The sequence below is a fragment of the Borostomias antarcticus genome (assembly GCF_949987555.1).
Source record: "Borostomias antarcticus genome assembly, chromosome: 4".
In the NCBI taxonomy this organism is placed as follows: Eukaryota; Metazoa; Chordata; class Actinopteri; order Stomiiformes; family Stomiidae; genus Borostomias; species Borostomias antarcticus.
Window position 1 is genome coordinate 30,716,682 of NC_140237.1, and position 144,179 is coordinate 30,860,860.

The 144,179-nt window shown below is 44.9% G+C and overlaps 8 protein-coding genes and 1 long non-coding RNA gene across 10 annotated transcripts in view; 6 read left to right on the forward strand and 3 right to left on the reverse strand.

Moving 5' to 3' along the window:
* LOC311307960 (semaphorin-4B-like) overlaps positions 1–994 on the forward strand; it is a gene marked incomplete at its 3' end in the record, with an annotated part of 32,694 nt that extends 31,700 nt beyond the window's left edge. Inside the window, exon 15 of the mRNA XM_084436859.1 lies at positions 225–994. Coding sequence (XP_084292985.1) covers positions 225–994 — 770 coding nt within the window. The remainder of the gene's footprint in view (positions 1–224) is intronic.
* An 18,847-nt stretch (positions 995–19,841) lies between these two features.
* Positions 19,842–23,502, reverse strand: serf2b (small EDRK-rich factor 2b). Its single transcript, XM_084437141.1, has 3 exons — positions 23,421–23,502; positions 22,064–22,166; positions 19,842–20,000 (listed from the first exon to the last, which is right to left on the reverse strand). Exons 1-3 carry the CDS (start codon positions 23,425–23,427, stop codon positions 19,880–19,882), a joined length of 231 nt encoding a protein of 76 aa, XP_084293267.1. The 5' UTR covers positions 23,428–23,502; the 3' UTR covers positions 19,842–19,879.
* On the forward strand, positions 20,362–21,361 carry LOC311307995. The gene is made up of 5 exons (XR_014630404.1): positions 20,362–20,429; positions 20,515–20,627; positions 20,737–20,848; positions 20,942–21,018; positions 21,097–21,361. It is a non-coding gene; the product is annotated as an uncharacterized lncRNA (long non-coding RNA).
* A 16,264-nt stretch (positions 23,503–39,766) lies between the features above and the next one.
* Positions 39,767–59,023, forward strand: LOC311307759 (RNA polymerase II elongation factor ELL2-like; the record flags this gene model as incomplete). The annotated part of the gene is made up of 12 exons (XM_084436624.1): positions 39,767–39,904; positions 40,509–40,556; positions 48,951–49,078; positions 50,706–50,863; positions 52,550–52,791; positions 53,586–53,710; positions 54,192–54,306; positions 54,680–55,127; positions 55,800–55,854; positions 56,089–56,260; positions 56,479–56,523; positions 56,790–59,023. 12 exons carry the CDS (start codon positions 39,767–39,769, stop codon positions 56,898–56,900), a joined length of 1,785 nt encoding a protein of 594 aa, XP_084292750.1. The 3' UTR covers positions 56,901–59,023.
* Positions 59,024–59,612: 589 nt separating this feature from the next.
* Positions 59,613–77,662, forward strand: wdr93 (WD repeat domain 93; the record flags this gene model as incomplete). The annotated part of the gene is made up of 12 exons (XM_084437440.1): positions 59,613–59,891; positions 60,087–60,288; positions 60,400–60,464; positions 60,549–60,627; positions 61,292–61,478; positions 61,804–61,874; positions 62,317–62,403; positions 62,570–62,701; positions 73,730–73,937; positions 74,029–74,089; positions 74,274–74,430; positions 77,541–77,662. 12 exons carry the CDS (start codon positions 59,613–59,615, stop codon positions 77,660–77,662), a joined length of 1,650 nt encoding a protein of 549 aa, XP_084293566.1.
* Positions 77,663–82,217: 4,555 nt separating this feature from the next.
* Positions 82,218–84,655, reverse strand: LOC311308480 (putative gonadotropin-releasing hormone II receptor; the record flags this gene model as incomplete). The annotated part of the gene is made up of 3 exons (XM_084437441.1): positions 82,218–82,771; positions 83,002–83,206; positions 84,155–84,655. 3 exons carry the CDS (start codon positions 84,653–84,655, stop codon positions 82,218–82,220), a joined length of 1,260 nt encoding a protein of 419 aa, XP_084293567.1.
* Positions 84,656–97,329: 12,674 nt separating this feature from the next.
* LOC311307776 (hatching enzyme 1.2-like) lies at positions 97,330–98,118 on the reverse strand (the record flags this gene model as incomplete). Its single annotated transcript, XM_084436645.1, has 1 exon — positions 97,330–98,118. The coding sequence occupies one exon, from the start codon at positions 98,116–98,118 to the stop codon at positions 97,330–97,332; it is 789 nt and encodes a 262-aa protein (XP_084292771.1).
* A 14,105-nt stretch (positions 98,119–112,223) lies between these two features.
* slco3a1b (solute carrier organic anion transporter family member 3A1b) lies at positions 112,224–130,268 on the forward strand (the record flags this gene model as incomplete). Its single annotated transcript, XM_084437207.1, has 10 exons — positions 112,224–112,379; positions 114,394–114,853; positions 123,859–123,957; positions 124,392–124,664; positions 124,889–125,053; positions 125,406–125,604; positions 128,387–128,522; positions 129,326–129,498; positions 129,628–129,692; positions 129,892–130,268. The coding sequence occupies 10 exons, from the start codon at positions 112,224–112,226 to the stop codon at positions 130,266–130,268; spliced, it is 2,103 nt and encodes a 700-aa protein (XP_084293333.1).
* Positions 130,269–141,404: 11,136 nt separating this feature from the next.
* The window catches only part of LOC311308241 (COUP transcription factor 2-like), a gene marked incomplete at both ends in the record, with an annotated part of 2,880 nt that continues 105 nt past the window's right edge, over positions 141,405–144,179 (forward strand). Inside the window, 3 exons of one of the 2 annotated variants that reach the window (XM_084437179.1) lie at positions 141,405–141,912; positions 142,361–142,888; positions 144,010–144,179. The exon at positions 144,010–144,179 is cut by the window's right edge and continues 105 nt beyond it. In XM_084437179.1, coding sequence (XP_084293305.1) covers positions 141,405–141,912; positions 142,361–142,888; positions 144,010–144,179 — 1,206 coding nt within the window. The remainder of the gene's footprint in view (positions 141,913–142,360; positions 142,889–144,009) is intronic. The other variant, XM_084437180.1, reaches the window with a different exon arrangement.

The window sequence follows — 144,179 nt, forward strand, 5'->3', positions numbered from 1 at the left end:
CTCACCATGTGGTCAACAAGGGGCTTTCTGACACACACAAGACTAGTTTCTATGTGTTAGTCATGCAGTGTGTGAATTTGAATAAAACATTTAGAATCGCCTGACCGCAGCGAGGAAATGACCAACAAATTCACGATTGTATTTACCACCACAATAAAAAAGCAGCCCTCGGATTATGGAATGCTTAATTATCTGTATAGCAACGTTGTTTATTTTTTTAATAGGTGGCTCTCAATGCCAGGCTATTATCATCCCAGCCAACACCTTCCGGGTCCTGCCTTGCAAGCTCCGCTCCAACCTGGCGGAGCGGAGCTGGAGTTACAGCGAGAGCGCCAGCCACTTCCTGTACGCCACCGGCGAGGGCAGCCTGGTGGTGGTGGCGCAGGCCGACAGGGACGAGACCTACGAGTGCTGGTCGGTGGAGGAGGGCTTCAGGCAGCTGTTGGCCAACTACTGCGTGAAGGCGGAGCCCAGGCAGGAGAGCACCACTCTGATTGGCCACTCGCGGACGCCGCACGTCGCTCGCGAGGAGTCCATCATCCTGCCGGGCGAATCCCGCTCGACGCAGATCAACACCAAGACCTACTGGAACGAGCTGATCGTGGTGTGCGCCTTGCTGGCCTTCTCGCTGGTGGTCTTCTCCCTGTTCGTCGTCTACCGGAACCGCGACCGGATGAAGTCCATGCTGAAGCAGGGGGAGTGTCCCAACATGCAGCAGAAGAAGGCCAGGATCGCCGGGAAGCCCGCCGAGAGCTTACCGCTCAACGGCAACACCATCCCCGTGTCCACCTCCGACCACAAGGGCTACCAGACGCTCAACGACAACTACATCTGCAGCACGCCCACCCACGAGTCCTCGCCGGACAACAGCAAGAGCTTCTCGGAGTCGGAGAGACGACCGCTCAACCTGAAAGAGAGCCACGTTGAGATCTCCCCAACCTGCCCAAGGCCTCGGGTACGACTGGGCTCCGAGATCAAAGACTCGATAGTATGAGAGAGAGAGCGACAGTGGCTGGCTAAATAGGCTACACTGTATCTCAATGGGGATCCAGGCTACTATAGGCTAAGCCACCGAGCAAGAAGAGGCGCTCTCTCATCGCAGCGGAGCGGGTCATCTCTTTAGTTTTATGTCATCTTTGTTCCGTGCTATATGTTGGAGTCTCTCTTTTTTTTTTAAGCATCGCCATTCCAGAGCCAGCTGTCGGCTGCCCTATTTGCATGTGGATGTGAGTCCCGACGCATAAAGGGAGCAGAGGATCTGCGCTCTGGCAGCTCTCATCAAGATCACCGAACCACAACGGCTGCAGAGGACGGCTGTAAGACGCTCTCCGCGTGCTGAGTCATTCCCGTAGCCACTAACGATGTGTGTGTGTGTGTGTGTGTGTGTGTGTGTGTGTGTGTGTGTGTGTGTGTGCGCGCTGCAGTTCGGCGTCAGCATCTATTCATTCGGCAGAAGCTTTGTCGAAGAAGCCGGTATCATCAATCTCGGAGGAGGTGGGGGATGGGGGAAGATAATGTATGTAACACGCACACACACACATACCCGTTCCACACCTGTAAGAGGAACACCGTCAGTTCCCCTTTATGATATAAATGAGATGGTGTCTGTGAAGAAAATAAGAGAGGGACCAGAAAGCAACAAACTCCTGTTCATCAGATTTTGAACTTGACAAGACAAGGTTGTGGTTATGGTTCCCATCTACCCTTTTGGGACTAAAAAAAAAAGGACATGAGGAATGAGCACCACTGCTCAATAAAGGACATGTTGGCAGCAATACAGACCTGAGCTGAACCTTACCTCTTAAAAGCACAGAGCTACACAGAGATGAGCATTCAGTCATCGGGGAGCCTATTGTGTGGTCAGAATGAAAACCAGGGCCTTTGACTGCGTGTCCACACTGTCAGTCAAGTGAATTACCCACAAACCCCCATTGTTGATCTGAGGCGGAAAGGTGTTGTGATCATGGACGGACTGAGACACTCTCACAGACATGAAAGAGACTGAATTGAGAGCATGTAAAGAGACAGGATATGGAGGGTTCTAGACCCCTAACGTCATCATGAAAAGACATTTCCAAGGAACCCACACGTGTACCGATGCACGAAAGCTCCCCATCTTCCTTATGTTCAAGGCAGCACCAAAATCATTGCACACTGTGCCAAAAAATGTCTTTGATTGTCTACTTGCCATGATGACCAGTGCCATTCTCTCACAACTACTGCCTGGCCTGCCTCCTGACAGCGTCGAGCACTGTTAGAAAGAGCACATGTTACTGTACCAGAAACACAGAGAAAGCTGCTGTCTCTCTCCAGCTCAGAACTGTGGCAGTATGGGAGAGAGTAGTGTTCATACCAGGCATCAAACACATTCCTACTAGACTTCACACCCACTCTAATGCCAGAACAAACAGCCAGGCCACGTGAAACACAAAAAGCACAAGGGGAAAGGGTTTGGACACTTTCAGGTGGTTTGCACATTTCAATGAATTTATCATTAACCAAGGAGCAGCCTTGTGAGAGACTACTGAGAGACAGAATGTCAGACTGATCGAGACGTCATTAAAATTACTACAACAGGGACCATTTCTACAGTAGTGAATTTTGATTACTATTTGAACCACATCGTTGAGACTTTTACATCAAGCAGAATTTCCAAAGATGTAGCAAACTATTTTAACTATGAACCACAGACTAGCCATAGGGAGAGAATGGCAAGTATTATGGGATGTATCACCAATGTAATGTATTGATGAATTAATGTATTCCAAAATCATAAAAACAAATGTTTTGCTTTATCTAACATTGAGGAAATATTGAAAAGCTACATGTTGACAAAGTAATTGCACAAGAAGCATACTGCGTAACGATGGTCACAGTGGTTTGATGTATATATATCTGTACTTATATTGTGTCTTAAGGGACCTGGTGCAAGATGTGTTGTTGTAGAGATAGTTTTGTACTGGATAGTACACACTGCTGATGTTCCTTATGCTTACTGCCTAATCTGCATAGTTTCCTCTTGCACAGACTACTGCACACTAGTATGTTGTCAGTTTGCTATCAAAGCCTAGACACATTTTGAAATGCCTTCAGATACTGTTCAGTCCTGCCTTCAATGTGCCACGTAGTACACCACTAGATAGTGCCCTCACCAACAGTACATTCTAGTGGCGAACAGGTTTGATTGTAGCCCGACAGGGGCATTCTTAACTAAACTACACGGGTTGACACAAGAATGGACCCTTCTAAGGATATCATTCCACCCTAGCCTCCCCAATATTTTACCTGCAGTCAGAACTGAGAGCTGCTCAACTCAATTCTTTAACCTTGTTGCATTGTGTCAAAACAATATGTTTAAGCTGCTTTAGACTGACAGAAAAACTAGCTCTGTATAAAGATAGTCTACTGGTGATCTTGCATGGAGATAGATAAGCTTACTAGACCATTTCAATTATGCCAAAAGGTAAAACATTTTATGCAGCTTACTGCAATGCATATTTATTACAGACAATTTTGTGATAAAAAAAAAAAAAGCAAAATTGATTTACAAATAAATGTGTTTTCAGTATGTTTGATGTTTGGGGCAGCTCTGTAGTGGTGCAGAATACATACATACACACATACATGACTGTACTGTAGCTGTAATTCAAGTGAATCCCATGTGTGGAGCTCACCAGGTCAACGCAGAAATCTATTTTCCTAAAAATGATAAGCTGGGCAATCAGTTGCTTCATTATTTTACATAATTACTGGGCTCACTAAACTATACTGTAATTAGACATAATACTAGAATCAAACAGATATATTTTTTGCAGCCAAGGTTTATTAGACAGCAAACACAACTCTATGCCAGTCTTTCATACAATACACTCCAGTATAGCCTCCCAGTTGTTGACAGTACTGTACACCATACGCTTAGCTGACTGAAATATTAGACTAATGTGGTCCTGTAAGCCTGCATGAAAATGTGTTTTTTTAATGGATCTGTTGTGTACAAAATTGTCGTGAACTGTATTTCTTGTATTATACATTGATTGAGTGACTGTTGTTTTTATTATTGTACATAAAAAGCACTTTATTTTAATTTTTTAAGATAAATAAATGTTTTGAATACACTCATTGGGTTATATTATTTTGTGTATTATTATCATTGTGTATGAAGTTTTGCCTGGCTTATGCAAGTTCCTTACTTTGTCATCGAGACCATGCAAAAGACATGATAATGTTGATACCAAAGGCTTGGATAGAGTCTTACATTTGAGTTGCAAATTATCTATTTGCATAAAACGGTGAACAAAGTCTTCCTTCCTTTTTTGCGAGGAAGTCAAACTTCCAGGCTAGAACAAAGTGAAACTACGGTATTTAGGACAGCCCAAGACTATATGAATTTAACATCACCTGTATGCTACATAGGGGCCATGAAGTAGTATCAACCATGGGAAGTCTAATTTCTGTGAAATTTCTATGTGACCTATCCTGTTAGGAGCTATACCTGCCTTATGACTCTTATCAGAGCAGACAGAGATTACAGCCCTGGCATTAACTCCCTCTCTATACTGGGATAGTCGGCGCTCCTGCTACTGTAACAGACTGCTCTCACTGGTAAGGCTTGATCAAATTTCTCTGCATTTTCTACAGAAAAGCTTTGCTAACACTCTTTCAAATTCATTTTGAATCCCTTATTCTCAGTGTGGTGAATGTGGCCTTCTGTATGTCTAGGTTAGCCTGGGCTAGGCTCAGTTTCTCGCCATGCTGTCTGCTGTGTGCCTGCTGTGGTCTCTGGCTGCAGTCTGGGCTCAGTGGGAGACACCGTCCAATGAGATCAATCAGCCGGTTCAGTGGGAGACACCGTCCATCAACCAGCCAGAAGAGACCTTCCCATGGAGCCTCCCCAGACTCCCCAACACCATCCGACCCGATCACTACTCCATATCCATCCACCCTGATCTCACCACCAACACCTTCACTGGCCAGGTGCACATCCTTATCACAGCCTTGAATGACACAAGCCTCATCGTACTCAACAGCAAGGGCCTGGCCATAGAGGACGCCATTCTCAGGGACCTCTCCCTGCCCGCTGCCACTTACGGGGAAGGAATACCTCGCACGGGGACACAGAAGCAGATGCTGGTACTCCGGTCACCCAAGAGACAGAAGAGGGCAGCGAACAAACAGGCGTCCCTGCGTGTGTTGGAGTCCCAGGCCTCTGAGCAGCTAGCTTTGATCTCAGATGTCCTTCTCATAGCAGGACACAAGTTCCAACTCTCCCTCTCCTATTCCGGAACATTCTCCAGCAGCTACTCAGGCCTCTACAAAGCCTCCTACAAGACTCCGGAGGGTGACCCCAGGTAGAAAATGGAAGGACGCGTCAAACAAAAGCAGGTTTTTGAGGCATTATTGATATTTTGAACGATTAGAGTGTGTTAAAGTTGTATTATCTCTGTTTTTTCTTAACCAGAGTGATCGCAGCAACTCACTTTGAGCCTAGCTCTGCACGCGAGGCTTTTCCCTGTTTTGATGAGCCCAGTATGAAGGCAGTGTTTTCTCTGATGGTGGTGAGACAGAGCAAACACATATCCCTCTCTAACATGCCCAAGGTGAGGAATTTGGTGCCTAAATTATTTCATTTGAAGTCTTTGTTCTTGGTTGTGTTGTGCAGACTTTATAAAAAACAAAAAAACGGATAATCATAGTTAAGAACCATGAAGAGAGAGCCTGAGAGCATATGTGTGACTTAGTGAGATGAGATTAGGCTTACTCTATTTCTCTCTCTCTCTCCCTCTCTCTCTCTCTCTCTCTCTCTCCCCCTCTCTCTCTCTCCGTCTCTCTCTCTCTCCCTCCCTCTCTGTAGTTATACACTAAAACACAGCAGAGCGGTCTGGAGGAGGACTACTACCAGACCAGTGTGAGGATGAGCAGCTACCTGGTGGCCTTTGTGGTCTGCGATTTTGCCCAGAACACTGCACAGACCAAGGGAGGAGTCACGGTCTGATCTCTTATCTTTACACTCCTGTCATAATAAATGTATTTTCTATGTGACATTGGATAATGTGCATAATGCACTCACGCCTGCCATTGGATTCATATACTGTATGTGGAGGAATGTACATTTTGGGTCTCGTTTTATGAACAGGTTTCAGTGTTTGCAGCTGACCATAAGATGAACCAAACTCACCATGCCCTCCAAGCAGCTGTGGAGATTCTAGAGTTCTATGAGGGGTACTTCCAGATCCCCTACCCCTTACCAAAAATAGGTATGGAAAGCATGAGTTTGCCTCTCACCCCTCACCCCCAGCAAACACAATCACTCACACACACAGACACACACACAGATTCAAGAGGCAGACCAACTATAGCCTCGCCTACGAATTCCTCGCTGTGCGTGTGTCCAGATTTGGTGGCGATCCCAGACTTCGTGTCAGGCGCCATGGAAAACTGGGGCCTGGTGACGTTTCGGGAGACGTCCCTGCTGTACCAGGAAGAGCAGGACAGCCTGAGGGGGCGGTCCTGGGTCAGTCTGGTCACCGCACACGAGCTGGCCCACCAGGTACGACCGGAGAGCAACCTCTCATAGTACTGTCATACTCTCTCACTGGAAACTGTCTCTTGTTCTACCTCTGTGCCGTTGGAGACACCAGTCTTCATAGAAAAGTCCAGGTCAGCCTATATCTTTGATAAATGATGGAGGTTTGGTATTGAAGAGTCAATGCTGAGAGGAAGTAATATGCCGGAACAGAATTGTAGATCAGACTCAAGATTTATTGAGTACAACAGCAGACAGATCCTGGGTCAGTCACAGAGGCACAGTGTACTCTGATCGGATAACATAGTATTGAGTTAATGCCATCTTTATAGTCATGGGGTGGCCGGATTATATACATAGTTCAGTCTTACGCCTTTATACATCTGTGTATCAGTGCCTAGTTGGCTTTTACTGTTTGCACCTGGTCTTCTCTCTATTCCTAAAGTCTGACCATACGTGTCCTGGCACTGGGAATAACTTAAGAACAGGAAAAATTGGACTTGAGTCAGCAGAAAACCTCTTATCAAGCTTATATACTGTATTACACAAATCTAGTGGTTCGGGAACCTGGTGACGATGCAGTGGTGGAATGATCTGTGGCTCAACGAGGGCTTTGCCAGCTACCTGCAGTACACGGCTATCAGACACTTGGAGCCTGACTGGTGTGTGGTGAGTGAGTGACCGACCGATAGTTTTTTCCTAAATGCAAACAACTTCAGTTTTTACTGAGTGGTTCAGGGGAGACTAATAGGACCTCATCAAGAAGAAGAAAAGTAGTCTGCAGAAATATGCTCCCAGGATTTTTAATTGACACCGAGTTGACGTTTTGGGCTACAAGCCCTTCCTCTAATAGGACCTACCTACATATATACAGTAGCAAACTGTAGTAGTAATGTCAGGACCCAGAGATTTCCCGGTTGCAGAGAAGTCCAGGGTTCAGCTGCGTTGTCTGTGTGCGATGCCCGGCAGGAAGACCAGCTCCTGCAGAACACGTACGTGGCCCTGGACAGAGACTCCCTCCTGACCACTCACCCTGTGTCCCTGGACGTCAGCAGCTCCACTCAGATCAGAGAGATGTTTGATGCAGTCTCCTACTCCAAGGTCACACGCACACACACACTGCTACAGTACAATCCCATTAATTGCATTGCTCACCAATTCCTGGTTTACATCAGTATCCTACTGAAATATTTAGGATTTTACATTATGGATTGTGTGATTCTAATTTTCTCAAAGGGTGCTAGCATTCTAGGCATGCTCAACATGTACCTGTCAAACCAAGTGTTCCTTGGTGGAATTCGACACTATTTGAATGCACATCGCTACAACAACGCCCAAGCAGACGACCTGTGGAGAGCTATGTCTGAGGTACTGTCTGTCTGTCTGCTCATTGCTGTGTGATCACCACTGCGAGGGAGCTGCCAGAAGGAATAATGGCCCTATTTCCTCCCCAGACAGCTCGGCAGAGACACATGACCATGGACGTGAAAGCCCTGATGGACACATGGATAAGGCAGCCGGGGTATCCCGTGGTGTCAGTGAGCGTTCAAGGGACACACATCCACTTGCGACAGGATCTATTCGCCGTCTGGCCCCAGAACGACACCGGGTAGCTAAAACAAAGCCCTCCTGTCGCCTCTCTGTCCGTCTGTGTGTGCCGCCCTCTCTCGCTGTCCTTTCTCCCCCCCCATCTCAAGCCCTGAATCCTAATGGTTTTTTTTTTCTCTGTTGACTTTAGCTCCCTCTGGCAGATCCCATTAACTTTCTACACCGATAGCTCATCCACTGTCACCATCCATTTGATGACGAGCAAAGAAGGTAATTTGGTATACATTATTAACAAATCACTGTGGTGTGAAAAGTGCTTTTGTTCGTTTCAGAATTAAATCAATTACGATCCGTTTCAGCGACGGCGCTGCATTATTCATGGTGATGGTTGGCTAATGGTGAAATTGAAAACAGATTTAATTTTAGAATAATTTCATTGTATGGATATGATCAGGCCATCCTGTAACACATACCGCATGATGACCAGAACAGCAGGTGACGCGGCGTTCGCACCCTCACATCTGCGTAAGCCTGAATTCTTCATTTAACCGCACGGGAGCTTCCGGAATACCAGCAGACTCTCACCCAGACCCTCTGTTGTCCCTCAGAGATCATTGATCTTCCTGGGCAGGTGACATGGATCAAAGCCAATGTGAACTCCAGTGGCTTCTACAGGGTCCGCTATGACAGCCGCATGCTGCGAGCCCTGGTCACAGAGCTGCAGGGGGGACAGGCTGGCCTCAGCTCCGCCGACAGGGCCGGACTGATCGATGACACCTTTCATCTGGCCAGGTAGAGTTCCGTTGCCCTGCCCCGCATGGCACCAGAATGATGACCTAGCTCCATATAGAATGTAGTCATTAGACCTGGTATATGTTAGCTGCAGGCACACGGGAGATACTCTAACAGCACCTACCCAGACAGCAATCCGATCAGGGCCATATACAAGCCAGATCTGGCACTTGTGGCTAAGTTCCGGCCCATATATGGCCCAGATCCGCTTGCTATCTGGGTATAGGCTACATGTTAGCAAAGAGTTATTGGTTTATACGTTATATATATAAATACGTCTGCACCAGCAGTACAACTTTCCCTGTAAATGTTGAACTATAGAACAAATTGTTCTCTATCGGCTTCCTTTAAAATAAAGATGAACCCCTCTCTTTCCCAGACAAGGATCACTGCAATACTGTGATGCATTCTCACTCACTCTGGTCATGAAGAGGGAAAAGGACTTCTTGCCCATAACTGTCTTTATCAATCACATGATCAACATGATAGTCAAATTCTCCTTCGGCGGTCAACCCTGCAGTATTCGTCTTCTCAAGGTAAGAGAACGAAAATACTCCCCTATCAACTGAATTCATAACTTCCCAAATAGATCCACAGTGCGGCACCTATACTTACGTAGACTGAAAAGGGTATAAACAATTTGCCAAAAGCCCCATTTTTTTTCCTATCAGAAGACCTGGTAGTCTATCACCATATGACTCATATAGCTCACCACAGGAACTGGATACGGACTAGAGGTAGATTTAGGATAAGATGGCAGTCTTTCTTTCATATCCACCTGCATCTGGCCATCACAGCTTAGCTACTGTGTGTTTTCCTGTGTGTGTATGTGGCAGGAGCACCTGTGGAGAATGCTGGGTGTTCTGGTGTCCACCCAGCGTTGGGAGGACACGGGGTCTCTGCCCATTCAGAGCAGGAGGGCCAAGCTGCTGGAGCTGGCCGTCATATGGGGGCACTCCCCGGCCATAGAGAAGGACGCCCTGCGACTCTTCCACTTCTGGATGGCCAAAGATGGACGCCACCCGTAAGGAGACCCATTACTCCATCCTTGAAGCCCAGGCAAAGCAAACCCCGCCCAAACATCACCCTCTCCCCCAATCACCCCTTAGCCTAATCCAATCCTTGCCCCTTGACCAATGTTGTAGAGTCCATGGCAAACCTCCAGCACAAACGCACTGCCTCTCATTTAATTTGAGTGTATGCTGCCACCTGGTGGCCACCATACTGCACAACATGTTGCCAATTTACTGCATGGTGCCTATCATTGTGATGCTGCAGACTGCCTGCTGGGCTGAGGGGGCTGATATTCCGGGTGGGTGTGCGGAGAGGTGGTCATCCAGAGTGGATCTTCCTGTTTGACAAGTACCGCCAGAGCGCATCCAGTAAAGACAAGGTCTGCATGCTAGCAGCCCTCTGTCACACCACCAGCTCGAGGAAGATAACCTGGCGAGTATCTTATCTCCCGACCTTGTCTCGTAACAATCCAACGGGTTAAAACACACACAGGCACTTTGTTGATTTGCTATGTAAACATGACCTGAATCCCAAGTCAAGCCCTAATCTTTATCCTCTAGACACATGGGCTGGTCTAAGGGAATAGACAAACATAAGCAACTATGTATACATTCTGCCTGATCTACATAAAGGCATGATGGAGCTATTATTATTTTGCTACAGGCGGTCTGTGCTTCTCAGATTATGTGTAAAGGGATAAGAACAAGGGGGATTCTCGGTCAAACTGCGGTGTTTGTGGTCAGGTTGCTGCGTGCATCTCTCCGACACCATGTGATCAAGACCCCGGACCTCTCCGTCATTGTGGAGCAGCTGGCCTCCCGACCAAAGGCCAATGAGATAGTGTGGAGATTCTTGCAGAAACACTGGGAACACCTCATCACAAAGTAGGTACCACTGAACCATGGGGTATGGGCCTTTATCTAGTATTCCATCTTGATTAGACTTGACAATATCCCAATCTTTATTTGTTTAGGTTTCCCTTGGGGTCATCCTATCTGTCTCGTATTGTGACAGCTACTACGTCCCATTTCAATTCTACTCAGAAATATGATGAGGTGAGTTTCAACGCATTTTCCTGTAATATGCATCAAACATTCCAAAGGTTTTGTTTGAAGGTCAATTCAATTCAATTCAATGCTTGTGTCTCTTCTATCCTATAGGTGTACAATTTTTTTGTGACACAGAGGAGACTAAGCCATTTGTCTTTTGTCAAACAATCTTTGGAAACAATCCAAGTGAATATGCACTGGCTGAAGAAAAACACTGCGACCATACAGTCTTGGCTACATAAGGCATATCCTAACATCTTCAAAACATATCCACTCTGCAAGAGGGATGTTGCCTACCACTTCAAGTGGGGAACTACTATCCATATTCGTATTTAGGATCATCAATATTCATGAATGAAATATCAGTGCACACAATTTTGACAAAGCATTACTAGTATGCAGTCATTTAGATTAAGAGTGGCATTGGTGTAGAATCATGAAATTTGAATGGCTATTTATTGCTTAATAAAATTTTAATACCAGAATAACCTATGTATACTCTCAATCAATTCAATAAACTCAATGAGAGACTGAATCCTACTTTACAAAGAGTATATGCAGGGGCATAGCTCTATTGGCAGGGGCCACTGAATGTTAATGAGCAGAGGCCTGTACTGCGAACGTAGTTCAACACATCCAGTTAAACTTCTCGCTAGCTCGCTCGAGTAAACGAGACAACCGCAGTCACGGATAAACGGTACCACGAAGGTGGTTATCAACTCGTTAACTCGACCCAGCTGATCTAATCTAGCTATGAGCGCGTGCACATATGAAGAGGCGGTGTTGGCCGGTGGCCAATCACAAACACGGAGCGATCTAGACCCGCCCACTTCACACAAGAGGAGCAGACGCTCATCATTCAGAAATATGAAGACTACAAACATATTATTCTGGCCAAGAGTAACACGGTTGCTGCAACTACTGTAAAGCGAGGAAGTAAAGCTGGCAAAAAAAATTGCTGACTGTTTGAATGCGTAAGTTAATAGGCTTATCAATATAAAATTTAATTAATATAGCCGTTTGGTCAATAGCCATATACCTTGCTACATGCCCCATGATGAACGCTCTATGCTGGCTCGTGTGCATGCCTTAACATGAATGAGTTGCATAGATGTGACGTTAGGACTATTCTTATATATACCTTCAGTGCAAACCCTGGCAATGGAAAACGTTCATGGGAGCAAGTGAAGAACAAACATAATCCAAACAAGTAGCCTATAGGCCTACTTGAATTTCTCCAATAAACAGCCTATGGTTGTAATGTTTAATACAAAAATTAGTTGACAGATATAAATTATCCCTTCTGCCGAAAATCGGTATCTTTCATATGGTCATCAGAAAACTAATGGGTTTTGTCGGTCCTTAAATACTCTCGCCTTCCTTAGACCCTCTAACTATTCGCGCACCGAGCTCCACGGGATCCTCTAAGAAAGGACAAGCCATTTTCCGCATGTATTGACTGGTTGACTACCGGTGTTTTTATAGCGTCGAGCAGTAATCTGGAATTTAACCTGCCACCTTCGTGATACGGATAAACCAGTCTTGAACCTGAAGTTATCGCGCTAACCCCGTAATCCAGTTTCGTAGTACAGGGCTCTGGTGTCTAATCTTGATTCCTCTCACCTGTGCAAGAGTAGCTCTGGCCATTCGACTCGACTATAGTGCAGAATTCCAGTTGACAGGTACCCTTTTAGCTAATCAATCCCTCCTTTCAACGTATAGGCCTACTTTGTTCACTGCAGAACGATGGTTACGTATTGTAACCCTAGTTCTATGAGTGGAGCGGAGCCCCACAGGGCTAGCTCCTATTGGCTAGCGAAACCCAGCTAGCTACATTGACTGAAGAAAAAAACATACACGCACCTGTGTCCAACCAGGTCCGGTGCACCACTGTATAAGCGGGCTACGCCCGCACATCTGCTCCTAACCGAAATTTTCAGCGAGCAGACTGCGGGGCAGCAAGTCTGTTCCCTGTGGGGCTCCGCTCCACTCATAGAACTAGGGTTACAATACGTAACCATCGTTCTATTTCGTGGAGCTCCGCCCCACAGGGCTAGCTCCTATTGGCATAAGCGGAGCTACACGACCGCACCATACACTCTTGCTGGCCCCAGTAAGGGAAACCAGTCAGGACACAAGCCAGGGCTCCAAGGCGAGACCATACCAACAGTTGATCCGACCCAAGCACTGGCCCCACCCCGCCACACTCAGTCTATCACAGCCGAGGGCAAGGAGAGGTACGTGGGGCGAGAGCTGGACCAAAGCGGTTACTCCGTAACAAGCCCGTCCCAGCCTCACACATAAACAGGAACGGAACGTCACTAGACGGGCCCGCTCCTACCTTAGCTGAACCGGTGAGACCTGAGTGAGTCACGTCTGCTTTCCTAGCAGGAAAAGACCCCGCGGCTCAAACCGGTTCTCCAGTAGCGGCGAGACCTGCCATGGTCAATTCTGACTCTTTCACAGAAGACCCGGCGACTCGAGCCGAACACCTACATGAAAAATCCTGTCTAACGCTGGCTCGCACCGGCGGCTGTGTTTAGCACAGATGACGCCACAGAGACAGAGGACATGGATAAAAGGTAATAACGGACAAAAGGAGATGGGGACGACCAAGTCGCCGCCGCACAGATGTCCTCCACTGACACACCATTGAACAGGGCAACTGACGTGGCCACACCCCTTGTGGAGTGTGCCCGAACAGCACCAGGCAGAGGACGACCCGCAGTCACGTAAGACTGGGCGATGCCCTCACAGATCCAATGGGAGAGACGCTGTTTCGACAACGGAGAACCCACCTTCCCTGGGCCGTGGCAAACCAACAACTGGGGGGTGGTGCGGACCGCAGCCGTGCGCTGGACGTAACACATCAACGCACGCACAGGACACAACAAATGCAGGCGGGCCTCTTCCTCGCTCGCATGAGGTGGAGGATAGAAGGCTCCCAGCTCCAAATCCCGTGCCCTATAGGCGCCCCGGACCACCTTCGGAACGAAAGATGGATCCGTGCGCAACACAGCTTTGCTCCCATCACCCGTGATGAGAAAAACTGTCAACGCCCTCAGATCACTGACCCGCTTGCCCGACGTCAGAGCAAGGAGCAGCGCGGTCTTAATCGACAGCCACTTGAGAGATATCCGCTCCATTGGTTCGAACGGCGCTTTACATAGCGCATCCAGAACCAAGAGCAAATCCCAAGGCGGCGCCGCAGCCTTACGCACAGGGCGAAGACGGCGCGTGCCGGCCAGGAAGCGTTTAACCAGGGGATGCCCGAAAACCGTAGTTTTGGCGAACCCCTCATGGCATGCGGAAATAGCACACGCATACACCTTGATAGTGGATGCTGCCAAACCGCCACCATGACCCATCAGGTGCTGAAGGAATTCCAAAATCGCCTCGACCGAGCATGACTCGGGAGCGAAGTCCCTTTCCTCACACCAACGCGCAAAAGCAGCCCATTTGCCAGAGTAAACCAAGGCAGTGGAAGCCGCGCGCGCGCTCTGAATTGTACAGATCACGGCCGGAGAGAGTCCCCTATCAGACAATCTCCGCCGTTCAAGAGCCAGGCCACCAGCGGCCGTCCCAAGACTGGAGGTGCGCAAATTGAGCCCTCCGCCTGGGACAGAGCGTTCGGCCAATGAGGGATGTGCCACGGTTCTACAGTAGTCATGGCCATCACTTCTGCATACCATCTCGCCCAGTGGCGGTCCGGCGCTATCAGTATCACTGATGCACCCTCTGACCGCACCCTGGCCAACAATGGTAAAATCAGCCCCATCGGCGGGAAAGCATACAGCAGCGCCCCCGGCCAGGGGGCATGCGCGAACGCATCCACGCCCAGCGGAGGCTGGTCCTGCTGTCTCAGAGAGAACCAGAGGGGACACTTCGCGTTCTCTCTCGAAGCAAAGAGATCCACCCCTGCTCTGCCGAACCGGGTCCAGAGCTGAGCCACTACCTGAGGATGTAGGCTCCACTCGTCCGGGTGAGGCCCGCCCCGAGACATCAGGTCCGCCCCGACGTTCAGACGGCCGGCAATGTGCCGCGCTGTCAGTGACCGGAGATTGACATGAGCCCATCGCCACAGCGTTACCGCCAGACGGTGAAGCGCTGGCGAGCGGACTCCCCCTTGTCGGTTGATGTAAGCTACTGTGGTCTGGTTGTCTGACCGCACCAGCACATCGCGCCCCTGTACCAGGTGTACAAAGTGGCGCAATGTCAGTAGCACCGTCTCCAACTCCAGGAGGTTGATGTGGCGCCGTTCTCCGACGGCCCACAAACCACCTACGGCCTGGGACAGACATGTACCACCCCAGCCGCTTAGAGACGCGTCTGTGAAGACAGCGACGTGAGCCGACACCCTGCCTATTGGAACACCGTGCGCTATTACGCGCCGGTCCCTCCAATAGTCGAGGTCTGCTGACAACGACCCCGGCATCCGCACAAGGCGCCGTCTGTGCCTCACAGGGTCCAGACGAAGCCGCGCGAACCATCTCTGCACGCACCTCATGTGAAGAAGGCCCAGTGACACTACCACATGGGCGGCTGCCATGAGACCCAGAAGGCGCATGATCGACAGAACCGCGATCTTTCGAGAAGGACGGCAAACACTGAGACTCTTCTCCAGTGTTTCCCTCCTTGAATCGGATAGCCGTGCTCTCATGGCGCTCGTGTCCAGATTGATACCTAGGTAAACAATCTGACGGGCCGGCCACAGAGCACTCTTCTCCCAGTTGATTGCAAACCCCAGGTCGGTGAGATGCCGCACCACCGTGGCGGTATGCATCAGAGCCAACAAAGGCGACGGAGCCAGTACCAGCAGGTCGTCCAGGTACGCCAGGATCCTGATGCCCTGCCGGCGCAGTGGCCTCAACGCCGCCTCCACACAATTGGAGAAGGTTCTGGGGGCGAGCGCATATCCAAACGGGAGTCTGGTATATTCGTACGCCACACCCAGGTAGGCGAAACGCAAAAACTTCCGATGCCGATGAGCTATCGGTATGTGGAAGTAAGCGTCCTTGAGGTCTATGCTGGTGCAAAAATCGCCGGGAAGGAATGCCTCCAGCATTTGTCGCACCGTAAGCATATGGAACTTCAGATTCGCCACCGTTTTGTTGAAAAGGCGGAGGTCCAAAATTGGCCTCACGCCCCCCGTCTTCTTTGGCACGAGGAAGTAGCGGGAATAAAATCCCTCGTCCCTCTGGCCTGACGGGACCACAGTTACCGCTCCCTTCGCCATCAGTTCTGCAATCTCTGCTGACAGAGCGGCAGCCTGAGCGGGACGCGGTATCACTGTCTCCACTACGCCCATGAAGGGCGGTGGGGGGCAACAAAACTGAATGAGATACCCTTCCCGTAGAACACGCTGCAACCAGCTGTCCAGGAGACATCTCTCCTGCCAGACTGTGAAGCGGTTGGAAAGAGGTTGTGCCGGAGATCGCGGGAACAGATCGAGGAACCTGCCATAGTTCAATTTGGCCCTGACCGCCACCGGACAGCTGAGAAACTCTGCTGTCCTGGCCCAAGGCGGGCCACCCTCGAAAGGGAGATGAAAAATCCCCATTGGGAGTTCCATGTCCCTGAACAGCGCGAGAATGAATGGCATTCCTGTCAAGAAGCACTTCATTCACAAAAAGAGGAAGTGAGCCGACACCGTCCGCATTGCTAACAAGCCGCCGTCGCTCATCCCATTGAGAGAAAACGGCGGAGTGTTGCAATGCGGGAAGCCCCGCCTTCTCATTTGCATGATCTGGCAAGGTGCCGTCTTTCGCAGACCGACTAGACATGAGAGGCGGGCAGTGTTAAATAGCCAGCCGAGGCAGTAAACACGGAAGTATTCTCACTGACCGGTGAGCGTGAAAACTCTCTACCTGTCGAACACACAGGGAGAGGCTCGAACGCTCGGCCCGAATGAACGAACGCCGTCTGGGGGTCTAGCGCATCTTTTTCGCCGCTAAACCCCGCCAGCGGTCGGTCCCGAGAAAACTCCGAACAGGGCAGTACAGCCATAGCACTTGGCCTGGGCGCACACATCCCCTCTGTTAAAAACCCAACCGGTCTGTTTAGAACAGGGGCGGCGAGACCTGCCGTGGTCAAATCTGACTTTCTCACAGAGGACCCGGCGGCTCTAGCCGAATATATTACATTCGCTGAACCGGCGAGAGCTGCGCGCGTCACGTCTGCTCTCTTTGCAGGAAAAACTCCGCGGCTCGAGTCGGTTTTTCAGCTGCGGCGAGACCTGCCATGGTCAATTCCGACTTTTTCACGGAAGACCCGGTGGCTCTAGCCGAATACATCACATCAGCTGAGCCGGCGAGCCCCGCGTGAGTCACGTCTGCTTTAGCAGGAAAAGACTCCGCGGCTCGAGCCGGTCTCCCAGCTGCGGCGAGACCTGCCGTGGTCAATTCTGACTCTTTCACAGAAGACCCAGCGGCTCTAGCCGAGAACATTACAGTAGTTGAAAAGGGAGGAGATGCGGACTGCACATTACAACCAGCTTGATAACGTTGCATCGTGTTTGTTTTATTGAACAGGGAAACTTGCTCACCGCCGCTCTTAACAGAGCGTGGTGTGGACACAACACAGTCACGCATCTTCACGCACCGTCAATAGGTGCGCCTCTTCCTACCCCAAGCCGGAGGCGGAGCGGTGGGCGCGCTTGAAGACGCCGGACCGGTCCCGGCACCCTGGGCGGGGTAGGCAGGGGGAGGTCGCGGGGGAGGAGCCGCGTGCGCAGTCCAGGAGCCCGGGCGAGCCGGTCCATGGGCCGTAGCGGGGCGGGACCCCGTGGCAGGTTGTTTAGTCTTGTGTGTCCGCCGGCGCTTGCTCCCAGTCGCGGCAGCATCAGCCGGAGCACGCGGACGTGCCGGCACACTGCGCTCCCCCGGAGCCGCGAGGTGGCGAGCGAGGAGGAGCCGGTCCTGCTCCTGGCTGCGACACTGCTCCAGGATTTTAGACACAGCTGCCCCAAACAACCCCTCCCTACTGACCGGTGAGTTGAGGAGGACACTCTTGCTTTCCTCGCGCAGACGAGTCAGGGAGAGCCATAGGTGGCGCTGCTGCACCACCGACGTGGCCATCACTCCACCCAGACAGGAGGCGGAGATTCTCACAAGCTGAGCCACGGCTCCGGCGGCTTCGGCCATCTCCGCTCTCCTGTCTTCATCCATAGAGGGGGGGGTTTGCTCCGTAGCTAGCTGGCCGATGTAAATGGCCAGCATAGCAATGGAGGAGGAGGCAGCCACGGCCTGCGCGGCCAGAGAAAAACCTTTGTCGGCCAAGGACAGGGTTGTCTTGTCTTTGACGTCCGGCATGAGAGGCTTCCTGGCCGAGCCCCAGGCGGAGGAACCAGGCACCAGGACCGCTGCAATGTCGGGTTCCAGAGGAGGAGAGCCGATAGCTGCTACGTCAGTCCAGCCGGTTACCCTCGTAGCTCTGCTGAACTGGCGAAGCGGACCTCTGATGGCCAACGGCCGCTCCCATTCAGCCTCGACGAACGCCTCCAGGTCAGGCATAGCCGGCAGGAGACGAGGAGCAGGCTGAGAGGGACGCCCGTAGCAGACGGAGCTCCACAGTGGGAGCCCCGTAGTCGCAGCAACCTCCGGGACGGAGATACCGAGGTGATGCGCGGCTCTCTCCAGCAGCCGGGGCAGGTCGCGATCGAAGGAACCCCGCCCCGGGAAGGAGGCGCCACTAGCCGTAGTGGCTTCCGACGCAGAGAGAACCTCGTCTTCCCCGGAGAGCTCATCCTCATCATCCGTAGGCGCGAGGGAGGTAATCGGGGCCGCCGGTTGTTGCGGGGGCGCGCCGATGTCCTCGCCGACCAGCTGGACCAGACCTTCAGTCTCCAGCGGCGGCGGAGCGAAGAAATGCGCCCGGAGCATCCTCTCCATGGGGTCCAGGAGGGCGCAGATCTCGCAGGCGGGGGACGGAGCCAGACCCGCTCTGGCGTGCTGCGGCCCCAGACAGCGGAAGCAGAGGTGGTGTCCCACGTCGCTGTAGCGGGAGCCGCAGACACAGAAACGATCCGGCGGATCCATCGGCACCGGCAGGGGGTCATCTAGGGACGCCGCCAGGTCCGCTTGGGTCCGCTGAGTAGACATCTTCTGATCTTCTCCAGTAGCAATGCGAGCTGAAAATTTCGAAGGAGCAGATGTGCGGGCGTAGCCCGCTTATACAGTGGTGCACCGGACCTGGTTGGACACAGGTGCGTGTATGTTTTTTTCTTCAGTCAATGTAGCTAGCTGGGTTTCGCTAGCCAATAGGAGCTAGCCCTGTGGGGCGGAGCTCCACGAAATAGAACAAGTAGGTATGTCAGTAGGCTACTATTTGGTGTAAATTGTCTGATGCCTGTGATGTGATTAAATCGAGGAGGATCGAGTACGAGGACTTGACCTTTGTTTGCAGAGACAGCTCAGTGTCAACAATACCAATATGAGTATTTTGTTCAATATGTTTGATGTCAACGAGGATGGCCATGTTGACGTCAATGACTGCACGGTTTCATGAAGTATCTTCGTACTTGGACGGACAGTCTGTGGATGAAACTCAAAGAAATGCATGGGAGGAATTTGAAGACAAACTGGATGATACCTCATACATTGAAAGGTAGGTCGGCCTAATAGAATATAGAATAGTAAAGTGCATTAGCCATGTGTAACAACGGGTACAGGTACTTTGGAATTTGTGTAATCGCTTGTCCTTACAGTATCTTATCAGTGCTAATCAGTTCCTCTTTCCAGTCCTAGTAGTTGCTTTTGTTTGTCCTTTTCACATCAGAGACAGACAACAGTTGAAGATGGGGAGGAAGCACCTTACTTGTCACATTTGACATTTCAGCTATACTTTTAGTTATAGTTGACCTGGAACACCTCAGACTAGACCTCTTCTGTAATGACTGGTCGCATTTGTCTCTGTGCTTTATTATTAATAGGCTGAGGAAGCAGGTGTCTGAGCTTTACCTGCAGATCCACTCTTCTGCAGACAGCAACCTGCTGCAGCGGTACGAGTCAATGGTCAGATCGCTATTGGCTGAGAGCCGGGGCCACGCCCTGCAGAACCTCCGGCTGGAGAGCAGTCTGAGAAGGTGAGGAAGTGAAACGCCAGGTGTATCTCAGAGAAAAAACTGTACGAAAAGAGGTGAGAACACGAGGTTTGAGAACATGTTATGAGAAGGTCATACAAATAAAACAAATACCACGTTTATTTTTGAACGCAGGAGCAACAGAGGCTTGAGGCAAAGGTCGTGTCAATGCAGAGGATGCACGACAGTGAGGTGATGGAGTTACAGGCTGTTGTGCAGACTTATGAAGGTATGACCTGACAGATTTAATTTAGGGTTAGGGTTAATAGAATAGAATAATTTAATACAGCCCATTCACCATTTCATCCACGTTGGGGTTGAAGGAATTGACTGGTTTTCCTGTTTTGATCTATATCATAGGAGTAGAATGTAAAGTAAAGAACATGTTACATACATACAGATATGGGACACAGCTGGACAAGAGGTACATGGCTGTGAAAATTCCCTGTGTGAAATGGTCACTTGACACTTTTCTAGATAAAGGCAACTTCAAGTATCCCGTGTCCCAGGTTCCGCAGCGTCACCAGATCCTACTTCCGCAATGCGCATGGTATACTACTACTGTATGATAACATGCGAGAGCACATTCCTCAATGTTGGACAATGGATGGACCTCATGCAGGTGCATCTTTGTTTTGTACAATGGTTTTAGTTCAACGGCTTATCAGACACTATTGAGATCTCCATTTTTTGTTTTACTGTCATTCAACCATGTCCCCTCCCCCCCCCAGGAGTCTACAGATGGTCCGATCCAGATATGTGATTGGCAACAAGGTTGACCGGAGATCAGAGCTGCCAGAGGGAAGCTGTGTCAGCAGAGTTCAAGGAGAGAGGTTGGCCATGGTACAGCAATGTGACCAATTTTCAAAGAGTGTGTACAGTAGGATACTCTAGGTGAAATAGCTCCCTCAATTAGGCCTATGCTTTTTTGTTCAGACTCATCATACGTTATTTTGTGAAACCAGTGCCAAAGAGGGAAGAAATATCATAGAAGCAGTTCTACACTTGGCAAGGTAATTTCTCATTGATTGGTTTTGTGTTATTGGTGTGTTGTGAAATGGAGTTAACTTGTTTTTTAATCTTTCCTTCAGAGAGGTGAAGAAGAATCCGCAGTCAAAACCCAGGTCTGGCTCCCAGCTCGTCCCGAATATCAAGTGGACCCCAACCAGCTGCTGTGGCATGTAGTGTACACAACAAGATGGCGGTCTTAAACAGTATCAAACAGATTTTTTATTGCTCCATATGAACTGGTCATGTTGGTCCTCTATCCAAGGACGGGTTACTTAGTGACTCTATAACATTCTGTGCAAATGTGTAAGAAATATTGAAATTGTAATCGTACTAAATAATTAAAGATGTTTAAACATGTGTACTTTGTGTAGCCTACTCTCAAATTATAACCATGATTTGTATTATGTATCAAATGAAACTTTATTTAAGCAACAATCAGAGCTGTTGTGGAGCCTGGACAAATAAGCCTAAAACAAACCAGGTGTAATTTGTGTCTTTCTGCAAATTAATTCAAAAGTGAACTAAAAAGATACACTTTATTTGGAATCAGCGGGGCAGTTTTATACAAAAATACACGATTGTTACATGGACGCTTCAGTCTTGCTCCTTCTGCTACACCTTGGATACTCCTTTAAACGAGACATGCATGATGAAAGAGGGCAAACCGCTAACTATTTCAGACTTAATTAAACCAGCTTTTACATGTTAGAGTCCAGACATAATGAGAGAGCTCTGTTAAAACCGCTGGCAGAATAAGAGAAGAGGGAAGTCCTTTAACAACTGGACTGGTCTGTCTCCCAAGGTTACTTAGACTTGTCATTTCCCTTGTCCACATTTGCTTTTTTCTGCTTGTTGCATTATCTCTGCATCCCTACAAAAGATTATAGGCAAGTGAGTTGACATAATGCCAAAAACCATCACTCTAAATGACCTTTAGATGCCTTATTGAATGGCCGATTGTTGACTACACTCAACTACACCGGTAAATGTACGCAACAACAATAGAACATTTATCGTGAATAAAGGAGTCTAGATGGCAAAGTATACCTCAGCTTGCGGGCTTGAGCAGACAGACCGTCATCAGACCTCTTGGTCTGGTCTCCTTGCTTCTTGGCATTCTTCAGACGGGCAAGTTCACGCTGGTTTCCTCCTGTAAACCCATATGTATTTACTACGAGTATCAGACTATAACTACTATAACTACGTTATTCTACTACCAGAGTTACACATATCACAACACAGACGTCGCACCAAAGATACACCTCTCTCGTCTTGCGGACGTGGCAAGGGGCGCTAGAGACCACCGCATAGCCACGAAAACAGAAGGCCAGGTTTCCCAGAAGCTTCTTTCGTTAAGAGGCTCTTGGGCCATTCATTTAGAGCGTTCTGATTGGTCAACTGGTCTGGGCAAGCTCTCTGATTGGTCAACTGAATGGGCTTAAGAGCCTCTTAACGAAAGAAGCTTCTGGGAAACCTGTGTTCTGTTGACCAAATAAAGTTAGTACTAGCTAGCTAGATTAGTCCTGGCGTGGATAGTTGGTGCAAACGTTCTCATTAAATCGTTAGCTACCCCGCTGGGTCAATTGAGCACAATGCTGATACACTGTACTTTGACATAAGAGATGAGATCTGACCAGCTAAAAACAAGCTAGCTAGCCACCTAGCTAGCACTAGCGTTGACGTTAGTGCCACTTGGCTAACAAGCTAGCTAGCCACTAGCACTAATGTGGGCCACTAACTGCAGGACTTGTAACGTAGGTAGCTAGACTGGCTTATAATTGCAGCGTTCAATATAGCTATTGAATATCTTTGGAGGAACCACCAACAACGCACAAGTGGCTGGATACATTAGTAGCATTGTCTAGCTAACGTTAGATAGAAGATTAATGGTGCGTTCGTTTTTGGTCGGAGGTGGCAAGTCGCAAGTGGCAAAATACCTACCTCCGACCTGTGTGCATTCGAGCTATATACCAATATATCACAGTTACCTAGTTATATCTATATACCATTATATCACAGTTACCTAGTTATATCTATATACCATTATATCACAGTTACCTAGTTATATCTATATACCATTATATCACAGTTACCTATATCTAGTGCATTCGAGCAACTGGGGGCTGAGAAACATATCCGAATTTGCGACGAGGAAGTGCGAGTTCATGCGGTGTTTTATTTAATCATTCCTAGTAGCAAGTCGCAATTTGCCACCTCCCAGTTATAAACGAACGCACCATAAGGAGCTTGGGCTCCTAGTCGGAAGCGTTAGCGCTTTGGCAGCAGGGTCGCCATCTCTATGCATTGCACTATCATGGCTAAACGTAGACAGATAATCAAATCAGATATTTCTCACTATTGAAACATAAAACGCTTTACGCTTAGAGAATTTGTTGATACCCACTGGTCATTTTTATGTAGCCGATGCTTCCCGAAGTCCAGTCAAGCTCAGCCCAAGGGCCGCTCGCTGCCTCCCAGTAGCTGTTTTTTCAGATCGTCAAACACCCACTAAAAGAGGCAAGTGTGTAGGTGGAGCTGGACTGGACCATGGAGGTATAAGGACTGGACCAACATCGTGAGACTGAACGAGAACACGGAAGTCATGTCGTCACTTGTCGTCCAACTCGAGTGTCAGGGTTCTTTTAGATTTCCCCCAGCAGGTGGCGGTGTAGACCAACTGGAGCATGACCATAGACCACTCAAGTGGTAGACCCTAAACTCATTTTCCACATTTAAACAGCAGTCAACAGGAGTCCGTTTTTGATAAGGTCACAGTTCTCTAAACCTTTTAATTCAATTAAAATGTGCGTCTCTGAGGAATATTAATTAATAAACAAATTACGTGTCCATAGAGACCTGCCCCCCCAGACTCGACACCAAGCTCTGGGACCTAAGGCTCAACCCCAGTTTGTGCAGCTGGATCTTGGACTTCCTATCCGGTGCTCTGAAAAGTTGGCCTACCTTCTCAGGATGACCGATCACCCATATTATGTTTAATTCATGGGTAGTGCATCCTGTCAGGTAGGAAATGTTGATAGACATTTTGACATGTCCTACCTCACGGGATGCACTACCCATGAATTAAGCACAATAAAATGGTGCGTAGGACATTCTGGTGGTGAGGATGGGCTCCAACACCTCTGCCCCTCTGACCCTCAACACAGGGGGCCCCCAGGGCTGTGTTCAGAGCCCTCTCCTCTACTCCCTGTATATCTACGACTGCGTAGCCACGCACAGCTCCACCATGGACGATGACACGACAGTAATAAGCCTGATTACTGACAAAGATGAGAAGGCCTACAGGAGAGAGGTCAACAGCCTGACACAGTGGTGCCAGGAGAACAACCTCTCAATGTTGACAAGACCCAAGGAGCTGATGGTGGACTACAGGAGGAGAGGAGAGAGGCTGGACCCATCACCATCCATTGTGGAGCAAGGAAAAGGCACAACAATGCCTCTTCCACCTCAGACGGCTGAAGAAGTATGGCATGGGACCTATGATCCTACGGGCCTTCTACAGAGGCATAACAACTGAGAGCATCCTGGCTGAACATCACAGCGTGGTATGGGAACTGCTCTGCTCTCAACCGTTAAGCGCTGCAGAGGGTAGTGTTGTCTGCCCAACACATCAGTGGGTGTGTGCTCCCTTCCATTGAGGAGATATACAACCGGCAGGACCATCAAGGCCCCAGCCATCCATGGGCTGTTTCATCTGCTGCCCTCTTGCAAACGGTATTGCAGCCCCAAGGGCCGGGCCTGCAGGGTCAGAGACAGCTTTTTAAAGAGATTTACTTACTTTTCCATCAGGCTGATCCTGAACAATATGGACACTGATGGCCTGTTGCCTGCCTGAATGTGTCACTCACAGTCACACACAGGCTCCCTCAGACTCAGACTGTAGGCTACATACACAAACACACACCCACATGCAACAGTGCACATTTGCACCTTAATGCACTACACACTTTACGCACACTATAGCCTTCGATTAGGTCGTATTGCACCGTTTTGATCACTATTGTAGATAGTGTTTTATTACTATTATCCTGTATTATACTTATTTACTGTCCTTATCTTTTGTTGTTATTACGTTGTTGCTACGAGATTAAGTAGCCCGAACCCAAGAATTGTACTTCCCTGTACAAGTACAAAAGATGTAACGATAAAGGTAGACCTACAGGGCCTACATTGAATCTTATTTGCCAAAAAAGTATGCATCTTGCAGGAGGTGGGCCATGAATGTAATGTTTTATTATTGGATCCCCTAAGGAAATTACATGGTTCACTGGTGCATTTTGAAGATAGTATCATTCCAGTGTTGAACATATAACTAAACAGTATAATCCCAGAATAATCAGAGTAAAATGTCCCTGTACGTATACTGTGTTTTTGTCCTTGCAGAAGATCTCTCATGAATGGGGTCGGCTACAGGCTGGTCTGATCTTTTCATAGGCCCAAACCTTTCCAATTAGCCGGATATGTGAGACGAAACAAAAACACTGAAGTACTGAGGGCGGATAAACCACCACGGCCTTCCATCCCACATGCATAGTGAAGTGTGAAGATTTTAACAGCACGTAGGCTACTACACAGTGCGCCCAGTTTATTGGGGTGGTGGCGACAGGAAAGACCAGGGTTGTCTGACTTGGACTTTTGTTTTCCCCTGTCCACAGCTGCTTTCAATGCTGGAATCCTGTTAAAATTTAGCTATTTTTGCCTTGCGGTGCAATTACCACCACCTGGTAATTCTGACAATTCTGACAGCTTCTGCTGTTCGTCTGCTCTAACCAGTCCTGTCTAGTGTGCTCTGCAGCACAGCAGCAATTCACACGTTGCCGTACTGACATTTTAGGTGACAGACAGACCATCTGCCATGTCAGCAAGCATGTCTGAAATCAATTTAGATTAGGGTGTGTAGACATATGCACACTGATTTAATTTGAGTTGGAGAGTCATGATTCATAACGCAACAGAGAGTAATGAAGAGTAAACCACATTTTCCCAGAGGTGCTTTTTCACACTTTGTATGATCTACGAACTTCACAGCTGGTTGTTTTATGCTTAGTTTATTTTATTCAAAATCCTCTCATGTGAATGCTTAACGACAAGTTATGAGTGCAATGAAAATGCCGATGTCTCAATGCAAACTTGGTGTGACAAGTTGAGCGTATGGTTCCTTCCACCCTCTCATTCCACCAGTGTCATCCATCACACTGGCAGTGTCCAGTCCTCTGTCTCCAGTGATTGATGGCTCTGGCTGATGCCATCCACTGTCTTGCCATGATATCTTTCTAGTAAAGGGTTGTTTATTGTTAACAAGAGATACTGCAATGCCACTGTTTGATACTGCTTTTATTTTGTAATATTTTGTAAGCATGTTTGTGTCCTTATAGAAATATCAAAATCAGTGTTATGCCACTAGTTGTTTACATACTTTTTAAAGACCCTGCATGCCAACAGGAGTAGAGGAATTTCAGTATTTTTACAGTGAAGAAACAGGACACCAGTGCAGATGTGCATTACTTGATTTGATTGGTCCAGCTCACTTTAGATTCCCTCAAATGGGATCGTGTTAATTTTATTCTCAATCAATTGGTCCAAGTCTACCCTCTGTCACAATGATGACTGTGTTATCTTGTTGAGTGGATCTGTGTGCCAAGGCTGAATGCAATTTGTGTGTGTTACAAGGGAGAGCCAAAGAGTCATCCAGCCAAGGCCGAGGACTTTACAAAATTTAATTTAAAAATGGAGCACAAAGGTTTGCTGTTGAATAATATAGGGGGGTTTATATTATCCTGTCTTCACAGCTGTAGAAGAGTCAGCACATAAACTGTTTTCCTCCTCTGGACTAGGTCTTTACTCACAGTCACACTCACATCTGGCAGAGATAAAATGTCTCTTAAGCTGGAGGGGAAATCTGCCAAGTTCATGTTCCAAGCCTTGTCTATGAACCGTTTAGTGACTCTGGACCTTTGTGTATGTAGTAACAGCATGGCCCAGAGGTCACCCTTCAACTCCCGAAGAAAGTACTAAGAGCAGTCCTGTGAAAAAACATTTATTCACTTCATTCTCATCAAATAAGTGTTAAAGCACTCTAAATAGATATTAGTGGAAAACTGGTTTTAGATCTCATCTTGTTACTTTTAACAATTGTCGAAAGCAATATGTCCGTAGTTGATCCTCATGTGTATTGCTGTCATATAATTATACAACCCAGTGCTGTATTTCATGTCTTTGTTGTACTCTGTGTTAATAAAGCATCGAACAATAAGGAAGGAGCACACACTGTACGCACGAGCATCAAAATAGGTTAATGTGTCACACGAAACAGATCACGGACCGGTGCTAAGATTTCCCTGTGTCTTAGATCTGGTGAGACAGGGAGGGAGGAGAATTCAGTGGAGTGAAAAGGGACTCCGTTCATGTGTCATTTTAACCTTTTATTATTATTTAACCTACACTCCTCTGGCTGGACACATAGTGGAACCTGCTTATAGATTATGTAAGTTGGGGGACAAAGTAGGGCCCAGTTTTACTGGATTATACCGTTGGGTGTGCTACAGTATGAGGTGTGGTCAGACAGTAGTACCCCAACACAGGACCCTCTCACACCCAAATAATTCCTCCTCTCCGCTCCCACCTGGGCAGGTGGAGGACAGCTTGAACCTTCTATCAGAGGCGCCGCGACGCTACCTGAGGGTGTGTAGGGGATATGTCCCACAGGATTAACGACATTCTGGTGACAAAAGAAGACATGTGAGCAGCCACGGAATGACAGGGCGAGGACCAGCGTCAAGGTGATCCGCAGCACAGATGGTGGACAGATTGACCCTCGTGCAGTCGGACCTTTGAAGATCCTTGGGGTTAATGAGCTTGGGTGGAGTTGGTTCCTCCACCCTGACCTGGATTTATTACATCTAATAACTTTATGTGTTGGGATACTGGATATTGGATCTTAAGACATGGGCCCTGGATGACCCATATTGAAATATGAGAGTATGAACTACTTTTCTTTCTTTTTTTCTTTGCTTAGAGAGGAGCAGAAGAGAAGGAATCATTGAAGTGATCATATCTGACTCTTCCTCCTTCTCCTCTTCTACAGTCAAGTAATGTTAATGTTCATATTTAGTCATGACTGTTCCTTGTCTTGACTGTAAAGCGTGTGACACATCAAATCTATATCTGTGTATCTTTTTGTAGACTAAATGGCTTAATAATACATTTATACAGCATTAACTATTTTGTATGCATTTTGTATCTACATCAACTATTTTATATATTTTCTAAGTAGGCCTAGATATTATATGTTTGTGTATCTTTTTTGTATTTAAAGTAATGTACGCACTATTGCACTTATATGTGAGCCATACCATGCAAACTATAAATCACATCTTGTTGAAAGTCTCTCTTGGCTAATGTTCTTTTTGGAGAATTTCATTTCCCCTGCCTTCTTGTTTCAACGTTATTAACCATGGCAAACATGGTAGAGACATTAACAGAGATGTATTCTACTGTGCTGACATCATGCCTTGTGTCATTAAGGTAATCAAATGAAACTATGATAATGTCCAGATGCTAAGCCTCCAAGTGGTTGCCATGGTAATGACGGAGAGCTATTGCATATTCAGCATCCTAGTATATGGGTCTATAAAGCCTACTGTCTGTAAGATTATATGACAGGAAGAACATATGCTGCGACTATTCATCTTCATGCAAACATTATGCCAATGGGACACACAGTTCTACAAGGGCTCTGTAGTCTAAGTGTATGCACATTCTAAATTCTCGCTTTCTATAGCCTGTGCCGCACTATGACCATGGTGTATACAGTATGGTGGATTAGCATATTATGGGCTATCATTGTAGATATGAGTCATTTGCTTAACAGTGTCAGTCCACTTGTACCACTTCCAGTTACTGTGCGGCCAGGATGATCTCAGCACTGTCTCCTGGCTGACTCACCCAGCTGAGTCTGCTCAGCTACGCAACTGTTCCTCTGTCCAGGGCCATGCTCATATGGTGAATAAGTCAGGGTCTGTACTGCAAAGCCAGAGGCACGTGCACAGCCTATGTTGATACAGTGTGTTGACATTGCACGGACTGTACCTCAAATGGAACGTGATGTCTGGTCAGCGAAGTCTAATATACATGTGAAGCCAATGGAATGTTGATTTTTGTGGGAATGCTGATATTGAGCACAGACCAAAGTTATGTCTAGAGTAAAGTACTGTATATTCTTAGTTCTGTATTCTCTGAAAATACCATAAAGATATATGTTATTTTGATTCAGATTGAAATTATTTTTTTTGTATAAAATATTATCACAAAACAGCAACTCAAAACAAGCGCACTGTGCACAGTGAAACATGGGTCCCCTACCTCTGATGCATGTAATTATTATGCACAGTTGTTGAATGAAATCGGTCATATTCTATTCTCGTTGATCTAGCAGTCAGTAAAATCGACCAAATGTCAAGAGGTGGACATCATTGGTTTTCCCCTCCTTGCATTCAGGGTACACCTACTGTAGTTTACAAAAAATGTTCTTAGGCTACGGCAAATTGAAGTAGAGAAATGGATTTTATAGTTAGAGGTTTATAGTTAGTTTAAGTGTGGTATGTCAGCTACAGTCTACAGTTGGCTCCAAAAGTACTGGCACCCCTGACATGCAATGACTAATTGTCTACTAGTGTGCCATATTTATACATTTCTTTTATATTCTTATTTCTGTATGTAAAGCGCATTGAGATGACTTTGTATGAAATGTGCTATACAAATAAAATTTGATTGATTGATTCATTGATTGATTTGATGAACAAACTATACTTTACAAGATTATAAACAATATAATTATAGAGAAACTCCAAATACCAACAAGCTGTATTTCTATGGTATCACAGACATAGCCTGGAAATGGTACAGAAGTCCATTACCTACAGGACAGAGAACAATATGTCTTCATAAACGTTCATAAATCACAATGGAAGAGAATCAAATGTGGGGTTCCACAGGGCTCCATTCTGGGACCTCTCCTATTCATTATTTCCATAAATGATTTTGTCAAGACACTTCCTTCCACTTTCAGTACAAGCACGTCTGATTTTCACTACAAAAGAAAATGATACGTGCAATATCCTGGTCTGAGTTCAATATTTACCACAATGCTTGTACAGTGTATCAGGTCATCAACTATATCACCTCCCGCCTATGTGAGCCTATGTGAGCTTGTGCCAGTCTGCCTCCCCTGCACGCATATGATAGATACCAGGAGGAAAATCTTATTACAGAGAAAAAACTAAAACTCAAATGCACCAGCCTGAGTATAATGTGCAGGGGAGCACAGATATGGAATGAGCTTGATGGTTTCATCAAAATGTTGCAGTTCCTCTCATCTTTAAAAAAAAAAAAAGATGAAAATTATTGTCCACATATGTGTAATTATAATCTGATTGATCTATACTGTCTAACAGCATTGGTGCCTTGCTTTGCATGGTATTATGTTTCTGGTGTGTGTATGTGTGTGTGTTTGGGCGCGGGCGCGCGCGTGCGCGCGTGCGTGCGTGTGTGTGTGTGTGTGTGCGTGTGTGTGTGTGTGCGTGTCTGTGGGTATGTTGGTATGTGTGCATGCGCACATGTGTGTGTGGTGATTGTGTGGTTGTGAGTATGCACAACTGAGTTGTCTCGGATTTGTATGTCTTGGGTCCCTTACTAAAAGCCTTTCATTTAGCTTCTTTCTTTCATGTTTTTTACAGAGCACTGTATTCAACAGAAACTATTATGTTCTTTCATTGAAACATGAATTATATATATATCTATAATCTCATATTAGTCCTGTCCTGGCCTCCTTGCACTGGCTTCCAGTTAATTTAAGGATCCAGTTCAAGGCTCTTGTAATTACATATAGAGCCCTACATGGTCAGGTGCCTGTACATCTATCTGATCTGCTCCAGGCACATGCTCCCAGCAGGTCACTGAGGTCTGCTGACCAAGCTCTGTTGGTCGTCCCTCTCACCAGGCTTATGACCAGAGGTGACATAGCCTTTGAGTCAGTAGTACCCAGACTGGATATTTTTGTTGATACTTTGTATGCATTTTAACCTGTGCACTTTGTGAGTCCTCTCTTTGAGAAGTGCTATATGAATAAAGTTTACTTACTTACTTCCTGTTTCTCTAGGGTATAAAAATGAGGTAACACACATGCAATATCCCTTTGTCATCCAATGCCATGAAGAAAACTGGCAGTTACAAAGAGACAGATTGTCGTAGACCTTCATAACTCTGCTAATGGATACTACAAGAAGATTCACAAATGATTGAATATACCACTGAGCACTGTCAGGGGCCATTATTTAAAAATCCAAAAGATTAGAGGACACAATTGCATTTTACCCCCCAGGATACTGAGGAGGATGGTGAAAGAAGCAAAAAAACAACAAAAAAACATAATCTCTGTGAAAGAATTGGTGACAACTTGGCGTAACCAGGTTTCAAAAAGCACCATCAGATGCCACCTCCACAACCACAGTCTCTTTGGAAGGGTTGTCAGAAGAAAACCTTTTCTGACCACAAGGCACAGAAGCTAGCACTTAGAGTGCCAAATGTATGGAAGAAGGTGCTCTGGTCAGATGAGACCAAAATTGAATGCTTTTCTCAGATAAAGCATTTACATACATACAAGGAGAGGCATCTATACTCACAGTGAAATATTTTTTGTATTTTTTATTTAGCCTTTATTTAACCAGATAAAACTCATTGGGATAAAAAGGAATCTCTTTTTTAAGAGTGACCTGGCCAAGAGGGCAGCACATACTAGAAACACATAAACAAACAGGTTTCATGAAAACAAAAAAAACAATGATATAAGGCTTCAGGGTTGCGTTTGATGTAAGTAAGTAAGTAAGTAAGTTTTATTTATATAGCGCCTTTCACAGCACGAATGCACAAAGCGCTTTACAATACAAATAACACATAAAAAGTCTTCCAGTCAGGATTTCGACCACACCACAGCACTGAGACTACTCGAATTAAGGTATTTAATGACATCCATTTAAACACAGATAATGGCAAAATCTCAGTCTTAGTACTACTGGATCTCAGCGCTGCGTTCGACACGGTGGACCACAACATACTACTAGGCCGACTGGAAAATTGTCTTGGAATTTCTGGTACAGTGTTAGATTGGTTTGAATCCTACTTAAAGGACAGGGACTATTTTGTGTCTATAGGCAATTACAAATCTGAGCCAACAAAAATGACCTGTGGAGTTCCCCAAGGTTCCATCCTGGGGCCTCTTCTGTTCAACATTTACATGCTCCCACTAACTCAAATTATGGAAAACAACAAAATATGTTACCATAGCTATGCAGACAACACACACATTTATATCACCATATCACCAGGAGACTATAATCACATACAAGCGCTGAGTAAGTGCATTCAACAAATCAATGATTGGATGTGCCAGAACTTTCTCCAACTAAACAAAAATAAAACTGAAGTAATTGTTTTTGGAGCCAAAGAAGAACGATTAAAAGTCAGTGCTCAACTTCAATCAGTAATGCTAAAAACCACAAGCGAAGCCAGAAATTTTGGTGTAGTCATGGACTCAGACCTCAATTTCAACAGCCACATTAAGACAATTACAAAGTCAGCCTACTATCACCTGAAGAATATATATAGGTTTTATGTCCCAGAAGGATTTGGAAAAACTTGTCCATGCATTTATCTTCAGTAGACTCGACTACTGTAACAGCATGTTTACAGGTCTCTCTAAAAAATCGATCAGACAGCTGCAGCTGATTCAGAACGCTGCTGCTCGAGTCCACTAAGACTAAGAAAGATGATCACATCACACCAGTTCTAAGGTCTTTACACTGGCTTCCTGTCTGTCAAAGAACTGACTTTAAAATACTGCTGTTGGTTTACAAAGCACTGAATGGTCTAGGGCCAAAATATATTTCTGATCTGCTCATACGCTATGAACCATCCAGACCCCTCATGTTGTCTGGCACAGGTCTGCTTTCTGTCCCCAGATTTAAAACAAAACATGGAGAAGCAGCGTTCAGTTTTTATGCCTCACATATCTGAAACAAACTTCCAGAAAACTGCAGGGCTGCTGCAACTCTTGTTTCTTTTAAAACAAGCCTGAAGACCTTTCTTTTTACCACTGCTTTCTAAGAGGAGTTATGTTTATCTGTATACTGCACTGTAACTTTTATTCCTGTACTCTATGTGTCCTGCTTTTTGTTTTAAATGTCTAGAATGTCTTGCATTTTGTTTTAATACTTTAAATGTCTCATGTAAAGCACCTTGAATTGCCCTGTGGCTGAAATGTGCTATACAAATAAACTTGCCTTGCCTTGCCTTGCATAGGCAGTGCATGAGTTTAAGGACAGAAACATTTTCCACTACGTTCACGCTCCAGATCCTTAAGGGTTTCCTTAAAGGCATTGAATGAAATCAGTTCAGAGAGCTTTAAGTCCTTTTGGAGGGCTATATGATGGTGGGTCAGTGATGCTTTAGGGTTGTTTTAATTCCACTGGTTGATGGCATAATGAATTCCACCAAGTATCAAGCAATTCTGGCTGACAATCTCGTTGCCTCTGCCAGAAGGCTGGGACTTGGCCATAGGTGGACTTTCCAACAAGACAATGACCCAAAGCATACCGCAAGATCCACACAGAAATGGTTCTGTGACAACAAAATCAATGTTCTGTAATGGCCATCTCAGTCGCCAGACCTCAATCTAATAGAAAACCTGTGGGCTGAGTTGAAGAGCGCAGTTGATAAGCGCAAATCCAAGAATGTGAATGATCTTGAAAGGATCTGCCTAGAGGAATGATCCAAGATCCCTCCAAATGTGCTCCTTAACCTTGTCAAACATTATAAGAAAAGACCCCATGCTGTTATCCTTGCCAGAGGTGGTTGCACTAAGTACTAAAGAAGGGGTGCCAATAGTTATGAACCTTGATTTTCTTGAAATGTATTTTGTATTAAATAATTGTTGATGATTTTGTCTGTTTCCATTTAAGCATGAATAAAGTACCGTATTTTCGCACATGTTGGATATATTCAGTTTCTCTATAATTATATTGTTTATATTTTTTATTTGAAGTATTGTTTGTGCATTGCCAGTCATGGGTGGCAGTCATTTTGGAGCCCACTGTAGATAGAATCGGATTTCCAAACAAAATCAAAAATCAAACGAGTGAGCGCTTCCAGACAGGGCTCACGGTGCATGACAGACTGACGCCTCGCCAGCTGGCAAGTACTTGGCTTCCCAAGTAAACTAGACTACACTCTTACTGAGACACCACGTACTGTACTTGACAGTGGTGGGCTCTGGTACTACAGTGTGCAGGACACACACACACACACACAGACATACTGTACAAAAGGACAGTGGCTGAACTATAGTCGTTGTCCCCCTTTGGCATTGCCAGGTGGGGGACAATGAAGAATATGTGACCTTCTTCCAATGTTGAGCACATACAGTATGATGAATAATATTGACAGTACAGTGCTACTCAATACCGATGGGGGTTGAAACAGGACTGAACCAGAACTCTGTATGTAACTCCACCCATCAAAATATTTGTCACCACTTGGAAGCTCTGGGAAATGGCACTGTGGATATTGGTTACGCTCAAGCCAACAGTAATGGGCTTTACTGTAGTGCCCGTCTCCCCCTCACTCCCTCTCTGCCTCTGTCCCAGAGGCCTTCTCTCTAGATGGGCTGAGAGGAGCCTCCTGTGACCTACAGCTCAGCTAATTAAGGCCTGGGCTCTAATGTTGCCATGGCAGAGTTCTCCACATCTGGGACGTTAATTTTAGCATCATCCTTTCAGCAAACATTTGTCCTCATCTTAAGATCGGTGCAAGGTGGCGAGTGACAGCAGCCTGACTCAGTATTATGCTTCATCAACTATCTCCTGAAAGAGACGATTCTAGAATTCAATTCAGGGCACTTGAATGCCACCATTACAACATTATTAACTTGAAATGGTGCTCAGAGAGCACAGACCCCCGCACATGAATGCATTTCATGGCTCCGTGTGCGCATATGCGTGCAAGCAGGACATGTTTGGTATTGCTTCATTCGATAGGTTGAGGGCATTATGCCAGTCCAAAGCTGGTGTCTCTGTGGCCTTCCCATGTCGAGATATGGCCATTTCAATTCCCCCAACTGACAATGAATGGTGGGAATTGTATCACTCCCCAAGTCCAAAAAATGAATGGAGGTGAATGGTCAACCATGTTTGGGTGGCTTGTGGACCCAGCCCGTGATTTGGATCTGCTCCAAAATTGAATGGGTTCTAAATTTGCCCATGCTACACCCCTCCACCAGGTTTCATCAAAATCGGTCTGGTAGTTTTTGTGTAATCCTGGGCCGAAAATGTAATTGAGGTGAATGGCCGGCAGTGTTTGGGCAGCCCTTGGCTCCGCCCTGTGATTTGGATCTGCTCCAAGATTTAATGGGTTCTAAGTAGGAGCATGCTACACCACTCCACAGAGTGTTTCGAAAAACGGTCTGGTAGTTTTTAATCCTGCTAGCAGACGTACAGACAAACGTACAGACGGACAAACACACGCCACCAAAAACATTACCTCTCGCCCTGAGCTCTCCCTGGGGCGGAGGTAAAAAGGAACTCTGAATTTGCATCACCTACTGTAGCGCAAGCATGTATCGTGCTGCATAATGTACACCACGTATATCACAATAAATAACAGACAGTCTTTGATGTCTTTCATCTCTCGGGAAACGGTATGCTTTAGCTGTAATACGCTGAGGTCGACCTGTGGAGTCAGGGTGACGTCTAAACCAGTGAGTCATACTGAAATGCATGGATGACTGTGCACTGCTCTCTATTACAGCACAAAGCTCTGGAATACCTCTGAATGTGATAGTGAAACATCCTAGGGATATGGGTTTGAAATTAACTGAGAGGGGCTTTGTTGGTAGCCTATTCCATCCTTCCTATGTGTTTCCATGGTCACATAATAGGCTACTGTTGTTGACAACAGTTATATTTTGCAACGTCTTTCTTCAAAAGCAGAGACAACCACTGTCATGCCAATTAATGGCCCTCAGTGAAGAAGTTGCAGTGATGTCAGGACCACAAGAGTGTTTAATATTCAAAAAGATGACAATTCGTTAGCTTTTAATGATGTCAGAGTGGCCAAAATCCACCTATAGCCTACTTCCCAAAAGAGACACAACTTGGGTAATAATGGGTAATTATACAGAATCTAGCTAGCCTGGGTTAGAGTTAGCCTGTCTCTAAGGGGGAGGGACTGTTAACATCCTTATTGTTGCAACTGTTAGCGCATCCGCCTCACAAGAGCGTGAGTTCAAATCCTACCCTAAGCACACCCTTAACATGGGTTACATTGGTGGCGTGACTCGGATGCCCTGTGGTGTGGAGTGAGTTTAGAGGGGTGAGTGTAACTGAGTGACAAAGTGTCCTTGGTCACTCCCAGGTAGTGGTAGCGAGTGGTTGGTTAAACTCACTCCTCAAAGGAGTGCTAACAGTCCCTCCTTGAGGGGCATTCGCCTCACAAGCGGGAGTTTGTGAGTTTTAATCCCGCCCTGGGCAAGCCATTAACATGGGGTCATGTGTAATATGCGGATGCTGCAAAACAAGCCTGCTTTTATTGTGATAAAGCCTACTCAGATCTGTCTCAGGGTAGACTGGAGTTGAATCATGTTTGAGGAGACACTAGGCTACAGAGGCTCGGAGGGTTCTTTGGCCTGCCCAGCGCCAGCATGCCTAGGAAGTAACACATGGGCTCTGCATTCCTCCGATACCCCCATCCTGCATAGATCCCACGAGGCCTTGCAACCTTCGGTCTGGCCAGAATCCTCTGTTCAATACAGCTCTATAACAGTGGGACCACAGTTTCTCTTATTAAGTCTGGTATAAGGGACGGCTGTTGATTCTTCTTCAACGAAATTAGTACAAAGCTGTTAGGAATCTGGAAGCACCCAGCATTCGTCCAATCTCTACTCTGCACCGTGAGGAGCGTGTAGCAGAATATAGATAGAACATCGCTATGTTTGTCTTTATCTCAGTTTAATCTACCTCCAGGCTCAGTTTGGGTAAAGGGCAACAAGACTGGATCATATCTGGAAGTCATTAGGGATTGTCTGTCATTCCTTGACACATACTGTAGGTCATCATCTTCTCCTATTGTTGTCATTAAGCAAACACTTCACTTTCATTGTCAATATTTAACCGAAAGTTGACATATTGATCCTCTGTTTTTATTTTGGTGAAGATGTATTTATGTTCTATTATGATTCATAAGATAGAGAGCTCTGTTAAACCATCATGTTCTAATAAAGATATTACACAGAAGATACAGCGTCAACATCTCTCACTATTGTTGCTGCAGCTGTTGCACTGACACTAGTACCATTGGGCCTGAGCATGTTACAGTGATGATCCCAACACTCTCAAAATCACTCTCTCCTGATGGCATATTATCCTGTTTTACCTCTGCGTGAAATATATAATTTTATCTCAGCACGCTGCTTGCTATCTCTCTGTCTGTTCTCATGTTATACATCTACAAGTGTTGTGTGACAGTAGGTGTTAGTCTAACCTGATACCTTGCCAAATTCAAAAATGCATTCTCACTCCGCCAGTTCCACAATCCCCTCCAGCTGCAACAACAGTATGCACTCTCCCCCGAGCCTGTTCAGGTTTCATAACAATACAAGAAAAAACTCTTTGATCACCCACCACGTTTTAAGCCATACTCTTTCAAACATACTGTCTTATGGGAATATCTGGATAAAATGGAGTCATAACTTTAACAATGAGGGATTTGCTGTAAATAAAGATGTAAACATCAATGTGTTGATAGCTATTCATTTACCAGAGGGACTAAGCTATGTCAACTTCAGGTGTGAGGTGTCATCTCACAGCTCAAACTGCATTAGTGTCTTCCTCAGCAGCAGATGGTCACCTAGAGAAAATGCGAGGCAGGTAAATCAGTGAAAGGGGATAATCTTCTGCCTAGTCTTAGACAGGCACTCAAACAGTTAAGCTTGCAATGACACACAGCCCCTCACTGGGGGGGAAGGAGGAAATGGGGCATTTCCAGGTGTGTGCATGGATGTATTAATAGAACACATCGAATAGAATAATAGAATAGGGTGTGTGGCTTGTTTTTCTACCCCTTACACTTGCTCTTCTAAAGGTCTCTTGAGATGTTGATTTCACTTGGAAATTTCTAGGATGGATTTGTGGAACAGTTAGATAGTCAAATTCATGTTTTTGAAACTTGCTGTGTAAACTTGCTGTTCAGCCACCTGTTCTTTTCACCTCTCCCTCCCAATTCTCAAGTAATTAACTATTCCCCAAGTCCCCATGTTCTTTCATTGAGAGAGTAGCTAAGCAATTTAACTAAATAGGCTTAAATGTCAGACTCATCTGCTCTGCAGAGCTGCACGTTCACTTGTATGCCAATCTTAGGAAAAGCTCCAAACCCTATGTTTGGACAGGCGTTTAAAATGAGCTAATGTGTTCATTTTCTGGTATTCTGGCATCAAACAGGCCAGAGGGTGCCAATATCTCTCCTCCCTTTCTCTGTCAAAGACTGATACAGTGGGATATGACGTGCAGTTCTGTTAGGCCCAGGTTCCTGGAAAACAATATTGTCCTTTTTAACTGTCTGGTAGCTCTAGTGGATCTACCGTAATAAGGAAAAGTGAGGACTGTCAAAAATACTACATCAAGCCCCTTAAGCTTTAGGATAAGAATCTTTTCTGTCAATGATTATTTATTACCGGTTATGACCCACATTCTCTACTTTGTGATATAGTTTCCCTCTTGATAATCTACTGGCCCATTAAATTAATATTACAAATAATTATTGGCCTAATCACAAAACAGGCTTACTTAATCAGTTAGAACATCAGCTGTGGTCTATGAAGACGTTTTCTCCAATGACATGAAAATTTGTAATAGCTTCATGCTTGAGAGAAACCTTTGTTTCAAATATCGATCCACAAAGCAAAGTCAAATTGTATTCTGTTTTCCAAACAGAATTCGGATGTCATTCAAGATAGTCTAAAACTGTGTAGTGGATCGTGTTTAAAGGCTACGTTTTTTCCCCCTCAGTATCTCTGTTGATAAAGAATTCAAGACCAAACACATTCAAACCAAGACTGAATGACTGTAGGTATTTTGCTGTAACAAGGGTGTTAAAGGCGATTTCTTATTTTTAAGGCTCTTGCGTAGGCTACTCACTTCCTTTAAATATTACTCAGGCCTATATGAAGTCTTCCTGACGAGTATTGCAAGGCAACGTGACCATTGTCTTCAGGCTTCTGGTTTGATTAGCCTAATTAATGAATACAAGATACGTGGCGAGTATGCCTACATTATAATTGATTATAGCCTTAGTATATATGCAAATGTAACCTATTAAGGAGGCTAGTCTCGTTTTAGTACATTAATGGCAATGGACAGTTGGTCTATTCATAGGCTACTAGAAAGAACCGTTTAACCAAAATTAAAAATCTAGCGCGCAGGCCTATTGAACACTGCATTTATAACAAATGGTAAATATTAAACGATATGATAATGGGTAGGTAATGCACTATGTGTGAAAGTAAGGTTTGTGTAAAATGCATTCACGCATGACGTGCAGACGAGTGCTGTTGTCACCCGAAACCCCGCCTATGTGACGTTTGAATGAGAATGTCTTGAACTCAGAGCAGTTCAATTCCAGTACCCAGCGATGGCAGCGCTGAGGCAGGAGCAGCGCTACGGACTCTCTTGTGGAAAAATTAATAAAAACATTCCAAACAAGACACTTTACCACGTCAAACTTACCGATACAGCTATCAGAGCCCTGGAAGCCTACCAGAATCTTAAGGTACCATCTAATTTAATTGTTGTCTGACAAGTATTTTGTTTATTTTGAATAGCCTATTTGTGTGCTGTTGACATCTCAGATTTTTACACTTGCCTGTGATTTGACTGTCAGTCTATAGGCAAGTCGCTAAAGATATCTTCTTCTTTTTTTGCCGAAATAAGTTTTGCAAGACAAATAGTGGACAGATTAAACTGACAATGTACAGATCCATAGGCAACATTGTGACATGTTTGTACACGTTTCAACCAATTGGGAAGGGATGACTACTAGTCATATGGCAAATGAAGTGTCAAATTCCATCTCATTTCTTTTTGGCTAACGGTTACGTTATAATAGTTTAGACCATGTGCAACAACAGTTTTCCATTATCCTAGCAATTTACAGGATTTTGAGTCTAATTCAGATTAGAATAATGTTCCTAACACATTTTACAAGTCTCTTGGCAGACTGTGTGTGTGTGTGTGTGTGTGTGTGTGTGTGTGTGTGTGTGTGTGTGTGTGTTTAATACGAATAATAAATTATGTAGCTACTGTATTTTCACTTGCCTCGTACAAGTGCTATTTACTTCAGGAATGTGTTCTAACCAATACCATCTTGTCCCCAGGGATCCTTACCAAATCAACCATCTATTTGCTTCAAAGGAAGTCAGGGGGTAAGATATCAACGGTTAATCACTATGACTCCCATTGCCATACATAAATGTACCTTACAATAAATTCACAACAGACTACTTTAGTCTGATAACCCTACCTAAATGCTTCACTATGTGCAATGCCTCTGACAATTAGCATATTGATATCTTCTAAATGAGACACCGATACTAGCGCTCAATTCTCCAAACAGCAGTCTATCTTGAGAGCTTTCAGATTTTACAAGCTGAGAGTTACAGTAGCAGCAGCCGCGGCGGCAGCTCGGAAACCTACGGGTGGGAGTTCCTGTATTCTCTCTCCAGATCTCAGACCGTTCAACTTACTGGGTCAGCCCGGTGACTGTGGGGAGGCTTTGTTTAGTGAGCAGCAGTGTTGGGGCCGAGGCAGAGAACAGGAGGGGGGCAGGGAGAGCCCTCTGTCATTTGCATAGCAGTGAGAGTTCACTCGGCTAGTCAGAAGGGAAAGAAAAAACATTAACATGATTAGTGGGTAACAAACAATCTCCCTAGTGTTGAAGCCATATTAACGGATACATGGAGCAATGGCGAGGACCTAGGCTACTCATAACCATAATCCATACCCTTAACCAGACAATCTGAACCCAGGAATAGAGAGATCCTGTGGGATTATTTCAGTGTTTGCCCATTATACATTTTAATTGCATGAGCCAGTAGAGAACTGTAGCACCCCCTCTCATCTGTGGTGGGGTTTATGAGGGCACCGGCGTCGTAAAGAGATCGGATTAAGCCTTGCAGTGGAGGGAGGTGATAGATATGATTTGTGCGCACACAAGAATGAAGACACAGGTGTGGCCTTTTTAGGTGACATTCTGGGAGAGGTAGGGCACGGGGAAAGGGTTTTGACCTTGTGCTCTTTATTTTAGCGTCTCGTGTATCATCACAACCCAAAAGATGATACGGGTGCCGCTCGGTAATTTTCCAGCATCTTTAATCCAATAATTACCACAGTTCCACTGAAGCTTGCTTTACCTGAGCGTACCAGCAGAGAGAAAATGTGTGGAAGGTGTTGTCAGTTCTTTATCATGACCTGAAGGTGTATTGACATCGAAACGTTGTCACTCAGTCTGCGCCTCCAATAGAAGGCTTTAGTTACCGAATGCTCCAGTGACTCAATTTGCTACTACATGTCATGCTCCTGAGAAGCATCGGCCAGCCGGCTACAGATGACTGCAGCGAGATCCCTTTATTCTTGGTGTCAATTCTGCCTTTGTGAAAGGTACTTGGTAATAACATGCTATAAACTATTTAGACTTAATTTCTATATACCGTTAACCAGGTCATAGTCTACCTCCTTAGGTCCCCCTGCTACTACACTGACTCAGAGACAGCAGGAGTCTATAAGCAGGCTAAGAAGTTCCCAGAAACGATGGTCAGCCCCTCCTCCAGAGGGTCATGGTGCAGTGAGAAAGTCCAGTTAGGAAGTGATCTCCTGCTTGGGGTTGTCAGCTGCCATTTTCCTCTAACGCCTCCCCCAACCCCCCCAATCCCCAACTCCTGGGGTGCACTTCCTAAGACTGGGAGAGAGAGAGAGGGGGCAGGCTTTGGTTGAAGAGTTCCTGTTTTATGAAGCAGAATAGTTGGATTGCCATAAAACACAATGATAGACTGGATTTGATAGGGTTGCATTTAGACGAAATGCAGGTTGGGAGGCTATTTTGAGCTATAGAGGATTTACTACTTCACACAGTATTCTGTTATAAGCTGGGTTCTAGTGTGGATCCCCACCAGTGATAGAAAACTAGCAGGCAATTTCACACCTCACTCAAAATAGGGATTTTTGATGTAGGGCTCAGCTGTTCTGAGAAAATCATCAAAAGTTGCCTGCTTCGAAGTTCTAACTAGCTGAGCTGGGCTCACAACACATTGATTCTTTCTGACTTGGCATTAAGTTTGTATACATGCAATATAAAAACAGTTAGAGGATATTGCCCTTTTAGTGGCAGACTTTGATGGGTATCTTTGATAATTACAGTAGAAACATGTGTGTTGTGTTAACTGGCACTCGGTGAAGTGGGCCTCCTGTCTGAACTGAGACGGACTCAGCAGGTCAGAGTTCATTTCAGAAAGCTTATGCTGGTAGCGTGTGCGTGCGAGTGCGTGTGTGTGTGTGCGCGCGTGTGTGTGAATGAGAGTGAGAGTGAGTGTAGTGGTATGTGATTGTGTGTTTATACTGTGCGTGTGTGTGTGTGTGTGTTCTACCCATATCCTGTCCTGCCCCCTCTGCTCATTGTGCAACAAATGCCTTCAGCCTGGCTGGAGATCTGCAGCCCTGGTAGCAGGCCTTCCATCTCTCCTGCCTGTAAGTTGTCTCAGTTCCCTGGAGTGTGCTCTGTCCCCCAGATCTGCCCTGATTGTCTGCTGTCCTCCTCGGATTTGAATAACAATAATGAGAGGAATGCTGCAGGGATGTTTTTCACCCTCCATAGATTACCCAGAAACAAGAGAAGTTCTTCAGTGGCTGAGCTCCTGTCGTTCTGATACGGCAGGTGTGTTTTGGTCGACTGGGACAGGAGGAGGCGTTGTTTGCAGGATGACTGCTTTTATAGTCGCCCGGTGGACGCTGCAAATGTTCCTCACCGACAATGTCCTGGTTTTGTTTTCATCCGTGTTCAGTATTCACCCAGAGAGCAGTTTGGACCTGCCATAATCAAGACAATAGGGGGTTTGTTGAGGGATTATATACACTACATGTTTGAGTTAAAGCTCACCTCCACCTTAAAAGCATTAGCCAGGAAATGAAATCTGGTGGAAAGCTCTAAGTGGATTATTACTAGTGACCGTGAGTGGGAAGACAAGACGCTGCAGTGATTCATCGCTTGAAAACGTGCTCATTGTTTGCATTAAGCAGCTTATAGACATGGAACACATCATGGCCTGCTGAGAAACGTGTCTCTGTGATTCCTTCATGTGAACCCCCCACCACTGGGGAATGGGACTTGAAAGGGTTCTTGCTTTTGCCGAGCACCCCCCCCTAACACGCCTCCTGGTACAGTCCATGACCGTCAGCCTATACCGCTCCTCGTCAACACGGCTCTTTGTGTTGCACACTGACCCACAAATCGCCGAGACGGACGCCGGGTTGGCCCCGGGGCGCCCGGTAGAGACGGATCGTCCTTGGCATTAGAGGCGAAACCCTGAGGGGAATCTTGTGGCACAACATGCCCCTCCTCCCCTCAGCTCGCTCTCACCCCACCCCCCCTTCTAGACTAGCATCCATCCATCCATCCCCACCCCTCCTCCCAGATCTCTCCCCGGCTCTGGAACAGGCAGCCGGCCCAGCCTGCGCTCGAAATTGCAAATGAAAAGGAATGGAAGGTGATTACAGGCTGGGCTTGATTACATGCACTGTCTCCCACTCATGACAGCCACATTAATCACCCCGGTGGTAGCACGTGGAGCCCAGCTCGGAGGGGACGCCGTACGGCAGCTCCCGACTGACGGCGGCAGACACAGACACATTGTGTTCCCGTGGATGCCGTCCCCCATTGTGGACTCATGTGCGAGGAGGGGACCATTGTGTCCCCCTTTAAATGGCCCGCGTCGACTTGTGGCCCCCGAGAACACTTTGGCCCCTTTGTATGCCTTGAGAGAAGAGAGATGTAAGGGGTGCTGGTGGTCCGTTCACAGGGCGAGGACGGTGGATGTCAGAATGTGTGTGTGTGTGTCCCTGTCTCTGAGATGTTTGGCTGAGAGATTAGAGAGCCTGCCCGCCCCCCCCCCCCCCCCCCCTGCCGGATGACTGGCAGCAATGCTGATGACACCCTGGTGAGAGGGGCCTGGAGTGCTGCCTCTCAGTGCACATGCTGGATTAGCAAACACACACACACACACACACACACACACACTGTACATTAGCACCCTCGGTGACTTACATCCTGCTCACAGGCGGCAGGTTCACTCAGTCATCTCTGACAGAGAGGGGAAGCAGTGGCACGGCATCCCACTCTGGAGACGCGGAGCGGAGAACAAAAGACAGCCTGTTTTCAGAGGCCATTACTCAGGCTGGTGAGGATGTAGAGACAATGGGCTTCATGAGATCTACACCCAGGCTCCACATTCAACCAAGGGCTAGCAGGAAACATAAGCCTCGCACCACAGACGGCACTCTCGCAAAGTTTTTGTTCAAATGACTTATTTGATGAGCCAGGAATGGTGCCATTTCCCCCCTTGCGATTGTCTGTCGTAAGGCTATAATATTGCACACACCTACGGTGTATGTGTGACTATCGCACCCCGATTCGAGGTTTTGGATGTCATGAGACTTTGGTTCTCTGAGAGAGACAGGCCAGACCTTCCTGAGTGTGACCCTGTCAAGCTAGGAAAGTGGGAGGGGACCACACACGCGCACACACACATACACACACACACACACACACACACACACCTCATAACAATAATGGCTCAGTGTCTTCACTACCCCAGAGACATAGACAGACGATACCTACCAAACCAACAGCTCCTCCTCAATCTCCGTCCCCTTATGTAATGTTAAGTCAGTGAGGTTAAAAGTTGAAATGTCTTTGCAGTTATCCACTGTAATTTTTGTCTAACGTGATCAACAGAACAGTCTTGAAGTGCCTCAGGGAATGGCCGGATGCCTGTTGCTGACGAGTCTCTGACTGACTGGCTTCAGTGTGTCTTACCTCAGTTTTATGATCTGGCGCAGTTGGTTGCAGCATGTGATCCAGACATCAGGAATGGAGCTTGCAATGAAGATGGAAATTCCCCCACCGAGAAAGAGAGAGAGAGAGAGAGAGAGAGAGAGCTAGCCAGCCCAGCCCCCACTCCCTCCCCTGACATCTGGTGATGAAGATGAAGGAGGAGGCTGTGAAAGGATGGAGTCGCCAGGACTGGACTGACCTGAGTGACATTGATTAGAATGAGAATGTGAAGCGTGCATGAGGGGAGCAATGGAGGGAGAGGCAGCTCTGTGAGAGAGCATGGGTAGCGGGGAGGTGAGGGGGGACTGAGGACGGGCTTTTAAAGACGGGTTAGGAGTTGAAGCACCCCACAGTCCGGCTAGAGCTGCTGTGTGGGCCTCTGGCCTAGAGGGACACCGAGCGTTATTGAGGTTGTAAGTCATTCCCAAGTGCGGGGGGGTGGGGTGTGTGTGTATGGGGGGGGGGGGGGGGGGGTGTCTGTCCTATCCGCAGCTTTACCTCTGACTTGTTGCTTGGAGCATAACGAAAAATGATCAGATTATTGCCTGTGTATTTTAGGTCCGTTTTCACCCTCTGTTTTTGAGATATAAAAAAAGATCAAAAGGCAGCAGACGCAAGTGACTATTTGACTCCCTGACTATTTGACTTTAAAGCCAGACATAAATATTCATTATTCATGGTCAGTTGGATTTTTTTAAGTGCCAAGTCCTTTGTGAAAGGCCCTCTGATTTGGGCTGCCATGTGCAGCTCTCAGGAGAAGGTCCTGGGCTTTGGTGTGGGCCCAGTGACTGGGAATGAGAGAGAGCTTGTTGTTTTGCTCTCTGTAGGGGTTCCTGGGGAGGTCTGCTTGTGGAGGTCATAGGAAGTGCTGTCATTGGCTAAATGCCAGGAAGTGCTTCTGGGGCCTCTGCATGACTGGGCATTTGTAACAGCTGGACTCCTGCATTTGCCCATGGCACAATCCTATGAACATGGACCCAATCAATTATTAATATCCCCGCTATCTTAGAGGGAGTAAACATTCTCTCTTGGTCAGATCAAAACTGAATTCTCATGTCTCCTCTATTCTGGCCTTTACCAACAAAGACTGCACTAAGTGTGGTAGTTCATGTCAACTTGTTATGGGCTATCACACCCCAGAATGGTGGATATGGTTATGCTGTGCATAATTGCCCTCTATATGTAATTTAACTGAAGGTTTTTTGTCTCTCTGAGATGCACTGAGGCTGTGATGTGTGAAAATTCCCCTGTGCTTTTAGTTACTGTAAACTGAAAAGGACTTTAAGGTTTGCCTGAAAGACTCCTTTGTAGTTTCATGGCTGTTTTACATTTTACAGATTAGCTCCCATACTTTGGTTAATGCAAAATTCTAAACATTTTTTTCAAATGAGGCAGTTTTACAGAGGGCATGCTGCTTGGTTTTCTCAGCTTTTACCCAGAGAAGACTGCTCTCTTCACGCAGAGTTAGATTTAATTAGAAACATAAAACAAATAAGATTGTCATTAGGTCTTGGAGTAACAGTAGTTAACAGTGTTTCCATGAAATGTCTTGTTCTTCTGCTCTGGGACATGACATCTCCAGAACTGTTTATTCCGAACCTCAGTTTATAGAAAGAGACAGGGAGTCTTTTTGTGGGAACCAGCTGTTCCTTCAGTGTCACAACTGATGAAATTGCATAATCTTGAGAGCGCGAGTGCTTTGACAGATGTTTAGGTGTTGAAGTTGGCAGGATGAGACTAGACAGGTTTTTGTTTGCCATTTTTCACAGCAATATTTATGGTTGTACTTTAGGACATGCGGCTGACAAATAACCTAGGACGATGTTATTCTCAGAGCAGCGATCAAAGCTCTTACACATGGTATCATCATGTTACCGAGTTAGTGAATAATGAGTTCTCTGTCATTATTTTACACTTGTATTTGGCCTACAACTGTATACTCAGGCATAAGAGAAACTTCATATTACGTGTGACTAGACTCTCTCTGCACTTTGAAGTGACATTAGCCGATAATGTTGAAAATCAGGCCACTCGATCGGCTACCAGCCCATGCGTAGACTGTAATGTTTGTGTAAGTCCCAGCAGTGAGACCCAGCATGTATGGACATGTGCAACAGACAGATAAGAGAGTGAAGTCAGACATGTTTGTTCCTCTTTCCTTGCTCGGCTTGAAAGCTGATCTGAGATCTGAGGTTTGGGGCTGTGACCAGAGAGTGCACCAGTCTGACTACACTGTTAACTCTTGACTAGATCTGGACAATTTCACCTCTGGACTTGAGAAAACAAAGAAAGGACAGCCTGAGGACACAGATAACCGGGGGACACAGGGTGGAAATGGTTCTTGATGGCTTCCTGCTTTGAACCAAAGCGAAGCCCAGTGGCCAGACTACCTGCAGCATGGAGAATGAGATTGCAGTGAAGCTGCTGACCACTCATCTTCTTCAAGGGGGTAGAATACAACTGATGACTCCGGCTGTAGCAGTAAAGTATCCCGGGCACTTTGGACGGCAGGATTTAGACCCACTGCATTCTGGCTGGCTTCTGATATCTCCCTGATCCTGTCTCTTATCCATTTTTATTAAACTGACTGAACGTATTTGCAGTCTGTCAGATAGTGAGCTTGTTTTCATTACACCCATTGTTGGGCAGTGTAGGTCAGATGCCAGTGGTCATTTGGCTCTAAACCAGAGGCCATGTTTGTTTTTTAGTGGTAAAGGTTGTAGAATAATAATTCTCTGTCAGTTTATTGCCTCAGCCTGAAGGCCAGTCTGTGGTGAGGCAGAGAGGGATTATGGGTAAAGCAAGCCAAGTAAGTCATAAATGCTCATGGAGCTTTTTAAGTGTTGTAAAGTCATTAGATCAAGTGTAAAAGCCATGTGTATTTCTCTCTCATGAGTAAGTTAGTGTGTGTACGTGTGTGTGTGCGTGTGTGTATGCATTTGTGTGTGCGTGTGTGTGTGCGCGTGTGTGTGCGTCAGCCCTAGGGGTTGTCTCTGCTGTGCTCCAGTGTGTGTGCCAGGGGATCTCAGGGACGCCATGGTGGAGAGGACTCTTAAAAACACTGTTTACCCAGGGAGATTTATTTAAGGTTGCACTGCTGAAGAGTGGCGCAAACCCCCCCCCCCTCGTGTGTAAGTGATCCAGTGGGAGGAGGGTTGAAATGCACTAGGCTGTGAAAACAAAGAGCAGGGGACAGTTCAATGCCCAGCACTATCTCAAGGCCCAGCAGCAATATGAATATCATAACAGTTCTCAGAATATAGTCAAAAATCCACTCAGCTTGTGGCACACCGATAAAACTGTCCATGGAGGTCTCTGAGATGAGAGAATCCTATCTTTGTGGAGATTTTTCTCAGTAGTTGACACTTGCATGTTAGGTTTCTGCCCTTTGATAAATTGACGGGTTATTATACTGTATGAGGTTTAGTGAGTAGTCAGACAACCTTTAACACCTGGAGTATTATGAGAATATTTATAATTATTGCATTAGAGACATTGTACACGCATGTTCTCACACACACCACGACAACCCTTTCACATTCAGTGTCACATTATATCACATTACCCAATACCCCATTGTGTTCTACATCCTAGCCTACAGTATGCGAGACTATAAAACTGTCTGGCTGTTTATCAGCAGGTTACATAACCTAGTAGTGCTGGTGATGAAGATGGGGATGTAACGGCAGGGCGTTTCGCTGTGCTTCCTCCACAGTACATCAAAATCCCGGCCCCCTCGCCTGAGCCACCGGGAGCCCTACGAGTGTTCTCCTTCTACCTATCCAGCGACAGCAAGGACCAGCCCCAGGCCAGCTTCGACTGCATCCACCAGTATGTCTCCAGGTAACCAAGGAATCGCCATTTGTTCCTCAACGTTCGCACCAAGGGTTCGATGTTATCAGTATTAGAGGGAGCTTTGCAGAGAAGGGCTTCTTGTTGACTCATAAGCAGGGCCGCCTCCCCCTCGCTTCTCCTTGACCAGGATGTGGGACGAGTGTCCTTCGCAAGCTGCGTTTCGCCGATTGGCGCCGCGCCAGCCCTTTGCGCGTGGACCCCTCCAGATGACTCACCTCTGCAGCGTGGAAGTGTGCACTGTAGTTAGTTTCTATTGTGTATAGGACCGGGCCCGTTGTAATTTCCTGTATTTTAGGGGCGGACCCTCTCATTATGAGTCTGTGAAAGCCTGCTTGTGGAGCGCTGAGAGAGACAGAGCTTTGCTCTGATGTTGCCTGTTGGTGCCAGCTGCCTAGCTGTGGTCTGAACTTTGCTGCTCGTTCTAGACGGGCGCTGGAGCCAAGAGCAACATCACAAACACTGGGCTTATGTGGCTCCACGGCTCTCCCTAATGTGGGCGACCTTGGAGCAAAGGAGACAGAGATCCTGCTCTCTTGGTTTCCTGTTTATGCTCCTGTTATGGGATAAGGTGGAAAGAGTAGATACTGAATATTACTTTTTTGTGATTTGAATGAGATTTCTATTTTAGCCTTTTAACCAAATCTCTCATTTATGTTGGGATATAATGGTTTTTCTATGAATGATCTAGGCCCTAGGGTATTCTTATTCAGCTACTGACTTTCTTGCTAATGTTATTCTTGGACATTAAAGATGGCCTCCACTGTGTTCTAAACCAGGCCAGTTCCAACCTGGCTTTTGTGCGTGGCTGGCTTGTTTCTGTTCAGGACTGCTAGGACAGAAGCTAGTCATGCCACTGAAATAGCTGTGAATTGAAATGACATGAAATAATGTCTGATAAATTAAGATAGGTCTTGTCGCCTGGACACATCCGTTCCAATGCTTCCAATGTAATCCAGCACAATAAGAGCGAGATAGCCAGTTAGCTCATGAGCTCACAACAACTAGGAGCAGCTTCCATAACATTAATGGTAGCAGTCAGTGGCTAAAGCAGTTACACTGATGATAACATAAAGTCATCCCCACCGGGTCTTGAACTCCGGTCTCACAGGTGGGAGTCCAATGCTCTCACCACTACTCTACTTGTGCAGTGGAGATCGACAGGTTGGTTTTGGTGTCCTTCTTCCAGTCCCTAGTTTGGGTTGGGGTTAGAATAAGGGTTGAGGTTGGGACAGCGTCTGACCTATAAGGCAAAGGGTGGTAGTCCATTGCTCTCACCACTACTCTACTCATGCAGTGGAGCCAACAGAGAATTGCAGGCCAACATTGTCCGGAGTAAGGGAGGGAGGGAGTGAGTGATAACTGGACAAACGCTATACTAGGTGCGCTGGCTTCTAGCCACGCACAAAAAACATTCACATAAGTAACCTCAACCAAGTCAGTCCAGAGGCAACTGTCACCAGCTTGACTATATAGAGACTGATCGGCCTCCTGCTCTGTGCTAGCTGGGTTACATCTGGAAGTCTACTGTGTGCACAAGCACATGGCCTGTCCGAAGCCTGTGTGACCGCAGCGTGTCTCTAGAAGACTGAACCCTGTGTTGCGCGCTCCTCCTCAGTGTAGGCAGAGAGCAGTTGGAGGGCCAGGGCAGCATTCAGGACAAGATCACAGTGTGTGCCACCGACGACTCCTACCAGATGACGCGGGAGAGGGTGTCCCAGGTGGAGAAGGACATCTGGAGTCGCTCGGCCATCGAGATCAAGCCCACGCATCCCAGTAAGACTCCACTTCCCTTTACTCTCTGGCTCCTCCCACCGTCCCTCGTCTGGGGTTCCTTGCTCATGTTTGTGTCTTTTTCCTCTGCCTCTCAGGGATAAAGCTGTGTTAGGTCCTATCTGTTGCACTAGATAAAGGCTAAGAAGATGACATATTGAACTGAAATTATAATCATCTCATAGGATTTGCTGATTTGTTTTTGTAAATATATTCATAGTAACACTCGTTTTGTAATCGCAAACGCCATACAAAGTGGGCGATGATCTTCTCTTGTTGAAACATCAGTAATGTTTCCAAGCTATACTTGCAACTCCACTGTAACTCCTGTCTACGAAAACGTCATAGTCAGCACATTGGATGAAGGCCTATTGCACAATGTCATTACTGTAACCCTCCTGCAGAATCTCATGTATCTTAATCAACATGCGCATACATGTGATTCTCTCTCTATCTAATCACAGCCTTCCTCTAGGCTACACCGAGTCTGTGAAGTGTGGCATGCACTCACATGCTATTGTTGGCCTCGTTCCACCCTCAAAGCTTTTGCTCTGCTTATGCAATCAATATTTTCTTGGCATTGTCTGTCCCCCTTGGCTTGGCGCTGCAGAGCGTGGATTCTCTCGCCCCGAGTGGTTTGGGACAGTTTCACTCTCAGTATTGCGTAACAGTAGGTCTTGAGGTGACAATGAGTTTGTGACGGAAATGCCCGTAGGGACTCATTTAATTGCGTCTGTGGTCATTCACTTCTGGCCTAGTTGGGCCTCGACTCGGCAACTATTAAAAAACATGCCGAAATCTAGACCATCTATGATTCGATTCACAGTCACTCTTGAACATGATAATTGTTACTGTATGTAGTCAGAAACACTGATGTAACGATAACCGCTATAATGATAAACAGCAATAACATTTGATTCAACTTATTGCAATAAATTATCATGAAAACCATGTTTGATCTTTGAAAAACTCATTGTAAATACTGTCCAGCATCAACCAAAGTTAGCAACCGTCTCCAAGATGCATTATTTTAATGTTTATGCAAACAAAAAGAGCATAGTGCTGCTAATTTTATTTGTAGTTTTCAATATAAAACTACAAATATATAGAAACATTTCAGTGTAGCAGTAGTTGTAGAAAATGTATAATACCGTGATAATACTGATAACAGTGATCATTTTGGTAACTGTAATCGTGATATGACATTTTCATACCGTTACATCTCTAGTCAGATAGTAGAGTTCTAGTTTACTGAATGTGACTAAAGACAAGGGACAGCATGCATTGTGCTTTTAGGTTTAGGATCCCAATCTCCTAGCAGCACGTGGCGGGGGGGGGGGGAGATCTGAGCTGGACCTGTAGCCCTGCGGTGATCCTCAAAGCAGAGCTTAACCTGTAATGAGATTAGAATAGGTACTGGATGTGGACTGGAGGAGCTCCTGTGGCCCTGTGCTGACCTTACCTGACACTGGGAGCTCTATGGATGAACCGACAATTACCATGAGGGGGGAGGGAGACGTGCAACAATAATGTCATTTTGACAGGTTTAGGATTCTAAAGGCCTGACTTTTTAATAAGCAATATGGGAAACTAGGAGAAAAGACGTTGACAAAACGTTGTATTTTAACAAGTCTCCCCCAAAATTGTGCTATCGTTGGATTCTTACACTCTTTGCTGTCTTGCGTTCAGGTAAAAGTGTCAAGTTCCCGAAGAAGTCAACCCCTCTGTCTGCTTCGGACAGCCTCCACAAGCACTCCCCTAACAACAGGAGGAACAGCGCCCTGGGCCTGCTCACCCAGAGGCCCCTTCGAGAGCGCGTCATCCACCTACTGGCCCTGAAGCCCTACAGGAAACCTGAGCTGCTTCTGTGGCTGGAGAGGGAGAGGGCCAGTCCCAAGGACAAGGTTGAGCTGGGCTCTGTACTGGACGAGGTACACGCACACACACGTGCGCGCACACACACACACACACACACATACACACACACACACACACACACACACACCATTTATGCTTTAGCTAAAACGGCTATCTAATTTGGGTGATTAACTGTTTGTAGGTTTGCTATATTCATTTGTGAGTCCCTCACACTGTGTGTGTGGGTGTGTGTGTGTGTGTGTGTGTGTGTGTGTGTGTGTGTGTGTGTGTGTGTGTGTGTAATTAGGTCGGGGCTGTAATTATCTCTGCTGAGGAGATTGTGTTTGCAGTGGGGTGGGTCGGCTCTGGCAGCAGAGCTCTGGAAGATGGATGTCCTCAGAGCAAGGCCGTCTGGGAAGATTATAGAGCAGACTGCGTTAGTTAGTTACCATGAGAGAAAGCCAGTCACCAGGGACTGTGATGACAGGCCTCCTCTATAAGGGAGAAAAATGCTTGACTGTATGTAGAAAATATGGTGTGTGTGTATGTGTGTGCGTGTGTGTGTGCATGCGTGTGTACAGTGAAGCTACAGTTTTAAATAATTAAAATGCGTTGCTAATGATCCTGATATTATGCATGCCGTTGGACTTGACTTTGAATTATTAATCATTGGGAATTAATATTCAATTCAACTCTGATTTTGATCAAAGATGTGAAGTGTGCAGTATAGACCTAACATGGCATACACTAACGCTATACACATATATAGAAAAAATGAAGAAAAAAACATTTAATAAAAAACAATTACATTTTACACAGAAGAAGCTCCCAGGAGGGCTAAGAGCTGAGATTTGGCTTTATGTTTCAGGTGGCCAAATTGAATCCTAAAGATAACAGCTACCTTCTGAAGGATGATTGCTACAGGCATGTTCAGAGGGACTGGCCTGGCTACGCTGAGGAGGAGAAGCAGCTGGTCAGGGGGCTGTTAGCCAGGTGAGTAGTTGTTACTCTGTTCATGCTATTAACTGATGCTCTGTCTATATGGAGTCTACAAAACACAGTGTACTACTGTACCACAATAGCAGTAGTCTCCTCCTGAATAATGGTCCTGAGTGTACAAATTGGTGAATTATTTCTTTCGAATTGAAAAAACGTCTGTAGAAAGATTTATTGTGGTAATCGTCTGTTCATAATGGGAGGCGTCTGGCATAGTTGTTGTGGCCAGCCACATCTCTGAGTGCTAGAGTAGGGAGACAGTAGTCTGATGTCTCCTTGAAGGTGCTGCCCAATGCTAAGAAACAGGAATCAGCCTGTCTCAACCTGCAACAGAGCATTTCCATGATCATTCTTACTCCCCCTGCAAGGCCCCAAGGCCCCTGAAGTACAGTGACAATTATAGTTACATGCAACTGTATCCATTTTTCTGGTTCTCTTGCTCAAATTGACATTTTTTCTTATTTGACATGTTTTCCAGGAAGTTGCAGCTGCATAACAGTAGCCAATCAAGGAGTTCCCAGGCAAGCTCTTCATTCCACAAGACCTCGGAGGATTCTCCTTTGCATCACAGCTCAGTGAAGAATCCTGCCATGGTAAATCACATGCCCATACAGTTCCATTTTTGGAAGTTTAAATGTGATAGGAACAGATGGGTGATCAAACTTGATAATGAACTGTATGTGTCTCTCAAGAGAGTCTTAAAAACCAAAAACATTGTCTCTCAAAAGAGTCTTGAAAACCACAGTCTGTTTTATTGTACAAGTTGACATCCTGCTCTTTCAGTACTTTGTGTCAAACTAAACATTTTAGATATACTAATAGCTCTTTTCTTTTCTTGAAAGACAAGATTTGCTGCAAACTTCATTGTTCTTGTTCACCATTAACCATTGTTCCCCTCCCTACAGTTTCCACATCACATCTTGTCTGGCTCTTGCTATTTTTTATAATGTCATCTTCCTTCCTCAGAAACGACCCGTGCCTTCTGACTCTTTGGACAGCCAGACTGTGAAGAGACAGAGACTCATGGAGCAGAGGTTGCATCCACAGCCACCTAGTAATGGACTATCAAACTGCAAAGACCAATCCCCCCCTCTCAACCCCGGTGTCCACACAAAGACTGAGTTTCAAAGGACAAGTAATCATAATATTTTAGAGAGCCAAAATGGCTTCCTCCCCTCTCTGAGTAGCTCCTCTGATATTCTGGAGAGAGGAGAGCAGGCCCCCAAAGTGTCCAGCCACGAGACACCTCAGAATGACTCAGACTGCGCTCACCAGCAGCTCGCCAACAGCCAACACAAGAAGAAGAAGTCCAAGAAGCACAAAGAGAAGGATAGAGAGCGGTTAAAAGACAGCCAGAGCAGTGAATGGCTGGAGACCAGCCCTGATCTCAAACAAAATCCAGATAAACTTATTGGTAAGGATTAGTCTTTATCTTTCCCTACAATAGCATCTTCCTCTATTTTCCTCTCTTTGGGTTCGTTCCTTTAGGCATTCATGGTTTGCATTTCCTGTTAATATTGGAATTGTACCTCCCTCAGAATGTTATGCCAGCATGTGTCCAGTCTGGTGGACTAGGAGATAACATTTAATTGCACATGGATAAGGGTTGTTCTTGTGAATACTTTATCATACTCGGCAACAGGCATGCATCCAAATACTGCTTGGAATCAGCTGGCTGAGATATTATTTGTTCTCTGTGTGATTTCCTGCAGGGCTCCAAAATAACACATCATCATATGCTTTTCTTAACTCGAGATAAGTCTGTGTGGCTTTAGGAGTAACTGTTTGTTTATTAGCTGTGCTGCACTTATAACGTTTATCTCATAAGCCAGTATGTATTCATTCCCTCTCACCAGTCCCTTAAGCCCACTCTCCTGGGTCCTCGGTGTACCCTGTGGCTGATTGACTCAATAACAGCCAGAGTGGTGCATTAAGTCACTTAGCTGCCGCGTCTCCTGACACCAACAAGCACTTAGTCTGCAGCACCACACTCACCGTGACCCGCAAGGATATGCGAGGCGCGTAGCCGATGACAGGGTGACATTGCGTTTGCCATACTGAGTTGTCTTGTGGTGTACATTTGCAGAAGCAGACATTACAAATGCCATCCCTGCCACCGAGGAGAAGCCAGATTACGTACTGTGAGTATCAACAGATAATCTGCATGCTGACACTTGTCTGTCTTTGCATATGAATGAGCTGTTATGAATGTGATGTATGACTCACAGATGTGTCTAGACATAAAAAAATAAAAAAAATAAAATAAAAAAATAAATAAAACTCGGTGACAACATACTGCCACCTTGAGGACAAAAGGAGAAACACTACCTAAATACAACTGCAGTTAACAAGAATACATCTTGCTCTGTCTTCAGAGCATACAGTCCCATTACTAGTGTGGATCAGCGGAAGAGGTACCAGGAAGACTTCTGTGCTGAGTATGACGAGTACAAAGACCTGCATTCCAGAATCGCCACCATCACACACATGTTTGTCCAGCTGGGCTCCAAGATCAAGAGCCTGTCGCCGGGAACACGGGAATACAAGGTACATGGAAGCATGCTGCCATGTTTCAACATTCTTCTAGCCAAAGAAGTGCTCTGTGTCCTTGGTATTTTGTCCAGCGCTGGGAAAATTACAGAAAAGAGAGAATATTCCTTGAAACACATTTCATTGATTTATGGCTGTTGGATTATTGACATTTTTTCCACAATGATGAATGCTGCATGTAATATCCGGTGTCTTCGCTGTGTTGTACCACCTAGATTATGGAGGACCAAATACTGGAGAAGTACAAGAAGTATCGTAAGGTGAGGCATGATTGTGAATTATATAGCAAGATTATATAGTACAGTATGATGGGAATAGATGGTTTGAACAGAAATAATTGAAATGGGCTACAAAATCAATGAAAAATAATGAATCCTCTGAGATCTGAAAAGGGTAAAACCTTTAGATATTTTACTGTTTACCTGATGCTTTTCAAACTATGTATTGCAGAGCAACTGTTTTGAGAGCAGAACTCATCATTCCCTGTGCCTAACCTATGACCTAATGACCTCCCTTGCCTCTGCAGAAGTTTCCAGGCTATCGGGAAGAGAAGAAGCGCTGTGAATATCTCCATCAGAAACTGTCCCACATAAAACAAGTGATCATGGACTATGACCTCTCCCAGAACCCTTCATAGTGCTGGCTTCTCATGTGACCTGTGTGCCGAAAAGTGATTTTGTAGCCAAGAGGCTCCATCAGCATGAAGAAAACTGACTGACTGCATTTTCACTTTAAAGTTCTTTAGAACCTTCCAGTGACACTTCAGAGGTCAACAGCCATTTCTCAGAACACGGAGGTTGAGACCACTGATGATGATCAAAAAAACAGAGGATATCTCAAATACCGTATTGTTTATGTTTAATTGTATATTTGTTCCAAAGGTACCCTGTTGTGTTTAGACTTAATAATACTAGATTGAACCACTTACACGATTTCAGAAAGACTTTGCCAAACCTGTCAAAACAAAAGTCAACGACTATTTCCCTGGAATATTTAAATGTTTAATGATGGCATAATGGTACGTCACACCGACCGTGGTAAATCTCACAATTGGAGCACCGGTCACTGAAGAAAAGACTAATGAATCAGACATAATTAAAACAGTTTTCCTGATGACTGGTGCAGAAAGGGCCAGATATTTGCCTGTCCACAGCAGTCACCCACAAGGAAAACCACTGTTTGCAACTCGGATTCCTATCCCCATTGTAGTGTTTATATGATAAGAGAACCTGGTCTCTCTTTTTTCTCTCCCTCTAATTCTAGTCTACATGTATGTGTTTATTTAGAGCCCCTGACATCTGTCTTGTCCTGTTTACAGTGTATGTCTGTTCTCTTGCTCTGCGCTGCCCCCTGTCTGCTATGGGCATGTCACATGAGATAAAAGTGTTAGGAAGCGGTGATGGCCTAGTGGGAGAAAGTTAGGGGAAGAAGGGAGGCGAAGGTCCATCAAAAGTGCTTGTACACGTTGCAAGGTTGTGGTCAATTGCATTCATATTACATGGATTGTTATAAATTATTTTAAACTCGAAAATGGAAGCTACCCCAGCACTACCATCTTGTCTGAACTTATTACAGAAATCTCATATACCCTGTACATTAATGAGTGGTGGCACCACTTGAGGTAATCATTAGATTTGCCAAGCCATTGTAGTGTCAAATCAGTTTAATTTATGTGTATTTTGCACAATGTTCAACATACAGTCAATGGTGTAGAGGCCTTAAGAAGTCTAATGACTCAGTGTAAACATACTGCCAACATTCTTGGCATCCCATTAGCAGCATGTTTTGTCAAATGGCTTTTGGTTCCTCTGCTCTTTTATGCCTTACAGTTATTTTAATTTTAGGACTGTTTCACTAGCCTGTGTAAAACAGGATTCCAGGTTCATAATTACTATTTAAATTGTATTCATCGCTCAAGCTTACTTTTGTCGAAAATGTTTGTTTTTGGAAGGTCTTTTATTTGTGTTATATCCCTCTTGAAAGTGATGTCCCATTACTATCATGCAATGGTCAGACCGATGAAGCCTAACATTGACCAACACTTGTTGCATCCAGAATCTTTGTGGTACTTCAGTGTGAATTGCTTTAGGAGGAAGTATTTATTTAACTGGGCCATTCCTCCTCACAGGTGTGGCGTCCAGATCATGACACTGCAGACAGACTGGTACAACATTAAGTTATGTGGTCTTATGCCTGTATGGTCTACAGTGCACAGACTGTATTACAGTAATACCAGATTGAACTCAAACCCATTGTGGTATCCCACTTACCATTGATGAATCTGATGTCATTGAATGATGTGAGAAAGATACATCCATATTGTTCACAGAGAACTAATCAGCTAATTTTTAAAGAGGTTTCAATCATTTTTCTGAGGGGAAATTGTATAGAGAATGACTGCGAAGAAGAAATAGTGTTTAGAGTGACATTAGTTAACTAGCACCGTTTTAGTATGATTGACTGGATAGACAAGTATGATGAATGGCTGGTGTTTCAATCGGAAATATTGTCTGAAAGAACAACTCCAATATTCAAGTCATGAATGGGTTTTATTAATGTGTATAATTATTCAAATCACATGCTGATGATTATGGGAAAGAGCTTCCTTTTCAGATGTTCAGAGAAGTCATGTATATTGCACAACAGATAAATGTTCAGTTACGTCTGTGTGTTAGTGGCCTGCCTGGGGATAACTAGGCGATGGTGTAGTGGAAGTGGAACAAATATGCATCAAGGTGCATTGTTTTGAAATTGCATTTTACAAATGTAGGCCTATCCCTTTTTGTCCTGGTGTTCAAGTGCAAAACAATAAAAATGTGATCATAGGCAGTAGTAGGCTACTGAGACTTGTTTGCGTGATGCTGACGCTTGAGTGACACATTAATTATCTTGTTAATATTGAATAACTGCAATGTTATTTTTTCGGGGGTCGCTGCAGTCAGTGACAGACGATCAGGGTGATGTTGTCATGACGACCCGAGACAACTCGCCGGAAAAACATCAAACACAAGCCGACGGGACAGGATCTGGCTCTCTAAAAAGTAGGCTAACAAGCAAAGAAAAGGTATATATCTAACGCAAATCCAACAACATCATTAAGTTGAAAGTTTAAATATCGTCTTGTCTTCCGCAAGAAGCACGCCTAGCGTAGCTGCACATGCTAACGTTACATAACTTCATTTTAGCGTTACAGGTGTGTCAGCTAACGTTAGCTAGCTATCTATTAGCCTATCTGAACAGCACAGCAAAAGTCCTGCAACCAAGTGATGTTCGTCTGTCAGTGACAGTAGGCTTTCTTAACTACATAGCCTACAAACTAAGTTCACATTTTGCCAATATTTTTCCCAGGATGCCTGTCTATATGAGGAAAGCAGGGCCCATAGATATCCCCGAGCCCTCAGATAATGGTCGAGTTGAGGATGATGATGATGATGATGATGGGGAATCCTTCCTGAGAGACCCTGACCAGCTCCAGGACCAGTTGCCCCAGCCGTTCCGAATGATCGACAAGGTCCTGAGCAGACTGATTGACAGTGCCTGGGAAACTATTATGGAGAGAGAAAGTATTAGGATGGAAGAGCAGTCCAAAAAGAAAATCCCTATTGTGGAGCTCTCGGGGGACTTTAAGGTACAATAGCAACGTTTACATAAAAAAAAGCATGGCTCTGAAATCTCTGGTGCATCTAGATTTCAATTTAAACCAATATTAGCATTGCAGGCCTACTATAGTCAGTCACAATTCCCCTGTGACACATAGTCATTAACTTCTAAACAAACCTTTGTGTTTGTGTAAATATAAAACAAATGTACTTGTCACACACAGCTTCCGGTGAGGACAAACTGCTTGGCATGCTCTGGGGACGGCAGATTCATTTTTATGGGTCACTCCCAGGGCTTGTCTGTCTGCAGCGCTTCCTCTCTTGTCGGTGTCTCAGCATGGCTGGACGAGAGAGTGGAAATCACATCTATTCACGTAACCTGTCTGGGGGAAATGGCTTATCTACTTGGTGCTGTGGATGACATGGGTATCACCTTTTAATTAATAATGTGCTGTCTGACTAACTGGTTTACAACCTATCCAAATACCCATAGAGAGATGAACAAATGTCCTGGTTGTGATTCTGTTTATTTGACAGGTGTTGCCAGACTTTTTGCATATCATGCAGACACCATTCACTTAATCAAAGTTATTAATGAAACAGTAAGTCATCTTATAATATACATTTGTCCATGCATAAATGAAAAAAATGCTTTATTTATGCCATGTGTCATCCTATATCAACAGGAAGACATTAATCAGAGAAACATTTGTTTGAAGTTTGAACTGTCCAAAGGTGGAGATTTTGGGGCAACTTCAATCGGCTGTAAGGATCTCACACGTCTTTTCATGTTATGATTGAAAAACCCTTATTTTGGATGCATTTTAAAGCTTTAAAATATACCGCCTATTAGGCAATGGTGCTCACTGGCTTGAGGTCTACCGTTTCCCCAAGGAGTCATGGCTGAAAGAACTGGGGATGATGCCTTCAGCCTCACAAAAACAGGTAGGGCTTAGTCACACATTCTTATTGGTCTATTATAAATGAGACAGAGATTATTTTTATTCTCAAATAGACCTGTGCTGTGTTTTTTCACTGTTCACTTTTGATATCAGTCAAATTGTCTTTTTCTTTCTTTAATTGGTTTGTGATATCTGTGTCTCTGCCTCAGGCACAGCATCCATCTGGAACTGGCGATGTGAAATTGTCTCCGATTGCAATGTTAATAAAAATCAAGCCGCCCATAACTCAATCAGGTAACTTGTCAGTCAGAGCACTCTAATTCAACAGAATCCCAACAGTAAAGCACCCCACAGTCCATTGCAAAAAAAAAGGCATAGTCTGTCCTGGCTGTTTGATCATTGTTCCCGTTGCTCATTTGCCATAATCATCATCATACACGTGTTACATGTGTACAAGATAACAGCACATCTCATTGGGCACACCGTCCTTTCTCAGTGCATAGTGATTTAAAACATCTCTTTTTCAGGGTCCACTTTGAAAAGTCCATTTGAGGTCCTACAGAAGACAGAGCATGGTACTGTGATAGGCTCTGGACAGAACCACCTGATCAGCAGTCACCAGTGGGAAGACCAGGACACTGTCTTCAAGTCTTATTATAGAAAATATCTCATTACCAGCCCCTCCGAAACAAAAGACACAGAGGAAAAAACAAGGTACTGTATATCAGAACTCAAAATGCTGGTGTTTAGTCAATAGTAGAAACTTACAATGTCACAGTATTCTGAACAGTAAAGGATACAATAAAACTAGAGAAATAGAAGGCTATACTTATGTTTAGGGCTACACTTTGGTATGCGAGTTTGCCCCTCTGGACGTTGGCTGTAATACCAGTTACTGAGACTCCTGGAACTGTTCAATTACAAGTTCCCTTGATTAGATTTGTGACCCCCAGGCTCTGTTTGATCATGACTTGTCTGTTTGACTTGATCAGGTCTGTGATCCCCGGGCTCTGTTTGATTATCACTTGTCTATCTCCAGCCATTGCACAAGTCACTTTCTTCTTCCTGGAGGATCATTGCCAGTCCTAGGAGGGATAAAGCCTCAACCAGGTTGGTTATGAGGAATAAGTCAATTGTATTTTGTTAAATATATTCAATATTACATTACAGTCATTTAAATGACGCTTCAGTCAGTGTGGTACACCTGTACTTGCCAGAACTCACAAGTGCATTTTCTTTCTAAAACAAGTGACTAAGAGCACAATCTAGTGATGAAGGCAAAATGAAGAATAGCAAACAAAAAATACAATAGGTGCTTAAGAGGGAGGATCCTGGTAGTACTTCTAGAAGAGGTGAGTTTTGAGCCTGCAGCAAAAGATGGGCAGTGACTCTACTGTCCTGACATCAGTGGGCAGTTTATTCCACCACTGCGGGGCCAGGACAGAGAAGAGTCGTGACCGTGTCGAAACAACCGCTGGGGCCTTGGAGTGACGGGGCAACCAGTAGTTTACCCTAGTAGTGTACCACACATTTACCAACCACTTCTCTGCAGGAGTGCCTGTTGCTGTCTGCGTGTGGTGGACGGGCAGTCATAATCTTCTCCAATACTTGCTATGCAAAGCTCCCAAGGATAAACCAGGTACTGATTATGCTGTCAATTGTCGACACAATGTAAGAATGGACCGTGAGATTTGAATAAGAATCTGACTGGAGTCACTTGTTTTGCGTATACTCTGAGTGTATTTGCTTTTCTCTACCTACAAAGGGAAGTGTTAATGCTCAGTTGACTGATGTTTCTAATTCAGACACAGAGCCCAAGCCAGATGTGTTGTGGCCCAACGCACATGAAATCCTCTGCTCCGCTGTCAACAGTTGCACAAAGCACATCGCACTTGGACTTGCCACTGATTTGGTGACTGTATGGGACAGGCATTCAGGTTAGTGAAATGTCCACAGTACAGGTCTGTTGAACAACATATGCATTCCCATGCATATACATACACATGTCTGTAAGCTGATTTTAATTTATATCTGTACATTTTCCTTTTTTTTTCATTTGACTCGAGAAAATCACTTGAAGTGTGGGACTCATTTACAGTGACGTTGAGTAACCAGTGCATTAAACACAACAAACAAGCAAGAGAATAAAACTAAATAAAGAAAAGGCAAAAATCATACAATAAAACAGGTACTAGAAGAAAACCATCGGGTCGTCAACAGACGGGCCTCCCTATCCTGGTCCTCCATACACCTGGCCATCTCATTGGTGGTCTCCCCTTCCGCATCCATCTTAAGTATGTCCACAAATGTTTTGGACGTCCTTGCGACTTGCATCCACACCATGGAGATGGCTCCTATAACACCAGCTTGCTTGCCGGAAGCTCACGGTGTCTGTAGCAGTGCCCAGCCAGCCTCATTCTCCTTGCTGCTATCTTCCCACTCAGCCTTGTCCTCTCCGTACAGATCTCCAATACTGACATGCGCGTTATGACTTATGTCCAGTGCTGCACGTAGCATTCTGGTGTAGCATCCGTCCAGTGACCTCTGCAGGTAGTGGCTCAGGCCCCAGCACTCACAGCCATACAGGAGAACAGCTTCCACAGTGGCGTCGAAGAAGTGGAGATTGTTTCACAGGGGAGGGTGGATTTCCACACGTTGCTCATGCCATTTAGAGCTCTCCACATGAGCGCCTTCCTCACTTTGAGGTCCTGCTCTGTTGAGTTGACCCAAGAGCCCAGGTATTTGAAGTCCGCAACCTCCTTCAGAGCAGTACCTTCAGCTGTCAGTAGGGGCAGATGTTCCGGGGAGATATAGGTGATGACCTCAGTTTTCTTGACGTTCAGTCCAAGACCCACCTTGGCACATTCCTTTTCCACTCTGGTCAGGAGCTCTTGTGCTTGCCTCACATGGTTAGATATCAGGCTGATGTCGTCGGCGTAGTCCAGGTCTGTTAGGACCACAGCATGATACCTTCTCCACCTCCTACACAGCGCCGCTGTCATGTTCTTCTTCGCCTCCTTGATGATCCTCCTTAGGGCCAAGATCTGAGTAACTGTGGACCTCCCATCTCAAAAGCCATTCTGGTTCTCTCTTAAGTGTAGGTCAATGGCGCTCCGCAGCCTGTTTCATGTGGTTGTACGTCTTTGCAATGATACAGGTCAGACTTATGCAGCGGTAGTTGTCCGGCTTGGAGAGATCCCCGGATTTAGGCACTGGGATGATGTTGGAGAGAGACCATATATCAGGCTTGTTATTTTTCATTAGGGCAAGGTTGCAGATGTCCAAGGCGATGTCATCAAGGTCGCAGTTCTTAAATACCTCTGGGGGAATGCAGTCTGGCCCAGCACTCTGTCCCTGCTTCAGAGTGCATTTCACCCTGGCGAGCTCCACAGAGAAAAGAATTAAAGCAAGTACAATCAGGAGTAAGATGGTCGAAAAGTAAAAGTTTAAAATGACTGAGGGGAACTAATCCAGGAGTCCAATTTAAAAGTGCATTGCAATAAGTTCCAGGTGGCAGGAGCGTAATGAGAAAGGGCTGATTTGCCCTGCTCAGTTCGAGCCCTAGGAACATGTAATGTAAGCCAATCACAGGACCTTGTGCTCTCACCATTATGAGAGCTAGTAGGCTGAACAAGCAAATACGTAATATAAGAAGGAAGTTTGCCAAGAAGGGCCTTGTAGATGAAAATGTACATGTGCTTGTCGCGTCTCTGAGAGAGAGGTCCATCCGACATTAGCATACAGAGTACAGTGATGGGTTCCATAGGGATCACCATCGATAAACCTGCTGTAATGGCAGAGTGGTAAACGGTATCCAGGCTTAAGGATAGAGTCAAGAGGCATGCCTGTACATCACATCACCGACAGTTTCAACAACTCTCTTTCTACAAAACAAATTAGATTTATTTCTATAAAGAATTGATATCTGTACAATGCCTGCACTGCAGTTTGATTGGTGTGGCCTAAACCTAAAATATGCATAATACAAAGGTATAATCTGTGTTGAATATACAGGTGTATATATTATTAAATGATCAAAATATTTGATTTGAAAAGTGACTTTAAAGGAGAATTTCACCCTAGAACTACATTAGGCTCAACAACTGGACACCCACAAAACAAGTTTTTTTTTTGCCAGAACATCAACGGACACCAGTGACCACTCGGTGAGTTTCCTGTCTTTGAAAACAAAGAGTTTATGGTGATTTTGAGTGATTTTATCTATGCACCTATGGGTCCATTGATTGTGTTAGCGGCAACGGGCTATATCTCGAGAGTGCACCGCTTGGCAAAACGATATCGGCCGTTGTATATGATCGTAAATAACCTTATAACATGGCTTATAATGCTAAATTCCGAACCTGTCCTTTAACACAGGTAATGACTCACCTGAGACAGTTTACCTTTATATATGTTGTTTGACATGAGTCTCTTTTAAACCTGATGAAGGTCTAGCACCGAAACGTTGTTCTTTTTTGTATACCAATAAAGAGTTTGCCAGTAAGATCCGTGTTGCGGGATTTTTCTCCACACCTAGATTGTCAACCTTATCCTACGCACATGATTTAAAGTTTTAACAAGGTGTGCAACAGCCCTTTACAGCTTTTTTCACCTGAGTCAGTGTGTAGTAGCCGAGTTATCCAAGGAACACGCAGAGACCAATAAGGCGAGTTGACTGTTTACTTCCACAGGAGTAGAGCACACCAAACAATTGACTGTGGCACCACCAACATGGCTGCTCAGAGAGAGCCCTATGAAACAGGAAGCACCTATATATAGTGTACAGATAAACCCTAGTGTCTCCATCTAGTGGACAGGTAAATACATTACAAGTCAAACCAGCCAGGATATTACACCCTTCCCCCCCTGATAAAGACAGTCTGAAAACAGCATTGAACAGAACCCTGAGAACAAAGTCCAACATATCCTACGGTCTAAAGTAATCTGGCGGTCGGGTCTCCCTGGTAGACCTCCTCAGTGCTGGTGGAGTGGACAAAGTCACAGGGGAGGTCGGCAGGGAAGGCTGGGACACATCTCTGTTGACCCCCAGCTCAGGTAGGCCGTACCCCACTACAGAGGGAACTGGGAGGGGCTCTGTTATGTCCATTTCAGGGACGGCAGACAGACACCGAGCCCGGGGAAGTTCCCTGGGAGTGTCTAGGCATGAGCCCCCTTCCCCGTTGGTAGGTGATGGGGAAACTGGACGATGCCGTACGTGGTCCACATGTCGTCTGACCCGCTGACCACTACCCAGCAGCACTGTGCATGACACCGGACCAGTCACGCACTCTACAGTGCCGGGTATCCAGGTGGGCCCAGAACTGAAGTTCTTGGTGTAGACTGGAGCCCCCTCCTGGAGACTCCTTGCTCTGGCGTGCTGATCGTGCTGTTCCTTCTGCTTCCTCTGTTTGTGTTGCACCCGCGACTGAAGATCTGGGTGCAGAAGATCCAGAGTTGACCGCAGTTTCCTGCCAAGCAGCAGCTCTGCAGGAGATTTGCCGGTGGTGGACTGAGGCGTAATCCTGTAACTGAACAAGGCACATGACAGCTTTGTCTCAACCGACCCCCCTGCACTCTTCTTCAAGAGGGCCTTCAGTGTCTGCACCCCCCTCTCAGCCAGGCCGTTGGAAGCTGGATGCCAGGGGGCGGTGGTGACATGCTGGATACCATTCCGCACCATGAATTCCTGAAAGTCTCTACTAGTAAAGCAAGTCCCGTTGTCAGAGACCAGCATCTCTGGTAATCCAAACCGGCCGAAGCTGTTCCTCAGGCATTCAATGGTGGCCGCTGTAGTTGATGAGTGGAGAGGGTAGGCCTCCATCCACTTGGAGTGAGCATCCATAATGACCAGAAACATGCGTCCCATGAATGGACCTGCATAGTCCACATGTAGCCTCCTCCATGGCTTGTCTGGCCACTCCCAGGGGTGCAAGGGGGCCTGCATCGGCATCTTCCGGTTCACTTGACAGGTGTCACAGCCGTTCACCACCCCCTCAACCTCAGCATCCAGCTGTGGCCACCAGACGTAGCTTCGCGCCAGGCCCTTCATCCGGGTGATTCCTGGGTGAGACTGGTGCAGTTGTTGCAACACCGCTGGACGTCCCTTCAGAGGGATGACCACCCGGGCCCCCCAGAGGACACACCCCCCTTGGATGCTGAGCTCGTTCTGTCTCTGGTAATAGGGAGCAAAACAGGGATTAATAACCCCTTTAGGCCAGCCCCTCTCAACATACTCACGCACCCGGGCCAAAACAGGGTCTCGGCTGGTCCACCTCTCCACTTGTCTGTCCGTAACTAGAGGTGCCTCCAGGTGATCGAGCATCATCACTCTGCCCTCATCTTCCGGGTCCATCACTCCATCATCCTCCTTTCTTGGCAGCGGCAGGCGGCTCAAAGCGTCAGCATTTCCATGATCCTTTCCTGTTTTGTAAACCATCACATAGTCATAGGCCCCCAAGGTCACAGCCCACCTCTGAACTCGGGGTGAAACCATCTGAGGGACCATTTTAGCTTCACTAAACAGGCTGAGGAGAGGCTTATGGTCTGTAACTATGGTAAATCTACGGCCATACACATAGTTGTGAAACTTCTTCACTCCAAACATCACTGCCAGACCCTCCTTATCCAGCTGTGAATAGTTCCTCTCTGCAGCAGTTAATGTGCGGGATACAAACCCAACAGGTCTCTCCGACCCATCAGGCATCCGATGGGACAACACTGCCCCCACTCCATAGGGAGAGGCATCACAAGCCAGTATCGCCTCCTTCTTCGTGTCATAGTGCACCAGGACCTGTGATGACTGTAGAAGAGATTTAGAGTGATCAAAAGCCCCTTGCTGTGCGGCCCCCCAATCCCAGCGAACATCTTTCCTGAGTAGTGAATGGAGAGGATCCAGAAGGGAAGATAGGTTAGGTAGGAATCGATGATAATAATTCAGCAGTCCTAGATAGCCTTTTAGCTCTGACACAGTCTTAGGTGTGGGTGCATCCTTAACAGCAGCCACCTTCTCAGAAACTGGACGGAGCCCATTCCTGTCAATCATGTGCCCCAGATACATCACTTCATCCTTCAGGAAGGTGCACTTCTGCCGCTTAAGGCGTAGGCCATGGTCCTCCAGACGCTGCAGGACCTCCTCCAGGGTTTTCAGATGCTCCGCCTCTGTTGGACCACTCAAAAGAATATCATCCAAAAACACACAACAGTGAGGGATCCCTCGGAGGATCCCCTCCATAATCCTCTGGAAAATAGCAGGACTGGATGAAACACCGAAAGGCAGTCGGTTATAGGTATACAACCCTCGTTGTGTGTTTATAGTAACATATGGCTTTGAGACCTCATCCAAAACCACTTGTAAATAAGCATGGCTCATGTCAAGCTTAGAGAACTTGTCTCCTCCAGATAGCTTAGCAAACAGATCCTCTACTCTTGGAATGGGATATTGCTCTACACTGGAAGCCTGATTGACAGTTACCTTGTAGTCCCCACAGATGCGGACCCCCCCACAGGGCTTGAGTATGGGTACTATGGGGGCAGCCCATTCTGAATGAGTCACTGGCTCAATGATCTTAGCTTCCAGGAGCCTATCCAGCTCAGCCTCCACTAAAGGTTTAACCGCATATGGGACCGACCTGGGTTTGAAGAACTTCGGTTTGGCTTCAGGATCCACATGTATAGCTGCTTTGACGCCCTTCAGAGTCCCCAGCTCATCTTTGAACACCGCTTCATGCTTCATAAGGACCTGCTCCAGCCTGCCGTAGTTCATAGTCTCCACCCGGTGGACGGTGTGCACCTCCATGGCCAATTCCTGGAGCCAACTCCGTCCTAGTAGATTTGGGCCTGAGCCAGCCACTACGATCACAGGCAACACTTTAGAGACAGTCTTGTGGGTCACAGTGACTCGGGCCATGCCTTTAACCCTAAGCTTCTCCCCGGTGTATGTCCTCAGCTTAATCGGGCATCTCTCCAAATTGGGCATAACGGCTAGGTCCCTCAGCGTAACATACTGCTTTTGACTAAGAACCGTAACACTACAGCCTGTGTCAACTTCAAAATGGACCTTGGTGCTGTTGATCATCACAGATTGTTGAATAGGGGGCACTTTGTGATTACGCTGTCCTACCAGGCATAGAGTGTGCATTGCATACATATCCTGCTCTGACTCAGAGTCACAACTCCCCCCCTCCTGTAACAAATGAGCCCTGCGGGACTTCCCCCTAGCTGTCTTCGGCACGTGGGACCCCCGTGGACCTGACTGACTCTGGGCGGGTTTTCCCTTGGACCGACACGCCCGCATGATATGGCCTCTCTTACCACAACCATGACATGTCTCTGTAGCGAACCTGCAGTCAGCCGGGTTGTGGTGCCCCCTGCACCTGAAGCACAGCTGGTCCGGAGATGGCGAGACTGTGGATCTCCGCTCAGACACCTGGTAAACCGCCTCCCCAGGTTTGCTCCGCCCCGCCGCTCCAGCCTCATCTCTCCACAGGGCCTGTATATCCTTAACATCTTTATTAGCCGTTTCCATAGACTGTGAAATTTCCCAGGCCTTCTCAAAGGTTAGATCCCCATGTGACAGAAGCCTCCTCTGAATACTATCATCATTCACCCCACACACCAAACGGTCCCTCAACATCTGTAACAGAGACTCTCCATAATTACAGTCACGTGCAAGCTTCCTAAGTTCAGCCACATATTCAGCAATCGATTCCTCCGGACGTCGAGTTCTTGTATTGAACTTGAACCTTTGCACGATCTCACTAGGTTTGGGGTTGAAATGGGCCCGCAATGTCTCGACTAATTGAGGGTAGGTCTTTTCCCCAGGTGTAGCAGGGCTCACCAAACTCCTCAACAAACTGTATGTAGCTGGGCCACAACAACTGAGCAAAATAGCCTTTGTCTTACCAGCATCAGTGATATCATTAGCCACGAAAAAAAAATCCCAAACCTCACAGTACTCCTCCCAAGTTTGGGACTGGCTGTCAAATGGGCCCACAGTTCCTACTGTGCCCATACTGGCTCCTTTCCTCCTCCACCTTCAGTTGATCCCCGTCGCCAATGTAGTAGCCGAGTTATCCAAGGAACACGCAGAGACCAATAAGGCGAGTTGACTGTTTACTTCCACAGGAGTAGAGCACACCAAACAATTGACTGTGGCACCACCAACATGGCTGCTCAGAGAGAGCCCTATGAAACAGGAAGCACCTATATATAGTGTACAGATAAACCCTAGTGTCTCCATCTAGTGGACAGGTAAATACATTACAAGTCAAACCAGCCAGGATATTACACCGTGCAATCAATTAATTATAAATTTGGATTGGATGGTGTCTGGCTACGGACCAGACCGTGGTCCACCTATTGGAAAACCATGTACTTTCTACATCCACAGAGAGCAGAGCTTGCGATGTTTAGTAGCGCTATATGTCTGTATTTCAACGTTCAGTCCCCCCGTAGTACCAGAATCCACCTCAAAGGGGGCACCTTTTCAATTAATTTTTTCCATTGATAGGTACATTTTGATTTTGACATAAAAAACTATTCAATCATATATATCATGGTTGAACCAATTGCAGCAAAATAGCTAACATTACAGTAATCATCAGTGTAACTGCTTTAGCCACTGACCGCTACCATTAATGTTATGGAAGCTGCTGCTAGTTGTTGTGAGCTCATGAGCTAACTGGCTATCCCGCTCTTATTGTGCAGGATTAGCATTGGAAGCATTGGAACTGATGTGTCCAGGCGACAAGACCTATCTTAATTTATCACACATCATTTCATGTCATTTCAATTCACAGTTATTTCAGTGGCATGACTAGCTTCTGTCCTACCCAAGGCTCCGAACTGGCTCAAGGAGCGGAAACGAAAACCGAAAACGAACTGTATTTTACGAGGAACAGAAACAGGAACGAAAACGAAATGGTCTTTAAAGTCCAGGTTAACCCAGTTCAATTTTTTGTTATGAGCTTCACACACCACAGGAAAACATGTCATTAACCACCCAGCCAAATCTGAGTGATTAAAAATGTCGCTAAGTATATAAAATAAGGCTTCAAAATCGGTTAAAAATCAGCAGCATTCTCTGGTCTGAGACTGTGGGGGCGTGTCTGCTGAAGGCACCGAAGCCACACCCAATTGCGTGGGGAGGGGGTGTGGAGGGAAGAACCTGTCAAATAGTACCGTTCTCTGGTCTGCATAGTCACACTGGCACGCCGTCTCTTTTGTGGTAGGAAGGCACAGCTTTGTGAAAACAGGAGAGAGGAGTTGAAATTACACTTGTCTAATGAATCAAACGCACAGATGCTTCCTCCTAACCTACCTCCTGACAAACACAGGTAAAACTGTAGCTACTCTATACCAACGCGCCAGTGTTACTGCCCTTAGATGCAAAATACAAAAACAGGCAACGAGGAATGTATGAGTCTGTCCCTATTTTCTCCCTGCCACCTCCGGACCCATTCCTATCCCTCCCAGGCGATCCTGTCGTCCCTTGGGATCAATGGAAAAAGTTGTTTAAAATGTACCTTTTAGTCACTGGCTTGAACAGCGCTGATAGCGCGAAGAAGCGTACACTACCGAGTTGATAATCGGGACAGACTCATCCACTCTCGTTGGCAATGTTATGTGTGAGAATAACGAGCACTCGGCTTCAACTTTCCCGCAACATATAATAAATATATAAATAATATAATATCCAACAGAACTGGAATGTTCAGCCAGTAGCCTCCGAGCACCGCTTCACTGGGAGAGGGTGCGTCTTTCTCCAGCTGCAGCTGGTCTACCTGGTCTACCTAACCATCCCCCTCGCTCCCGCCTCCCGGTCTCCCGCTGGAGAAATATACTGTAACCATTACCGGTGAACCCATACGCACATCAGGTGCCACAAATATGGCAGGCAGTTTCTGTATAGTTAACGCTTATAGTCATAATATATCATCCGTAACGTTATTTGGTGGGTGGTCGCCTGGTCGGTGCTGCTAGCTGTTAGCTAGACTAAGGTTATATACACACTCCCATCTGCAACAAGCTACATAGCTAATGTTAGCTATAATTCCTCATAAGATTACATAATTCATCATAGCTGACATTACCACATGCATGGTTTTGAGACATGTTTTGTATATTAACGTAGCAGTGTATTTTCCTATTGCTTACGTTACCTAGCTAACGTTATAACGTTAATAAGCTATAAGCACACAAGGCAGCGCTGTCGGCACCAAAGGTTGATGCGACAGGAGGAGAATGGAGGCCGGGGAGGGAGATGGTTGGCTCCGCCGAATTCACCAGGACCAGTCGTGAGTCCGTGAAACCCAAAAGCCTCATATTATAATTGCAGAAGCTTTCGGGAGTGAAATGTTTGCTGCAGAGGCGGGCGCTAGCGGTGACAGACTCCTCTGTAACACCATGGCTCTTCAAAAATGCTAACCATTTGCTTCTCATTTCAGCTTTACTCGGGAGTGAAAGAAGCAGACCTTATCATCCCATTCCTGCTGGCATCCAGGAAGGATGCATTTTCGTTTAGTTTTATGCATAGGCATTGCTAACTAAGAAAAACTAGCTAATTCTAGACTGTTGGATAAAACTAGCTAATTCTAGACTCAAGATTGAGCAGGAGAACCGAAGATTCAAATCCGTTCTAGCTTTATATAGTGTTAGGGCGGGGATATGCTAAGAACACCGCTCTACGTCATCCGGTACCGTTTTTAAGCCCGCCCAGAAAATCCAGAAATCAAAACTGGTAAAAAACACAAAACTGGTCTAACTTCACAATTCAGTACTACACATGGTTCATCCCATTTTTACATGTTATCAGCAATGCATCACTAACACATAGAATGTGTTTTCAAGCAAATCTCGGATTTTGGTTAACTGGGACTTTAATTGTTCCAGAACAGAAACGTTAATTTTAAATCTTTAAAACCGGTTAATAACGTTATTTTTTCGTTCTTTGTAGTAGGCCTATATAACTTTAAAAAAAATTAAAAAAATATATTTTCCTGTTTGTATCGTTCCCCCGCGGAATACCGCTAACCGATTGGTTCGTGGAGCGCACGTAGCTGTACCCTGACACAGAGCCGACTGACATTAAGTCCTTACTGGCTCTTGGAGAACGGCTTTGCCCTCGTGGGCCGTGACTAGCTTGGCTCGGCTCGCAACAAGTGCGGAACGGTGAACGGAACGTTATGTTTCGTTCTTAACCGGTTCAGGAACGCTATGTTGGCGGCGGAACACAAGAACGGAAACGTTAAATATGCTGGTTCTGCTCGGAGCGAACCGATTGAAAAATAATTTTGTTTTTAAGCCCTGGTCCTACCAGTCCTGAACAGAAACAAGCCAGCCACGCACATAAGCCAGGTTTGACCTGGCCTGTTTATTTCAACATTCATTATATAGGATTTAGACCATACAGGTGCATGCTTGTTAGTCCACTAGATGGAGACATTGAACTTCAACCCAGAGTCAGTGAGAGGTACAGTAGTGGGCTTGTTACCACAAGGGAACATGCATAATGGGTTTGGGACAACATGTTTATTGTGCACTTGATTATATTTTGAAGTTGGAGCTCGAAAGCAGCTTGGAAAAGAGCATTTGTATTCATATGGAAAATTCATGACATAAATAAGATTATGTGCTGTAGGATTTACAGAATGTATTTTGTGGCGGCTGTGGCTCAGGAGTTAGATGGGGTTGTCTTAGGAGGTAGAGCAGGTTGTCCAATGATCGTAGGGTTGGCGGTTCGAATCCCGGCTCCTCCTGTTCACATGTCGAATTGTGTTTGGGCAAGATACTGAACCCCAAATTGCTTCCAGTGACTAGGCCAGCACCTTGCATGGCAGCTGGCCACCATTGGTGTGTGAATGGGTTAATGAGAGGCCATTGTAAAGCGCTTTGGATAAAAGTGCTATAGAAGTGCAGTCCATTTACCATTTACTTCTTCTTTTATCTTTTTTTCCACTATGACGTAGGGCTTCCGCTGCCTGTGGTCTCAGTGTCAGCAGACAGCGCCTTCAGCAGGATGTTGTTTGTGGATTATGAGCCGACTGAGGAAGCCCTCCTCTGCCAGGGTCAGACCCAGAGCACAGTCCACCTCCTGGTCACCTGTCAGAGTGGAGCCTGCCACCTACTCACTAAAGGACCTGGAATGGACTCCCATGCCACACAACTAACCGAAAGGTATATGGGGTTAATGGGGTGCTTGGGTTTACAATTATTGCCTTTGGATTGCATTCAAATGAACTGACAAATGTGTGTCTATAACCATTAGAGCTGCAGATCCAGGGAGTCTGCCCACTATCACCTCATCTGTGCCTTTCCTGCAGGGCTTGGTGAGACAGGATTATGCTGCCGATTTCCACAAAGATACACACATATGTATTCTGACAGCATCACTGATTTACAAAATCGCATTGCATGCTTTATCATGTATTTTCCTATTTTGACAAAGCTCTCAGAAATGGCAATTATTCCATGTGTACCATTATAGTGACATTACTTTTTTGGCTTGCGCAGGCTTTTGTCATGCACAAGAATGGAAAAGTATTCCTCCAAGACATCAAGAGCAAGACCACTGTGTGCACTTTGACCCTCCCTGAAACCCACCAGCTGGCTACTCCCTGGGATCCTGTTTTTGCACTAGACACCGTGCAGCAAACTCTTCTCATACGAGGTACAGTTGAGTTCGTTGAACATCAATCTCACATTATATGACATTTAACACAATACTTATAACATAGATATATCTACTGTAGCCAGGGCTACCAATTATGGGGCTGTATAAATCCTATCCTAAACCAAATAACTATATTTAAACTAACGATTTAACATCTAATTAAATTAAATCTGAACAAACTAAATTTAAAGATGCTAGCCACCGGCGCTAGGCCGTACGCTGTGCCGTTACAACATTTAAATGTGGACAATTGACTAAAATAAGGGGATAACGGGGGAATAAATAATAATAAACTTTAAACACAACAAAAATAAACAGATACAATGATCCTTTACCAAATGGCCTATTGACCATGTAATGGTACCAGGTTTGAGGTACCAGGTATCTAAACTATGTGTGGATGGGAAACTATACTAGGGCCAGGGAGAGGGACTGGTACACTAATAATATTTACTAATCAAATTCTATCTCATGCTGAATTTAATGACTCTAATTATACTAATATCTGAGATTTCATAACATTTACCCTGATGTGAATATGGGCTTGAACACATGAATTACCCTAATCCTTTGTCTGGTCTTTTATGCCCAGGTGACCGACGTCCAAATCACAGTGACCTTTTGGAGAAAGAGAGCTGTCTCTTTGTTTGCTCTTTCCTTGATTTAGCCATTGTTGAGCCCCACAGAAATGCCTTGAGAGAATCTCTAAAGGTGCAAACAGGAGCAAGCTTCTCAAATCTGGAGGAAGCATGCAATATTTATTTCCAGCAAAGGTTTGCATGCTAATTATTTTTTTTTAATTATTTAACTTTTCTCAAAGGAAGTAGCTCAAGTAGTAATTCTACCACTTGCGTATATAGGCCACATCCGAATCATACAGTACAGTATTCGCTGTAGAGTATAACTCAAAAAAAGCCTCTATTCCATTCTCTGGCTAAGATGTTTTGATAATTGATTTGACTTCTATGGACCTTTTATAAAAAATAAATAAAATTGCCAAATCCAAAATACCTGCTGGCACCATCTTGAAATATTAACTTTAACCAGAGCACTTAGAATCCTGTATGAAGACAGTTTTTTGTGTAAGTCGACCATGAGATTTCAGATTCTGAACTCAGTTTGACATTATGGCTGTATTTCAAACCATCTGGCTCATCCCTACACCCTGCAACGTCACTTCCCTTCATAGTGAGCACTGTGAAGGGCATAGGGAGTAGGGTATGAAAACCAGGCCCTGTCCAGCCTGGCTTATGTGCGTGGCTGGCTTGTTTCTGTTCAGGACTGGTAGGACGGAAGCTAGTCATGCCACTGAAATAGCTGTGAATTGAAATTACATTAAATAATGTCTGATAAATTAAGATAGGTCTTGTCGCCTGGACACATCAGTTCCAATGCTAATCCAGCACAATAAGATAGCCAGTTAGCTCATGAGCACAATGGAATGCCAGTTAGCTCATGAGCTCACAACAACTAGCAGCAGCTTCCATAACATTAATTGGGGTTAGAATAAGGGTTGGGTTTGGGACAGGATCTGACCTGAAAGGGTAAAGGTTGGAGTGAAAGGATGAACATGTGGAGGTTTGGGGTATAGTCCCATAAAGTCATGAGCTCTGACCACTACTCTACTTGTGCAGTGGAGGTCAGCGGGTTGATTTTGGTGTCCTTCAGGCTTTACTAACCTCATTGATTTTGGTGTGCTGGGACCATCATTTTCGGGAGTAAGTGACGGAGGGAGGGAGTGATAACCAGACAAACGCTATACTAACTGTGCGGCTGACCAGCCACGCACAATAACACTATTATAAGCTATGGCTAACCATAACCATTGTTACCTCCACCCCAGCGACAGCGCAGGGCAAGAGGTAATGTTTCCGGTGGCGTTTATCCGTCCATACGTATGTCTGTTAGCAGGATCCCCTAACAACCCATTAAATTCTGGAGTGGATCCAAATCACAGGACTGGTCCACGAGCCGTTGGATTGTATTCAGACACAACATATTGGTACTGTTACGGTACATAACCTTGATGGTACTGTCAAGGATCACAGCCGACTGATGCACCATCCCCGCCTGCGATGGAGGGTTATTAGCAGGGCTGGTGTTCCATGTCATCGCTAACCAGCAGCTGCGCCAACTTGGGCTAATGCTAGTTACCTAGCTACATCGTAAATTTGTCACTGAATAACTGAATAATTGCACACAAATACACTACACACACATCACAAAAATGCCTATAGCTAGTTCAATCTTAATTAAACTAAGATATCTGGAAAAAAAATCCCACTGACAGATTTAGCTACTATCTTTTAATCTATGTTGCCAAATTACTATCGCCTCAACGTCCATGATCTTTGTTGATAAATTATTGACCAGACGTCGCAAAGAATTGTGGGAGCAAAGGGAGTAAAAGTGACATCGCTTGTTCACTTCGAAAACGACCGTTACGAAGGGCCATTTGAAGGGAGCAGTTTTGCACCCTTCAGACTGGAAAGCCCTTCAATATGGCGGTGGTGAACGTGGCCCTGATGATGTTCCCTTCGAAGGGTAGAGCCCTACCGTTTGGAATACAGCATATGACATAATTTTGACCACAATAAATCAAAGATGGCCACCATCCAGTAGCGTGAAAACAACTTATGAACAGGAAGGTAACATGTTGCATTTAGGATTTGTTATAATAAAGGATAAGTCCACTATTTTGTTGGCCTATTCTCTATTTTTTAGGGCCTATTGTCGGTCTGTCTTAACCTGACACAAGACTATAATTTCCCTAATCACCTCAGTATTGAGCTAGCTACAGTTGCTATGCAGGCGTACCCCTGGCTACAATGGAAGTCAATGGGACCCAGAGTCTCAGCGCAAATGGAGTATTATTCATGCTCTTGCTCGTGCTGACATGAATGGTGGAATCGCCCTGATGCAACTGAGGAGATTATCCCTTCCTTCAGCGGGCTTTACGCTGGCTTGAATATGGAGCAGAGGAAGAGCGAGGCTTATTTTCATGTCTTACAATCAACCTCCCAACATGTCTGTTGTGAATGACACCATGGACAAGCTGTCTACCATCATCGCCACTAAGTGCATCATCATTGCCTTCTTATTGGTAGATCACCTTGTGTACATCCTCATCACTCTGCTCAAGGCTGAGAACCCAAACGAGTACATTGTGCCCTCTCTTGGTCCCTTCCATTCACAGTGTGTGATGATGAGCACTATCTACAAGGAGTGAGCTAGGAGATGTACAGTACTCGTAATGGGTGGGTTGAAAGCATAGAATTGTCCAAAATGTCTTGGTACTGTAAGTTAAAGCATTAACATTTTGGACCATTTTTGACAATTCTATGCTTCCAACTTTGTGGGAACAGTTTGGGGAAGGCCCTTTTTCTGTTCCAGCATGACTGTACCCCTGTGCACAAAGCAAGGTCCATAAAGGCATGGTTGGGTGAGGTTGATGTGGAAGAACTTGACCCAAACTTGCCCTCACAGAGTCAGAATCAGAATCTTCCTGGTTGACTTACACAAAAAAGTGTCTTCATACATGATTATAAGTGCTCTAGTTCAAGTTACTTTTTCAATATGGCGCCAGCAGGTGTTTTGGATTTGGCCCTCTGGCAAAAAATGCTGGGATTTTGGGGAGGGAACTGGCGACTTTTTTTTGTAAATAGCTTAGCCTGCGTATGGTCACGGAATTTAGTTTCTAGACCCTACTACTGTATACTGATGATTGTCAGTTACATAACATGCAGTAAATGGGGTTTCCAACCATTAAAGGAGTAGGTCAGAATTTTGGATATACTGTAGAGCCTCATAATGTTGATTGATGGAGAACATTTTCAGCTGATTCCATCCTGTCTCTCATTCCGGTATTAGCGGTATGCTAATGCTAGCGCAAGGTAGCTGAAACAGCTAGCATTAAAAAAAAAACTCATGTAAAAAGTCCACAGTGCACCCAAATCAAATATGAGGACAGTCTGTTGGGGGCTCATTTGAGTTTCTATACCATATTTTAGAAGTCGGAACGTTTGTTCGGACCTATGGCTCTCTCTGTAAATAGAAAGCCGAGCGATAAGTAACTAGCTGGCACTTTTGTCATCACAACAACTAGGAACAGAAGAGTAGACTATTCTCTTACTACCAGCATGCCAAGTTGCAATGGCCACGTTCGAAAGGGATGTCTGACTTTGATGATGAGTTTAGTTTATCTGGTGACCCTTACTTGTTTGGAGTGTTTATAAGTGAGTTTTCTTTGAACGCTAGCCATTTCGTTTCGATTGCGTTAGCATTAGCATGCCGCTAACGCCCAAACGACAGACAGCATGGAATCAGCCGAAAATGTTCTCCATCAATCAACAACATTATGGTTAAGTCGTAAATGAAGCTCTACTGTATGTCCAAAATTCTGAACTACCTCTTTAAAGATTGTGAGCTATAACAGTCAGTGAGGGTCAGGGGGACAGTAAATTATGTTCTGTGTACAGTAAATATGTTGCTTCTCTCCCCAGGGTTCTAGCTCAGGATGAAAGAAACAAAGCCATGACTCAGACCTGGAACCAGCTTCAGCAGCACGCTGCTAGTCTTACACTGCCAGCAGAAACACAGCAACACCACCACCACTAGTCACCAAAGGTCCTAGCTAGGGACACTGCTACTACTACAACCAGATACACTGTATTAGCGGTGCTGACATTACTGTATGTTTGTGAGACATTTTATTAATTAATCACAAAGTAATATAAAAAGAGTTCCAAGAGTTTTGTTCTTTTCATACTGTAGCAACGTAGAAACAGCAATATTACATATTACATATTTTGGAGCTGCATTTTCTGGAGATGCTCCACTTTGGTTCAATGTCTGCCTCATCTGTCGACTGACTCACTAGCAACAGATTCAACCCACTGGCTGCAGACCACTGCTGGAAAGCATAAGCACTCTGGATTGAGTACTGAGCCCGTGTGTCAACCTTCAGCCTATGTCTGACCTTGCACTGAAGAGTTTACATAATCAATTTGAAGTATACATTCAAGTGGTGTTCTGTTGAGAAATGAATCCATGGTATTGAAGCATAATCTTTTCTGTGATTCTGGTGTGAAAAAATTATTTGCCAACCAGATTAAAGTGTTGCCCGGTTCAGCCCTCACCAGTACTAGAATAACTAAACTTTTAATCATGACCTCTTGTCAGTCTCTGGAAATCCATTTAATCCAGTGTTTCTAAGATATGCCACCCCTATTGGATGTGAGTGAGAGCATAGTACTGTATGTCTATTTCTCAACACAAATGAAGATAGTTTGGGGCGGCTGTAGCTCAGTTGGTAGAGCGGGTCGTTCAATGATCGAAGGGTCAGTGGTTTGAATCCCAGCTCCGACTGTCCACATGTCGAAGTGTCCTTGAGCAAGACACCTAACCCCAAATTGCTCCCAATGAGCAGGTTAGTACCTTGCATGGCAGCTACTGCCATTGGTGTGTGAATGGGTGAATGAGAGGCCTTTGTAAAGCACTTTGAGTGCCGCAAAGGTGGAAAAGCACTATATAAGTGCCGTCCATTTACATAGTTCATTTTTGGTGACTATTTCTGAAAGTACCATTGCTCTATCTGAACTAGATTATGTATAGCAGTGAGCAGAAAGTTTTTTCTAATAATTGCCACGGCAAAACAAGGAAAAAATCACAGAGAGCACAGACCTCCCCATGAATGTGTTTTGTGGCTCTGTGCTTGCGCACATGTAAATGTTTGGTATTGCTGCATTCATTAGGTCAAGAGCTTTATGCCAGTCGAAACCCAGTGTCTCTGTGACCTTCCCATGTTGAGATATAGCCGTTTCAATTCCCTCATTGACAATGAATGGGGGGACTTTTTTGCTCCCGTGCCAAAAAATGAATGGAGGTGAATGGCCGAAACTCCACAGAGTTTCATGAAAATTAGTTTGGTAGTGTTTGTGTAATCCTGCTAAAATATAAACCAATAAATAAACCAATATACACCAACAAAAACATTACCTCACACCCTGCGCTGTTGCTGGGGCAGAGGTCACAGCAAAGGAAATCCAGTGAATTACATTTGCCTATTAGGGCCTTTCCTCTGAACCGGGGTACCCATTATAGAAACAGAGAGATACATAGCTAGCCCATCCTGGCTGTTTCATTTAGAGACAGAGAGATGACATACTGTAGCTAACTCATCTTGGCTGTTTTCCAACACATGCTCATGTTGGAGCTGAAGGTCACAGACAGACCCAGTGAAACATGATCACGATGAGCTTTAGCATACTGTTAGCATCAGCATCTCTCAGGATTAGCTGGACATGTGTGCATGGTGTTCTCACATACAGATAATGCACTCTTGGAGATTCTCATTTTGGGATGAAATCTGTAATCTGATCATATTATCGGTCGGCCAGTTCTATTTAATTACTCAGTGGTATTTAATTACTTTGAGTGTGTCATCAGTTTATTCACATTAGTGTCATTGACTGCTGACAGGTTTAAGTGGACTAATGGAAGATTAGGCTCATGGGTTCCCAGCTACACATACAGAATTTGTTGCAGATCTATTGTCACACTACAGTAAATTGATCTAAATCCTTTATTCCTTGACAGTGTATTTCATTTATGTAACTGCTACCAAAGAGATTCAAAACATTGTGCCATGTGATGTCATTCAACATCAAATCATTTTTCAGACTTTACTAACCTCATCAGATCACTCTGGTTAGTGATCTGGTACCCCTCATCTAAATGTCTATAAGGCTTTGCAAAGCATGCACCAAAGGCTTCATGTTACTTTAAAACGGGCATACAGTAGGTGTTTTCCATTTCAGAGTTCCAGAGAGTTTCATTTGATAGACAGGTACAATACAATCCAGCTCAGATATTTTGTCGCCAGTAACAACAATAATAATAATATTAATAATTTAAAACAATTCTGTACAGTCGACATACAGTAGCTATGACTGCTACATCATTCATTTCAGTTTCTATCGAAACTTATGCATTCTGTAGGACTACTAAATAAATCAAAAGTGTCATTGCAAATGAACGGGGGTAAAAGTGTTAATTAGATTAGATTTCATGGCATATTCAGAAGAGAGGCAACTCCCCTATCTTTATCTTTGCCATGGTAATAATCTTGTCCCAGTCCAGGTAGCCAGGGAACAGGCCTTCAGCTGGGATTTTGCTGCCACTCATCCAGGATTATCTTTCCTTCCTTGAGGGGGCCAAGTATTCTTTATGCAAACATGTACCTCGGCTTATAGCGATCTATGTAGATCTCTATAAGCCGAATAATATGTTTGTATAAAAACATTGGCACAGAATTAGATGGCAACACTGGATAATCCCGAAGTGACTTTCAAACGTGGCCCTCAATTCCCCTCACCCAGAGGATACATGATTCCTTCCGTAGTTGCAATTAACTTGTCAACTCAGACAACAGCATATTGGATGACCGCTGGATGCAATGCACAACACAATTCCCCATCAATATAACTTCTAATGACAAGAATATTTCACGAAATATTGAAACAAGCTTTGGTATTGTTCTATGAAGCTTGCAGTGTGTTGTACTGCAACCCTGTAAAAATGCTCCTATCCTTTCTCAGGTGCATTAAGGCTAATGGCTACCCAGAGGCAACCCTTTGTTTCAGCCCTGTTTTCTCTTTTAAATGGCTGAATAACTACACATGCATATTTGACATTAGAAAAAAATGTATGCAATACTAAATGAATCCAAGACCTTGCATCAAATACTGAATAAATTATGTAATTATGTGAACAATATCAGTGATTCACTGGTCGGTTTCTGTTTTGTTTCTCTTCATCATCCTATCAGGGCCGGTCTGGTTGGGATCCCCTCCTCCGTGGCCGTAGCACACGGTCAGATAGCAGGTGTTGTTGCTGGACTTTGGTTCCTGTTCTTTGGGGTCATTGCAGGCTCCTAGTCTGTCCTGTCGGTCTGTGGTCTGTCTTTTCAAGGGCAACAAGGTGGCAGAGCACCCGAAAGATCCAGTGATGGCAGTGTTGTTCTCTAGGTCAGACATCGTAGTTGCGCTGCGGTAATACCGCTTCAGGCCTTTGTGGAAGGGAATGGTGAAGAGGCCGTAGATGATGGGGTCTAAGCATGCGTTGAGCAGCCCGAAAATGAAGACAATGTGAGTTAAAGAATGAGAGACTTTCCCTTTCAGGTTATCAGGGAAAAACCAGTGCCAAAGACCCAGCAAGTAGTATGGAGTCCAACAAATGATAAAAGACATGACGATGACAATGCTCATCTTCAGAGTTCTCATGCGGGCTTTGGGGATGTTGTTCTTGGAACGACGCAAGTGCACTTCATTTGAGGAAACTGGAAAACACAAGAGAATAATATATCCATTAACCTATTTATGGCGGACCTCTGAGATGTAGTTCATAGCATCACTTTTTATGTGTCTACATTATGTACAGTATAAACTGCAGTTTATACGATATACAGTACAATAATTTCAAACCACACCTCCAGTGTCAGTGTGAATTTATATTAAAAAAGAGCAACTTGGGTTACACATCCCTCTATCCAACTAAGGGTTAACTTACCGTTGTTCTTTGTCATTCTCTTGGAGATTTCAATGAGGATCCTGGTGTAGCATGTAATCATAATGACCAGAGGCAGAAGGAAGAGGCAGGAGAAGGTAAACATGTTATAGGCTGTCTCCTGCCAGTGAGTGAAGAAGCTGCCTTTTGTTGTGCACTGAGTGAACTCTTCCGGAGAGGTGATGGTCACGTTGTGGAAAATGAACATCTGCAGATTAAAATGAAAACAAAACATTATTTCAGAAACATGAAAAGGCCTATTGGTGTTTGAGGGATTTGACAGTATTTTGTGTTTATTTTCTAGTTGCCGTGAGAGGGATTGGTGGCACAGCATGCCAATGAGATAGTCTGCCAAGTAATCAGTTATATAACAAAGGTTTTGGGGAACTGCATGCTTAAGATATATTCAGATATTATTCTTTTAACAAAACAATACATATTAATCTACAGAGAAAGATGCTATCAGCATATCTAAATCAAGTACTAGTGCTTTTCAAATTCCTGGCTTCCTCAATTCTCAAGAGGATTACTGTAGAATCAGTTGACTCAGGTGGGAGCTAGGAGGTCTGATTGTGATGAAACCAGACGGGCAAAGCATCTCCTATCCAGTGGCATTACCTGACCTTACCTGAGGCACTGACAGAGCTATGCTCATCAACCACACCACTGACCTTACCTGAGGCACTGACAGAGCTATGCTCATCAACCACACCACTGACCTTACCTGAGGCACTGACAGAGCTATGCTCATCAACCACGCCACTGACCTTACCTGAGGCACTGACAGAGCTATGCTCATCAACCACGCCACTGACCTTACCTGAGGCACTGACAGAGCTATGCTCATCAACCACGCCACTGACCTTACCTGAGGCACTGACAGAGCTATGCTCATCAACCATGCCACTGACCTTACCTGAGGCACTGACAGAGCTATGCTCATCAACCACGCCACTGACCTTACCTGAGGCACTGACAGAGCTATGCTCATCAACCACGCCACTGACCTTACCTAAGGCACTGACAGAGCTATGCTCATCAACCACGCCACTGACCTTACCTGAGGCACTGACAGAGCTATGCTCATCAACCACGCCACTGACCTTACCTGAGGCACTGACAGAGCTATGCTCATCAACCACGCCACTGACCTTACCTGAGGCACTGACAGAGCTATGCTCATCAACCACGCCACTGTCAACATGACTTTGTTCCTCCTCCCGGCCTTGTTGATAGCCAGAGGGTTGAGGATGGCCGATTGGCGGTCCAGACTTATCACCACGGTGATGAAGGCACAGGAGTACATGGCCTGGAGTTTGAGGAACATCAGCAGTCTGCAGGCAAAGTCCCCCGCCAACCACTGCAAGGTGATGTTCCACACCGCCTCCAATGGCATCACGATGAAGGTGAAAAGTAGATCGGCCACAGTTAGGTTCAGGATCAGGACCCGGACGTGGGACTTGCGCTTGTGTTTGTCATTGGAAGCCCACAGCACAGCCAGGTTACAGAAGGCGGATACGGCACACAGGATGAAGGTAACGATCACTCTGACTTTGGCGGCAGTGGAGAACGTGGGCAGTTGGAGTGCATCGCCACTAGATGTCCGATTACAATGAGGCAAGGACCAGTTGCAGCTGGTATTTAGTTCACATCCCATCATCAGGGAATATATGTCAGCAGGGTTATGAGAGGTGTTCATCTTCAGACTCTTTCACAGGAAGTAGCATTCTGTTCACCCCCCATGAAGTACTCTAGATTTTTTGTAACAAGGCAAAACAAAGTCAAAGATGAATGAGCCTTAAGCTACAGTCTATGTATAGCCTACAGTAATGCATAAATTAGAAATGGAAAAATGTCATTCGTAGATAATAGGTAGGAGCCCATTTTGAGGAAGTATTCTGTATGTGGGAGATGATTTAATCTCAAGTGAGGCAGAGATAGTAATCTTGTGTTGTGTCTCATTTCACGGTTCACAAGTACTCAACCCACTCATTCTCATCACTGATAAGAATGAGTAATTATGTTGATGAAAATAACTATTTGTTTATATGAGATTGTGAGATATTGTCAGCAATTTGGACTGTAATTTCTCAGTGTAAACAGTTTAGGACCTCTTGAAATTACATTCAAATGGGAGAAAAAGAGGTGTGATGAAAGCACAATATTAAAGATGGCAGTATTTGGATTTTACTTTTTTGAAGTTAAATTCAGAGGCAAACTGGACCTATAGACGTCCTTCACTCGAATTAGGTTAAGACATGTACACCAAGGTTCATGCATGACAAAAAAAAGAATCCATTGGAAAAACAGTCCACGTGTGACATTTAAAATGCGACACTTATATTATGAAAATCTAGATATAAGAAGAATAAACTCCACAAACTTACGTCTGCATCCCAAATCGCGGGAAACCTGGGGAATGTATTGCCCTTCCTGCGCACAGTGTTATTAAATAGACAAGTCCTCGATAATCCCAAATTATCGAAGTTACCCAAGTTGATTGAAATACCATAGCTGTCCAAAGAGCTAAAGAGGTCAGTAGGATACTCTTTACTCTTTTGAAGAGTAGCCTAGGCTACGTTACAGCAGCGCTCCAAGTGGGTGATCCAGGGTGTCTTTGCGCACCCAGTGTTCATGCCTTTGTGCGCGATTTATCTCTATCTCTAGCCTTGTACCACGCTGGGCGTGGTTAGTCCATCGGATTTTCACATCAACATGTAGGCTTTAGGAAAATCTTTGTAAAAAAAAAAGTTTTTACACATGAATATGAGAGTAAAGTTAATCGCAGAGAAAAATGTAGGCCACGCATAATGTTTTTGTATTATATTTCAGTCATGGCAAATTGATCACGTATCATATGTGAGATAGCCTAAGTCTGCACACTGTTTGATTGACCAGTGCACAAATTGCTTTAAAATACTGTACAGTAGAATGTATCATAAAAAGGCACATGATGCCTGATATTGAAAGCAGATTAGCTCAAGTAAAACAGACGTGGACTGACAACATGCCATGCTGAGTAGGTAGGCTATCAAGTACGATAATACTTAGTAGTCTAATTGTCCTCATCCATCCTCACTTTCCCCACATTGAGCTCGATCTCAGGGCCTCTGACTTACAAACACACAGGACTACCTCTCTTGGGATAAACACCGTCAGAAGTAATATAAACAGAACCCCTAAGCGTCCTCGGTGTCTGGAGCTATCCATGTACGCATCCCCCGTTTTTATGGGTTCCAGTTTAGGAACCCATAAATGTCTAACTGAGTACCTAGGACTGGAATGAGGAACTGATTACCACTGATAAGATACAGTAAGGACAAGTGATTACAGAAATTCCAATGTACCTGTACCCGTACTTGTTACACATGGCAAAATAAACTTTCTATTCTATTCTAATTCTTGTGACCACGCATACTAGTCTAGCGGACCCTCGCGTACTCGCGGACGTGGAAAGTATACCCTGGGCTTCACACACTGACAGTTCTCAATGGCAACATCCTGTGATATAAGACATCACTTCCAAGCAATTATGTTGCCGCTGAACTGACTGCACTGTTTTTGGTCTTGTTGCTGGGGAAGAATATGAGGTAATGGCTTGTCCCACTCATGGCCAGAGGAGCAGGACAGGTTGACACAGTACATAGAGTCCCTCATGGTGTCACTCTGCCTTAGCAGAGCGGATGCAACCTTGGGGAGAGACACTCAGAACAGATTCAAGGTTGACGCCCAGAACAGATTCAAGAGCTCAGTGGGAGTTTATGAATATTTCAAATCAGGATCTTTTCTATACCTTGGGCTTTTTTTTGTTTTTTTTTTACCTCTAAGGTCCTCAGTAGTAGTCCATCCAACTCTCCATCCACTGGTTGAATCTCTCTCCGCATCTATGATTTCTGATTGGCTGGTGGAGTCCAATTTACAGTCATTGGTAGCTTGGCACAGATTTTCAGGATGATTTCAGTTCTCAATGATGGTTGACAATTCAGATTGTAATTGGATCAAGTAGCAACTGCAGTGCTCATCCCTTCACTGTTGGAGACTTGCAGTGTAACCGAGTGAAACAGAGTCATCGTGACTCATCTCCACATAGCAACACTGTTGGAACCCTGGAAGAACTCCCCTATGAGACGGAGGGTTGAGTCATGTAGTGCTATTCAGCTATTGCATGTCCTTTTGCTCAGTTGCACTTAATGGTACTGTAGATACTGTATGGGGTGAGCCCCGGTGGGGCAGCTGAGTAGCTACCTCAGGGTGGGACGGGCTGTTTTTGTAAGACGGAGCCTTTACAAGGAGGGGTAGGGGGAAGGGGGGGGGGGGGGGGGGGGCTAGAGAGTACCCCAGAGGGTGGAGGCCAGGTTGGAGTGAACGCTGTACCTTGAGTAGGAATAATTTCATTTTACAGACTTTTTTCCTTCTAGCTAATTTTTTATTAAACCTTTATTTTACCAGGGAGTTCCTTTGAGGACAAATCTCTTTTTTCGAAGGAGCCCTGGCCAAGAAAGCCGCAATAAAAGTTACACCAGGTTAAACAAGGTTAAAACAACACATAACATATAAAGCCAATACAGTGACTCAACCAAAAGAAATACAATTAATAAGTACAGAAATAATAAGAAAAAAAAAAGAACACTAAATAGGTACAATACACACCATCAGAAAGCAAAAACCTAATTTGGGAAACAGGTACAGGTAATTATCTTGTTGTGGAGCCCAATATAGGTAAATTGCGTTAGTAGTATTCCTGCTGCTGTATTATACACTTTTTATTTATTGTATGTCTCTGTCTGTTTTGATGTTAAATGTTTGGCTGGCAGTGCGGGCAGGTAGCCCAAGCAAAATCTCTGTAAAGACAATAAAGTGTAAATTTTAGGCCTTAGGAGCTTGTTGACATTCCAACAGCCATCGGAACCACCTCCATCTATTGTAACGTTACTACTTCTGACACTGACTGTAAGTTCAGTGTATCCTAGGTAGGCTAGGCTTCCCGGACACTTTTTTGTTTTGTTTTAATCTCTTTTTCTTTCTCTCTCTCTGTGCATTTGTAACCGAGTTAAACTCACACCTCATTTTAAATTCCCTCCGCGGTATAAATACTCCCACCCATGCCATGGAATTGTTAGCTTTTTGGTGGCGTAGCTGGTAGGTGGCCACGTGTGTTTGTAAGTCAGAGGACCCGAGTTCGAACCCTGTATGGGCAGTGAGGGTGGAAGCTATACTGATGAGCAAAGCGACACCTGTTACACCTTCATATGTATTTTTTCTCTCGCATCAGTTCCATTAACTTCCACACACAATATGCCATTATGAGGGAGAGCATACAGCACAATATGAACATGATGAGAATGGCACTGTACTGCCTCTCCATAATTTCATCACTCCTACAGAAGGTAGGCCTTCATGTTGCTCCTGTTCGATGTTACATACAGTATTTACATGTTGCTCCTCCTTTGTTGTTCAAATACTCAGACGTGTGTGTATGTGCATGGTGTTATTGATTATTTTTAAATAAATGATTACTACGTTTGAGGCACAATTGACGAAATTCATTTTTTGACTGAATTGAGATGCAGTGCATTGGTGCAGGGGCATGGAGCTTGTGATGCGTCACATGGTTTGTTCCACACAACCATTTGCATTGGAAACCGTTTAAGGGCAGACACTTTCAAAAATACTTGGCAGGTGATTGGATGAACCGTCTGTCTATCACTGTCTATCACGGTGCCATATCAGCGCATCTCACTGCTGTAACACTTAATCCTCACCCGCACTGTAGCTGCTAGTAGTTCCTCCGTATAGGACGCTGTTTGGACCGAGTAAAATGTACTTGGGTACAAACGGATGTTATGTGGAGCCTGGCCAGACTGATCTGTGAGAGAAACAGAATGAGAGCTCATGAGATGGCCTCACAAGGCTGGGGTGTTGGGTGGCCTCAGTGGGCTTCTTTGCCTGGGGCCAAGATCAGGATTGCTAGGATCTTTCATAATGAGATAACATGGCTTCAGCGAACAGTGGGATATCTTGATGTCAGTCTTTTAGCAGAATTTATCTCCAGTGAAAACCATCTACTCTATTCCCTTTTCAGTTAAATCATTTCATCCTTCAATGATCTTTTATGTTTTGTTTGGCAAAGCAATTAACAGTAGTTGAGATGAGGGAGTAAAATAATGCATTGTTAGTACAGTCAGGTACAGTACACGCTCACAGATCAGTAGTGTTGGTAGATCTTACATACTTCTCTTTTTAGCCTTTCACCATAGTCAGAAAGGAGTGACATACCGTATTTGGACATTTAACATAAATTGACATATTTATGCAGACAACTGCAGAATTATTTCTTCTATTGAGTTGCTTCAATTTGTTTTTGTTAATACGGTTGCATGGTTCATGGTCCAGAGACAGGAGTTTCTGTGTTCTGATAGGATGACTCAAGCTGAACCGACAGGTGGAAGACCTTTTATTTGTCATGCATGATGTAGGCTGGGGGGCATCATAATGCCAAAATATAAGCTAAGCAGTTGTAAACTGTTGTACTGGATTCTACTGGGCTGAACTGAGGAACATGCCTTATTATTTTCAATTCTGGCAGGTAACAGCTTGCGAAAGCCTTGACCAAATATCACAAAAGCCCCAAAGAAGGAAAAGGTGCTTTTTCCATTGATTGTGAGACAGTCGTCATTATGACTACAACTAATACAATTGGCTAAGATAAAGTGTTGAGATAACCCTGTCTAAATGAATGGTCAAATACTTTGTCAAGATGGTAATAGCTGCGGTCAATAAGAACTAGATTTGTAATACCACAGTTACAGTCACAGGACCTTTGTGAATGTTTATCATTCCCTGTTGACCTTCTCAATTATGCAGATCTCCTGTGAACTTTACAGAACCTGTGTGTTTCTCATTCTATTGTTGATGTGTGTGTTTGTTTGCTTTGTGCTTTGCTTTGCTTGTGTTACATGTGTGGCATCTCCAGATTTCTACGTGGTGTGTTACCTGTGGCTATTGACAGGCTAATTTCTCTGCCTGGGAATCGCATCTCAGCCTCTGATGATGAGAAGGATGACGCCACTGGCTCAAGAATAATGTGAATAGGAATGTACCATGGTAAATGGTAAATGGACTGCACTTATATAGCGCTTTTATCCAAAGGGCTTTACAATGAAGGCCTCTCATTCACCCATTCAAACACACATTCACACACCAATGGCGGCAGCTGCCATGCAAGGTACTAGCCTGCAATTTGGGGTTTAGTGTCTTGCCCAAGGACACTTCGATATGTGGACAGGAGGAGGCGGGATTTGAACCGCCGACCCTACGGCCATCGGACAACCCGCTCTCCCTCCTGAGCTACAGCTGCCCCCTAACTGTAACAAAAGCTACAGTAAATTAAGTGACAAAACATTTTTTATTGTCCCCCACCCGATGAAATCGAGGGGGTCCATGAGATTGACACGTGAACGTTAGTGTGTGCGTGCATTTGATCATCTGTCACATATGCATCAGAACCCACCCAACCTGGAAGCACTCGCCACAATTAATTTTTCCCATTGCCAAGTACATTTTGCTTTGTGGTTTGTACATAAAAAATATGCTCGGTGTCTCAGTAAAAGTATAGTCTATTCTACTCAGGAGGAGCCCGTCTGCTTTCTAAATCCACAGAGTGGCCGGAGGTTCTGAGTTGAAGCGCATAGTGCTACAGGCCCTGAACAAGTTCATAGTATACGCAACAACTATCAATTCCATTATTGTTCACCTTGCCCCCTAAGAACACAAGAAACGGGTATCGAACCGGCCAGCATAGAGAATGAATGGGGACATTTATTTCACTACTGAGCCTAAGTCCCAACATTTTACTCCTGTGCCAAATGCAATCTATTTTGCGGCCGTTCCTATAGCGAGACGAGATCGACTGCAAACTGCTCAAAGTCAGGCTAGTTAGATTCTGTTGGGCGACAGGAATCCAATGATGTCCATCTCTTGACATACATTTTGGTTGATTTTACTGACTGCTAGATCGACGACAATGGGGATTTGGCAACCTAAACACAAAGGCTGCAAGTGGGATCCCCAACTGAATGTCAATGGGGCAGTTATTCTCCGAGCCGATAACGAGCCAAAATCAACTTGACACAGCTCGTGTTTGGGTTTGTTGGATTCTGTGGAGGGAGAAGAATCCGGTGATGTTTGCCCTCTTGATGTTTGCTCAATGTTCCTGACCATTAGATCACCGAATAGAGGGGGGTACGCTCCCAACTGAATGGGAGTCTATGTGTGTCAAAAGGGGCTAACTTAATCCATGGTTAACTCTTAGCCAAGGGCTAAGCATAGCCCTAGGCTAAGAATATGCAATGTGAGAAGGATTTGTTCCTATAACGTTCCTGCTCATACAGTACGTTAATATCGAGGTGTAGGTCCATTGTGGGTACAATTATCATTAATTATGTAAGGGATAACGTATGGCCGTTTGGATTTGTAACACACTGAGGGGCTCTTCTTTTTCGATAATCACCGACTGGCCATACGTTATCCCGCTTATTATATAGATACTTACCAACGACATTAATACTAATAAGACTAACATTACACTTTTTATTTCACCAGCGAAATGGTTCCGTACTATCAGGCTCTTTTTCGATTCTTCTTTTAACTCTGCTAGGTCATATGTCCAACCGTGAAGAAGTTAGTCATGCTGTTAGATGAGGAGTAGCACTGAAGCGCTCTCTGCTCCTGAATCACTGATAGGATATGTGCTTAGAGACCTGTGCATCAGACATAATGGGGATCTCTAAATAGCAGGGATGCTCTGAAACACAGCTCTACGCAGCTCTGTGATGCTCTCAAGTTCTACTTTCATTGGCTGAAAAATAATTTGCTTTGAGCATTGCACTCCAGAGTCACGGAACGAGCGTCTCTCAGAATGAGAAACAAGGCAAACAGTGGAGCGGCCAAATCTGCCTGACTGAACATGTTTGTTGTTAAGTTGAATATTTTGATTAGTTTGTTTCTTGATTGCTGCACAAAATAAGACGAGCTCCCATCACTGCCAGGGGGTTCTCATTTTATGCAGCAAATGGCACCAGCGGGGACACTGTGGCTGTTATTGTCGCTGATTCCACCCCATTAGTACCACCTTAATCAACCCCCACCACTCGAGTCAATTTGTCTGCCGGGAGTTTTAAAAGGTCATTGTCTGCTGTGTTTCCCTCATTGTTTTTCTGTCTGTGTTGTCTAAAATGGGGAAAACGTACAAGTCGGTCGCACTGAAGCGTAAGGAGCAAGAGCAGAAGCAGAATCTTGTGGCCTCATGTTCCTCTCACAAACAGCTTCTCACTCTCAACAACTCAACCCTCCATGTCTGGCAATTGTCCTTCTGCTAGCTCCACTACTAGCCAAGCAAGTGAAAATCTTAGCGAGTGAAGATAGTTGTGGTCAATATGCAGGAAAGCAACTGTGATAGTGATGGTGGTGAGGAGGAGATAAGACACAGCTGATGGAAGTGGAAATGATGATAATGAAGGATGGTGCTATAAGATCAGGTCACATTACTGTACTACTTATGAAGCCATACAAAGCAATGACCAATCATATCAAATATGTTTGATATTTAGATTATTACGTCACTACAAGCGAGGCAGTGGTTCTTTGCTTCCTCGGACACAATAATATCCTGTAGTGTGTGATGAGCCGTTATTTTCAAATCTTGTAGGTTGTGTTTGAGATTTGCGAGAAGAACATCTGTTAACATTCTCCTTATGTGTGTGATGCAACCCGGTTGAAATCGGTTAGGATTTTATCTTTAATCTTCTAGTGTGAGCCTGGTTATTAATATTAATATTTTGTGTCCACAATTTAACCAAAATGTGGGAACGAATTGAAATATATCGTGCACACTAATTAATATTTCATGGTCACGTGGGGACAAATTGTATCGTGTCCACGCAATAGTATTTTGAGCGCACGCAATAGTATTTTGAGCGCACAACGTAGTAAAACAAGGCCACAATATATATATTTTCTTTCTCACCGGAGGAGCTCCATACAAACTGGTAAGCTTTACCAGAAAAACTTAACTTTTCATCATCCTCTTCAAAATCGGACATATCCCTTTCTATGTCAAACGTGTCCATTGTAACTAGCACTTGATGTACCTAAACTGCAACCTCCTTGCTAAACTGCTGCTAGTAGTGCTGACCGTATCCAGGCAACTTGTAGTGTTACTCCGCCTGCTGACTAAGACAGAAATATAGATCCCCAAACCAGAACGGATTACACGATAGTTTGAAAACCGTTTGAAGTTTCAAAACGGATAGTAAATAGACACAAAATAATCCCTGAGAGACGTTACTCATATTTAATTTGTTTTTGGGGGCGCTTTGGGTGTTTGGGGATGTTTTTTGAGACAGGCTAATGTGACTTCATTGTGTTGCACTAGCATTAGCCGCCAGTGGAAATTGGAACGACCCAAAGCTATCTACAGCATGGAATTAACTGAAAATTATCTCCATTAGTCAAAAACATCATAGGTAAGTCGAAAAATGAAGCCCTAGTTCAAAAATTCCAGAATATCCCTTTAAGGTTAGGTTTAGGGTTGGGGTGAGGGTTTGATCGGTCTCTGCATTTATGGGAACTAGCCTTCTACACAGGCTATAGCTGTACCCCATCTAGACACGACCAGCAATGTCAGACTGAAGATCTGAACAGTGTAACAAGTGTACAATTCTGTCTGATATCCGGCTAGGATAATATGGCTTCCCTGCATTTTTACTGTATGGAACTTTTGAGCTGATCTATTGTTTTTAATGTGTGTACTACACTGTATACTGTATGAAACTGTTTGTACTGCTGCCATTCTTGGCCAGGTCACTCTTGAAAAATAGATTTTAATCTCAGTGGGTCTAAACCTGGTTAAATAAAGGTTAATGGAAAAACAAGTGGAAACGTGTTGTCATTGATGTTGAGAGGCTTACTGGGTGGCTGAGTACTGTATTGACTGGATAGATCAAAGGTTTGTCATGGAAGACATACATTGCCATGGATTGTTGTTAATTGTGAAATCATTCCTAGCCATGGCTGGATGATGCATGATGAGTCATTACATAGCAACTGCACCAACAATACAAGGATAAGGCAGGGGCTATAGTACAATGTACGGAGTACTTAGGCTGTCACAAAAATAATATTTACTGCATGAGAGAAGAAACTGTCCAACTATAGTAGCTTTGCATTTGTTCCTTTGATTCTGAAGTGGTCTGTTGAAAACCTCTGCAGACACATGGGGCTTTTATTTTTGCATAATCTACTGCTTTTATGTCTGTACATTTTTATTTTTGCATAATATACTGCTTTTAGGTCTGTGTATTTTTAATGAGAAAAATATTGTTGGGGCATTTTCCATTCTCTCCTCCTCAGTGATTGTGTGCAGTGAATATGTGATAAGGGGAGATCTACAGTGGGCTTTGCATGAAATGGAGCTGGATTGGGGTTAGTTTGAGTTTCATTGGTTGCCTCATTTTTATGAAAGCTTTGTGAGGATGAAAGTAAGGAGCTGTCTGGCATTGAATTAGGTTCTTCGTACCTTTTACAGACCTTGAAAGGTCCATCCATGCTTTTGTTTCCTCTACTCAGGGCTGAGTCAGAATGGCACTTCCCACCTCCAGCTGGTACACAATGTTGCTATTAGGCTTTTAACTAATTCTAGGAAATGAGATCACATTATTCCCATTATTGCATCTCATCATTGGTTGCTCGCAGCCAGCGGGGGGGGGGGGGGGGGGGGGCTGCACGGTGCACTCCAGGCTCTCCCCTGCACACCCCAGTCCAAACCCCTTGTCTCTAGTCTATAGTTTTGTTTTCATTCGCGGACCCGCCCCGTGATTCAGATCCGCTCCACAATGTAATGGCTTCTAAGGTGAACTACGCTACACCCTTCCACCGGGTTTTATGAAAATCGGTCCTGTAGTTTTTGCGTAGTCCTGCTAACAAACACACGCACAAACGCATGCACACACGCCACTGAAAACATTACCTCTTGCCCTGTGCTGTCACTGGGGCAGAGGTAACAAAAAATAAACTATTCAAAATGGCAGTAGAATACGATAGTCCGTATCATTGGTGTAGGGAATGGGTGAGTGGAAAATGGACACGTAGGGTGTTGCAAGGCATAGAAATAAGGAAAAAATGTCCGCCACAAAAAATAGGCCAAAGGGGTGCTCCTGCATGGAGAGAGAGAGAGAGAGAGAGAGAGAGAGACAGAGAGAGAGAGAGAGAGAGAGTGAAGTGGCACAGCATAGCCACTTCAGTCTGCCAGGACAACCGGCCACAGGTGTGCTGCATCAGCAGTCAGGGCCCCCCCCCCCCACACACACACACACCTTTCATCCTGCAAGAAAACAGAGAGGGGCAGCAGAAAGCGAGGAGACCGTGACAACGGATAACTGTTAAAGCTCTGCAAGGTCTGGCTCCGAGTTACATTTCAGACCTGTTAGTCCATTATGAGCCTTGTAGCCTTGAGATCCTCGGGTAAGGGTCTCCTGGTTATCTAACTATAATTGGAGAAATCGACTGTGTCTTGGACCGGTGTGATGTGTCAGACAAGCTGTCTGTGAAGCACTTTACAACCCTGTTTCGAAAAGTGCTATACAAATATAGTTATTATGATGATGATGTTGATGATGATGATGATGATTATTATTATTGATATTTGTATATGTTTATTATTATTGTTATATTATTGTCTTTATTGTTATTATTATTATTATTGTTATTATCATTATCATTATCATTATCATTATCATTATCATTATCATTATTATTATTATTATTATTATTATTATTATCATTGATATCCAGGTGGTGAGCATGTGCATGTGAATCTACTTATCATAACAAAGGGATCTGGAATAATGGTTTCTGTATTTCATTTCAGATATTAAGATTGGTCTTACATGATAGGAAGCATTTGGAAACCTACACCCGCTCACATGCATCATCTTGTCTGGGCTTATCAGAGTAGAGAAATGTGGGTAGTGCAGTGGATATGACAAGAGTTGCCAAGCATTGACAGTGGCTGTCAACACACACACTGTAGTTGGGCACGCTCTAGTGGTCATAAGGTATATTTGCATGGACTGACGTCTGAAGAATCAGGGGACACAAGCCTACCACAACCACACCATCTTTGAGGCCTTTCTGTACACAGTGGCATGCTGTATTTCACAGGCTATGTTTTCTATTAGCAATATGATTCACTTCTGCAGATACACTACATTAACCTCCATTTTAGTTGTGTTGGCGTTATGACCATCAATTCCTGTGTGCTTCCCTCAGTCGCCACCAGACAGCAGTGTACTCTTTCAAACGAGCCCCTTCATTACATTCCATGAGCCCTGTACTGACACACTGTAGATCTGAGTACTACCCTCGATGCTTAGTTTGCTATTTTCATTCTAGCAAGCAGACTAGTTGGGTGGTTTTCAAATGTAGGACAATATTTTACAATTGGCCTGCTCTGGCTTTTTGCTTTGCGAACCAGGGGAGGCTGTGGGAAACAGTGTGCATGGCAGTGATGGCTGCCTTTAGCACTTGGCGAAGGTGAGAGGTGCCAGGGGAATGGCGAAACAGATGGGACGGGAACACAGACACCGGGTCTCAGTCAGGCAAAAACAACAGATGAAACCCCCTTCCCAACGGGGTATGTGGTCTGAACACCTGTTTGTTTGTAGGTCTAAAAACAGAGCAAACATCTCATTGGATGGCCCTCATATACTGTATGCTGTTGTTGGATTGGCGTAGGTTTGATCATGCTTCCCTTTTTGAGTTGGTAACCACCTGAATTTTTGAGTTGTTTGTGGATATGTATTGTGTTGGTTTGTGGGCAAAATGTAATAATAATAATAATAATAATAATAATAACTTTATTTTATATAGCGCCTTTCAATGAAAATTACCTTTCCAAATGTACAATGAATGAGGACTGGTTAATTTCGTCATATTACGGATTCATATGTCATGAATTGACTCTGACTGTAAGCAACATTCACTATGATGCATTACAGTATGCTACCATAGTTTGAAATCACAAATCACACAATGAATCAAGAATGGCTGCAGTATTTTCTATCTTTATTTTCAGAATGTAACCCTCTGATCAAAGTGACATAATCAAGTGACTTTAAACATGTCCACAACAATAATCATTGAAAAGATCCCATCAACCACACAAATCATACCCCAAAGCATAGTGATTATGACTTTCACATCATTGTTTGGACTATATTTAATGTACATTCTTATCGTCATCTTCTCCAGACTCCTCCATTTTACATCTTCCTCTTAGCATTCATATAGACGGTTGATCCTCAGGATGTCAGTGTCCGACAAACCCTGTCTCTGGCCGATCCACACATTGGCGTTGGGGATAGGGGTGATGGTCTCCTTTCCATACGGGGTGGAGAAGGCTGTTCTCCCATAGTGCATGATAGAGGAGTAGTCATAGGGAGTGTCCAGGTTGACGGTGCGCCGCTTGTAAAAGTTGTAGGCCATGCTGGGCTCGATGTACTCCCAGTTGATCTTGACGTACTGGTCACGGTCACTCCTTGTCTGCTCGTGCTGGAAGCCCAGAGCGTGAAGGGCCTCATGTTGAATGATACCGCGGTAAAGACAACCGCGTCGTGCGAGAGAGAGCACCTGTTGACCTCCCACTCTCCCAAGAGAGGAATAGCAGGCGCCTCTGTCCTCTATGCTGATGTAATCTTGCTCATTTTGACGAGGCACAAAGCGAATGCAGGTTCTGGACCGGATGGCGTCCAAGGCGTAGTAAATCCTCTTACTCTGATAGAAAGAGAAAGCATTGCTCATTGTGAAGGGCACCGTCACATGGCCTTCAGAGTCTTTCCTCCACCTGCAGTAGTCGTTCCAGCAGGACATGGCGTTTCTGGTTCTTGGTAGGACCATGTCTCCCTCCAGCAGCATCTCACTGGAGCCATTGTTTGTTTTCAGAATCATGCTGCTGATGTCTACATCTACAGGCTGTATATCATCAACCAGGTTCTCCAGGAGAGGGTTGGCCTGGGAGAAGCCCAGCAGCAGTAGCAGGAGGGAGAGAGTGGGGCTGGTCTTCATCTTCAGGGTCTGGAGACTCTCTAGATAGCTCCTTGGTCCTGGAGATGCTGTGTTGAAGCTCCTTGGTCCTGAGGCTGGATGTGTGAGCCAGGTCAGTCCTGGTGTTTTATACTCTCCTCTCCAGGTGTGTCTGCAGGAGGATTAAGGATCTGGGTCTTGGCTACTAATCCTAAATATACATCTGAAGGGAGGGCCCCACAAAGTAAGCTGTAAGATCAACATGATTTGTATTCCCTGGACATTTAGGGATAGCCCAGGTTGGTTTGCTGGGTGTGACACATTTGTTCAGTATAAAGCCAAATTGTTTAAAGGCTTCAGTTGGCATTGTTTCTTACATGTTTTACTTGTATTCTCTACAATTTCAATAGTATTTTATTAGTATTAACTGGGCGGCTGCGGCTAAGGAGGTAGAGAAGGTCGTCCAATGATCGTAGGGCCGGTGGTCCGCGGCTCGGGCAAGACACTGAACCCCAAATTGCTCCCAATGAACAGGCCAGCACTTTGCACTTTGAATGGGTGAATGAGAAGCCACTGTAAAGCACTTTGAATAAAAGCATTATATAAGTGCAGTCCATTTTCCATTTACCATTAATCTCCTATTTCTCCTCATCAATATCTAAATGTGTTGTTGGCTACTGTCATATTGAATCAAAATGGAAAAGGTTCCCCAAACAATTACAAACCTGTGGGGTTGGAGTGAGGGTGCTTATAGTCCGCAGGGATGGAATAAGGAGCACATTAAGGTTTTATTACCCTAAAGAGTATTTATGAAGTGTCAGTGACTGATTTATGAGAAGTGTGTGGTGGTGCTAGTAGTCACCTAGAGGAATTCACACATAACGAGCCAGAACCTATTTCTCGAGGCTGTCAAAGCAGTAATAGCTTTCATAACCACAGACATAGTTTTGAGGGGGGGGGGGCTCCCTTCATTTCTGTCATTTATCAAACTGATGGTCAAAATCAGCCTCTTTGTGGATATGCTCAGAGCAGGAAATAACAGAACAGAAAGACTGTTCTGTTAGACTCGCTTATTTTCAGTAACATCAGTGCAATAGTCATCAGAAAGTGAAGGGAAAATATAGCTTAGTGTTTACCATTCATCATGTGGTTAAAGCTCACTTAGGGCCCTTGATTTCTTCTTAAAGGAGAATTCAAGTCTATGATTTTGTAGCCTCTAAACACATGTAATATGTGTCTTGTTTACAATGAACTTAAACCAAACCAGAAAATGTCATTATTTTTAGTAATAAGTTCAATAAACTGAATGTGGTGGTTACAGATGCTGTTATTTTGAAAGACTCAATTAACCAGCATGCATTGCACAAAACGGGTCAACCAATCTCGACGCATGGAGGTGTGGCTTATATATGTATCAAGAGGAGGCAAACGGAGTCGGAATTCTGCAGAACAACAGCGGTAGCCATCATTATCTCTCAAGAGAACATTTGTCACTCAAAACATTTGTCAGACCCTGTATCTAGCTATACATTTATCAGACCCTGTATCTAGCTTCAGTTTTTATGCTGGCTCTCACTGGGCTACAATGGAAGTCAATGGGGTATGCATAAATGTGTTAGAAAAACCACGATAAATATGCTTTTCCGAGACAGGAAGCACAGGGTGTAATCTTACCAGTCTCAGTATGCTCTCCTGTGAAATATATCGCAATTCAAATATTTTCACGTGTTTGGCATGACTTGCCCCATTGGAGCAGCGAAAATAAGTTCCAGGGGCATTTTTATGACCAAGTCATGCCAAACACAAACATATTTGGATTGTGATACATTTCACAGGCGAACATTCTGAGACTGGTAAGATTACACCCTGTGCTTCCCGTCTCGGAAAAAAACACATTTATGGTAGTTTTTCCAACACATACGCATGCCCCATTGACTTCCATTGTAGCCTGGTTGCAGAAAAACTGTAGCTAGCTACAGTTGGAACAATCATTGAAATGATGGTCTCTATGTGTCAGGTTAATGGTAGACAGACCACAATAGGGTCTAAGGTGTAAAATAGTGAACTTATCCTTTAAGATGTGAGCCAAGATATGGGAGGACGCTGCAGCTTATCTTTGCAGTGTGATTCGCGGTTATACTGGCTAGCTAGTCAAAGCTAGCGGATGGTGCATCAAGCTGAATGTCTGGCTGTGTACTATTTAACATCTAACTGAGAGGGCCTCAATACGCTGTCACATAGATCAGGCCAGTGCTGCCTAGGCCTCGCCAGAGCACTATAAAGCCCTGTGAGAGGACAGGGTAATCATCTTCACTGCTCTGAGGTGAGGAAAGAAGAGCAGGAGAAAGGAGGCCAACTGCAAACCATTGGCTCACATCAGAATAATGACAATGACAATCATACAATAGGTGTACTAGTGTACTACATATTAAATGTAGCAAAGTGAAATGCTGTTTTCCCTTTTGTGTTTTTCCTCTCAGAGCTAAGAAGTTAAACTAATGTATTTCCAGCTCAATGGAAACAGGAAACAAACTGAGTATATCACACAAGCAACACTGGAAATCTTGACGCTGCATGTTGCGATGTTGTGTCACACTCCCACGACAGGAACCAGCACGCTAATGGGAGCCTGCAATGGAAGTGGGTGACACACACAGCTGCCCTGTAGGTACTGCTGAGGTAGCACTAAGGTTTACTCATGGAGAAAGGGCACAGTAAATTTTGGCTGTCAAAGATATCTTAGAGGCCGGGAGAAAATCAATCCAGTTAGGTAGAGTGGTGGTAATTTCGTTGGCTCTATATTTGCTGTCTCACAAATGAATCTAGACATTAGCACTTATAGAAGAGGTGCTTCTGGCAAGAAGACAATATTCGGCATTTATCTCTGTTTGTACTACGCAATGGATTGGTGTTCTATGTGTTTAAAAGTGTGCCATTATGGCATGTATACATGTGTCGATTGTATTCATGTGGGAGATCTAGTAAACATTGTTTACAGTATACTTACTACACTATAAGGCTACAGATCTCAGGAGAGGTCCTTCTAGTACTCAGTGTTCTCATGGAAGATCATTAGCTGATTTAAGAAATAGTTTTTTTTTGCAATGTCTACATGTTTTGCAAGAAAAGAGCCAGTCTGAGACAATGCCAAAGACTTGGGGATTTTTCAGTAGTATTCAGGATTCAGTATTCTTCAGTAGTCAAATTATATTGCATAATTACATTAGTGTTAATCATTAATATCTAATTGCTCCCCAAATACTGTATAACTGCAAGCATATATGCAGAGTTCTGAGTTCTGGATTCACTAAATAACATATTGATCATCTACATATCCTGCTTGATATACAGAAGACAATCAATATAGATTTCCTTGTTTGTTGAAAAGGAATAATGCTGTATGACCTCCAAAAACTTGATCTTACACCATCCTAGTTACATCTTAAACATCCAGAAGATCAAGCTATTTATACATCGTTTGACGTGACAATATGTTTCCCAAATATGCATCGTCTCTGAGCTTTGTGTGAATATTAGGTCTCTCCAGTTTAAATAATCTGTCTTTGATCCATTCCCTCTATATCAGTGAGAGAGGCACTACATTTGGGCTTTAAATCACCCCGGGCACTCTCTGTGACTCCATGAGCAATGGGTGGTCTTACTGCTGAGTCCACACTTTGGACTGATAGATTCTGCTTGCTTCAGATGGTATTGAATTGGTACTGATAGACCCCTTGAAGTGTGCTGGAGCTATTTTAGCCAACAGTGTAAAAGCCGTGGATCAGTCTAATGTAACCTTGGCACTCAGTGCCTTCTTATTATATGGTAATAGAGTTTTTTTTTTTTTACTGTGTTTTACTGCATGGGGGTCAGTGTACTCACAACAACTGTACTTCTGCACACCACCGTTGTTTTCAAGTGTTCTGCATGAAAGATTCAGTCTGGAACGCCATGCAATATTCTGTTCATGCATCCACACCATTATGTGGAAATCATGCAAAATGTATGATTTCCACACATTTTGAAAAATTACAATTATTTTAGTATCTATCTGGTATTTGTTGACATGTAACCGTTTTGTGCTGATTGTGGGCAGGTTGCATGGCTTCGTAAGTGTAGTTCAGAGGACAACTCCCCGTTAAATTAATGATAAGATAAATGAATATGGCTAGAGAGCATTGTAATGCTGTTTATCCACATTGTCAGCAAGGTTATCCATAGTGATTGTGTTGTTCATGTAAAACGTCCGATCGATTTACTTCAACATAAGGTAAAACTGGGGCTATAATGGGTGGCAACAATGTTTCATTTGTAATCTCTTCTAACAGCTAGGTCACAAAAGTTATGTTCCCCATGAAAGGTAACACAAACCAGGAGAAGGTGGTAATGGGAGCGACAGGACTTTCACAGCAGGCATTTTCTCTTCCAAAGCTCTGGGTGAATTGAGTGAGAAACAGGAACAGAGCTGTATGGTTCTGGCAGGAGGCAGGTAATACAACCATTCCACACTAACCTCCCCCCAGCCCTGGAGGACCTGTCTGTTTGAATTAGCACCACTGGACCCAACCACACCCACAGTCAGACACAGACACACATACACACACACACACACTGATCCTATCTGAACATCTTTGTTGTCCATGATGAAGGATGATATTTCCTCATAGAATTTCATGTGGTAGGAGTGTCACAGAATTCATTGTGTGGCATCATGACTTCAGGTCTCTCTATCCCATAACTAGCTCCAAAGTACAGGCTTTGTCCTAAACCATGTCCAGTGTTTCAGGCCCTTGGTGTTGGGCTGAAACATGTCAAGCTATGGAGACTGGAAAAAAGTCTCCACAGAGCACTACAGCGTTTAAAAGATCATCGTTCACTTCAGTCATGACATTACAATGTATTCATCGTGGAACATGTTATATTGACCCTTTTTTCATATTCATTGTATCATTATCCTTATTCACAAATACTGTAGAGCTTAACTGTTAGCTATTTAGTTAGGCGGATAACGTAGGCTATAGTATTTGTGAGTAAGGATTATGAGCAAAACAATACAATGAATATGAAAAAAAGTCCACATAAAATGCTCCATAATTAATAAATGATATGAACTACAACTAATGTCATGACTGCAGTGAGCGATGATCCTTTTAACAATGTAGTGGTCTGTGGAGATTTGTCCCTAGTCTCTCCATGTAGCTTGTGCAGTGAGGACTGTGGCATGCTGACACATCCTGCCTGCAGGTGAAACTGCTGCTCCACTGCGCATCATGTAGTGCCTGGGGTTGTTCCGCTCTGCACCTGGTCTGTGGGTGAAATTCACCCTTCGATAAGGCCCGCCCCCCTTAGTTACTGTTGCTAAGTCTGACAAGCTTTCGGAGCCAGCGTGGCGCTCCCACTGTCGCTAACTGCACTCCCTGGAGAAAGTGTGTCTAATTTTTTGAAAAACAAAAAAGCGATTTCAGACAGAAGGGTCTACCATATGCATTTGAAGGATATATTCAGGATGTCAAACTGACTCAGCAACAAAATCACGGTAACGAAATAAAGACAGAAGCTAAAGTCTAACGTTATAGCCTACTGTCGATCAGGGTAAAAGTGGACCACCGCATCACATGGCGATTCAAACAGAGGACAACGACATTAAGGAGCAATGTTCCTGTAAAGCTGGGTAGATCTCCATTCACTATTACAATCATTAAGAAGCAAAAGCAGTAGGCCTATATAACGATGGTTGTAACCCTAGTTCTATGAGTGGAGCGGAGCCCCACAGGGCTAGCTCCTTAGCTTGTGAAAACTAGCCAGCTATAATTGACTGAAGAAAAAAAAAACATACCCACCTGTGCCCAACCAGGTCCGGTGCACCACTGTATAACCAGGCTTCGCCTGCACATCTGCTCCTTACCAAAACTTTCAGCGCGCAGACTGCTGGTTCAGCAAAGTCTGCGCCCTGTGAGGCAAAGCTCCACGAAATAGAACGATGGTTACTTATTGTAACCCTAGTTCTATGGAGCGGAGCCCCACAGGGCTAGCTCCTATTGGCATAAGTGGAGCTACACAACCGCACCATCACAACTGCCGCCATGTGCTGAACTTGACAAGTCAGCACAGGCACAGGACAGAATTAATGTAAACGGGTCAGGATAGGCTCTCAACTCCAAATCTTGTGCACTGAATGCGCCCCGGACCACTTTAGGAATGAAAGATGGATCCGTGCGCAAAACAGCTTTGCTCCCATCACCCGTGATTAGAGAAACTGTCAGCACTGACAAATCACTGACCCTCTTGTGTGATGTCAATGCAAGGAGCAGCGCAGAGAGCCACCTGAGGGAGATCTACTCCATTGCTTCAAACGACGCCTCACATAGCTTTATGCACTGGGCGAAGACGGCGCTCGCCGGTCAGAAAACGTTTAATCAGGGGATGCCCAAAAAACATGGTTTTGGCAAACCCCTCATTACACAAGGAAATAGCACATGCATACTGTACACTTTGATAGTGGCTAAACCGTGTCCATGATCCATCAGGTGTTGAAGAAATTCCAAGATCATCTCAACCGAGCAGGACTCGGGAGTGTCCCTCTCTTCACACCAGCGCGCAAAAGCTGCCCATTTATCAGAGTAAACCGTGGCGTCCACTCTGAATCGTACTGATCACAGCTGGAGAGAGTCCTCTGTCAGACTATCTCCGCCGTTCAAGAGCCAGGACACCAGCAGCAGCCCCAAAACCGGAGGCACAAAAATCGAGCCCTCCACCTGGGACAGCACGTTCGGCCACTGAGGGATGAAACATGGTTCCACAGACGTCATGGCCATCACCTCTGCATACCATCTCGCCCAGTGTTGGTCCGGCACTATCAGTATCACTGATAGATACTCCGACTGTACCCTGGCTAACAGTGGTAGGATTAGCCCCACTGGTGGGAAGGCATACAGCAGCGCTTCTGCCAGGGGGCATGTGCGAACGTGTCTACCCCCAGCGGAGGCTGGTCCTGCTGACTCAGAGAGAACCAGAGGGGACACTTTGCATTCTCTCGAAGCAAAGAGATCCACCTCGGCCCTGCCAAACCAAGCCCAGAATTGAGCCACAATCTGAGGATGTAGGCTCCACTCTCCCAGATGAGGCCCACCTCGAGACATCAAGTCCGCCCGACATTCAGGCGGCCGGCAATGTGCCGCGCCGTCAGAGACCGGAGGTTGACATGAGCCCATTACCACAGCTTCACTGCCAATCGGTGAAGCGCCGGCGACCGAACTCCCCCTTGCCGTTTGATGTAAGCTACTGTGGTCTGCTTGTCTGACCACACCAGCACATCACACCCCCTTACCAGTTGGGCGAAGTGGCGCAACACCAGCGACACCATCTCTAACTCTAGGAGATTAATGTGACGCCGTTCCCCAGTGGCCCACAAACCACCTATGGTCTGGGACAGACATGTAAAGTACTAGTCTAGAGACGTGTCTGTGAAAATGGTGATGTGAGCTGACAGTCCTGCCTATTGGAACGCTGTGTGCTATTATGCGCTGGTCTCTCCAATAGCTGATGTCGGCTTCCAACGACCTCGGTACCCACACAAGGCGCCGTCTGTGTCTCACAGGATCTAGATGGAGCCACGCGAACCACCTTTAGGTGCGTCTCAGGTGCAGCAGACCCAGTGATACCACCACATGAGCTGCTGCCATGAGGCCCAGAAGTCGCATGATGGATAAGACAGGGACCTTCAGAGACGGACGGACAATGCTGGGACTCTTCTCTAGCGTTTCCCTCCTCAGATCGGACAGACATGCACTCATGGTGCCCATGTCCAGATTGATACCTAAGTGAACAATCTGCCGGGCCGGCCACAACGCGCTCTTGGAAGACTATCTCCCTGGAAGGCAAAACGCTAATAAATCCGGTGCCGAGGAGTTATCGGCACGTGGAAGTAAGCGTCTTTCAACGCTTCCAGCATTTGCCGCACCGTAAGAATGTGAAACTTCAATTTTGCCACCGCCTTGTTGAAAAGGCAGAGGACCACAATTGGTCTCATGCCTCCCATCGTCTTGGGCACAAGGAAGAAGCAGGAATATTATCCCTCGTTCCTCTGTTCCAACGGGACCACAGTCACTGCTCCCTTCGATAAAAGCTCTGCAATCTCTGACAGAGCTGCGGCTTGATCGGGACACTCCACAACGCCCATGAAGTGGGTGGAAATGCCGTGCCTGCAGCCCTGAAGGCCGGCGTGGGAGCCGGGCGACTGGCTGTGGCTGAGCGAGATCCCACAGCAGATTGTTTTTCCTTGTTAGTCTGTCGTCGCTTACTCACGGTCATAACAGCAGCGGCTTCCTGGCCGAACCCCATGTGGCGGAGCCGGGTAGCAGGATTGTGGCGATGTCAGGTTCCAACGCTGGGGAGCCAGCCATCGCCACATCACTCAACCCGGCCACTCTCGTAGCTCTCGCGAAGGGATGTAGCGGAGCCTTCAGCGCGGCAGGCTGGCCCCATCCAGGAGGAGACAAGGCACAGGTTTAGAGGGAACCCCGTAGCAGACGGAGCTCCAGAGAGGCAGCCCCGTCGCAGCTGCGGGCTCCGGGAGGGGAACGTGATAATGCACAGCTCTTTCCAACAGCTTAGGGAGGTCGCAATCGAAGGACCTTCACCCGAGCCCAGTGGATGAAGAATCGCTAGCATCCGGAGCTTCTGAGGCTGAATCTTCATGTGCCCCAGAGCCATCGTCTTCTTCATCAGACAGCGGGAGGGAAAACATCAGCGCCAGCTGGTGAATGGGTACGCCAACGTCATCTCCCCCGTCTGAGCCGCCCTCCATGGTAGCAGGATCTTCGCCTCCCAGCGGCAGATGCTCGAAGATGTGCGCTCAAAGGAGTCTCTCCATCGTTGTTGGGAGCGCCGCAACCGTAGAATCTAACCAGTAGACTGGGCATCCCTGAAGGATGCTGCCGGGTCCACGGTGAGTTGCTGCGAAGTCAACTTCTTCTTCTTATCACTTGCAGTCTTCTAGTGAGCTGAAAGTTTCAAGGAGCAGATTTGCAGGTGAAGTCCGCTTATACAGTGGTGCACCGGACCTGTTTGGGCACAGGTGCGTGTATGGGTTTTTTTCTTCGGTCAATTGTAGCTGGCTAGGTTTCACAAGCCAAGGAGCTAGCCCTGTGGGGCAGAGCTCAACGAAATAGAATGTTAATATTCAGTAGTACATTCGCTTTTAGTTAGCTGGCTAAGCTTGCTAGCGCCATGGATAGCTAGCCATAGGGCCTATGTAGTAGCGTATCTTAATCTAATTCAGGTTAACAAGCTAACATCTGGTAAAAACAGCATAATATTATTTTATGGTTAAAAGTAATTAATTACCTTAGAGCAGAAAAAGCTATGCCTGTTGATCTTTGAGGGGTTCAACTGGTTCAAGGACGTTCACATAGCTTTATCCACAGCCTTCACTTTTCAGGGTTTGATTTTGGTTTTGGAAAGGGAAAAAAAAACTTTGCTTGGCTTTGTTTGACATTTTGTTAAACATGGTAGTGTGGGGTCAGTAATTCACTTACGTTGGTGAAATGTGCTGCTATCACACAAAAGCTAAAAAGTTCAATCGTCACATATATGCTTTTCACGCAGTTTGAGTATTGAGGACATCGTTCAATATTTACTACTGTATAGAGTGCCTAACCCGAAGCAGGAAGAGCTGTCCCATGGGACCTTATTTCGGAGAAAATATGTATGGTAGTTAATGGCGATAAACAAATAATTTCTTGATCCTGTTTAAATTGTGGCATGACCTTACACATATGTTTGTCAATTTAAAACATTATTTTGCAAGTCAAAAAGTTGCAGTTTGTGGTAAGACTGTAAAACAGTTATTCCAGAATGAGTAAAAAATGATTAAGAGGTGAAAATTATAATATTAGTCTGGCCAAGTTGAGAGCTGCAGGAATGCGAAAGGAGAGTTAGTTCTTTAAGAGCTGGCATGCAGGATCGGCTTTACAAGGTTTTGGTGAGTGTTAAACGAGTGTACTGTCAGCTAGCTAATACTTGCAAGTTAACAGAGATGAATAAATTGTATGTTTTAAATTTACAAACATCATATGTGATGGTCATGGCACAGTTCAAATGGGATCAATAAATATTTCTCTCTCTCCATTGATTACAGATCATCTTTTTTCCCAATTGAGGGTCCCATAGGGATATTCTTTTCCTGTTTCCACTTAGGCATTCCATTACAAACTGGTGACAATTCAATTCAACTGAGTTGTTCTGGAACAATTTAAACGCTATATAAATGTTTTATATCGTGAATAAGTTCTGCTGTTCGTCCTTAATGAAGTGACTGACTGAATTCAACAAAAAAATATGTGTTTAGATAGAAAAAGGGATAACTATGAGCCATAAAACAACATCTAGCTGCCAAGCTGAGCATTAGGAGGTGAGAGGAGCCCTGGGGCAGACTGCGGGAGCGTATTGCCTGACGTCTGGGGCTTCTGGAGTACTTGCAGCTGTGAGATAGTGAGCCAGGAAGCACCGAGGAGCCAGCTGTACACTGATGAGTCACAGAGAGCCAGACACTGCCTAGTGTCCCTCCCCACAAACTAACAAGGAGGCCATTCTGACATCCAGACTCATAGCTACTCTAACTGGTACATGGACAAGCTCCAAGCAAAGCAGTGTATGTGTGCGGTAGATGAGCAGTTTTGACTCTTGCAATCTTGAATTGTGTCAGCGTCTTCCGGAAAAATATATAATCAAAACTAGGTATGGTGCTCAGAGAGCACATACGGACCTCTGTCAATGATTGCATTTTGTGGCTATGCCAAAATATGACTGGTGGTGAAAGGATGGCCGTGTTCTGTCTTCTATGGCGCCCCTCTCAGGTCGCCCCCGCCAGGTCGCAGCCGGCGGCAGGGGGGGGTTAGTTCGGTGTACTCAGTGCTCTCCCCCCGCACACAGGAAGCTGGCTTCACTAAAAGTTTGGTTTTAATTCGTGGTTACGCCCCGTGATTTGGATCCGCTCCAAAATGTAATGGGTTGACCGATGCTATACTTCTCCACTGAGTTTCATGAAAATCGGTCTGGTAGTTTTTGCGTAATCCTGCTGACAAACCAACACCACCAAAAACATTGAGGTAATGAACGCCAACCACGGTGCTATCTAATAGCCCTTTCACACATAGTTCCCTGTACATAACTGAAATCTTACCCGGGGCCGCGACTGATTTTCGCCATTCATACATGAGCCAAATGCCACGACATTCCCATGTTGCGTCTTTTCAAACATACCAATCCCCAGATAGAACGCGCAGTCCAGCGACAGACACCCAGATGAACCAAGTCAGACGAAGAAAAAATCTGTAGGATAGTATTAGGCTATTCTTAAGCTACAACTTCAAAAAATATATTACATATTTTGCCTTTGTTGCTTTTTAAGATCAAGACCTTAAGCTAGCTACATTTTGCAATGCGGGGAAAGGCAGAGCGGGAGAAATGTGGAGCGCATTAACAGGTAGCCTACATAAATGTGTGTTGTCGTTTTTGGGGGATTATTACCTACTAGACCTACAATAAAGATGATTATGATCAAATTAAATGTATACCTAATGGCAGTGCATTAAATTAAATCATCATTTGGTAGGATGTATCGGCCTGAAAAGGGCTTCATTTCCAGGGTATAGGCAAACTTTAGATCGGAGTGGAACCGGCCTGCCAGGCCTGTAGGCCTACTGTACATAAAAATAGCCTGCTAAATGAAAATATCCTTATAAAATAGCCTACTATAATGAATAATTTATACAGTTTATGCTGATTAACAAAGTTAGCTACTTTGGAAATAAGCCTTCGAGGGAAAAAAATATTTGGAAAAGAAGGTTGTAGGCTGTGTCAGTCAGCCAAAATTTGTTTTGTTTTAGACAACCCTAACTATTTCGCTCATGTAAACTGATCAAAATACAAATTTTCCTTTAGGGTGAATTTTGGAACTTCCAGTGGTGCCTGAAACCCCTATAGTGTTTTGTGTCTTTCGCCAGACTGACCTACCCAGTGATGTTTTATTTAATTTACTTAGTGATGGATTGAAATGTAACGGCTTCTGTTCACAACACACCCTTCCCGACAGATTCCAGGGAATTAGGTTTTGACGCAGGAAATTGGCTGTGCAGATTTCCTGTGAAATCCCATTCAAACATGCCCCCTAACAGGTAAATTCCCTAGAATTGAATGGGAACCCTTCTGTGTCTGAATGGGGTTTAACTATAATGGCAGGAAGTGTGCGCGCGTGCAGATCCAGGTACGTAAGGTCACCATGCACACTGCCTAGCCACCAAAGGGTGTTGCCATGGGATTGAAACGGCCATATCTCCACATCTCCATGTGGGAAGGTCACGGAGACAAGCGGTTTCCAGGTCCGGGTACATAAGATCGACCATGCATTTCACCGCCTAGCCACCAGAGGGCGCTGCCACGTGGGAAGGTCATAGAGACACGCGGGTTGGACTGTCAGAAAGGTCTTGACGTAGCCAGCACAGCAATGCCAAACGTGTCCCGCTCGCATCCACATGCTTGCGCAGATAGCCAAAACAAAGCGTTGAGCACCCTGTGTGGGGGCGCTACATATGCAGCTGGTTTGGTGTGCGGTGGTATATAGAACCCAAAGTGTCCCGAGGGGGGCGCCACAGAGCCACCCGAACACGGCTGCCCATTCACCTCCATTCATTTGGAGGGCTCACGAGCCAAAATGACAGTTTAGATAGTTCTATCTATCTACCTATCTATCTAGATAGATAGATAGATAGACAGACAGACAGACAGACAGACACAGACAGACAGACAGACAGACAGACAGACAGACAGACAGACAGACAGACAGACAGACAGACCACAATGGCTCCACAGGCACTGTGCATAAATTAGGCTATAGAAATGGCTTATTGTCTTTAGCCCCTCCCCAGTATTCTCTCTCTCCCCCCCCCCCCCCCTCTCCCTCTCTCTCCCTGTCTCTCTCCCTCTCTCTCTCTCTCTCTTTCTCTCACACACGTAGGGAACCTTCTTAGTGGCATGGCAACCAGATGCTACAGTGAAGTAGGCACGGCAGCGTCACAGTACTATTCTCTCCATTGGAGGCAAGGCAGGTATTGGTACTAAATGGTGTAAGGCCTTGTGGCCATAGTGACTAATCTGCACATAGGCTATTAAAAACAGATAATTTAGCTAACTGCTGCGCTTTGCATATTTATCTTTGGCAGTACTGTGAGAAAATATTGTATATTACTGTACAGGCCTATATCACAATTATGCTGGATGAGAATGCTGGGGTCTGCTCAACCATCATCGTCGAGGGCAACGCTGTCCTGTTGAATGTGTGAACACTAGTCCATGTTGAAAACGAATGTCTGTCTGTGGGATAGGCTATTGTGTACTGTACAAATGTGTAAATTAATGGATGCGTCTGTATTCTTTGTTTAACACGTTGCGCAAGAATACATAGCATACATAACACCTTCAGGTTAAAATATGCAGCATTAGATACATAACCTTCAAATGACAGAGAGACAGCCTGGGAGAGAGCGTGAGATAGGGAGGGAGAGAGTGAGATAGGAAGAAAGGGAGATAGAAAGAGAGAGAGAGCGACAGAGAGAGAGAGAGAGCGAGAGAGAGGGGGTTGTATGTTGGTGCAGGTTGCATAGCCTCACAGAAAAGTGTAGCCTACAAGCAACACGCATGGTGCGGAGGAACATACGTACGCTCGGAACGTTTCGGACCATGGATGTCGACTGTCTCATATTAGTAAACGAAAATCATCTGACCTAGGCTACCGTCGTAACCAGAAATATTAGGCCTAATTATCGGTGACTATAGAAAACAATGTCCTTCAATGCTGCGTCTTGTCGGGGGCGTTCATTTGCTACACTTTGATCGATGCGCGAGCAATGTTTAGAGGCCGCCGGGACTCAGAGCTACACCGGCTTCAGAAAAATGTACTGTCGTTGACAAACTATGTTTTATGCTGAGTGGACATAGCAGTATTAACCAGCAAGACCGGCTATTTACAAAGATTTGTTCCTCCTGCAGCCTAGGTTAGACTATCTCCCGTTGCAAATGGTCATCATCAGACTGGATCCGTCGAGTTCCCTTCCGCCAAACACAACCGGAGCGTGAACCGTTATAAAAGGATGCAGGTGAAAAATCAGATATGTACAGAGAGGAGTACCGAAGACCCTGAACACGATGATAACCAGAAAAAGACTTCATGTTTTTCAAACATAAAAATATTTCTAGTGTCGGAATGTGCGCTTATGCTGGCGCAGGGCACGGTTGGAGCGTATTTGGTAAGTATTTTTCCTTGAACGTCGTAACCTTCTAAGTTAATGATGTTGTATAGGCTACCGTTTTTTCCACAGACATGAAGGCTTTATGATGAAACGGTTAGGCTATATCGGGTCATCTGCAATGGATATCGCCAGACGGGTATGCGTAACGACATAGTACTACCGGCCCTGGGCGCAGTAATCCCGTTGATACTAGCCTTGAAATCATATTTGTGAGCGGTAGCCCTTCGTTACAATCACCCCCGAGGATGATCACTATCCATTGATTTATGGAAACATATGCATCTCTAGGCTAGACTATGCACCAGTCCCCATTAGCGCGATAAATGCGCGTCAAAACATTAAGGTTGTTCGTCTGTTTTATACAATTCTTAAATAAAAATGCGTATTTTGTTGGCCCTCATAAAACGATGCAAATAAAAATGCAACATATTCTAGGCCCTTGGGGTATGACAGGTGATTTCCTAATGCTGCATTCAGCAGATGTCCATAGCCGGAGCCTAGATATGAATTGCATATTTTAGCCTAATGCTTTTTTGGACAACGGGCCCTTTAATTGCGATAGCCTACATTTAAATGTAGATCTGTGTAATTTCTTATGACATATTTGTTGACTCTAGTGCAAGTGCTTAGTGTGCAATCAATAGTTTCCCCTCATGTCGGCAATCAATAGTTTGCCCTCATGTCTAAATCACTAACCACAATATCTATTGATGTATTGGTGCAGTGACTTATAGATATTTTAATAAAGCAGAGCTGACTCAACCATACAACTAACGTATACAGTAAACTATCATTCTGCAATTGGAATAGTGCCATGGACATATTGACAGATTGCCTGATCAACTAGTTGCTATAACTTCAGTTTGTAGCCCTACCTAACATAACCTTATATATCATAGCTTACTTACTCGCATGTGTTGAATAGCCCAGCTGCCATCTAAATGAAATCCTATTAATTTGGTTCTTGTCCCTAGATCTACATGTTGTGGAAGTAGGTTGCTGTTTCATGCTGTAACACGACTCCCATGGCCCATTTTAGTATGTGATGGCGGATTTTGTTCGTGCAAATTTAGATAGCTCTCACACCCTGCTTCTAAATGAGCTATGTGAAGTGCTGTCTAGACAGATTTCTTGGTGGCCCAGCACCCCAACAGCAGATTGCTGAGAGAGTGAAGACTGAGCAGCTTCCAGGCAAACATCATTATATGTGTTTATCTCTCTGCCAAGGCCACTGGTTGCTGGCATTGTTCTAGAATGAAAGTCCTGCTCCTATTTATAGAATTTGTCGTAGTTGTGTTGCCTCCTGATCAAAGCTATTTCAAACATAACACATTACATTAATCTTTGTTGGTACTCTATACAGACTGCATACATTTTAGGCACCAAAACATAGCTGAAAATACATTTAAATTATTTTTAAAGTAAATGCAGGTTTTTGAACTGTGCTGAGCTTAAGAGGAGGTTAAAGGGCGAAACCAAAACACCCTTCTCCAGTCATGTGGGTCACACACAGTCCACACACAGGCCGGTGTGAGGGATTGTGAGGGGAGGAGGGGGTTAAGGGGGCCTCGGATATGGCACAGCTACGACTACAACAGGTTGCACCTCTTGGCATGGGCTCTGAGGAGATAAGCAGATGGTGATGTTTCCATCTCTTTTTTTCCAGTCCAGGGTCGCTGGGCACTGGGCAGCCATATTCCCCCAGAGCTCTGGTGGGCATCTGAAATGAGGTTGCTTGCCGGTGCCATTTGAGGCCATACATTTTTGTTTAAGATCCTGAAAAGGCCCTGATGTTCAGTTGTGTATGTGTGTTATTAGCTGGTAGGCAGATATCTAATATCTATTGGGAATGATCAACTTCTATGGTTTCTCACCAGTCATGCTGTTTTTACATGCAGTTTGAGATAACCCCGGGGCAGACTGTACTCATTGATCTGTTGCACATACAGCAGCGTGCCGTTGTGACCGCTACGTGCCAGTGACCACATCGCCTCGCTGTCTTCTGTTCCAGGTCAGCGTTCTGACCACGCTGGAGCGCCGCTTCAACCTCCAGAGCGCAGACGTCGGGGTCATCGCCAGCAGCTTCGAGATCGGCAACCTGGCCCTCATCCTGTTCGTCAGCTACTTCGGGGCCAAGGCCCACCGGCCGCGGCTGATTGGCTGCGGGGGCATCGTGATGGCCCTGGGGGCGCTGCTGTCGGCGCTGCCGGAGTTCCTGACCCACCAGTACGAGTACGAGGCTGGGGACTCGTGGCACGCCGAAGACGGCCGGGACGTGTGCTCCAACATGTCCAGGACTGAGGCTAGAGACTCGGGCTTCCTGTGTGGGAACAAGTCCAACACCAACATGATGTACCTGCTGCTCATAGGGGCCCAGGTGCTGCTGGGCATCGGGGCCACGCCTGTGCAGCCGCTGGGCGTGTCCTACATCGACGACCACGTGCGCAGGAAAGACTCCTCCCTGTATATAGGTGAGTGGCCAAACTGCAACACCCAGTGGAAGTGACGAGGTGTCACCGTGCAAGTTTGCGGTACGCATTCAGTCGCACTTCCTCAAACCACAGTCAGTGGGATTGTCCGTGCGCAATAGTAGACTAGTTATCAAGGTAGGCGTAATAAACATCTCTCCTACAGCCTCAACACAGCAGAGTTGATAGGAGTGACTGATTGTGGCCAGGCTTCCTATGTAGGCTTAATGATAACGAATGTGCTTTGTCTGCGGAGCCAATGCCATGGGGCTGTGCTCTCCTGCTCAGCCTCTGGTCAGAGCTTCACACCAAGACATGCCACTATGGTCACTCTGTGTGTGACCCTCCCGGTCCCCCGTGCCACTAGCTGGCGTTATAGCCTGTCGTCATCCTAGCCCTGCAGGCCTAGTCCTACCCTGACCATGGTCGTGGCGTGGAAAGATGGAATAGCTTGGTGTTGTTAAAGTAGTATTCACATACTATTCAGTAACATTTGTTACCTGCCTGTGGTGTGAATGTGATAACATAGTAATTACTCAAAAAACATTCAGTGCCGTAATTGGTGATTCTTGGCCTGCAGGCCTAGTCCTACCCTGACCATGGTCATGGCGCTGAAAAGATGGAATAGCTAGGTGTTGTTAAAGTAGTATTCAGTGCCATTTGCTACTTCTTCTGGTGGGATAACATAGTAATTACTCTCAGCTTACTACAAAAACCTTTTTACCATAATTGAAGATATCCAATCTGTTAGTTCCTCATGTCCATCATTCCCCAGGTCCACACAGCAGGGGGGAGGTGTACAGAACAAGACCTGGGATATTAAGCCCTGCCTTCATCCCCCCCCCACTTTGAAATATGGCCGCCTTGCTTGATCAGTGTTTTGCAGTGTGGTCGCACTGGGCCCGAGCTGCACTGTGGCGTCACACAAGAAAGTCCAGACCCAGAAGACAGATAGGAACTGCTGACTGGTTACACACTCTCCTCTCCAGTCTCTCTCTATTGGGGCGAGAGGTAGGCACTGGGCCAGCTCCATGGCAACTACACCACACTGCAAAGAGGAGGGAAACGAACGCATATCCGCGTTGGCGAGGTGCAGGCAGGCGGGCACAAACGTTCGATAAAAGAAGCCGCAGCACAATCTAGCTCTGATACAAAAAAAATTGTATTGTAATGTAATTTCATTTTTTATTATCGAACCCATGTTTCGACAGGAAGTTGTCTTTGAGGGTTATCAGTAGAGCGTGTGCCGACTTCATTTATTTAATGACTAGACTACATTACCCAGATCTCTCTCTGTCCCTCCCAATCCACCCTGACATTCTCAGGAATAAACCAGGGTTGCCTGTCATTCCTTATAACCTTGCATCACATCCTGGAGATTCTCCTCTCCAGCATCAGCGGCAGAAATAGCAGGAAGTGATGATGTCTTCTCTGGCTTGCTACAGTAGCTGGCTGTGACAGACTGAGAGGCCCTTAGGAGAAGAGAAATGTTGCCATCTAGATGTCACGGATGTATTTCTCAGTCTCACAAGTTCAGAGGCACAGAGAGGCATATCTATGAGGTTAAACGTTCCTCTCTCTTAGCTGTTGTCATGTTTATTGTCGTCATGAAAAAAACATGTACTTCTATTATCCCTAATGTAGGCCAGTCCGCGATGCTTCAATCTACTGCTTGTCTTATTTAATCACAAATATCATCCTTTGGCATTCGGGTAGAAATACATATAGTAGTCTCTCTGTGCTACTTTGATTTGGCATCACCGGATGTGGTAATATCCTGTTCTATATTAGAGGTGATATTCATGTGTTACTATTTTTTGGCCATTAGGCTGGATATAGGGCAATGAAAAGAAGAGTGCTATTGTTAATGCAGTATTCTAAAGGTGACAGTTATCGAGCTTCCACGGGCTTCCACTGCTTAGGATTCAGCGGCTGCTTCTGCAGTGGAGAAAAAAGAAAAAGATAACAGCTTGTCTGCCCTTCACAGCCGTTTGGATAGCCTTAGCATGGGCTCCAGCCATCTCCAGTAGTCGTCTGCTAGCCCGCCTTAACCGCCCAGCTAGGTCAGTGCAGTGATCTGAGAGCAGCCTTGGGTACTGTACATACAGTATCGTTGAGGGCACTGAGTGCGGCAGGGGGGATGTGTCGGGGGGGGCCTCACCATGTTCGCTACCCCCATTCCCTTTTTTCTGGCTGGAGGCCATCCTACTCCAGATGCCAAATCTTATTCAGTAGTCATTGTGCATGATAGGACATTTGTAAGAAAAGATTTGGATTTACAGTAAAGGGGATTCAGAATGCATTAGTTTGGCTAACAGCAAATTTGTACATTTGTGCATTTTGAATCTCCTATATAGCCATATAAAACATGATAATGATTATATAAGAAAAACTAGAAGGGCAATTCGAGAGCGTGGACCTTTGCCAATGATGCATGTCGTCAGCATGTACAGTGACATTAGGGTACCGATACTTAGAGGAGACAAATGTCAAAAATATACTGGTGGTGCATCACCGTTGTAGTTTATGAGCAGCTGGGTTTGACAGTCGAACTTCGCCATCATGCCATGATTAAAGTATTTCAGTCCTAATGCCCGCAAAATAGCTAGGTAGCTAGCTACCTGAATCAGGCCTTCCCATAATGCTATCGATAGCTACCTAGCTAAAAGCTAACAGTGTATCCTAGCTTGTTTGCATGATCGACTGCAGTGGACAGAGGCAGCCTGGGGCATAACGGATGAACAATCAACCTTAATATATTAAGGTATCACAAACACTCAGGTTCAGGCAAGGTAGCAAAATAATTAATTGGTATGAAAACAACAACAAACAACAAAACAGGTTTCTTTAACACAAATTGAATGCATGCAAACTTCTCAGCTAAACACGTCGGACCGTATTAACATCATTCTGTAGGATCAGAGGTTTTCTATCCCCCCAAAAGGGGCGTGGCCATGACGTTCTGCAAAGTAGCCATACAGTATGTGGTGTTCTGGTATACATGGCAATGTTAACGAAAGGAAAAAATACATTTGTGGATCCGCCCCGGAATTAGAATCCGCTTCAAAATTGAATGGGTTCTTCCTCGGCCCATTCTACACCCCTCCTCCAAGTGTTGGGTAGTTTTTGTGTAATCCTGCTGACTAACTAACTAACAAACAGACTAACACACGACACGCCACCGAAAACATAACCTCCATCCTGGGCGAAGGTCCCAAATGTGTCCAAAGTGACTTATTGTGATTTTATACATTTTGAGTGTAGTCAAAGCAGTAAACCACAACATTGGTGTCCCATTCCTGTCCTCATTTGTCCTTACGGTAACCTTACCCTAACCTGCCCATGCCTGCAACATGGCCTCATCAGTCTAAAGAAAACAGTTCCTCTCATTTCAACCCTTCAGGCTCTACACGTCACAGTAACAGATAGTCTATTTTTATTTTTATTTCTTTCTTTCTTCATTCTTTTCTCTTGCTCTTGGCATGTTTATTACCATGGTTACCTCCCACAGAGCTAGCTACCAGCACTCATTGTGTCTCTGTAAGTGTATGAATCCTGTGGTGTTGTTCTGTACTGTATCCACGTCACAGGCTCCAGTCCCCCCCCCCCCCCCACACACACACACTCTCCGGTGTTGTTATGGGCAGGCAACGTGCGAAGCCACGGCTCCACTGTTAAAACCTCTAAATAATGGAACGTGACAGAGAGGAGTTTAGTGTTGTTTAGTAAACATGTACCCGAATGATTAAATATTGAGGTTACAGTCCTTTGTAGTCTGCAAATAGACCCCACAGGGAGCCCTCCAAACACAGCTACAGACTGGTTTGTTGTACATTGTCCTGTTTCTGTCTCCGCTTGTGAAAAGGTGATATTGATCAAGATGAATACTTAATAATATGCCACGATTGGGGAGATTTCCATCTCAGTGAGAAATATGAATGATGATTGGCTACTTTTTTGACTCTGTGTGTGTGCGTGTGTGTGTGTGTGTGCGTGTTTGCTTTTGTCACTATATTTGTACAGTAGTTATATTTTTCCATTGCTTGATCTTTTGAGTTCTCATTTGAAAGGTTAGATAAGGAAATGGCCTCCTACAAGAATAGGCCAACTAGCTTACAGTATAAACCCTGTTGAATAAAACGCAACAAACAGGACTGGAATTGGATTATTGATTCATGTCTAGGCTTGAATGATACCCTGTAGCTAAGAGGCAACCTTCTCTTTGCTGTTTCTAGTGGATGTATCACTTAACGTTGTGTCTCACTGTATCAGGAGCTACATTGAAAACAGATGTATTCATCAGAATTGTAATCCTTTCACATATACAGTGCTACAGTAGCTTTTCTTCAATAGCTGAATTGTTAGTTTGTGTGGTAAGATTGAGGAAGGATATACGAGAGTATAACTGCTGATTTGTCTGTATCTGTGTACATCATGCGTCATTATTGAAAAATGTCGATCCAGATGTATTTCTGTGGGATGCATTTAATGGAACACAACTGTTCTTTTCCCAACGCCATACAGTAGAAGCACAGCCTATTGAGTTCTCTCAACGACTCTCGGAAGGCACCGGATTTACTCAATTACCCCTGAAAGAGCCGCGCTCCAGTCTACAGAGAGCATTCGCGGCCGTAGAGCACGCCACAGTAGCTGGCTGCACGTACCAGAGGAGGCTATCATGCCAGGGGCCCGGAGCCCACTCTGCAGCACCAGTCTCCTGTTTGCTCCACATCGCGGGCTCCGTTCATTTCCTTCACGTGTAACGAAGGGCTGGTCCAGTGTCCACTGCGGTGAAATGTTTTCACTCCGGCTGAGTTATAGTCCTTCCTATGTAAGGACAGCAAAGGTTGGGTTAGGCCTGCTGATTCAGCAGGCTGCGTCCATTCACATCAATTGGGGGGCCTTTTATTTGTGCTCCTTATGGGACCGCCTTTGCCAAGACACAAACAGCCAGTGATTAAGTTGTGCCATACTGCAGCCAGAGTAGGCAATTATTCATGCTTTGGTGACGCAACCAGGTTGAATAGGTCAGATTATTCTGACCTTCCCTTTGCCGCATTCATTACAACTGGACGGTGTAAAGCACAGGTAATAACAAGGAAAGGTTATTCTCTCTCCCTGCTTGTGAACTACGAGGTGTTTGTCCATCGTTTCTGTAGAGTACGCATAATCAGGTTTTATTGCCAGTGCATTGCAGTGCCACGGCGGGGGCGGAGACGAGACGCTTTCCCCGCCTCGTAGCGCACATCCGGCGTAACCTTTTACGGCTCACGTCAGACGCCGACGCGTTCTCGGCTCACGTCCGGAACGCGTCCTGCTCTGAACGGAGAGGGAGATGGTGTAGGCTGGGCGCTCCTCTTTCCTTTTCTCCGTGTTATTTCCGCCCCCTCCCCCCGGTCTGCGCAGCGCTGTGTTAGCGGTGTGTAGACGGCGTAGCCGGCGGCGTCCGTGGAAGCGGCTTGTGGGGAGGAGCTGTCAGGTCCACTCCCTGAGCCGTCAGCTTAAGGACTGTATCCCCACCTGTCATTTTAAACTGCCTGGGCCCGACCGTCACAGATAGCGCTGGAGGAGTCCTACATGAGCAGCTGAGCCTCGGGAGTACTAAGCCTAGTGAATGTTTTTCACTGCAGCTCTAGTAGGCTAGATAGGCTCTCCATGATTTCTTTCTCAAGGTTAGTGTCAAAGTCATAAAGTTTAATGTCCCAGGGAACAGCATTTTCATTCAAATACTGCTCCGTACACTGCTATTTTGAACTGTACAATACGTGTAGGTTACAGCAGTCTGTGCAGAATAGCTCCAAGTGAAATGTCAGTTTTACATCACAGCACAGACCTTTTTCTCTCACTCATTCTTCTCATAATCCCCTGAGATCTACACGGCAATAAGGGAGAAGTGGAAAAAATTGACAGAGGATTCATTAGAAACAAAAGCAATCTATTCCCCGCATAAGGAGCAAGGCAAGGTCATTTATGAGCCGGGCTACGCACAAGTGTCTCAAACAGCTGGAGTCTTGAGTGGCCTATTTTTGCACTTCCATCGAATTAGACATTAGACCGACGTGTTTCGAGGAGATAGCTGCTGCAGGATCTCATGTAACACAACACACAGCACTGATGAAAGCCAGGCCTTTTTGGGGGTTTGAGAGAGGCATTTACTTTGGGTGTCACTTTTTAATTAGCCACCTATTTTGTTGTCAGCCAATGGTGTTTTTGTCTTATTGTGTATTTCCGAGGGCTTATCACCCTTTGATATTGCTTTATGTCATACAGTATAACACAAATTGAGTATAACATGGACTGTTACCCTTGGATTTACATTAACTTAATGTATTTTCTCTATCATTCAACTTTTGCAGTGTCATTCAGAAGATGTAATTACTGTTATTGGATCTATCAGAGTGTACAATGCAGAACCCAGTGAACCGGCTCTGAACTCGGGTCAAGTGCTGTTGCCACGAGCCCAGAGCGGTCTCTAAGGCGATGGCCTCAAATGTACCAACTGTTCAGTGCAAACAATGGACAACCAGACAGCTCCAAAATGTTTGCATGATAGACACTCAGCAGCTGCTGGATTATGAGGCTTCGCTTACTGCACCAATAATGAAGCGGCTGCTAACAGACAATTCTGTTTTATTATGCTTATCACTGCTAATGTTATCATCTATTTTACAATGAAGATCCGACAGAGCTCACAGACCGGAATTTGAGCTTTTATGGCAAGGTTCCGAAAATAAATGATCTCAGCAGTTTTGATTGGCAAAGGGTATGGGTGGAATATCTTCTTTTCATCCTATTCATGAAGGCATGCCCTTCAACCCCCCCCACATCTACCAGAACATGAGGCCTACGCATCTACAGTACAAGTATGACTGCTGCTACTGTAGCTTGAGGCTACTGCCAAGCAGCACGCAATTGAGTTTTAGAATTTTCTCTATTTTGTCTTTTTCATCCATGAGTATATAGATGAACCTTAAGGTCACGCACCCAAGCAACCAAGCATGTTTCTGCAAGAGAGAGAAGGCCAGAGAAGTCATCAACAACAGCTTCAGGCTAACACACAATATAGAAGTTATATCATATATATCATATCAGATATATCATTGAAATTGTAATTTCTTATCTAAGTGGAACCCTTACATACAATCTGTGGAAAAGAGTGTGTGTGTGTGTGTGTGTGTCAGGCCTACCGTATGCACATGGTGTATATGAGCGTGTGAGATGGCCCTGTGAGAAGAAGCAGAGATGGAGTGGAGCTACAGATGGGCCGATGCTGTGCCAATGGCTGCAGACCCTGTCAAAAGGCTGCCACCCAGTTGGCCCCCGTGCATACGTCCCCAGCCTTTCCCCTGTCCCCTGCCACTGGCCCTGGCTAACGCCTCAAAGGCTCGTCATCTGTTTGGCCGACATAGAGGTCAGAGAGGCAGTGGGCTGAGGACGGCTGTGACTCTGTGCAATAATACCACCAGTGGAATTGGAGTAAGCTACACTTAGCCTAGCTAGGGCTTCAAAAGCTAGGGCTTTTGAAGTTAAATTTTAGTTCTTTAGAATGATTCAGGTTGAGTCGAAAATAATTGTACTGTAACTTGTGCACTTAAAAACAACAAAAATATAAACATGTACAGTAGCAATATGCAGCATATTCTCGCTCCTATATTTTTCCTATATCTAGCTTATTTTATGCATATGTCAGCTCATTGTAAGAGCTGCTCTGGCATAAAATTGATAGATAAACACATAAATATGCTCCCTTGTCCATTCAGTAGGCCTATACTGTAGACTTTATTCATGTATCAGTATTCTGTAAAACAGCTTAGCTCAAGAAATATGTATCTTATTTCTAGATATCGCATCAAAAAATCTTGCTTGTGGTGGCTTATTGTGTTGTATTGTTACATTTCTGCCACACTTTGCACCATCTCGAGGTTTGTCCCACCTTCTTCTCCCAGCTCTTATCTGTTTCAGCTTTGCTAGCAGGTTAGCCTCCGGTGTTCGGATGCAGTCGAAATTTCCCCACACAGCAGCACCATTGGCAGCTACCATTTAGCCCTGTTCTCCCTGGCTCCGGGCGCTGTCATAGTTGACTATGAGCAGCCGGTGGGGCTGGCCTGGGCTGCTAGCGCCCAGCGGTCCTCCTGCTGCTCAGCATGGCTAACCTAGTTTCAGCCGCACAGGCCCCCGCACTGCCGCGCTGATTTAATAAGCCCCCGTCCGTTCAGCGAGCTTATTGGAAACCTCTCGGCTGTGGGTCTGTCAGCCGGTGGACTGCATGGGAGGGAGGGACGTCCCTGGCCCATCTAGCCTAGCCACGCTACGCTACGCTAAGGGCTGCATCCCTCAGCATTTCTCCCAGGCCTCTTCTCTGATTACTTTTGCATTGGGAGCCCATTTCCTGATTGATTATTTATGGTCATAATAGATAATGTCACCTAGACAAATGATCCAATGGCACTAATGCAGTTCTAAGGCCAATGTATTATAGTAATGACGAATAAATCAAGTTATTGTAAGGTTATGTGAAATTCCCTCAAGTCAGGAATTCTGTGATAGGCATCTGCTCGTACATGCCATGTCATCTTGGTGAAAATACGCTATGATCCAGAGAAATCTCTTATTCATCATTGGTTGGCAAAAATCACTGTTTTTGGTCCTTCTGAGAGAACACGCGACAGTGTAACGCTACCATCTTGTGGTCAACAGCAGGAACTGGCTCAGACAAAGCATTGATTATACTTCATCCCATTGAGCAGAAACATTTTGTCAAACGGCGACAGTCACCAAGTTAATTCCCATTACAGGTGGCTGTAGTGGGTCACCCCTAACCCTATCTGTGTAATAGAATGGTTTGCCATGTGAACTACATAGGCCATTAATGACATTTTGTTTTCCACGCTATATATCATATTATATTTCACACAGCAGCAAACTACTGTTTGTATGATGATGATGATGATGATAATGATGATCCATTTGAAGTGACTATATTTCCTACTTTTTGTGTTTTCTTCCAGGTATTTTATTTTCGACTCTAGTTTTTGGACCAGCGTGTGGGTTCATCTTAGGGTCGCTCTGTACCAAAGTCTATGTGGATGCTGTCTTCATTGACACAAGTAAGTGTATATGATTCTACAACTCTAATTAAAGTGTGTATATGATTCTATAACTAATTAAAGTAAGTGTATTTGATTCTATGACTAATTAAAGTAAGTGTATATTATTCCAGCACTAAGTATATGATCCTATGACTCTAATTAAAGTAAATTAATATGATTCTATAACTCTAATTAAAGTAAGTGTATATATAATTCTATAACTAATTACTCTGTAGCACTACCATGTTTTCAGTCTATATTACTGTGGAATAAGACTAGTTCAGATATACTCCTTCTTTAGTTGGTTTTTGGATTTAGGTGTAAAGCACTTTGTGACAGAACCAGGTAAACCTGTAGGAAATGGATGAGATTTGTTAATTGCATTTGATGGGCTGGTTCCCTCCTGTGTGTGACATAAAGAGCAGGCCTGTGTTTCCTGTCCGCCTCCCCAGGTAAGCTGGACATCACCCCAGACGACCCTCGCTGGATTGGGGCCTGGTGGGGGGGGTTCCTCCTGTGCGGTGCCTTACTCTTCGTCTCGTCCCTCTTCATGTTCGGCTTCCCCCAGTCCCTGGACGAGCAGGACGTGGACAGCGGAGGGGAGAGCGAGCAGGCCATGCTGCCCCCCTCCCACTCCCAGGACTACGAGGGGGCCAAGCCCAGCAACGGCGTCATGCACGGCTTCGAGGCCAACAGTGGCCTCACCGTCTGCGAGCATCTCAGAGGTGAGCGAGGGGAGATTTCGCAAAGAGGAACTGGAACATGGGGATAATTTGTGTTGACTCGTTAATTATGATTCAATTTGTGTAGATCACCAAGTATACAGTAGCAGATCTTAGTTACATCTGACTGCCCGTGTAAGCTGTTACAATCTCTCTCACTCTGTCTCTCACTCCTTTCTCTCTATCTCTCTCTCTCTCTCTCTCTTTCTATCTCTCTCTTAACCCAGTGATCCCGCGGGTGACCAAGCACCTGCTGTCCAACCCCGTGTTCACCTGCATCACCCTGGCGGCCTGTATGGAGATTGCAGTGGTGGCGGGCTTCGCCGCCTTCCTGGGCAAATACCTGGAGCAGCAGTTCAACCTCACCACCTCCTCAGCCAATCAGCTGCTAGGTGGGTCATCCGTAGGAAGCGCCAGGCTCTACGGCTTGAGCAGAGATGAAGAGGGATCAGGGTTTTCTCTAACCAGGGTTAACAGTGAGGTTTATTTTAGCTCTATGAGTTTATCATACTCTGGATGTACCAGAAACCCGTGATTAGGACCTAGGAGTTAAGAGTGCACTGCGTCAACAACACTGTCCAAAGCGTGATGCTTTAACTGTCTGAGGAGGCAGGGAGTAAGCTGTTATTGTACGGTCAGAGCTGCACCCATGAAACACAGAAGTAACAAGTAACGAGGGTTGCCTGGCCCAGGTGTACGCCCCACAGTGTACCGTTAAGACATGATTGACGTGTGCCTGTGCAGGTATGACAGCCATCCCCTGTGCGTGTCTGGGCATCTTCCTGGGAGGCCTGCTGGTCAAGAAGCTCAACCTGTCAGCGCTGGGGGCCATCCGCATGGCCATGATGGTCAACCTGGTCTCCACCGCCTGCTACGTCTCCTTCCTCTTCCTGGGCTGTGACACAGGGCCCGTCGCCGGGGTGACTGTTGCCTATGGCAACGAGTGAGTACTTCACTGTAGCTGTATTGCATGCATAATATACTATACTAACGTTATACGTGACACAATCCAGGTATTATCTCATGCTCTTGCTCTGTGTAGTGTGCTTGCCTGTAATGATAGTTCTTCACTTTTCGTCAACATCCTTTTTCCTGCTTGTACACTGTGGGCTCTAATTTGGTCCACATTGGCACTATCGTCAAAGGCTAAGGCAGTAGCGAGGCGTTTTGGAATTGTTGTGCCACCACCTTAAGGTACATTTGCCAGGATCGCGCAGTTTGATTCAAAGTACCTGGAGCTATTCATGGAAGTGTCGGGAGGCAAAGCTCATCCATTCTTGTCATCACGGAGGAGGAGTAGGGGTTAAATTGGGATTTGTTATGTGGGGGGCCTTGTGTTAGCCGGAGTTGGCAAGGGTGTGCATGGGGGCGTGCAGTGGCGGCAGTGATGGTGGCGCTTAATACTGCTTCATAAATAGCAAATAGCAAGCCTTTAATGATCTATCTATCTTTGAAATGTAACACTTTGCTTCTCAACCCTATGCTGTGCTGTTCCACCCTGCACTGCATCACTCTCTAGCTACGGCTGGGTTTAGTGACTCAATCCTAGAATATATACTGTAACAACACTACAGTTTATCAAACTAATTATTTGATAGATTAAGCCATGATCAGATTACCTGAAGCTAATTTAACTAGCTAACATAATAACTATAACATTCCTTAAGCATCTGTAAGTTTTCTCCTTTTAACTCCACCCTGTCTCATTACTCTTTAAGATTTAAAAAAAAAATCCTGGTCCGATTCCTGGAAGACTAAAATCTCGGTGTTTTTAGAGAAAACATTGTTTAATTGGAATATCAGACTGTAAAGTACTGTATACTCACTCATAAAATAATCTGAGGGCTTCCTATCCCATGCCATGAGTGTACAGCACTAATCTGACAACTGACTGATACACAAGCGGAGCGAAAGTGAAGAGAACCCAGGCCAGTGAGAGTGAAGAGTACCCAGGCCAGTGAGAGTGAACAGAACCCAGGCCAGTGAGAGTGAAGAGGACCCAGGCCAGTGAGAGTGAAGAGAACCCAGGCCAGTGAGAGTGAAGAGTACCCAGGCCAGTGAGAGTGAAGAGGACCCAGGCCAGTGAGAGTGAACAGAACCCAGGCCAGTGAGAGTGAACAGAACCCAGGCCAGTGAGAGTGAAGAGAACCCAGGCCAGGCCAGTGAGAGTGAAGAGGACCCAGGCCAGTGAGAGTGAACAGAACCCAGGCCAGTGAGAGTGAACAGAACCCAGGCCAGTGAGAGTGAAGAGAACCCAGGCCAGGCCAGTGAGAGTGAACAGAACCCAGGCCAGTGAGAGTGAAGAGAACCCAGGCCAGGCCAGTGAGAGTGAAGAGGACCCAGGCCAGGCCAGTGAGAGTGAAGAGGACCCAGGCCAGTGAAAGTGAAGAGTACCCAGGCCAGTGAGAGTGAACAGAACCCAGGCCAGTGAAAGTGAAGAGTACCCAGGCCAGTGAGAGTGAAGAGAACCCAGGCCAGGCCAGTGAGAGTGAAGAGGACCCAGGCCAGTGAAAGTGAAGAGAACCCAGGCCAGTGAAAGTGATGACGCAACATCATTTTAAACTTGAAAAACAGTCACTAAAATGAATTGCGATTTATTTTAATGGTGGACATGAAATGGCTGCATTCTTTTAACAATAAAGACAGATTAAAAATGTATGATGTTGTATGATGATGTTGATGATAGATGTGGGTTGAGCTCCGGCTGATGACGTTTGGGAACCTATGTGTCGGGGCTGAACCACGGATAGCCCCGGCCCAATTTAACCCCTGCCTATACGCCAGCTTCACTCTGGAAGACTGTAGGAAGAGAATAATTCTCTAATAAGAACAAATCTAAACCTGGGTAAATTGTGTCGCAAACCACCAGAACATTTATGGAGTGGAAACCATTGCAATTCACATACAGTATATGGCACCATTATGCGTGGAACTTCAACTTGTGTGTACTTATAGAATACAGTTTACCCATTAAAGATGTGGGTAATATTGTCCTCCAACTGCAATATTGTCCGCAGGAACCTTTTTGGCATCGGGTCTCGTTTGCCAACCTTGTCCAGTTGGCTAAATGTGAGCTTATAGCGTACCAATTGGCATTGTTTGAATTTCAGTAGCCAACGACACAAAATGACAATTCAGATAGTACTTTATTCACATAGGCTAGAAAACATACCACCACATTTGTCTGTAGTCCTACAAATTAATTTCATGACAGCCATGCACATCTGTCTCCTCCGAAGCAACTTTAACATTTAATATAATTATTTGACTCTGTAATTTGCACTCTTGTACTTGACGCACAAGGACTTATATAGGAAGTGCAATTTCCCCTCGGGGATTAATGAAGTACCTTCCCACTGTACCTGTATCGATCTCCTCCCGTGAAGCCTAAAGCATCCGCTTCTTCTCCTCTCCAACTCTGCTCATTCATCCGTTCTCACACCTAGCCCATTTGTTATACTATGGCACACCTGATCGGCTTGGGAAAGGCACACCTGCGCCGCTGCATTCAATTACTCCACCCTTCACTCTACACAGCTCCACTGACGTCTGGATATTTTGCGCAAGCAAATTCACAAAATTTGACAATTAGGCTTTGCCTACTGCTTTTGACTATTGCTAATAGCCTTTGACGACAGCCTTTGACGATTTGTGTGACCAAATTAGCGCCCTGTACCTGCTACAGTATGTATACAGTATAATTGTGACCTTTGACCTCTCTGTAGGACGCTGCGCTCCTGGCAGAGGCCTGAGTCTGCCTGCATCAACAACTGTAACTGTTACACAGCCTCAGTGAGTCCTGTGTGTGGCTCCAACGGAGTCACCTACCTCTCGGCCTGCTTCGCCGGCTGCACCAAGGCTGTGAGTACACCGCCCTCTGGATGGAACCCTGAATCGTGGTCATGGCCAAGGAACAACCTCTTAATGCCTCAGACACTGTATATCTGAAAGATTTGGGTAGGAGTAAATGATGGCCGGGATTCTGTCCACCATCTTGCTTATACAGTACATATCCAAATCCTTCAGATCTAGTGGACACAGACCCCAGACGGGCTAGACCCAGACCCACGGGACAGCTCAAAGTGCTTTACAACAGGGAGAGTGCTTCACATAAAAATAGACATAAAATGAACATAAAAGCGGGTCAAATAAGATGGAAGATAAAACAAGAAAAAGATTATTAGAAATCAAGTAAAATACAACATTTTAAAAAGATCAAATCGTAGGATGGGAAATAAGACCCACTGAAACCCACACCTTATCTGAAATTCCTCCATCTCTGGTGTAGTTTGTCTGTTCCGTCGCAAATAGTGTTTTAACAGAGGCCGACTTCCATGAGCGGTCGTTGGCCCTGTCCTCGTTGTATATACATTCTGTCTACTCTGAGAATAGTGTTTTAACCTTCTGGAAAGGAATTTCCATGAGCGGTCGTTGGCAAGTGCAAAAGGATCTAGTTAAAGGCTAAAGTGAAGAGATACGTTTTTAGCTTTCTTTTAAAAAATATATTTAGCAAGGTGGCTTCCCTGATATCTATAGGTAGTGTGTTCCATAGCTCTGGGGCATAATTGACAAAGGCTCCTGTGACACAGATCCTCCTAGATCTTAAAAATGCGTTGTCTATACGAGTCACGTGTGTGATGTCCTCTCGCTCTTCTCCTGCTCAGAACCTGACAAGCTGCACGTGCATCTCCAGTGCCAGTGAAGAGGCGGTGGCTCTGCCAGGAAAATGCCCCAGTCCAGGGTGCCAGCAGGCCTTCCTCACCTTCCTCTGTGTCATCTGTGTGTGCAGCATGATCGGAGCCATGGCCCAGACCCCCGCTGTCATCATCCTCATCAGGTAACTCCCCCCCTGCAGCCCCTTCTGTGCAGCCTGCTGTGCTTTGGTCTTGGTGCAGTTGTGTTCCATGTATCTACTGTATCTTGCTACAGTACAGTGACATTTTGTGTTGTTTTGATTGTCTTTCAGAACAGTGAGTCCTGAGCTCAAATCCTACGCACTCGGAGTTCTGTTTCTGCTGCTGCGGCTGCTAGGTAGGGGAAACTTGACCGATTCTTATTTGTTTCTTTGTCATGGTTGATAAAGTACTTTTACAGCAGATTGAAAGTAACAGTATTTTTTTTATTTTATTTACCCTTAATTTTAATTTAATTTAATCATGGAGTGAGACTAGCTGCATCAGTGTGGATACCAGTATGGGCTCTGTTTAACCTTTTGGCCCTGGGTTGCCAGGTTTCATCCCCCCTCCTCTGATCTTCGGCATGGGCATCGACTCCACCTGCCTGTTCTGGAGCACGGTGTGTGGGGAGAAGGGTGCCTGCTTGCTCTACGACAACGTGGCCTACAGGCACCTCTATGTGAGTATCGCCATCGTCCTCAAGTCCTCCGCGTTCATCCTGTACACCACCACCTGGCAGTGTCTAAGGAAGAACTATAAGAAGTACATTAAAAACAACGAGGGCTACCTTACCCCCACTGAGCTGTTTGCCTCCAACGTGACTCTGGACAACCTGGGGAAGGAGATCACCCAAAACCCAGTCAACAGGACAAAGTTTATATACAACCTGGAGGACCAAGAGATGTGTGATAATATGGAGTCTGTTTTATAGTGCCAGAGCTGCAGAGGGACTGGTGCCATTATGTGCAATTCACTTGAAGGACCATCTTTCTTTATTATTGTCACAATTAAAAAAGAATGTTTTTGATCTGTTTTATCCATGACGGAGTCTCCTCAGGCCCAGGAAGACTGTTCTTACTCAGTTCTTACTTACACATACTACAGGTCAGAGGTGCTCGTGGAAGGTGGAGATTAGTTGGTAATGTCTGTTGGGCACTATTTAATTTGTCATTTATGAAATGTTTCAACTAGGGATATTTCTAGATAAGGTGCTGGGCCTGTCTATTTTCCAGAGCTAAATTATATTATTGAGTACCAACAATTATCAAAGAACGAATGAGGCGATCTCTGCATTTATTGTTAACCCCCCATTATCTATTATCTAGATTGTTAAATTTACATTTTCATGAAAGACAAAATGTCCTGGCACTACATAATGCTTATCCCTTTACTAGCTCATGGAGTGTAGTGTTGGTTTTGTAGACAAAGGTGGACTGTATTGACACATCCCATTGGTTCTCCCAGTGTTTGTCATGATGACGATGCTTTTCAGATCCAATCCATCACTAACATAATCTGATGGCCCTGACGTTCCAGATGCTAACTACAGAACATATAACATGAATGATTTTGTTTCTCCCGTTTAAAATGTTTTTCCTCTATCGAGTCTTTCATAAATCTGTCAATCGCCTTCTAGAAAGCTGTAACTTCCAAAAGCAGATGAAAAAAGCAAACCTCTGACAGGTGGCTTTATTTTGATTTAAAGCATGCGAGTAATGCACGTAATGAAACAAAGATATATTCAGTATGTCACTTGCACGGACATTGACGAGGTTGTTGACTCAACGGTCATGACGATGGTTAAATATAAATTTAGCTGTTATAACCTCTAAATTATATTTTTGACCGTTCAAAAGGCTTTATAATGCATACTGCATTGTGACGTTGACAAAACAGTTATTTCATGAATAACGGTCAAATATTGACCATTGCTCACTCATTCATGGTATCACAAAGATGATGGTTTGAGTTTTTTCTTTTCAGATAAATAGGTCAGATATGGACTATGTACTTTCCACAGTGTCCACAGTGCTGTCACTGATTCATGGGATTGCGTGTGGCCATGTTCTTACATACAATAATAGCGCAAGGCCATTTATAGTATGTAATGAAAATTGTGCATATCTTTAATTTTTCCCCGCTTACATTGTAAGAATTCAATATATTTTGCATCAAAAACATGGACTCCTCTATTTAGCGATCTGCCATTAAAACATATCATGAATTTAGCATAGCGAGATTTCTGTCAGGCAACCTACACTACAGGACTGAAATGTACAAATTCATAATTTTATGGGAGATATTACAAAACAGAACGATATGACAAACTGCGTGGGAGTGCTATATTCAGTGTCAATGTAAAAGGGCGTTATGTAACAATTCTAAACCAGTTCAGTGACTAGAGGACCCTGATTAGCTGTTGTCCTGGTGATCTTCCGGCTTGTTTTGTTAGAGGACCCTCCTGTCCTCCTTACGTATCAAACTAAATAGGCATAGTGTAAATTGGCGTTAACTTATAGCAGAGGTGCACACCCAGCTCAAAGGTTACAGGAATGTTCCTGCTTTCCTTGGTGTGGTAGTGCCAATAGCTGAAGACTCCAAATATCTGCTATACATATTTTCTCTGTCAGAACTTTAGGCTATGGTACAGTATGAGTTGTAATTTATATCCGGACATCAAATGTATCATCGTACTTGTTCAGTTTTCTATGTACATAATTGTGCCATAAAAGTGCCAAAGTGATGCCATATAAGTGTACTGTGCCCTCCCAATGAGGACTTAATTCACCATGCTGGATTTTAGGAAATATCATGCACATGGGATCTTTAGCTGTATGTAGCGTTTTGTGATATCCCCAGATTCATTTAACCATATCACACAGTATATGTCTGTTCCAGAAATATTGCCTATAAAATGCTGTATATTGGTCTAGAATACAATGTTATTTAGGATGTATTCATTGTTAATCTATAGGCTTTTCTACCGATTAATTTACTTGTCTTAATTTGAATAATCAATTTTTCGTCAATGGCAAAGCTAGTACTTGTTTGTCTCTTTGTTCAAAGAAAACACTTTGCTCAAAGTAAATGGCACCAATGTAAAGCTATAGCGACGATGGATATCATAGATGAGGTCAGTTCTAGACAATAGCCAAACTAAGAAATAGCAGTGCAGAACCTGTGCCTGGTTATTCAGGCACACCTCCGTTATTCAGTTAAAGGGTGCTGTATCAACTTGTGCATTGAAAAATCTACATGCCAAAAGAAGCCAGCACCAATCCATGGGCAAGTCTGATATCGCCTGCTTAAAGTCGCACAGAAATGAAAAAAGCATTCTGTCCCATTTTGGTTCACATAATTGGTCATAGTGTTCACCTATTCAACGATGTATGCCAAAACAAATACAAAATTCTACTTTTGTTGTAATCTTATATCAAAGTATATAATTTCTTACTTCCTGGAAAACGGTAGGTCACGTGCAATGACGACAACAGGTACCTTAGATTTTAGGCCAATAATCTCGCGACATCCACCCATCAATCAACGCTATCCTTCTATCGAATCTGTCTAAAGTTCTTAAAACCCGTCCACTTGTCAATGTTCCAATCAAATTCCTCTAAACATATGTCCCGCCCTCATAGCTTGTTTGCATTGGAAATACGTCAAACTACAGAAGTTAGATGATCTCAAATGTCCGTTTCTGTGCGACTTTACCTTCTATTCACTGCAGCAAAAGGACTGTTTTCTTTTGGCACCAGTGTGCTTGAGACTTTTTGCCTTGTGATGAAAATGAACTCTTGTGTTCTCATTGCTTTTTGTAAACATCCGTTGATCCCATTGCTCAGTTTTAATCTTGCCTTGAGTTTTATTAGCTAACTTCTGTTTATAGAAGCATTGACTCTTCCCTTGCAGTGGCACATGCACTGATTTAAGCCTTTGGGGAGCATAAACAGCAGCTCTTGGTTGAAGATGAGACGTAGTCTTGCCATGTTTGTAAAGGTTTATATTCATGTATTGGCTAATGTAGTGGATGATATATGCTCGTGGCACTTTGCAGGAAACCTTTGAAAAGGAAAGGCATTGAAATATGAAAATAATATAAGTGTCAAAACAGATTTTTAGATATGCTCTAATGCTTCTTTGGAATTATTTTTCTCATTTTCAAAATAGATAAATTTATTATTCGAACATTTGTTTTATGTATATGACTTTAAAAAGTAAAAGATTACATGATTGTATGTTTATTGTAAATACATTAAATACTATTTTTGTTTTTATTATCTCTTATCGTACCTTACTTATTGAAAATGATTTTAAACAACTGTGAGCTGTTCAGACTTCAACTTTCAACTTTCGGGCTTCTCCAGACCACCTGCCTTGGAGGTGGAAAAGCATGCCCAGATACCCTCTGACCCTCATCCTGCTCAGAAACCCTCTTTTGTCGTTGGCTGTGGAGGAGAGTTTGTCCAGTAGATGGCACTGTTGAGAAGGAGCCGAACCATCACCCTCACCTTATTGCCCCACATACCCTACTTCTCCTGTTAGAATATGATACCAAAAGTATTTTGAAATTGCATACAAACGATAAGTGGTGATTCATGTCTTTTCAGTAACAGCAGGAACATAACCGTTTTTGCCACATAGTATCGTCTAAATACTTTTTTTTGGGTGAGGTGACAATACATATGATGGATATCTAATCTAATAAAACCATCTAATATTAGCACTGCACTATAACATATAAACAACCTTATTCAGCCTGACTTCTGGTGAAGTCTATCATAGTGATCTTATTCACTAATATATCCCTTTGTATCCTGTCCAACCCTGTTACATGAATCTATTGCATGAATCCCCATCACCGTGCAAAAGCCAGTGTAAAAGCGGTAGGTGATAGAATTGGGTCCAGCCCATGTAGCATTATTGAGCAGGTAAGGGCTCATGTTAAATAACAATCCATAGTCCCCTTTATCTGAGTGCAGGCTGATGTCGGTGTTCCTGTGACTAGAGTGCAACCGGGTCCCGGTGGGGGCACTGTGAGGTGAGATGGAAAGCCGTGCCATTCCCTGTTGCACTTGACTTGATGCCAAGAAACTCTGAAAGGTTGTGTCGTGTTCCTTGGCTATTGACTCAATGTCTTGGGACTTGGGACAACAAAAGCTCGGAACTCCTGTTACTCTCTGTGCACTGACAGGGAAATGTGTCGTTCAGCTGTCTTCACACTGACCTCGGGACTCGGCTAGATTGACGTGTCCACCTTCAGAGTCGCACATCGCCAGTCCTCAGAACGACCTTCCCATGACCCCCCTTGTGTCTCACTTGGGTACATGCTTGTCTCTACTAGCGGTCTGCTCATTCAACTCTGCTCATTCAACAAGGACTCTGTCAGTTCAAAAGTTAAGACAGTGCAACTGCAGGTCGTACGTCATTACAAGAGGCAGCAGAGGTACAGGCCCTTACCTGTCCTCAACCCTGGCCCCATACAGAGGTTCACCATGTAGTCCAAAATCATCAAATCAACTAAACTAACGTTAGTGAAATATACAGATAACGTATTCCGGACTTATTATACTGAATAAATTATCATGTATTATCATGTATGTAAAATGATCATGCTACACATTTGAATAATGCCTCGTACGGCTGACAGATGACCTGATTTATTACAAGGTTCTTCTCATTGCTTAACTCAACACTCTGACGCAGACAGCAGCCCAATTATTCTGTTCGTGTAGAAAAGGTCTATTCAAAACTGAGTGTGAATTCCGAATAGCGGAAGCAGGCAGCCTGTCCTTGTTCAGTTTTAATCTAATCATGTGATCCATCATTCTGAGAGTGACAGCTCCCATCCCTGATGTGTATCCACTTCACTCCCTTAGAGTATTAGCACAACGTCGTTAGCATATCCATGCTAGTTTATTAAGCTGCAACAATATATAACTACAGCATAACGTCAGTGACAGCATAATTGCCTAACGTCCTTGTACCTGTAATCTTTTGCAAGGTATTTCCTGTTTATTCTCTGTGGTGTTCTGGATGATATTATGGTGAGTCTTGTCCACAACCTCACAGACATTTGACATTTATAAACGAGTTCCACCCTCCCAAAAGGCAACGAAGAGACACCAGTAGTTTCACACATGAACAAACACATGAGAAAATAGAAGTCCTTGTGGCTGCCAGTAGGTTGTAATACGGTACATGGTGTTCGTAGTGTTTGTTTGAGGAATAGCCCTCATGGGGAGACATCCATTACACTGATGAGCACGCTGACAGCAGGGCTACGAGATGAAGAGACACACGACTGCCACTATTTGTACTGCTAAAGCATTCATCACACTAATTACCACAGTGCCAACTACCTCTGATGCTGTGGCTCCTCGTTTGGAGCTGGGGAGGCTAGGGGAGCCCCCTCAGACAAACCCAAACAGGAGTCCACTTCAGTCCCCCACTTATAATTAACTCGGGACGCCACCAACTTGACAAATTGGAATGATTAATCTATCCACTATGTATGGATACACATACATGATCTGTCAAAAGGCTGAAGAGCGCTCTCTGTCTCTGAGCTGTGAAATCTACCTCTGTGAAGGACAAATGTTTGGCTGAATGACATTTCTTCTCTAATTTGAAACAGCAGCCACTGGGGCACTCTGTTTGGTTTTGCTATTACAATGGAAGGCATGATAGCACCACAAAGGGAAAGGTCTTCATTCTAAACTACATAATGTACTACATGTTTTGGTTAGAGTTATAATTGAAAAATATTCATAATAGGTACAGTATCATTTTTTGTGAATCATAATAGGTAGCATTATTATAACTATCTAACTCTGAAGTGTAGAACTATGCTTTTTCCAGCTTGTCCCTATTCTGGATTGGTCAATTTCTGTGGATTAGTCAAATTTTGCTGATTGGTCACATTCAGTAGTTGGCTGAATATGATTACTTCACGAGTGAGCTTTCACAGTTTTCTTCTGGACCATTAGACTTATAGCATGTAAAAGCTTAGTAGAGTATGTTGCCTTAGAATATGTCAAACACTAACTTGATGTCCCAACACTAACTTGTATACAATATTTGTATTACTGAAGCCTATATATACCCCATGAAATAAGAGTGGATTTTATTAACCTCTTCTACAATGATTTTATTCGTAGTGACATACAGTGACTTCATAGTCAAACAAGTACGCAGTGAACCAGTCGTCCCCCACCCATGATGCATGTCATCAGCATGTACAGTTGTTGAATGTCTAAGTGGAGTGGGCTTTTCTAGTTTGTAGATATATCTGTAGAACCGGCTTATAGGCCCCTCATATTCTTGTTTGGTCTATAATGTAAGCATTTATTCGAAAGCAAGTAGTGAATTAAAATATCAGTGATTAAAATAGTTAATATGAAAAGAACCTCACGACAGGCCATGCAATGAAATGGGATGATAATCTACTGTTTGGTATATGCCTCCTCTGCTGTCCGTATACAGTGTTACTGCACCATAGTGGATCAATGCATTCTACACACGAGATTCAAGATTATTTTATTTGTCACATGTAATGTATGGTGTACAGTCACAGTGAAATGTTGCTGCCGGCTCCAAGATTATGCTACAAATAAACTCTAATACTCAATTACAAATTACACATAGTTACAATTTTACAAATTAACACAAATGAATAGTTGTAACTATGTAGGACGTGAATTATGCTCAGCCTTCTTGGCCAGATCACCCTTGAAAAAGAGACCTCTGCCTCAATGGGTTTTTAATTGTCTGGTTAAATAAAGGTTTGATTGATTGATTGAACTATACAATGAGCTTGGATGGCATAGATAAGGGTCTGGATGGATTATGTACATATATATATATATATATATATAATATAATATGCTATATGGATTTGAATTGAGTTATGTAGGGGGGTAGATAGAGTGATTTAAGAGGCGGATGGCTTGCGGGTAGAAGCTCTTCCTGAGCCTCACCATGTGAGTGCGTTATCTCTTCGCTGAGCGTAGCAGAGAGAACAGTCCATTTCCTGGGTGGCTGGGGACTTTCAGGATCCTGTTGGCCTTGGTCTTGCATCTTCTGGTGTAATGTCCTCGAGGTGGGGGAGTGGCCCCCCCAAGGTACGTTCCGCTGACCGTACCACTCTGTAGGGCCTTGTGATCCTGAGAGCTGCTGTTCCCGTGCCAGGTGGTGATGTTCCCAGTCAGGATGCTCTCGATCATGCATGAGTAGAAGCTCCGTCGGATCTGGTGGAACGCTCTGAATTATCTCAGTTGTCTGAGGTGGTCCAGTCTCTGTCGAGCTTTCCTCACCACAGTGTCTGTGTGTGTTGACCATGTCAGGTCCTTGGTGATCTGGACGCCAAGGTACTTGAAGCTGTCCACTCTCTCTACAGGGGTCCCTTTGATGATTAGAGGGGTATTGTTCCTCTCCTGCTTCCTCCCAGGAAGTCCACCACCATCTCCTTTGTCTAATTAAGAATAAGTACCAAAAGTGCTACACCTCAAGTTCTGAACTCTGTGGATTTAGAAAGTAGATGGCTAGTATAGCCTAGACTATACTTTTTCTCAAACACCAAGTATAGTTTTTTATGTACAAAGCAAAATGTACTTGGCAATGGGAAAAAATGAATTGTAGTGAGCGATCTCTCCTCTTCGGCTTCCAGTTCCCCATCTTGCCCCCCTGATCCCGCTCCTCCATCGGTCTGACCGGATCCCGCCCCTGGTTCGGGGACCAGGGTCTCTCCCCATAGCCCCCCTTCTTCTCCGGCCACTTCCTCGGAAAGGGGGACGGAAAGGGAGACGGGCCCCGGGGCTCCAACTGTTCCATAGACACGGAGCGCCTCGGAATCCACCGCCGGTTCAACCGGGCAGGGGGGGGTGATGACTCTCGCTCAGGCGTTGGACTGCGTCGTCGCCTAGGGGATGGGTCCCCCTCAGGGGTGGGACTGCGTCGTGGGCCTGGACGTTCATGTCCACGCGGAGTAGGCCTCAGGCCTTGCTCATCCTCGGGCCGCCGATGGACGGCTATTCCTCCTTCTCGCGGCGGGGGACCCGCTGGTTTATTCCGAGGGGGTGAACTTTGGGGTGGGGCTTGTTGAATCATGCTGACCTCACAGGTCCTCATGGACACTTTTATCCGAGAGGGACCCTGGGATTGCGACTCAACCTCACCTCCTTTGACAACAGGGGTCAATCTACCCCCCCCCCCCCCCCCCCCCACACACACACACACACACACACGCACACTTCGGCATTGCCGGTGGGGGACAATTAACACTACTAATCTTTAATCTTTTTGTAACAGTGTTACAAAGATAAAAGAGCGTCAAAGTTCTCCAGTGCAGACTTCCAATCTACTCAGTTAATCTTTGTATCTGTGTGTATTTTTGTCAGTTACTTGGTCGTGAGCGTCCATGTGGGTCAATCCTATGTGGGATGATGGCTCCCTGCCTAAAAGGTCAAAGGTTAAATAGGAATTTGTACAGAATCTAACGAGACTCCCTACAGCTGGTCTACGCTAGGATGGTGGTCATTTACATAAGAGAGCATCTTGTCTACATGTATACATTACATGTGTTTGTGATTTCAAATGTTACCGCAGCACAATTAATTCGTCATCACAGTCGCCTCTCAAGGAAAATAACACAGAAAGGCGCAGGTCAGAGGTTTCCATTTGGGGTTAAAGGTGATACATGGCAGTCCAGGTTAACATGAGACCATCTACAGAACCTGCCTCGTTGATTATTATGTATTATTTTAGTGACCATAAGGATGCACTTATATACACTTGTGCTTCAACCAGTGCTTTAAACTGGCCACAAATCTCTTAATAGTGCTTACAGTATAAATGGCATTTAGATCGCATACTAATCTCATTGATATCTATTATCCTGTACCCTTCCTTCCCCTCCAAGGATTACTGGATCAGTCTTATCTACAGATACTGTATGTAGGCTACTATCTGGGAAACCAGTAACCACTGATGAATCCTCACTGAGGTTTACAGATCTAACAATTGTGCTAATAAATGTGTGATTATATCAAACACATTTTGTCAAATTAATAAACGTAGTTGAGCCACTCAGTATATGTGTACTTTTTATTTTATTTTACCGTTTATCACTTCTAGTACTTTGGATGCTTTTCTTGGCCTGCTTTTCGGAGTGTTCCTTCTCCATTCCCAATCCTCTCATCGGTGGAGTGCATCTGTCATGTTATTAAACACTGTGGATTTAACAGTGAACCATATGGTGCCACTAGTCGTCTCAGGGGGGATAAGCTTAGGGACCAGCCATGATGCAATGATGTGTAGGTACTGTACGAATGAGTCATCAGACCTAGAAAATGGCAAGAGATCTCCTAGCGGGAGGCCATCTCGCGTTACAATTTGAATGGCTCACCTACTCCACTACAGTGGATCCAGGCACACATTACTGCTGTACTGACTAAACAGTGATGGTCTGTATTGATGAGGGTTCATAGTTAAGAAGCAGTATGGAGTCGTTCTCGTTATTAAATTGTAGCTTATCTCTGCTAGTCCTTTTGATTGGTCAGGGTCTGGGACATCTCCTTTGCTATATCAGCGAGTGCAGCGGTCATCTGTGCACTACTACACCAGATTCTGTAGGCCTACTACACCAACATTCACATCCTGCACTTCAGACACACAAGCAGATAGGACAACGGCAGTGCATCATTTATACACTGATAAATGAGAAGGCCGGGTATTCACGCAGCCCTATTGATAAATTATAATACATGGATAATCTGTGAAATGAGTGAATTGAAGTGAAAATGTGGCAGTGTACTGTCAGTAAAGACTAAAGGAATCAGAGGGATGTATTTATTTGCTATTTTGCAGCTCCATAAAATTGATTGAGAATGACAATCTCTGGTTTCTATTAGCAACTATCTAGTGCTTTGATAGACCACGTATAACATGGTGGGCTGCACTGTGTAACACACCCATGGTGGATGTATGTGGTCAGTAAGAATGAATAGTTCTGGAACATTATTAGACACTAGGGGGCATCAAGTTACTGCTGTCCTATACACTTTTTCTGTCAACCTGCCATACGCTCTCACTATTGGTAATTTGGCTTCATTATTTGTCCAAAATACTTAAGATTTGCCATTGTTTCAGTCTAAGTGTTGTTTTGATCTACATGTCATCTCCGGATTAAGAATCAATAAACCTCTACGGAGGTTACAGAAACGAATCTACAGAAACGATGCCTTGCTTTGTGTGGGAAATTTAATTATTGCTCTCTCTCTCTTTCTCTCTCGCTCACACACACACACACACCTCGTTCTAAGCAAATCAGAATTCTGACAAAGAGCACACTTTTTATAAACCAATAGTGTCGAAAAGAGTATGCTAACCTATTCCATTTACGCACAAACCAGCCAAGGACGGCCTCTTTCCTTATATGGAAACCACCCCGATAGAAACGTCAGCTAAGTCACACCCGTCACGTTCAGCCACATTAGTCCCGTCCTGGAGGAGGCATCTAACATCATCAAAAATCGCTTTCACTCGTTGTCTCCTTCTTCGTGTAGGCTTACTTAAAACGTTTTGGGATAGCACGAAGCGTCTGCTTAGAGAAGGCTACTTTGAGGTTGATTTCAAGACGTTTCACTGAACGGAGTGCATAATATTTGATTTACGTGTTTCGTGGTGGGGAAAAGGGGAGATTATTTTTATTTTATTTTTTTGGAGTCCCCATGACTCCATTGTGGATTTTGTTTTGGTCCTCTTAATTGATTTTAACCTGGAATTCCTGGTAACACCGCAACGCACCAAGCGAAACAAAGCTTCTTGGTGCATAGGCTACACCGATTTTCATATACGCATAGATACATGTTCCACGCTCTCTTCGTAAGTTAACGCTTATGAACGTATAATTTGTATTACTTATGTAGCCTCTCTCTTCATATCATAGAAAAATGCTGCAGTAATTTAGTATTCATGTAATTGTATCTTTACGCGTTAATAGCCTAGTTGTTTTTGGTAATATTGGATAGCAAGACGCGTAAAGTTTTGGAAACATTGATCGATAGATATGGCAATGGTAGTGTGGAGAACCGCCGAAGAAGATGTCGCCGACACTCAAGGCACAATCTCTTCACCAGTCTCACAAGTGGGACCTCTGTCACTTTCGAGCGATCTAACAGGCCATCTGAACCCGACGTCCTCGCTAGATGTTCCCCCAACACCTCAGTCAACGGCACAAGGCGCACCTTCAGGCAATACTACACAAGCTATCACGAGCCAGACGTCGAATGGTGCAATGGACAAACAACAACCTCAACATATAGAATGTGTTGTATGTGGAGACAAATCGAGTGGGAAGCATTATGGACAGTTCACGTGTGAAGGATGTAAAAGCTTTTTCAAACGGAGCGTCAGAAGGAACCTTAGCTACACTTGTCGGGCAAGTAGGAACTGTCCAATTGATCAGCACCATCGCAATCAGTGCCAGTATTGTCGTTTGAAGAAATGCCTAAAAGTAGGCATGCGTCGGGAAGGTAAACACTCTCCTACTTACCACTACCATCTGCCAGCCCGCTGTCTCTAACGCTACAGATTTGTGATATGTAATAAGATAGGCCTACACGCTCTATGTATCAACCTATAAAGTTGTTCTTACTGCCCCTTTACGCTGATATCTTTAAGCTGTGTTCATTCATATGGAAGTAATAGAAGTAGACTTGTTTTGAAAGCCATAAATAGCCTACTTCGATATTTTGTGAAAGCCATTTGAAAGTCATTTCGGTCCATATTCAAATGATTATGTTTAGGCCTATAGTTTTAGTTCGATTGTCATAATCGATCTCTCATATATGTCAAACAAGTGTATTGTGCACAAGTGTTTGGCTCAGTGTATAGGCCTACACTCGTGCTCCGAATACACCATTGAAAGGGCATGCTTACAGTAGGCTATGTTTTGGCTGAAATCCTTGCAGGATGCAGATATGGCTTCAAATATTCATATTGATTTACATCTTCCCTTTTCAGCAGTTCAAAGAGGACGAGTGTTACCTACGCAGCCATACCATGGCCAGTTCACTTTGACAAACGGAGACCCTCTACAATGCCATTCTTACCTTTCCGGATACATCTCTCTCCTCTTACGAGCGGAGCCCTATCCAACATCCAGATATGGTACCCAGTGTATGCAATCAAACAACATCATGGGCATCGAAAACATCTGTGAACTGGCTGCCAGGATGCTTTTTAGCGCCGTTGAGTGGGCGAGGAATATTCCATTCTTTCCAGATCTCCAAATCACGGACCAAGTGGCCCTTCTCAGGCTAACCTGGAGTGAGCTGTTTGTTCTCAACGCGGCGCAGTGCTCCATGCCCGTCCACGTAGCTCCACTGCTGGCGGCCGCGGGCCTCCATGCCTCCCCCATGTCTGCAGATAGAGTCGTAGCTTTCATGGACCACATTCGGATATTTCAAGAACAAGTAGAGAAGCTGAAAGTCTTGCATGTGGATTCAGCAGAATACAGCTGCATTAAGGCCATTGTCCTCTTCACCTCAGGTAAACTGTCCCCATCCTCAAAATGCAGTTCAAACACTGACTGGACTTCTATTAGGCTATCTAACATAATTACAGTCTACCAATGACATGCTTCGGGGAAATAGGTTTAGGCCTATCCTATAATTTGGTTTATATGTCAAAAATCCATGCTAATGAATGCAATTAACTTGCCATAAACTATAGTTTATTACGTTTTGAGATTTTATCAAATTACTAAAATTAATTCCATAATGGAGTTTGAATCCAACATATCTTTATATGGGGATTGGGATTATTATTGGGATTGTTGTTGGCAAACAAACAATCATAAAACGTACAGGTTAGGGGAAAAATAACAAATAGTTTTGAAATATATTTAATGTCCAGTTAATGTAAGGCTATATTTCCCCCAAAGTAGGACCTACTAAAAAATTAAGTTTTATATCATAGCTTCATTGGCTATTCTTATGCTATAGCCTGTATTCATTTGTCTTAATGGACTGCATATCAGTTCAAAACGATTAACCTATAACGTTAAGTATTTTAATGTACTCTTTTATCAATATAGAGTGTTATGGTAATATCCAAAGATGCCAAGTCTGTAGATCCCTGGGAACAGCGGGACCATGAGCATTCACCGCACGTGTGCTAAAACTGGGACATGACCCTTATTTCACCCCTGCAATGTAACCTCATGTAACATTCGCCTATGGGAGTGATGAGAGGGAAGCAGCATTCAAACGGTGGTAATGATTTAATGTCTGCTTCAATGTAAAAGATGGAACTTAGGCCAATTTGTAGGCTACGTGGGGATAGACCCATGCTTGTGCCTATTTTTGATTGGTGAATATTTGGTGTCACCATTTCTTTCTTTTGATCACAGCCACCGCCATCTTTGTTTCCCTGGCAGATGTCCTGGCAAATGTATATCTCAGATAGTAGGCATACGATAATTTCAACCCGTTTGACACATTTAGCCTAGGCCTACACACGGTAGCCTAAGCCTTTATGGATTATAAGTCATGGCCTATGTATTTATTTAGCCTAATCTTAAATTATATCATTGTAATAGACATTGAGCGTTGTGCATGAAGAAGATAGATGCACCCAATTTAACTGTTATTTTGTTTTCTCTGTTGTAGATGCTTGCGGTCTATCGGACGTGACGCACGTGGAGGGCTTACAAGAGAAATCCCAATGTGCTTTAGAGGAATATGTCCGGAGCCAGTATCCCAACCAACCAACACGATTTGGGAAGCTATTACTTCGGTTGCCCTCCCTCCGCACTGTTTCCTCGTCGGTTATAGAACAA

Excerpts from the sequence above, each read along its gene's own strand:
- serf2b (XM_084437141.1), bottom strand. Across the intron at positions 20,001-22,063 it reads GCTCAAGCCCGCAAGCTGAG|ACTGCTCTCCAGCCGGAGGT; the intron begins GTATACTTTGCC and ends TCACCTTCTCAG.